This window comes from Neofelis nebulosa, chromosome 1, assembly GCF_028018385.1.
Source record: "Neofelis nebulosa isolate mNeoNeb1 chromosome 1, mNeoNeb1.pri, whole genome shotgun sequence".
NCBI classification, from domain to species: Eukaryota; Metazoa; Chordata; class Mammalia; order Carnivora; family Felidae; genus Neofelis; species Neofelis nebulosa.
In genome coordinates, this window is record NC_080782.1 from 142,122,160 (window position 1) to 142,266,338 (window position 144,179).

The window sequence follows — 144,179 nt, forward strand, 5'->3', positions numbered from 1 at the left end:
TGAGTTTATGCTAATGTGGTGACTCAAGGTGGTCCCTAGATAGCTTCAGAAAGGATGCTGGACACAAGGTAATCACACGATTAGAGAGTTGGGACTTTGAGCCAGCCTAAACTTTAGGGAGAAGTGGAGGACTGGAGATTGATTGCACTCACAGTCAGGGATATAAGGTAACCCCATGATACTGTAATACTAAGTATAAAGCATTGCTGAGTTCTGTGAGTTATTCTAGAAAATTACTGAATGTGAGGAGAGTCATGGGAACCACCAAATTTGTAGCCAGTTGTCAATAATGCTGATGGCCTCAGGATTGTTTGAATTTGTCACTGGCATCTAAAGTAGGGGCAGCCTTCAGAGGACCTAGCCCTCAACTTATAGGGGTTACTCTAATTCCAGATAGTGCTAGAACTGAGTTTCAATATGCTAGTTGATGTCAGACTGGCTGGGATTGAAACAGAGGCCCCTATAAACAATCATGTACTATTAAAATACACATTGACATATCTTTTGTGAATTAAGAAAAACAACACTCTTAGCAGGTACAGCTATTTCCTAATCTTAGAACTTTGTATTTCTCTGATCTCAGTTATTTACTGGGATGAATTTTGTCTACAGAACTAACTCTGCCTGGATATAGCTGGGATATTTGCGTATGAACTAACTGATTCCTTGATCAGCATTATGAGTATGACCAGCATCAGGGGAAGTGTCCATAGATCTTCGTGCAGTATTTACGAACTGGGTAAAGAGGTGCCAGGGCAGAAGTCTGACCTTTGGCATCTGATGGTGACGGGACTGTATGATGGATGCTCTTTACTATCCAGATGAACAAGGATGCCTGAGAAGATGGATATAGGTCATGCAGTCTGCACATACCCATAGACTGTCCTATGGTGGTCTCCTGGTTATGTGTGCAAACTCACTTAATCACAACAAAACTGAAATAGACATCCGCACAGAAGAAACTGTTTCATGTTTAATATTTTTGTGTCTAAGATGGCTTTTTAATCTTCACTCAACTGCCAGAGGTCCAGGAAATGCCCCATTATCTGTGCTCTCCTTTTGTGTTCTCTTTAAGGCAATTCATTTTCCCTTTATAAGATTAAAAAACTCCATTTACCTTACAGCAGCTGCTGGAAATTTATGAATTGGCCACTCAAATATAATAATAATTTCTTTAGTTAGTATTTTACATTTATACTTAATGTTTAGTATACAGCATGAAGATAGTTTGGGGCTGTTTGCATCAGGTTCAGAGTTATTTAGTTTCTATGTTTATTTAAGTCAGAGAGGGATTCATGAGAGTAAAACATCCTGCAAGAGTTGGGAAGGGAAAATTAGAGAAGTCACTGAGGAAGACAGGAGAAGCTAGGAAAATCAAAATTGATGTTCTCATTGTTTGTACCACTTACCCTCCATGGACTAAATTGGGAATGTGATTTAAAACCTTCTACCAGCCCAGGCACCATAAAAAAAAAAAACAAAAAAACAAAAAAACAAAAAACACTGTAGCAATGTGAGGGAATGCAGAGCGTTGTATCATCTTAAATGGTTTAAAGACTATATATTAGCTTGTCAGCTCAGCTGTTCACAAAGATAACCATAACATAAAAGTTGTCCCTCCAGGGTGTCACACTGTTACCACAATGAATCTTTCTTTCAGACACTCTTTGATGGAGATCGGAACTTCGGAAACTCTGAGTCATATAGCATTTGCTTGTCTTAGATTTCTTTAAAGGCAAACACATTTTTTATTACATTCATAACGTAAGTCCTGAAATTACTTGTTTTGTACATGTGTCTTTGATAATTCATAACATGCAGGTGCAGATTGGAGACAAAATCTACTTGAACATTCAGGCTCACCGTCTGCTCTCTGGTACTACTTAATAGTAAAGAGTAATGTGAATTCTTGTGTGCTGTTTCACTGTATTTGGAGGGTTATGGAATGATGTGGGGCAGGGGTGGGGTTGGGCAAAGGGGATTAAAATGGGTTGAAAACAAACTTCATTGCCAGATGGTTTATAGTCACTATTTCATTTATCTTAATGCCTTAATGCTAGGTGATCTTATGCCCATGTTATATATAAAGGACCTGTGAGTCAGATTAAGTAACTTTCCAGTGTCACAGAATTGCAAAATAGAATTCAAGACTCATGCATATGCAATTTTTTACTTTATCACATGTTGAAGCCTGCTGTTCCTCCTCTTTCTTTTCCTCCTTCTCTGATTCTTTTTTTTTCTTTTCTTTTCCTTTCTATGTATGAAACCAATCAAAATCAGTTAACCATCTCTGCTAATCCTAGGAATCAGTGGAGATAAGAAAACTACACCTGGGACTTCTTCAGGTTCCAACTGATATGATTTACTGGCATGTCTGGTGGCTAGATTTGCATTATGCTACTTTGTTTATGCTTCACCAAGCTATTATTTTTGCTCTTATTACCATACAGCAACCATGTTGAAATGCAATTAGCAATTCTAGTCACTAATTACCTAATCAGTAGTAATTATTAGTTGGTTGGGTTTTCTTGCTGCATATGATCCAGTGTTCTGTTAAATGCTCTAGCACATAAACTCTGTGTGGTTTTGCTTACATTAATAAAATTATATTGTATGGGGAAAGTATGTAGTTTGACTTTGTTTAAAAACAAAATTCAACTGAATGCATTTTACATTTTTTTTAATATTTATTTATTTTTGGGAGACAGAGAGAGACCGAATGAGCAGGGGAGGGGCAGAGAGAGAGAGACATAGAACAGGAAGCAGGCTCCAGGCTCTGAGCTGTCAGCACAGAGCCCAAGGCAGGGCTCGGAACTCTTAAGTTCAGATGCTTAACCAACAGAGCCACACAGGTGCCCCAAGTGAATGCATTTTAAAGATCTTATTAGCTTTATACAATGATCCATGCATTGGACAACATCCTGTCTAGCATACAGAAAGGGGCTTCAGGGAACTGGACAAAGGACTTTCATAGGCTGCACTCCTACAGGCAGGACAAAGTTTTCCAGGCAAAAAGCTGACCGTTTCAGTCAAGGTCACCTTGTATTGGGGCAAGATAAGGTATCTCTCAGGCAGATTACCTCATTAGTGCTGACCAGGTAATTCTAGGTTGACTAGTTAAGATTATATTCTTGGGAGAGGTTGAAAATGCCATTCCGTGAGCTACTAAGGCTCAGATTGGTGAGATGGGCTTAGTACAAGTGACTCCATTTGGGGGCTGTTGTTTCTTTTTTAACAACTTCAACAGTCATGAGTTCAGATCATTAGCAGTGTCACTGTGGGCTAGCTACCTAACTTTTCTGAGCCTCAGTTTCTCCATCTGTAAAACTGGGGAATACTAATAATACCTCTTAAAGAAATTTTTTTCTAAAAAGATAAAATACGAGTCACACAAATGACTCATTAATTATTGAGGAAACCTGGAAAGATATTATAACAGGCTTAAAGGAGAATTCAAAATATCATATAGATATAGGTAATCAGGAATGTTCTAATGAACTTACAAAGGTGCAAATGTTGGCTTTTCCTGCAAGAGAGTCTAATGGGGAGGTCGAGTGTCTCTCTACACTAAGAATTCATTTGCAAGCCTGTGGTCAAGAATCATTCTTTCTTTTTTTAATGCTTTATTTATTTATTTTGAGAAATAGAGAGAGACATCACACGTGAGCAGAGGAGGGGCAGAGAGAGAGAGAATCCCAAGCAGTCTCTGTGCTACCATCACAGATCCCCACATGAGGCTCAGTCTCATGAAACTATGAGATCATGACCTGGGCCGCAACCAAGAAACAGACGCTTAACTGACTGAGCCACCCAGGCACCCCTTGAGAATTATTTCTATTTCAGTCAGTTATCTACAATTTACAGAGTTGTAAAATGCTCAAAGTCAATGAAAGGCACATATATCTACTAGAATTAGATAATTAGGAAGGGTGTGCTCTAGGAAATGAATAGTTTTCCACTGAAGACTCTCACTAGTCTTTTCTGGTCCATTTCAAAATCTTCTACAGTTTTTCCCTAAGTGTCTCATTTGAGAGGTTCCTGAGAAGTTTATATACCACCACCATCATTTAATACCACATATATATGTAATTATAACACTTATTAACACATAAAACAAAAACTTATATATCAGTTCGTTGAGACGGCTAATGTGTCATAGAAAAAAATTACTCATGACACTTGTCAAAGAATGCTAAGGAGGACCTGATTCAGGGAGACTACTATAATGGAGTTTCGTAGAAGCAAGAGAGATTGGGCTCAACTCTGAATACAAGAATGACAAGTGGAGATTTATCATTAAGAAGCAGGGTAGGGGTCAGTGAATGGAAATTTACTAAGAGGAAACAGCAAGGGATAAAGGAGGGATTCTGGCTAAAGTGACTTGACAAGATTATAGCCAAAGGCAGGTTAGGGTGATAAGATATCCAGGGTGGAGAATAAAGAATTTGATCAGATATCAATTGTGGCCAGATACCAAGCTTGGTGGTGAGGGACTTTATTAGATATAAAGGGTATGGGATTTTTGCTAAACTAACCTAGCAGGATTCTTACTAAAACTGGACTAAATAGTCCAAGGATAGAGCCCAAAAACAAGCCGTGCCAAACAGAGAAATCAGAAGAGCCTGACTAAAGTTTTGTTAAGGAGAGAGTCTTTACCAAACAACAAGATTTAAAACGATCCACTTAGGTTGTTGGCTGATTGGACACAAAACTCTTTGGCTTGAAGTGAGTCTTGGAATCATGAATCACCCTAAAGAGGAGAGAATAGAAAATGACCCAAAATAAAGCAAGCCACTGCTCTGTTTGCTAAGCAGTCACCAAAAATGTTCAAAGGCTCATTGGATTTTGACACCTCTGTGTTTTGCATGAACAAATTGACAACATAGATTTATTAGGCTTATGGTATTTTATTTAATAATCAAGAATTTTCTTCTTCTTGACTATGATTTGGAGTAACAAAAAAGAAATATATGTCTCAAAATAAAGGCTTACACTCCACTGATCAAAAGCCCAGAAGATATCAGATGTGACACAGCTGTCACACTAGGTCTCTGCCTAAAAATAAAAACAGACTTGGCATGGATGAGGAGCTGAGGAAGGAATGCAGTGAGCAAAATACAGGCTTTTGGCTAAGACTCTTCCTGAGGAATAAGGGGTTTGATTGAATTATTCAACTATTATTTGAGCTTGGTAGTTTCTGGTTAGTCCTTCATCCCCTCAGATCTATTCTCTGACTTCCTCTGCTCTAGTTGGAGCCCTGAGAGGCTGGTTCCTATGGACTCCAGTACCCTGACTTCCTTGCCCTCTGGTTTCCTGTTGGGTGTGGTGGGTTGAAAAATAGAGATTTCTCTCTCTTCCTCTTTCTATGCTGTGGTTCTGTATCTCTTTATGACAATCATGTATGGTGACACCATCCGCCCCTGGCGTGCCTCTGTGTGCCTCCTTGTAACAGTGGCTTCTGACTTTTGCCAGTGCACAGATGCTTCACTATTTCTTACCATTCCTTTCCCTGCCCACACCCCTGAACGTTATTCCAACATCAAATTCTCTTTGTAATCCCAGCTGTTTTCTGTTTACCTTTGGCACCCTAATGAATTCAAGGAAGAATAACAATAAACAATTATTCAGAAATTATGACATTCTTGGCAGTTGCATACCTTATATATATTAACTTATTTGAACCTTAAAACCCTATATGGCCAGTACTGCTATGGGCATTTAACAGACAAGGAAACTGAGGCACAGAGACTGTCCATGACTTGCCTGGAGGCACATCGGACTTAAAAAAAAAAAGGCATGTAGTTCATGAGCATGCTGTATTTCATAATTAAATTTCATACAACCTTTTAAAAGTATAGGCTCTTTTTCTTTGCATGCTGTGTTTTTCTCTCCTAAATAATCCTATACTCCTATCATAAATTGTTTTATATTTCTTGAATGAGGGTCAAGTATGTGATGTCCTACCTGTCTTCGATTGCATAAATCATCTCATTTTTCCCCTACTTATAATGCTTCAAACTACAGAACTCATAACATTATCACATTTAGTACTAGCTATGAGAGCATTAATCATAGATGGTCATAAAGGCTAGAGAAATTAACATAACAGTTTGCTGGAAATTATGTTAATCATGTGAAATCTTGAAAATGTCAGATTACAAAAATGGTGCTCTTTCTTGCTAACACAAGTCAATAAAATTGTGGTCGAGAAAGAAGATCAAACAAAATTAATGTTATTATTTAAAACCAATCTCACCCAATTACAAAGTGCAAATGTGTACCAGGCAGGCCCTCTTCTTGATAATTTACAGATGCCACTTAATTTAACCTTCCCAATGACTCTGTAAGTTATATTCAACCATCCATTTCTCATACATGGAAACCAAGATCTGACATTTTCAAGGTCACATAACTTTCAGCTAGCAGAAATAGAATTTGGATAGCAGTCTGTCTTGACTCCAAATACCATGACTTCCTATTTAAGAAAAATATCGTAATAGTCTTCTGTGTAGATTGGTTAGATTACATTATAGTTGTCTAGAGCTCATGTTTTGAGTTTAATTTATTTGAACTGTTTTCCCCTCAGGCACAGACCAGTCCGAGTCAACATCTTTTGGTGGCCTGTGGAGCTGAGGGCTCTGCCCCAGAGAGGGCTTATAAAAACCTGCGATATTGAGTATCAGTGGGAGGCATGAAGTTTTAAGGCTTGAATTCATCAACTCTTGGTGGGTCCTTTCAATGTTAATATAGGAAAGAGACCTGTGCTTGACTAAAATGGAAACCACACTGCCTTTAAATACAGACCTATATTTATTATGTGGAACTTTAGAGAGAGACACAGAATCCGAAGCAGGCTCCAGGCTCTGAGCTGTCAGCACAGAGCCCACATGATGCAGGGCTCAAACTGGTGAACCATGAGATCATGACCTGAGCCAAAGAAGGATGCTTAAATGACTGAGACACCCAAGTGCCCCTTTATACGTTTTATTTTGATCATTTTGAGGTATAAGTTTTGCTGGTGGCAGTTTACAGCACTGTGGCTACTGGAGGCAGTCAAATCAGCTAGAGAGAAGCCATGTGTCTCCATTTTTCTCAGTAAAATGTAAGTGAATTATAGTGAATTTCATCAGATTTTCTCTCATATCGTTAGTTCATAATTGAAAACATACCCTTGTGAGTACTCTCAAGATTCCCGGCCTCATATTTTGAAACAAATTATCAAGAGCTAAACCCCAATTTCCATGACCACTAAAAAATGAATAGCCAAAAAGTGCTCTTAGGGATAGAGTTGGCTGGAGCAGAGAATAATTCATAATCTTTATTTTAAAGTGACCTGATACAACTGGTGGGTCCTAGATTATGTTGTGTTTCTTTTCTAATTTTCTTGCTGCTTCTACTTATTTTTTTTTTCCTTGGTTTCACCAGATTCTGCTAACTTCAAAGGTGGATTAATCCTAAAATTCCATTCTTGGCTCCCTGCTGTTCTTTTTGCACCTCTTCCTTACTGTTTTTTTATCATGTCCCCAAATATACACCAACGCTATGTTCTAGGTCTCATCTATAAATGCCTGCTGCCAGTAGAGACATCTCTTCAATCAGAATACCAAAACAGCTACACTTTCTTTCTCCTTCTCCAGCCCCGGTTCTGTTCTGAGTGTTTTGCCATCAGGATCTCATGTAGACTTGGGCTTCAGACATAAGAACTTGGAGACCAACTTAATCCCTTTCTCTCACTCTCTCCCATATTGTTATCACAGTCTCTCTCTCTTTTTTTTAATGTTTACTTATTTATTTTGAGAGACAGTGAGTGTGTGCAAGACAGTGTGTGCAAGTGGGGGCAGGGGGCAGAGAGAGAGAATCCAAGCAGGTTCCATGCTGTCAGCACAGCCCCAACGTGGGGCTTGATCTCAAGAACTGTGAGACCATGACCGGAGCCAAAACCAAGAGTCAGATGCTTAACTGACTGAGTCACCCAGGCACCCCTGTTATTAGCAGTCTTATAAGTTCTTCATTACACCAGTTCATCTCACTTTCCCTCTTTGCTGCTTCCACTCTAATTTACATATCCATCACCTTCAAACTGAAACCACAATCTTGTAAATATTGTAAGAAAGGAACTTAAAAAAATCCTTATGTTGAATATTATTTAGGAATAGAAACCCTAATGATAAATGAATGGCTTAGTTTGTTGTATCTCTTTCATGATCTTCTTAGGTTCATTCTCTTTAAAATTACTCCCACTATTTGCGTTGTTTGTGTTCTCAAATCACTTTATGCATAATCCTCTCTAGGAACTGGCACATGTATTATGGTGGCAGTGAACTTTAAACTCTCCTCCCAACCACAAAGAGCTCTTCAAAGGCAAGGCCATGTCTTACTCATCGTTGCCTCTCCAGTGTCAAGCATGGTGCCTGGCATACAATAAAGAACTCAAAAATGTTCGTTTAGTTGAATCCAAAAGTATGTAATTGGATTAAATTTCTCTACAAAAATAATAATAATAATTATTATTATTATTATTATCTCCCAGAGAACCTGGCTAGGCTTTTTGGACTATTTCCTGATGTTCAGTGGATAGGAAACCACTAAGCATGAAAGATGGGAGGAGCCCAGGTTGAGGGGAGACTTTGACGCATAACTTAGCTTTGCTCATATTTAGACATGAGATTATTCTGGCAGTGTTCTATCACATATCTGAGAAGAGAAAAGGGCTCTAGGAAGGCAAAGAGGTATTGAAGCAATTCGGGTGTGAAGTTATTAGAATCTGGAGTTCGGTAATGGAAGAGGAAACAGAGATATATTGATAAAGGGAAGTTGAATCAAGGGAAGAAAACATGTCACAAATAGGAAAAGTAAAAGTTGACTCCAAGGCAGGAGAAATTAGGCAGAAGAAATTAGAGTTCTCTTTGGGATGATCCAAGCCTCCTCACTTTGGTTGCGGATGGAACCAACTTTTAGTAAAGTGTCAAAGAAAGATTTGAGTAACTTTTCAAGCCACCTAAGATCTGCTGCTCATAGGGTGCAACTCTTAAGAGAGGTTTGGAGATGGAAATGTTGTTGGCATACTTTTCATCAGAATGTCTTTCCTTCAGCTGTTTTCTCTCCCTTGGGAGAATAACATAGCTCAGAGCTTAGCATTTATGTTTTTCTCCAAATGCCAAGGCAGTTTGAGAACACAACTTCTATACAAATTCTATCCTCAGAACAGCTGGAAGATAGCATCTGAAGATCTCTCAGGCATTTAGACATTGTTGGTTTTATGAAGTTAGGTTGATAATCTTACTTAAAATTCTTAAATGAATGTTTTCTAACAATCTCTGTCTTCATTGAGTCTCTAGGGGCAAAGCCATCTTAGAAAAGTGATTGAAAGCAGTTCCACAGAGTGCATTAAGGGGATTAATTGTTCAAGGTGTTGTCTAACTGTGAAGAATTTATTAAAAGATAGTTTAAGAGCTGTGATATGAGTGGAATGGCACTGGGATGTAGTATTTGCTCTCTAACCTGGATTTCGGAAAAAAAATGCAGTTTTGCAATTCTGTTTATAATAAATCTGGCAATCTTTGGGATTCATTTGTGGGATTATGGAAGGGAAAGCAGTGAAGTAATTAAATATAAAATTCAGTGCAAACCACAAACGATGTGGCCAATATACAGATCAGTAGGATAATGCCTGGTACCTAGACTGCTCTCCTAAATGTTCACTACCCTCTGTCAGACAGTGTTGCTTTTAAGAAGGAGGGAGGGGAAGAGCATGTAGTACAAAATGTCTTATCCTGTCCTTGGATGTGATCTTTCCTGGTCCCGGGTCCTTGTCCATTAGGATAGGGCCAGCTTCATGAGTGTGCCATTGCAAAGAGTCTCATGATCAAAAGCGGCCATTGTTGGCTTAAGTCTCTGCTGCTCTTCATTTGGCCTTCTTAATAATTTTGTCTTGAAATTTTATTGTGTAAGCAAATTCATCTGGGACAATGGAGCATATGTATGAGGAAAGAGACACGCACACAATATGCACATCTGCCACTGCTCCTTGTTGCTCTAGTCACACAGCATCTGTGGACTCATGTATTCGTTATGTAGACTGCATAATAAATTACCACAAAGTTGGTGGGATAAAACAACACACATTTTTATCCAACATTTCCTGTGGGTCGGAAGTCTGGCCATTGCCAAACTGGGTCTTCTGGTAGGGACTCACAAGGCTGTGCTCAAGGGTGGTGGGCTGCATTTCCATTTGAGGGATTTTTTGAAGGAAAGATCTGCTTCCCAGTTCCACCAGATTCTTGGCCGAATTCACTTCCTTGGAGGAGGAGAGTTCACCTCCACTTGCTTCTTTAAAGCGTCAAAGCAATGAAGGGAGGGGAAGGAGGAGGAAGGGAGAGAAGAGAAATATTTTGTTGTTACTTGGAGTTTCTGACTTCTCAACCCTCTTTTAAAGGGCTCATCAATCAGGTCAGACCCTCCTGGGATAATCACTTTTTTGATTAGCTTAAAGCCAACTGATTTGGGATATTAATTATACCTGCAAAGTCCCTTTACCTTTGCCATATAACGTAACATAATCGTGAGAATACTATTCCATCACACTTACAGGTCCTACAGTATTCAAGTGAGGGAATGACATGGGATATGTATGCCAAAGGGCAAGGCATCTTAAGATGCTGCCTACCGCAATCTGTAATAGGTAGAAGTTGAGCAACACTCAAAGTTATTACACAGTAAACTTGTTACACCTATAAATGAGGAAGCATGAGCAGCCCCAAGAGGCATGCTTTCTTTTCTGAACAGGAATTGCTTTGTTTGTGGAAATAAATCAATTAATGGACTCTAAGAAACACAACCAACCAAGGAACCCTATCATGTCCTTTCTTGTTGTGTGACCTCCCTGCATTCACCAACCACTTATGTTGAAAATGATAAGCAAGAAAGGGAAAGTACAGCCCCAAATTCCTTTTCTTTTCAGTCCTTTCTTATTCTTCAATAAGCCAAGGTAAAGAATATTGGTAGAATGTGCCTTTATGAGGAAATGAAATACAAACATTTGTGTTAGTTTCATGCTGATTTTCTACCATTCTGGTGAGAATATAATGTGTACTCATATATAAGCTATGAAAAATATAATTCTGTAATTTTGATAATTCCACATATAAGTTAAGTGCTTTTATATTTGCATTTAAGACTGGCATTGCACTATATAAAGATAATTGGTAAAATTTATACTAATAATCTAAATTTTTAGTTTTTCTCTTGCAGAATATTTTTTTGCTTTACGTAGCAAATAAAAACATCATGACAGATTGAGAAAGAAGTTGGAGGGGCGCCTGGGTGGCGCAGTCGGTTGAGCGTCCGACTTCAGCCAGGTCACGATCTCGCGGTCTGTGAGTTCGAGCCCCGCGTCAGGCTCTGGGCTGATGGCTCGGAGCCTGGAGCCTGTTTCCGATTCTGTGTCTCCCTCTCTCTCTGCCCCTCCCCCATTCATGCTCTGTCTCTCTCTGTCCCAAAAATAAAAAAAAAAAAAAAAAACGTTGAGAAAGAAGTTGGAAAAGGAAGGATTAAGCTTTCTATTTTATAGTTCAAAATATTTCATATTTTAGTACTTTTAATGACACTTTTTCCATCATTTTCAGACACACATTATTATATTGCACTGGGCCTTTCAAATTTTATTGCACTCCTGTACTTGGATACTGGCTGCTTGGGATCTCTGCTAGCTTCCAGAAATATCTGTAACTTATGTACTCTTGATTTTTTTTTTTTTTTGGTGGGGGGTGCTTAAGTCACCCCTTGAGTGGGATTTCCTGACTGATCTGGCTTCAACTCAACTTATTCTGGTGCTATAGACTCTTTTGAGATTGGGCTGTGATGATTTTAGAGTTCAGAATCCCTCTCTGCCTATATTGGTGTCATCATTTATCCAACTATTACCTCTCCTCAGTTTTCTTTTGTATCTCATTTATTTGTGTGTTCTTGGGCCAATACTATGTAACTTCCCCCACCATGGCTTTGCCATATTTCTTAATATATGGTAAGTTAACAGGCCCCTACATTCATTTTTATGCTTGACTTTGCTGTTACTGGACTTTATTCCTCAGCATGTATTCTGGAGGCTATTTAAAGTTCCTCAAAAATTTCAAGTGAATTTTCACTGGGATTTCATTGAATTTGCACACTAAGTTGGAGTTAATTGAAATTTCAGAAGTACATGGGATATCTTCCTATTTACTCTAATCATCTTCTATGTATTAGAGAGTACTTTTCAAAGTATCCCCATTTGTTAGGGAGCTAAGATGGCGAACACCATGGAAGTTTTTTGTGTGTCTCACATCCATGAAATACAGCCAGACCAACATTAAACCATCCTACACACCTAGAAAACTGATTGGAGGATTAATACAACAATCTGCACAACCTGAACCAAAGAATTCAGTAGGTGCATGCCACGGAGAGGTGTACTTGGGGAGAGAGAAGCTGGCGGTGGGCACAGAGCCACTTTTGCAGGCAGAGAGAGAACGGAGACTGGGCGGGGGGGAGAATATGGGAAAAGCACCCCTCCCCAAAAGCAGCTGGAGAGAAAGTGGAAAATTAGAAACAGCCACAGGGACTAAACTAAAAAGGGAGAAAGGAGAAAGGAGAGGGTTTAAACTACGTTAAGACTGTAAACAAGGGGAGCGCAAAGTCTGCAACTCTGTAGCTCGATACCTGGCGGTGCTCTGGTGGGAAGAGTGAATCCCCAGGAGCAAAGTGGGGTCTGGGAGGTTCTTGGGCCACACGGGGAAAAGCGGTTCCACTGCTGGAAGGACATTTGGTAGAGACTGGTGAAGCCACCGGGTCCCAGCAGACCCCAGAAAATGGCCACATTCGCTAGTGCTGGAACAATGTCGATAAGGGTGAAGCCTGGTGCCAGATATGTGTTGTGATTTTCCATAATCCCTGAAACGCTGCTGCTACATTATCTCGTGAAATTTTTATGGGGCAGGCTGGCACCTGACCGCAGTCTTGGGACACCGGCAGCAGCAGGGTCCAGCAAGTGTTCCTGGGTGCGGCCAACATTCGGCCATTGTTTGGACATTGCTTGGAGAGACCCTCCTGCAGAGGGGCGGAGCGGGTCAAAGCCACAGTCCTTCAGAAGTAAGGGGCCGGGGAAAACAGCCACATCTGAGACAAACCTCAGGAGAGAGGTACTGCTTGGGGCTTGGTGAAGGACAGTGAAGAAGCAGGGAATGGAAGAAAGCTGAAGACAGAGGACAGGTGTGTGATTACGGATCGGGGAGAACAGAGTTCCGATACTAGAGACTTGGTAGCTGGATGACACAGTTTCACTGCTTCCACACAGGCGCATACGCACCTACGAGCGCCACAACACTCCATCCAAACAGGCTAGCAGCGCCATCTATGCAAAACAGAGCCATTTCACTCAGCCCAGCCCACCTGGGCCATCCTCACCCTTCAAGAACACCAGTCTCACTGCCTACTTAGTTTATGGACTATACAGCCCTACATACTCTGACTTCTAGGGGAAAACGAAGTAATTTCAGTCCTATTTCAATCTGTTAGCAGGTCCATATATTCAATTTTCTTTTTTTTTCTTTTTCACTACTTTTCTTTTTCTTGAAATACAGAAAGAGAAAAAATTCATTTTTATTTTCAATTTTTATTAAAAATATTTTTCTTTAATTTTTTTTACTGTATTTTCCACTTTTGTGTAAGTTTTTTCAAATTATATATTACTTCCATCATTTTATTTTAGTCTACTTCAGTGTATTCACCTTTTCAAATTTTCAAACGATTTCCGTTTTTTCTTTTTTTTCTTTTTTCTCTTTTTCGTTTCTTTTCTTTTTATTGAATGCAGAAAGAGAAACACCCCATTTTTATTTTAAATTTCTATTGAAAATATTTTCTTCAATATTTTTAGTATATTTTTAACTTTTATGTAAACTTTTTCAAACTCTACTTCCATCATTTTATTTAAGTCTACTACAATGTATTCACTTTGCCAAATTTTCAAACGATTTCTTTTTTTTCTCTTTTTTCTCTTTTTCGTTTCTTTTCTTTTTCATGAATACAGAAAGAGAAAAAATTCATTTTTATTTTTAATTTTTATTAAAAATATTTTTCTTTAAAATTTTCTACTATATTATTTACTTTTGTGTAAATATTTTAAATTCTATTTTACTCCCATCATCTCACTTTAGTCTACAGTGTATTCATTTTTCCAAATTCTCAAATGATTTTCCTTTTTTTCTTCCCCCCTCCCTCTTTTTTTCTCTAATCTGTCAAACTACTTTCAACACCCAGACCAAAACACACCTAGGATCTAGCATCATTTATTCAATTTGTGTGTGTGTGTGTTTTTTTAATTTTGTAATTTTAATATTATTTTATTTTATTTTATTTTAAAATATTTTATTTTAATTTTTATACTTCATTAACTCCTTTTCTCCCTTCAAAATGATAAAACAAAGGAATTCACCCCAAAAGAAAGAGCATGAAGAAACAAGAGCCAGGGATTTAACAAACACAGATACGAGCAAGCTGTCTGAACCAGAATTTAGAATTACGATATTAAGAATACTAGCTGCAGTCGAAAATAGATTAAAATCCCTTTCTGCAAAGATAAAAGAAGTAAAAAATAGTCAGAATGAAATTAAAAATGCTATAACTGAGATGCAATCATGGATGGATGCTGCAGCAGCAGGATGGATGAGGCAGAACAGAGAATCAGCGATATAGAGGACAAACTTATAGAGAATAACAAAGCAGAAAAAAAGAGGGAGATTAAGGCAAAAGAGCACGATTTAAGAATTAGAGAAATCAGTGACTCATTAAAAAGGAACAACATCAGAATCATAGGGGTCCCAGAAGAGGAAGAGAAATAGAAATGGAAGAAATAGAAGGGCTATGTGAGCAAATCATAGAGGAAAACTTTCCTAACTTCGGGAAAAACACAGACATCAAAATCCAGGAAGCACAGAGAACTCCCATTAGGTTCAGCAAAAACCGACCATCAACAAGGCATATCATAGTCAAATTCACAAAATACTCAGGCAAGGAAAGAATCATGAAAGCAACAAGGGGAAAAAGTCCCCAACCTACAAGGGAAGACAGAACAGGTTTGCAGCAGACCTATCCACAGAAACATGGCAGGCCAGAAAGGAGTGGCAGGATATATTCAGTGTGCTAAATCAGGAAAATAGGCAGCCAGGAATTCTTTATCCAGCACGGTTGTCATTCAAAATAGGAGAGATAAAAAGTTTCCCAGACAAACAAAATTAAATGAGTTTGTGACCACTAAACCAACCCTCCAAGAAATTTTAAGGAGGTCTCTCTGAGGGAAGAAAAGATGGGAAAAAAATACACACACACACACATACACACACACACACACATATATATACCAACAGCAACAAAGCTTAGAAAGTACCAGAGAACACCACCAGAACTCCAACTCTACAAGCATCATAATGGCAATAAATTCCTATCTTTCAGTACTCACTCTAAACGTCAATGGACTCTATGCTCCAATCAAAGGACAGAGGGTAACAGAATGGATAAGAAAACAAGATCCATCTATATGCTGTTTACAAGAGACCGACTTTACACCCAAAGACACCTTCAGATTGAAAATAAGTGGATGGAGAACCATCTATCATGCTAACGGTCAACAAAAGAAAGCAGGAGTAGCCATACTTATATCAGACAATCTAGACTTTAAAGACTGTATCAAGAGATGCAGAAGGGCATTATATCATAATCAAGGGGTCTACAGACCAAGAAGACTTAACAACTGTAAACATTTATGCGCCAAATGTGAAAGCACCCAAATATATAAATCAATTGATCACAAACATAAAGAAGCTCATCAATAGTAATACCATAATAGTAGGAGACTTCAACACTCCACTCACAACAATAGATAGATCATCTAATCAAAAAATAAACAAGGAAACAATGGCTTTGAATGACACACTGGACCAGATGGACTTAACAGATATATTCAGAACATTTCATTCTAAAGGAGCAGAATATACATTCTGCTCCAGTGCACATGGAATGTTCTTCAGAATAGACCACATACTGGGAAACAAATCAGCCCTAAGTAAATACAAAAAGATCGACATCATACCGTGCATATTTTCAGACCACAAAGCTATGAAACTCAAAATCAACCACAAGAAAAAATTTGAAAGGTAACAAATACTTGGAGACTGAAGAACATCCTACTAAAGAATGAATGGGCTAACCAAGAAGTTAAAGAGGAAATTAAAAAGTATATGGAAGTCAATGAAAATGATAGCACCACAACCCAAAATCTCTGGGATGCAGCAAAGGCGGTCATAGGAGGGAAGTATATAGCAATCCAGGCCTTCCCAAAGAAGGAAGAAAGATCTCAGATACACAACCTAACCTTACGCCTTAAGGAACTGGAAAAAGAAGAGCAAATATAACCCAAAACCAGCAGAAGACAGGAAATAATAAAGATTAGAGCAAACATTAATGCTATCAAAACCAAAAAAACAGTAGAACACATCAATGAAACAAGAAGCTGGTTCTTTGAAAGAATTAACAAAATTGATAAACCACTAGCCAGTTTGATCAAAAAGAAAAAGGAAAGGACCCAAATAAATAAAATCAAGAATGAAAGAGGAGACATCACAACCAACACAGCAGAAAGAAAAACAATAATAAGAGAATATTATGAGCAACTATATGCCGATAAAATTGGCAATCTGGAAGAAATGGACAAATTCCTAGAAAGATATACACTACCTAAACTGAAACATAAAGAAACAGAAAATTTGAACAGACACATCACCAGTAAGGAAATCAAATTAGTAATCAAAAATCTGCCAAAAAACAAGAGTCCAGGGCCAGATGGCTTTCCAGGGGAATTCTACCAAACATTTAAGCAAGAGTTGACACCTATTCTCTTGAAGGTGTTCCAAAAAATAGAAATAGAAGGAAAACTTCCAAACTCTTTCTATGAAGCCAGCATTACCTTGATTCCAAAACCAGAGACCCCACTAAAAAGGAGAACTATAGACTAGTTTCCCTGATGAACGTGGATGCAAAAATCTTCAACAAGATATTAGCCAACCGGATCCAGCAATACATTAAAAAAAGTATTCACCACGATCAAGTGGGATTCATACCGGGGTGCAGGGCTGGTTCAATATCCGCAAAACAATTAACATGATTCATCACATGAATAAAAGAAAGGACAAGGGGCACATGGGTGGTTCAGATGGTTAAGTGTCTGACTTCGTCTCAGGTCATGAACTCATGGTTTGTGAGTTCGAACCCCACGCCGGGCTCTGTACTGACAGCTCGGAGCCTGGAACCTGCTTCGGTGTCTGTGTCTCCTCCCTCTGCCCCTCCCCCACTTGTGCTCTCTCTCTCTCTCTCTCTCTCTCTCTCCCTCTCTCTATCAAAAATAGATAATTGTAAATTTAAAAAAAAGTAAGGACAAGAACCATCTGATCCTCTCAATAGATGCAGAGAAAGCATTTGACAAAATACAGCATACTTTCTTGATAAAAACTCTTAAGAAGGTAGGGATAGAAGGAGCATACCTCGAGATCATAACAGCCATATATGAACGACCCATCGCTAATATCATCCTCAATGGGGAAAAACTGAGAGCTTTCCCCCTAAGGTCAGGAACAAAACAGGGATGTCCACTCTCACCACTGTTACTCAACATAGTATTGGAAGTCTTAGCCTCTGCTATCAGACAACACAAAGAAATAAAAGGCATCCAAATTGGCCAGGAGGAGGTCAAACTTTCACTCTTTGCAGATGACATGATAGTCTATATGGAAAACCCAAAAGATTCCGCCAAAAAACTTCTAGAACTGATTCATGAATTCAGCAAAGTTGCAGGATATAAAATCAATGCACAGAAATCGGTTGCATTCCTATAGACCAACAATGAAGCGACAGAAAGAGAAATCAAGGAATCGATCCCATTTGCAGTTGCACAAAAAACCATAAAATACCTAGAAATAAATCTAAACAAAGAGGTGAAAAATCTATACACTGAAAACTATAGAAAGCTTATGAAAGAAATTGAATAAGACACAAAAAAAAATGGAAAAAGATTCCATGCTCCTGGATAGGAAGAACAAATATTGTTAAAATGTTGATACTACCCAAAGCAATCTATATTTTCAATGCAATCCCTATCAAAGTAACACCAGCATTCTTCACAGAGCTAGAACAATAATCCTAAAATTTGTGTGGAACCGAAAGACCCTGAATAGCCAAACAATCTTGAAAAAGAAAACCAAAGCAGGAGGCATCACAATCCCAGACTTCAAGCTATACTACAAAGCTGTAATCATAAACACTTTATGGTACTGGCACAAGAACAGACACTCAGATCAATGGAACAGAATAGAGAACCCAGAAATGGACCCACAAACATATGGCCAACTAATCTCTGACAAAGCAGGAAAGAATATCCAATGGAATAAAGACAGTCTCTTCAGCAAGTGGTGCTGGGAAAACTGGACAGTGACATGCAGAAGAATGAATCTGGACCACTTTCTTACACCAGACACAAAAATAAACTCAAAATGGATGAAAGACCTCAGTGTAAGACAGGAAGCCACCAAAATTCTCGATGAGAAAGCAGGCAAAAACCTCTTTGATCTTGCCCGCAGCAACTTCTTACTCAACACGTCTCTGGAGGCAAGGGAAACAAAAGCAAAAATGAACTACTGGGATCTCATCAAAATAAAAAGCTTCTGCACAGTGAAGGAAACCATCAGCAAAACTAAAAGGCAACCGACAGAATGGGAGAAGATTTTTGCAAATGACATATCAGATAAAGGGTTAGTATCCAAAATCTATAAAGAACTTATCAAACTCACCACCCAAAAAATAAACAATCCAGTGAAGAAATGGGCAAAAGACATGACTAGACAATTCTCCAAAGAAGACATCCAGATGGCCAACTGACACATGAAAAAATGCTCAACATCACTCATCATCAGGGAAATACCAATCAAAACCACAATGAGATACAATCTTACACCTGTCAGAATGGCTCACATTAACAACTTAGGCAACAACATATGTTGGCGAGGATGTGGAAAAAGACGATCTCTTTTGCATCGTTGGTGCAATGCAAGCTGGTGCAATCACTCTGGAAAACAGTATGGAGGTTCATCAAAAAACTAAAAATAGAACTACCCTATGACCCAGCAATTGCACTATTACGCCTTTATCCATGGGATACAGGTGTGCTGTTTCGAAGGGACACACGCACCCCCGTGTTTACAGCAGCACTATAAACAATAGCCAAAGTATGGAAAGAGCCCGAACGTCCATCAATGGATGAATGGATAAAGAAGATGTGGTATATATACATATATATACACACACACAATGGAGTATTACTCGGCAATCAAAAAGAAGGAAATCTTGCAATTTGCAACTATGTGGATGGAACTGGAGAGTATGATGCTAAGTGAAATTAGTCAGAGAAAGACAAAAATCATATGACCTCACTCATATGAGGACTTTGAGAGACAAAAGAGATGAACACAAGGGAAGGGAAACAAAAATAATATAAAAACAGGGAGAGGGACAAAACACAAGAGACTCTTAAATATGAAGAACAAACTGAGGGTTATGGGAGGGATTGTGGGAGGGGGGATGGGCTAAATGGGTAAGGGGCACTAAGGAATCTATTCCTGAAATCATTGTTCCACTATACACTAACTTGGAGGTAAATTTAAAAAAATAAAAAAGAAAACAAGTTAAATTTTTTTGAAAACCCCCATTTCTATGCATTAGGGTTTGGTTATTTGGTAAGAATAGTGAATTCTATCCTAAAAAGTAACATGAAATGTTTATTCTTTTAAAGTCAGTAGATTACATGTAAAGATTAGTTTCAATGTCTGCATTTGCCTTGATTGTAAAAATCTTTGCTTTGTTCAATCCACAGAAGTTTGAGAGATTAATTAGGATTGACTGTAAAATCCTTGATTATACCAAAATTATCATGTCATTATTTAAATGACATAAATGGAACTATATTCTTGATATCTTATAATAGAATGAAGAATGTATGTGAAGATTTTATTTTTCAATCAAGAGTTCATTGATATGAAGAAAAATGAATCTGAATATTTTTGTAAAGGTAAGTATTATACACCTATTACAGGATGTATCAGGACCTCTAAATAGATTTTTGTTAACATTTTTGAAATAAACATATTTATCCTCCAGCTAAAATTTTATCTTTGACACACAGTTTCTTGAAGTACTTCTTTCTCTTCTCTGAAGGCATTTAAAAGTTGGTGGCTATTTCGCCTGGGTGGCTCAGTCGGTTGAGTGACCAACTTCTGCTCAGATCATGATCTCACGGTTTGTGGGTTCGAGCCCTGTGTCAGATTCTGTGTCTCCCTCTCTCTGCCCCTCCCCCACTCATGCTCTGTCTCTCTGTCTCAGAAATAAACATTAAAAAAAATTTTTTTTAAGTTGGTGGCTATTTAAGAGTAGAAATTTAAACATACATGTTATTCCTTATACGGTGTTTTTCTCCTTAAGAAACTGGTAGTCAAAGGAAAGACAAAAATTTGTGGTATCATCTTATGAAGCTGATTAATGTTGCTATTACACATTCTATATCAGAAATATTTTCAGACTTCATCAAGTGTCAAAACAGGGAGACTCTGGTCTTTAATCACCCACCACACATACAGGCTGCGAGAGCAGCAAGAAATGAACTGTCATCAGTTAGTGTGATAGACCAGTGTTATCTCAAAATACATTTTAAAATATGAGTTATAAGTAGTATGTGACGTAGTTTCTAACTTTGTATTTCCAACCTTCACAATGTATTTTGGTGCAGTTTCTTGGTATGAGGTCAGTGTTGTAATTACTATTGCCTTAGAGAAACTCCCATCAGTGTCTGCATTTTATTTCTATCATTTGTCCAAAAACCTTGGGATGTGGTTATCACTGGACGTTTATCAAGTGATCAAGCATAAATGTCACAGTGTTATGCTAACTTAAGCCTCTTGCCTTCTTTACACCTATTCCTCCCATCATACTTTCTTCAAAAAAATTTTTTGCTCTTATTGACTATATTCTCTATGCTATATTATTCATCTTGGTGACTTATTTATTTTGTAACTTAAAGTGTATACCTCTTAATCCCCTTAATTTGTTTTACTCATCTCCACACCCACCTCTTCTCTGGCAACCACCAATTTGTTTTCTGTATTTAAAAGTTTGTTTTGGGGGGCACCTGGGTGGCTCAGTCAGTTGAGCGTCCGACTTCAGCTCAGGTCATGATCTCACTGTCCATGAGTTCAAGCCCCAGGTCAGGCTCTGTGCTGACAGCTCAGAGCCTGGAGCCTGTTTCAGATTCTGTGTCTCCCTCTCTCTCTGCCCCTCCCCCACTCATGCTCTGTCTCTCTCTGTCAATAATAAACACTAAAATTTTTTTTTTAAGTTTGTTTTGTTTTCTAAATTCCACATATAAGTGAAATCATGTCTTTTTCTTCCTGAGTTGTTTCACTCAACGTAATACTCTCTAGCACCATCCATGTTGTTGCAAATGGCAGGATATCATTTTTTGTCTGAGTAGTATTCCATTGTGTGTGTGTATGTATGTATGTATGTATGTATACACACACACACACCACATCTTCTTCATTCATTCATCTATCAATGGATACATGAGTTGCTTCCATATCTCGGCTATTGTAAATGATGCTGCAATAAACATACGGGTGCATATCTTTCAAATCGGTGTTTTCATTTTCTTTGGGTAAATACCCAGTAGTGCAATTACTGGATCATATGGTATTTCCATTTTTAAGTTTTTGAGGAAACTTCATACTGTTTTTCATAGTAGCTATACCAGTTTACATCCCTATAATGAAAATTGGTGCATGACGGTTCCCTTTTTTCTACATCCTCACAACTTTGTTATTTCTTCACTTTTTGATACTAGCTACTCTGACTGGTATGAAGTGATATGTCATTGTGGTTTTGATTTGCATTTCCCTGATGATGAGTGATGCTGAGCATCTTTTCATGTGTCCGTTGGCCACCTGGATGTCTTCTTTGGAAAAATGTGTATTCAGGTCCTCTGTCCATTTTTTAATTAGACTGCTTGTTTTGTGTGTGTGAGTTATGTAAGTTCTTTATATATTTTTTATATTAAACCCTTACTGGAGATATTATTTGCAAATATATTCTCACATTCACTAAGTTGGCTTTTCATTTTGTTGATGGTTTCCTTTGCCCGAGAAGACATATCCAGAAATATGTTGCTAAGGCTGATGTCCAAGAGATTACTGACTATTTTTCTTTTAGTATTTTATGAATTCAGGTCTCACATTTAGGATTTTAATTCTTTTTTAGCTTATTTTTGCATATGGTATAAGAAAATGGTACATTTTAATTCTGTTGTATGTAGCTGTCCACTTTTCCCCACATCATTTTTTGAAAAGACCGTCCTCTCCCCATTGTATATTCTTGTCTCCTTTGTCATAGATTAACTGGCCATAAAGGCGTGGGTTTAGTTCTAGGCTCTCAATCCTGTTCCATTGATCTATGTGTCTATTTTTGTGCCAGTACCAGAATGTTTTGATTATTATACCTCCATAGTATATCTTGAAACTGGGACTGCAATACCTCCAGCTTTGTTCTCAAATACTTGAATTAATTTTTAGCCACAAAATTATACATTTGAGGTTTGAGATACACAAAGCATGACATTGGGATTGAATAAAGAAATGTTCAGATTTTTTGGTTTAGAGAACTTGTTCTGTATAATACATATACTTTTCTCTAATATATATACAGTCTCAAGGAATCATCCCTTGTGCATAGTTTGCTGGAGAATTATCAAGCTTAAGGGGAAATGAGTGCTATATTCTGTTCCTATGGTCCATCCTGAATTGTGTTTCTTCACCTAATTCTATAAATGAAAGAATTTTCTTGAAGTCCCTTTAGTATTGAGGCATATTCAAGGGATTTTTGTATCGATTTCACCCCGTTCTAAACCAATTTGTTACAGTTCTCAGACAATCCAATTGAACAAATGAATGATATGATGATTTGTTCATTCTGGGTACCTTTGTGGGTTTCAGGATGTTCAAGGATGCTTTTTGTCATATGAAACTGGCAATCTTCTGAGAAGGTAAAGCAACTGTTTGTGGTATAAGTTTTGAGTAATTTGACCTATAATTTATTAACAATGTCCCACTTTCCTGTTACCCTTCATGATTTATAATGGCTTTAATGAAGTAGCCTTCTATTTCTATTTTATTATCATTCACTCAGAAAAATTAAAACCTTCTTATGTTAAAATAGTAAAAGAATAAACAAACAGAAAAAAGTAACTATTCATTCTGCATTGGATAACATATAGATTGAGGAACAACGTACTAGGTATAAAGATGGTAAAAGACATGGTCTCTGACCTTTCAGATTATACTGTAAGAGATACATTAGGGAAATTGTTGTGTTTGATTTTCATTATTTTCAATTTATAAATGATATCATTTCTTGACATAATGACATAGTCCATTATGAGGAATGCAGTGTATTTCAGAAGTAGCTGGTTAGATTGGAAAACATCACAACATGTGAAGATATTTATTGGACACGCTCATGAGTTTAAATCAAAGACAAAATCTGAGAATACACATATTTGAATTTCAGTATTTTTGGTTTGGGAAAATACTTTCCTGTTTTATACTTCACTACTCCCAGCTGTCTTCTATACTTCTAGCCTTTTTATTCCTGTCTTGCACCTGTAGTCTTTGGGGTTGCTTCTCCCAGTTTATACGGAAAATATCAACAAAGATTACGGAATTATAGAATTTCCTGCTTCATCATCAAAGCCCTCGAGGAGAAAGCAGGCAAAAACCTCTTTGATCTTGGTCGTAGCAACTTCTTACCCAACACGTCTCCGGAGGCAAGGGAAACAAAAGCAAAAATGAACTACTGGGACCTCATCAAAATAAAAATCTTCTGCACAGCAAAGGAAACCATCAGCAAAACTAAAAGGCAGCTGACAGAATGGGAGAAGATATTTGCAAATGACATATCAGATAAAGGGTTAGTATCCAAAATCTATAAAGAACTTATCAAACTCAACACCCAAAAAACAAATAATCCAGTGAAGAAATGGGCAAAGACATGAATAGACACTTCTCCAGAGAAGACATCCAGATGGCCAACTGACACATGAAAAAATGCTCACCATCACTCATCAACAGGGAAATACAAATCAAAACCATAATGAGATACCACTTCACACCTGTCAGAATGGCTCACATTAACAACTCAGGCAACAACAGATATTGGCGAAGATACAGAGAAAAAGGATCTCTTTTGCACTGCTGGTGGGAATGCAAACTGGTGCAGCCACACTGGAAAATAGTATGGAGGTTCCTCAAAAAATTAAAAATAGAACTACCCTAAGGCCCAGCAATTGCACTACTAGGTATTTACCAAAGGGATACAATGTTTATAGCAGGGCTACTGACAAAAGCCAAAGTATGGAAAGAGCCCAAATGTCCATCAATGGATGAATGGATAAAGAAGATGTGGTATATATATATTATATATATATATATATATATATATATATATATATACACACAATGGAGTGTTACTCAGCAATCAAAAAGAATGAAACCTTGCCATTTGCAACTACGTGGATGGAACTGGAGGGTAATATCCTAAGTGAAATTAGTCAGAGAAAGACAAAGATCATATGACTTCACTCACATGAGGAATTTAAGATACAAAACAGAGGAACATAAGGGAAGGGAGGCAAAAATAATATAAAAACAGGGAGGGGGACAAAACAGAAAAGACTCTTAAAAACAGAAAACAAATAGAGTTGCTGGAAGGGTTCTGGGAGGGGGGATACTCTAAATGGGTACGGGACATTAAGGAATCTGCTCCTGAAATCACTGTTGCACCATATGCTAACTAACTTGGATGTAAATTAAACAATAAAAAATTTTTGTAAAAAATTAAAAAATAAAGTAAAATTTAAAAAAAGAATTTCCTGCTTCTCAGTTATAATATTTTAATTTCAAAGTAAATTAAAGATAAGGAGAACAAATCATATTCTTCAAAGCTAATATTCAATACAAATTTATCAATAGGACTATATCAGCAGGCTAGGTCATTCAGATTAGGCATTTCATTCATTCTGGTAGTTAGTCCCATGCTCTACGAGTTGTTACATATTTTGAATATCAACTCTGATTAACATAATTCCAACATGGTGTGGTGTGTGTGTATGTGTTCCATTTCTGTCCACTGCAATTTCCATTTCATGTCCCTGCAGTGCCATGGGTCCTATGAGACAGAATCCTTCAACATCTATCGACTCCTTGTTTAATTTTGCTTCCTGCGCTAACAAATGACTTTTTGTTCAAGGATGACAAGAGATCAATTAAGGAGAAAGAAGAATGTTAATCCAAGATGGAACAGGCCCACCCTAACTGAAGAATGGTGAACAGGAATCTAGTCAATGAATTATAACCTCATTTTAAAATTCATTCATCCATTTAATAATTAATTCTGATGGCATCTTACATATCATCAGAGAGGCTTTCCCTACAAAGTACATGAAGGTAAATGAACCTCTACTTCAAGCTTGACATGTATCTTTGGCTCACTGTGGAAGAATATATTATAATGAAGCAACAAACAGGATGCCTTATCATTCAAGTTTGGTGAAGAAGCAGGCAAGATTAATATCACTGCTGTGTAATGAAATAATTTTCAGGTATGAAACATTGTGCTCTACTCTTGAAAGAGCTCTTTAGTCCTGGGGATTTACAGATACTTCATTTTCATTTTTGTGATTAGAAAAATCCTAAATTTTCCTTTGAGTAGGATTTCTAACTTTTGTAAAAGCAGAGGAAAGAGTTTAATAAAAATTCTTGTTGCTGAGAAAAGCTTGTTGTTAGAGTTACCCCTTCACGTGGCTGGGTTTTACAAGTAAATTGTGAAAAATGGAAGGACTGTACTCTCAGAATATGAAGCCAGCTCATAAATAGGAATCAGGGCTGACCCAAGAGTCTCCAGACCAGCTTCACTAAACATAGGTATAGTTTTTGCAATCACTCAAGTTGGTCCCTGTCGTTTACAGAGCCACATGCAATTATAGAAGCCCTTAGGAAGCACAGAGCTCTTTTGTGTACTAACTACACCACTGACCTCATTGCCATGTGGTATCAAAAATTAAGTCACAATCCTGATGACTTTGGAGGGCACTCTAATGGATGTTCCAATCACAGAAACCTCCTTTCTTTCAATCTGTGTAAGCCAAGGCATTCAGGCAAATGCAACCACTCACTTTTCTCAGTATTTGGATAAGACCCTTGCCTACTGGAATATCGATGATAATATACAGAATTCAAAATGGGATCCTCTAGTTTGTTCTTTCCCCTGCAGGGATAAATCTATTTTCAGGCAGGGGCCAGTAGTCTGCCTCCAGGTGCCATGGCCATGACTGTGATGGTCAGTAATTTCATTGGACTGAACCTGTTTTAGTGGGTCATGTCCTAACATTCATCCAAATGTGGGAGAGTTCATTTTGATCTGCAACAAGTTCCAGAACAAAAGATTGGGCCCTTTGGTTCAGCTCTGCTCTATTTACAAGTTTTGATCTTCTCTGAGTGTCTTTTCTACTTCAATCACCAGAAGTGGAAGGTATATTTTTTATCAGCTCATTAACTTCTGACTTCTTAGTGAGGTGAAATAGAGCCATACCAAAAATGAAGCACACATTTATTTTTAGGAATTGCTGACAAATGCAAGCACATGCCTGTTTACTTAAAGCCATGTATTGAGGAATAAAATGAACCTGACAACTCAAAACTCCCACGTCTTCTCTTAAGGCAAGATAGTCACAACAGAACACGTGCTACACAAACATGCTTGATAACTGGCTACACCCACTTCCTGTGTTCGAAGGCAAAATAATCACAAACAAAAAGTTTTAAAGACAATCCCTATACGTTCATCCAAGGTTTAAGGATTGCCTTGGGTGCTAGAGACTGATAGCACATTGCATCGGTAGAGTGAGGGAAGAGAAAAAGTGCAGAAGGATTGTTCTGCTGTTTAAAATTTTAAAAATTTTTTGACAACTCAGAATTATCCTCAGATCATTGATTATCCTCTCCAGTTCTCGCCTTATAATATTAATTAGCTATGATGCTGCCTGTGTCTCTTACATTTTAACATGATGTCTTAATATTTAAGTTAAGATATTCTTTTGGAGAGATAGATGCCAGTGCCAGTTATAAAATCATCATTCATTATATACAAAATCATGTGGTTTAATGCTAAGACATCAAATTTATGATATATAAATATATATATAATATTATTTATATATATGTATATAATACATATATACACACATATAAAAGTTTGGCCAATGACTTTTATAGAGAACAAAGATGAAACGTTTCTTTTAAAATCCTTTACTTAAGTTTCTCAAGATCCACATACAAGTGAAAACTTAATAGAAGACCATGGGGGGAAGGGAAGGGGAAAAAATAGTTACAAACAGAGAGGGAGGGAGGCAAACCACAAGCGACTCTTAAATACAGAGAACAAACTGAGGGTGGATGGGGGATGGGGAGGGAGGGGGAAATGGATGATGGGCATTGAAGAGGGGGCTTGTTGGGATGAGCACTGGGTGTTGTATATAAGCCAATTTGACAATAAATTATGTTTAAAAAATAAAATAAAATAAAAGCATAAAATTCTTTGCTTAAAAATAACCTAATAATTTACAATAGATATAGTAATGTAAAATAGATAGAGAAGAGAAGTATAAGTGAAATGCTCATATAATGCAAATCTGGGACTTCTAAAATATGTGAAAATATTGGTGCATCTTTTGTAGACATTCTCTGCTTCTATCTCTAAAGCTATAATTGAACCTAGGTTCTGAATGTAATGGAAAGCACTAATCACTATCAAATTCCTCCTTTTCTTTTCTTCTTTATTGAAGTTTAATTGACATACAATATCCTACTAGATTCAGGTGTACATCATCATGATTCAATATTTTTATATATTACAAAATGTTCCCTGTGATAAATCTAGTTACCATCTGTCACCATACAAAGTTGCCACAACATTGTTGAGTATATTAAATCCTCATGACTTATTTATAGCTGGAAGTCTGTACCTCTTAACCCCATTACCTCTTTTGCCAGTTCCTCCCCCATCCTTTCTCCCTCTGGTAACCAACAGTTTATTTCTTCTGTTTTGTTTTTTGGGTTTTTTGGGGTTTTTTTAGATTCCACATATAAGTGAAATGATACATTATTTTCCCTTCTCTGTCTGACTTATTTAACTTATCATAATATCTTCTATGTCCATCTATCATCATTTTTTATAGTATTTATTCCTATCCCACTAAGAAAGTCTCATTATTTCATATAAATGAAACACAACATAAGAAATTAAATCATATGACACAAAACTTCGACTTTTGAATATATGATCACTCAAGACCAGTGGATGATAATTTTTCCTTACGATTCTACAGGTAGATAATTTATTATTTTCTCATATACTTGACTTATTGTAGGACCCTGCAACCCATTCAGAGCACCATCATTGAATATATTTGTCAGACCATTAATCTAAAAAGCTGGGTGCCTGGCTGGCTCATTCAGTACAGCATGCGTCTGTTGATCTTGGGGTTGTGAGTTTGAGTCCTGCGTTGCGTGTATGGCTGGCTTAAAAATAAAATCTTACAAAAAATAAAAATATAAAAGCTGTTTGATACTTCTGTATCATCTGCTTAAGTAATTACAGAGATATAAACCACATTTTTCTATCACTTTGTGTGGTACGTTCTGCATTCATAGCCCTAATACATCATGGTTACACAGGTCTTACTCTTCACCCAAACTCTCACCATTGCTCTTTCTGAGGTCAGCATTCATTTTAATGACTCCTGATCCCTCTAATCCTACCAGTCTTTTGGGTCTTCCACTCTGATGATCTCTATCTATTCTTCATTCAGCATAATGAGTTTGTTCAATCAGATCTCACCCATCAGAGATCTGGAACAGTGACATTTCCTCCCTGACTACACTTTCTTTTCTCCTACTTCCATTTCTTCTCCCTCTCCTTCAAGTGCATTATGACACCATTCTCCCTACATCTTTAAGTATATCCAACATACTTCCTTCTACATTATTTGCTTCCCTTTGTAAATTCTGAACCCATGTAAATTCAACAGCTTTGTCGCTGTGTTCATTAAGCATAAAATCACAAATATACAGTTCCAGCTTAAAGTCCTTTCCTGAACCACAAACATATATCTAATTTTTTCTTAGATTTCTCAAATATACTTCCAAATCAAAGTTATCTCTTATACATCTTATCCATCTTATTTTCTCTATTATGCTTAAAGTCACTCAATAGAAACCCTGTCATCTCCATTTCTCTCATATTTTCTAGTTATGTAACATCCAAGATTTTTAAATTCCTCTTCCTCTGAGTATACCAAGCCTATAGCCTCTTTAAAAAAAAAAATCTCCTACAGTTAAGTACCTCATAATCTCTCAAACAGAAAATTGCAACAACTATCCAGAATAGTCTGTTTCCCTTTTCTCCATACTCCAGTACACAACCCCAGTTTAGTTTTATCTTTTCTGTTTTTAAAATCCTTTATCAGCTCCATACCGCATATAGAATCTTGTCTAAACTTTGCTTGTCATGTTAAAATCCACTGACTATGAAATCCTATTCTGTTTTTCCAGTAGTATGTCTCAAATTTTCCTACTCCCAAATTCTACATTTTAGCTAACCCAAAATACTTTCCATATATATATATATATATATATATATATTCTGTGGGTTTTTTGTTGTCCAATTTTTGTTGAATCCTTTATCTTATTCTGGAATGTTTTTTCTCATCATCATCACTAACAACAAAAAAAAATCTTACCCACCTGTAAGACTCTGCCTCATTTTCTACCTCTTTATAAAGCTTCACACAATGCTTCTAGGAAAAATAAAATCTCCTTTGTCCTTACCTCTGGAATATCCTATTTAGCCTTCTGAAATATATACATATACCACATTTTACTGTAATTTTTTTAGGTTCCCAGATTTAACTCAGTTAAACAGATATTTGTTGAGCATATACAATATTCCATACACTGTGTGGAGGACTTGGGACTATCTCAGTGAACAAAAAAACTAAAACAAAACAAAACAAAAACTCTGTCCTGAGACCAGAGCAAAGGGAATCATAAGTGTGGCCTGGTATTGAGGTACAGGTTAAATTTGAAATACAATGGTAAAATAGGCCTCATTGAGGAGATAATTTGAGCAAAAAGTATAAAGGAAGTGAGGGGATTAGCCATGTGGCAATCAAGAGCATGAACTTCTAAGGAAAGGAAAGAGTGCAAGACTCTACTTTGGAGTGTGTCTGTCTTATGGCAGGGGAGAGAAAATTAGATGAAGTCAGAGAGATATGGGGGCTATGCCAGGTAAGTCTGTACAGACCATCAGGGACATTGGATTTTGCTCTGAGAAAAATGGGAACCCACTGGAGGATTTTGAACAAAGGAACTACAGGTATTATATGACTTACATTTTACAAGGATCATTCTGGCTCCAGAATTGAGAAGAGACAGATGAGCAAAGGGAAAAAAAGAAATCGACGCTAGGAATGATACAGGATGGAACAAGGATGGTAGCAATAAATGAAGTTACAAGTGGTCAGGGTCCAGTTATATTTTGAGGGCAGAGCCAACAGAACATGCTGGAATTTTGGATATGGGCTGTGAAGGAAAGTAAGGAAGCAACCATGACTCCAGGAATTTTGATCTGAATAACTGCTGCTTGCAATTGCCTTCGACTGAGAAAAGAAAAAGTTGTAGGTAGAGCAAGTTTGTAAGGTAAGATCCACAGTTCAATTCTGGATATAGTAACTTTGAAATAAGATATCTTTTAGACAACCAAGTAAAGCTATTAAGAGGATTATTGAATATACAAGATTGGAATTCAGAAATGACATCTGTGTGGAGACAGATCTTTCTATCTATATCTTACATAATTTACAGCCATGAAACTCCGTGAAATCATCAAGAACATGAGTGTTTATCAAGAAGAGACCATGGGGCTTTTCTTCCATAAGAGACTGATGAAATGGGAAAAAAAAAATATTGGAAATGTGTGGCTGAAAGGTGACATAAAATGAAGACTAAGAATGAGCACTGGATTTACTAACACGAAGTCACAGGGAGAATGGTGTAGAATTGGCAGTGAGGTCCTCTTGGACCTCCAAGTCCAATGCTATAAAGACTGTAGAAAGAAGAAAAAAAAATTCCAAGCACTTTATGCTTGCACAAGAAAGAGTATCCTGAGGGGACAATCAGCTTTTCACTAGAGCCAGAAAATGAAGAGAACAGTCAGAAAAATTAAGGCAGGGGATATGATGATGATGAAGGGTGAAGTTCAGAGGGCAGAATGGAAGAGTTTTAGATGTTGAGGTGGAGGTGGGGGAAAGGGTTGGGGGATGCTATTTCCAACTGCTAGTGGAGATCAGGGTGCAAGTGACGGATGATATTCCGGGAATCCACCTTCCATGTTAACATTACAAAGGATAAAGGGACAATGAGATCAGTCCTGCCAGAATCAACATAGACTGTGGTAAGGGGGTGAGTTTTGGGGTTAGGGACTGTCTGGATTTTCTGGTTTCCTTGTAGGGCTACTGGGTAGAGGGGTCAATACGATATTTAAAGCCATCTTGAGATGTGATCTTACTCTTATTATATAGTCTTCCTCTTGACCTTTGATAAAGGGCATGGAAGATGTAAAGGAGGCCCGATTTTTTTTAAGTTTATTAATTTTTGAGAGAGAGTGCACGTGCACGTGAGCAGAGGAGGGGCAGAGGGAGACAGACAGAGAGAGAGAGAGAGAGAATCTCAAGCAGGCTGCAAGCTCAGCTTGCCACACAGGTGCCCGAGGAGGCCTGAACTTAACCCCAGTCATAAGTTGAGGAATGAGCTAAGACCAAATGTAGAGGCTCTACCTTAACCCTGTTCATGAGACCGATAACTCTGGGGACGCTGAGCATCACTGTGTATGGCACCTCCCTTAACTCTTGATGACAGCTCTAAAAGGCCTAAGGGTACTGTGGTCAGAACACACAGAGACCAACCATGCTGGGTTCAGTCAAGTGTAGCCAACTGATTAGGTGACCTGATAGCCCACATCTGCCTGCCTGAGGCCTGAGGTACCTCTATGGCGAGAGCTCATGCTGAGGAAAGAAGGAATCAGGCACAGTAAGCGAGGTCAGCAACAATGTTGGGTACTAGGAAGAGAGGTTATATATAAAACTAGAAGGATTCATGTTCCCTGTGAGACTCCAGGGCCTGCCAGAAACTGCACAAAACTAGGGTCACCTGGGAGCAACACAATAGTGTACCTGGCAGATGCCAGTGCAGAACTGTTAATGGGGGCCCAGCATGCAGCGCAAGGCCATGTTTCAGCAATCGTGATATTAGATATAGTTAGATATAGAGATAGAGACAGATACAGATATAGTTAGATATAGATAGGTATAGATATAGATATAGATATAAATATAGATATAGACATAAGAATTCGTGAAATTAGAGGTAGTGCTGTTACTATGAATGCCGTTTATTACCAGGAGACTAATGAAGCCTGGATAAATTTGTGTTACATAGTAAGGAAAGCAAATTGCTCTGCTGGTCTCTGAGCTTGTAGGGACAAGGCTATGCTTGTGTTTCCCACTGGGTACAGTTTAATGAATGTGTTGAATTGGTTACATAAAATGATTAGAAATACCTTCTTAGGCCTTGACCTGATGTTGCAAGGTGCTTTGTTAGTGTTCAGATGTCTCCCGTCATGATTTTAAACCAGAGAAGAAGAAGAACAAGTAGAGCAAGTAACCTCACTAACTGATTCAATTTTTCTTTCAAAAACACTTCTGGTCATACAAGAGGTTAATGATGAATAAAGATGTGACTTGGGGAGGGCACCTGGGTGGCTCAGTCGGTTAAGCGTCCGACTTCGGCTCAGGTCATGATCTCACGTCTCATGGGTTCGAGCCCTGTGTTGGGCTCTGTGTTCACAGCTCAGAGCCTGGAGCCTGCTTCAGATTCTTTGTCTCCCTTTCTCTCTCCCTCCTCCAATTGCACGGTCTCTCTCGAAAATAAACATTAGAAAAAATAAAAATAAATAAAAAGATATGACTTGAATTTCCATATACCAGAGAAAACTGATGTATTTCTTGAAGATTTTTTTTTTCTGAGAGGCCACATACACAGTGACCAAGATAAGAGAGAGTGAAAGTACAGAATAAATTAATAAGGTGACCAAATAAATATGGACGAGAAAGAAAACAAAAGCAAAAGAGCACAACACTGGAGATTAGAAATTTAATAAATGAGGAGACAGGGAGAGAGACTCTAAGGATGGTTAACAAAAAATAGAACAAGTGGAAACTTTCCTTCCCTTTGGGTCTTGACTGAAATTTCACCTTCCCCTAGGGCCTCCTTTGAAGACTCCATCTAAATACGTGCCGGTTTTATTTGGAAATGACCCAGACCATAGCCTTGCACCCGTAGGTTTACTTGTTTGTGGTCTGTCTCCTTCACTAAGTGGAAAGTATTACAAGGGCAGAAGCCATGCTGGGCTTTATGTATCATTTGTTTTTATAGCAGATCCCGATGCCTAATACACCATAGGCACAAATATTGGTTGAATAAATGAATAAATGAACAAAAGGGGGGAAGAATATGTGTTATAAATATGTGATTTTCCATATTGGTAGTGGATCAGTAGCACAAATAATCCTCACAAATAATTTGTTCAAATACAGTCATGTCTCTCTGTTCCAGGAATAAACACCCATCCTTTTGACATAAAACCAAGAATTTCTGATAGGTCATTAGTGGGGAAAGTGCACTTATTGATAGGGTCCTGGGTATGAGAGATGAGCTCTTGCTGGGTATATCACAGAGAGGACCTTGGGTTACATTGATAATCCTGGTGACAGAAAGGTTCAGTAGTGTGGATACCTAGGTAGAAGATAAACTGTATTTAAGGACAAATAATTGGCAAATGATACGAGTCTGAATTTCCCCTGAGCAGTCCTTTAAAGTCACAATTTCTAGAGTGAGCTGGCACACCTTGCCCTTGTAGAATCTGGTCTTCCTCCCACATGGTCTGGTTGTTCCTTTTATGGGATCACATGATTCATGAGTTGATGTCATACTCAGTCTGAACTCCTGAGTTATTAACTAGGAGAGCCTACGAGTGATCTGTCTGTATTTGGGCTATGGAACAGTGTGTGTCAGAGATGTGTCACCTCGAGCCTCTCCCCTCCCCAGTGGCTGCCACCCTCTCTAGTAGTTCGAGCTGTTGAACATACACTGTGGCTGAGTCATGAGCCTGCACACGTTGTATGTATCTGCACACATTGTGACAGCGTCTTCCCCTCCTCCTTTCGTGTTCATTTTTGTTCTGTGCCTCACAAGAAGCAAATATCCTGCACTCTGTATTTCAGATAGTTTGAAAACTCAGCTAGGGTGACCATAAGTCAATGCTTGCTCACTTCTAACTCTTGCTTTGGCATATTTATTAATAGCTCCTCCTTTTGGTCTCAAGAGTGTCCTGGGCTGGATTACAAATAAGCCCTAATAAGGAGTCATTCCTCAAGAGACTGCTCTGGTTTCCAAAATCTAGAAAAAAATCACTAATTCGTACTGAATCATAGTAGGGCCTGGCAAGGTACATGCAAAAATCCTAAAAACATCAAAGCAGGTTACTAGCACTCATTTTTGGTAAAGCTTTTTAAAGCACATTTCTAAATATTCATGATGTACACATTTGCCTGACTGCTGCAAGGTATCAGCATTGGTGGAAGACAGGACACCGGCAATATATATGTACAAGTATTAGGTCTCTTGACAATCTTAGTGATAATTCTTCAGAATCTCCATACCCTATATATATCTCTAATAAGACAAAATGCAAATGAAATGTCTAAGTAACCACATAAATAAAGGAATAAGGCAGTTTATGAAGTTTAAAATCAGATTGCTGCTAGCAACATAAATCTAGTGTCTTGTTTCACCATTGTTATAATATTAACCTTCAACCTCCTTGAATGTACAGTGAACCTGCTGATGAATGAGTAGGGCTGTGGCTGTGTAGTAACCATGACATACGTATGTGTGTCTGAGAAGGCATTTTCCTCCAATAGACACTGAGCACTCGTTCTGGGGCACAACCCCAATTGCACACTAGTTTCTTCAGATCAGGAGATGGCAATTCTGCAGAAATGTGGTTACCTTATTTTTTTTTATGTTTTTTCCTGTTAACTTCATTTTATCCACAGCAAAAATATTTCTTTACCTTTCCTTATCATTCCTCTGCTAAACGCTAGCTCTTTTAGGTTTGCCTCATAAAAAGAACTTGTACAGGCACCTGGTTTTCTAAAGAGCCACGCTTTTGACTAAAGGCACATGTTTCCTGTGCATATTTTCACACCATAAATTAAGCAGATTTTACCTTTCATCACAATTTTCTTTCTCCCTTGATGAGTAAGTAGGGCGTTGGCGGAAATAATTTGATGAATCTTCTTTTCTTATTTTGAGCTGGAGCAAATATAGATAGCAAGCTTCAAAGGAGCAGGGATCATGCCCATTTTATTCAGCATCTATACTTAGCACTTATCCTGATGGCTTCCACATGCGAGGTGTTCAATTAGTATGTATTTAATGAATGAAGTATCTGGTGGTTCTAAAAATCATAGATGTAAGCCACAGTCATATTTTATACTCCAGCTTTTAATACTTTTACATTTTTTTGAAGTTCTATTTTCTAAGTGAAAATAATCTTTCTTAAACTATTTCACAGGAGTTATTTTCTATTCCACTCCAGGCAAAGAAAATCAAGATCACATATGGATAAGGATGTCGAATGGTTCACTAGCTCATTTGTTAGCTAATGTGATTCAAATTCTTGACTCAGCAAATTGCTATATTCCATGAACCTTCACAGATTTACCTTCAGACTCAGAAAGTCTATGATGTAGGTATTTACTACGAAACTGAAGGGGTGTTTCATTACTTGTTCTTTGGCACAAGTGGGAGGGATAGTAACAGGAACATATTAACATTAATGTTACATGATAAAATTTAACTTGTGACCATGGCACCAAGGGGCAGTGGATGCTATATGCAAAGGAAAGGTGCTATATTAAAACGAAAAACATGGGGGGTGCCTGGGTGGCTCAGTCAAAGTTGTCTGAGTGTCCAACTTTGTCTCAGGTCATGATCTCATGGTTGCTGAGTTTGAGCCCTGCGTTGGGCTCTCTGCTGTCAGCACAGAGCCTCCTTAGGATCCTCTGTCCTTCCTCTCTCTGCTCCTCCCCCGCTTGAGTTTTCTCTCCCCGCCCCCCCCCCATCTTTCAAAAATACACAAACAAACAAACAAAAAGCAATGGAGAAATTTGTTTCTGACATGAGGACTCCTCCCAGGGACCAAGACCCAGGTCAGGTGTATCAAGAACCAGAGAAGAGAAAAGGGGTTTGTGAATTCTTGCCTTGATTCCCACTTCTCCTTGGGAAAGAGGAGGTGAGGGTGGTACCACTTCAATAGGACAACTTGGGAAAACATAACCTGTACCCGCTGGTCCAGATGAGAGGTTGTTGCTCTCAGCCAGTGGCTGCAGGGCAAAGAAAGAGAACAGAGGGGCATATGAAATACAGTAAAACGTTGGATTGTGAGTAACTTGTTCTTCAAGTGTTCCGCAAGACGAGCAAACATTTCTAATAAGTTTTAACTTGATAAACGAGCGATGGCTTGCTATGAGTGGTAGGTGCTGCCAAACGTCACATGATCGCAGCTGAGTCAATGGTTCTTGAAATTCACTTTGATGTACGAGTTCCTTGGATTACAAGCAGTTTCCAGAATGAATTATGCTTCAAAACCAAGGTTTTACTGTATATCCCCCTCCCAGCAATACCTGTGCAAAGGATGTGTGCTTCCTGTACATCAAGGGTGGACCCCACCGGGAAAACAGAACCAGGGGAAGTGTTGAGAGTTCTACCCAAGAGAACCTCCCAGAGAGGTTTACCAAAAGGGAGTTTTGTGTGGCGGGTTTTACCTGGATTCCTGGGGCCGACCAGGAAAGGGCCCTCAGAAAAATATGTGTATTTTTCACACTGCAGGAACTACAGCCAGAGAGATTTAGCATGGCTTGAGGGGAACATCTCTGGAAAGTTCACAAAGGTTCTGATGAGATGGAATTGGCATTTGCACATCTGTCACTCAGAGGGACCCAGTGACAGAGGATACCTCCACCCAGCATACATGACTTCTCTTGACTCCAAACTCCCTTTCCCTCCTAGATTCTTCCATAGGAGTGTCAGAAACTCAGTTAGCAGAGCAAGAGACTTGGTTAAGTAGTGAAGGAAAGAGACAGATCGTCTTTGTTTCTCCCCTTTGCCATTTGCAAATGACTCACCTTCAGCCACAACCTGAGACCAGAGTTGAGTTTGGGTGACCATCTAGGCCTGGGTAATTTTTTTAAGGTTTTTTTTTCTTTCTTTCCTTGTTTTTAAATGTATTTTGAGAGACAGAACAAGCGAGGGAAGGGCAGAAAGAGAAGGAGAGAGACAATCCCAAGCAGGTTCCGTACTAACAGCATGAAGCCTGAAGTGGGGCTCAAACTCATGGACCGTGAGATCATGACCTGAGCCGAAAACAAGAATTGGGACACCAGGCACCCCTATGCCTGGTTAATTTTAATTGGAGAGCGAGATAGTTTTTTGCATATGAAAGTGACTAGAGGACATTTTTAACTTTAAATGAGAACAAAAACTTATAGGGATTAGTGGAGAGTTTCTTCTAAGGGCAAGAGAACATTTTCCTTCATGGTGTAAATTTTAAAGGGACAATGGGAGAAAGTTGCATTTTGATTGTGTTCCATGAGTCATGCTAGCTTAGTTTTTCTGTCATACTAGTTTTTTCGTTTGTTTGTTTTTGAGAAAGAGAGAGAGAGAGAGAGAGAGGGAGAGTGTGTGTGTGAGAGAGAGAGAGAGAGAGGCAGGGAGGTGCAGAGAGAGAGGGAAAGAGAGAAGCTTAAGCAGGCTCCACACTCAGCATAGAGTCCAACCTGGGGCCTGATCCCATGACCCCGGAATCAGGACCTGAACTGAAACCAAGAGTCAGATGCTCAACAGACTGAGCCCCCCAGGCACCCGTCATACTAGATGGAACGTAGGGCCCAGTCCTCAAAAAGGTACTTATTGCCTCATGAGTGAGGCCAAATTAACTCTAAAGTGTTTGCTTTTGTCCTAACAAAGTTTAAAAGAAATGCTTACAAAGTTCACACCATTTCAAACTGATGTCATTGTGCCCCTGAACAGAGGCTAGGAAGACTGTTTGAAAACGTAAGAGCATGTGACACCTGATAAGGAAACATTCACCACTCCATCTTGTGTCTCATTTTGATAACTGCATACTCCTTGCTTCTGAAGTATTGAATTCCAGTCTTTTACTATTTCAGGATTATAAATTATAAAAATTATAAAATTATATAAAATGACAAAATTCCTACTGGTATCCAGTAGACCAGTACTATGCAGCGTCTTCTTCACTTACCCTCATTGTAGAAGGAATAGCCAGCAATAAGTTTCTCACCATCTCCGGTGTTTCTCCCCCACTGCTTCAGGACACAGAATATTGATCTCTAAGCCTGTCACTAGAGCACAGCTGGCCAGTGAGCAGTAAAGGGTCTTTCACTTTTTTTTTTTTTTTGCCTTATATTATAATGTTTTCCCTGGCATAGTACCTTTCTTGTTCATTTTGAGCCATTCTCCATCATTACAACTGTTCTGACATTTCTTGTTTTCTTGGTGCAAGCCATTCATTGCTCTTTCTAGGCTTCTAAGAGCCATCCCAGCAGAGTGTCAGCATCAGCTTTCAGGATTCTTGCCAGATTATGGACTCCTGTGTCAGAGGAGAGTATCCCCCATATTGATCAGCTCTCCCTTTTCCAACTTCGTGCTCCACACTCTTTGCTCCAGTGCCTTCAGCGTCCAGCCCCCGTACACACTGTCCAGGTTCCTGATGAATCTCATTCGCCAGGGCCTGTGGCTCCGTCTACCTCCCTCTCCTTCCCTAGCAGGCCCAGGACTTGCTTGGCTGGGTTGTGCTGTGATTTGACCCTCACTTATAGTCTTGTAATTGGGGCCATCTGGGTGGCTCAGCAGGTTAGGCTTCTGATTTTAGCTCGGGTCATGATTCACTATTTGCGAGCTCAGGTCCTGCATCCGGCTCTCTGCTCTCACCATGGAGCCTGGTTCTGATGAAGTGTCTCCCTCTCTCTCTCTCATAAATAAATGAACATTAAAAAAATTAAAAATAAATTGTCTTGTAGCCAGGAGTAGAGGTGGCGGAGAACCTTAGGAGGGTGTGTGTTCTATTTCAAGGCTCTGCATCATCGGCAAGCAAGGGCAGCATTCTAGGGTTTGAGAGAGTAGCACTTCTGCAGGGTTAGAGAGTTCAGGGGGATCTGAGGGGTTAAGATTCTCAAGGGTCTCAACCCCGATGTCCCCACCATGAGTGGCATGTGTGCTGGGGGTGAGAATTCAGCTTTCCTCCTCTAGACTTTACCTTATAATACAGTGTTGGGCCTGAACTTAAGTTTTCCCTGCACTCTGGTTCCAGTAGATGTGAATCTCTTCATATTCCCAAGGAGGTCCTCTGACTTATACTTAGCTTTAAATTTGAGACCGATCCCCCTCCGAGCTTCACTGAATTTCTACAGGGCATCAGTAGCTGCCGGCAGAAGTTGTTTGTTTCTTTGATTTTTATAATTTCATTTTCCCTCAGCCTCTCAAATATCCCAGACTCTATACCTGTTAGTGCTTTCTGACGCAGGGACAACTCGTTCCAGTTTACCACAGGTGTTAAGATTTTTCTTTCATTTTTTTGACTTTATTTATTTATTTTGAGAGAGAAAGAGAGCGAGCATGTTCACATGTTGGGGAGGGGCAGAGAGAAGGAGAGACAGAATCCCAAGCGGGCTCTACACCACTAGGACAGAGCCTGCTGCAGGGCTCTAATTCATTAACTGGAATCATGACCTGAGCCAAGATCAAGAGTCAGATGCTTAACCTACCTACAGAGTCACCCAGGCACCCCACAGGTATACGTTTTTATAACTGCACCAGCAGTGCATGCCAGGAATGAGAAGTATTCCAGCTATTACCAGTGAAGGGATCCTTCTTATAAGCCTTCTAAAATTCCACTTTATAATTTGCTTCCTAGGACCATTTTTAGTACCAACCATCTGAGGTTGGAGTCCCCGGAACACAGACTTGAGTTGGAGATGTGCTGGCAGGGGGGATACTGTGGAATCCTTTTGGATCCAATCCCTATAAGGGAGTGAGGGAAGCAGGTTTGGGCTGGGGGGAGGAAGCCAGCACTCTATGGGAACATCTGCTGAAACAGTGCAGTTACCACAGGCTCCAAATCCTTAGGTTGCTCTGGAGCTAGGATGGTCTTTCAGTGTTGTCCCAAAATTGAAGCAAGAGGGATGAGCTCTTGGACCCCTGCATTGATCAGGAGCTGGAGGCGAGCTGTTTCCTGGGAAGAAGTGTTTGTTACCAGTCAATTCCCTGCACCTGAGGGTAACGCTTAGAACAGGACTCAGCAGTGAGCCATCTGTGGCCAGCACACCCACCGTCTTCGAGAAAAAAGCTCCAAGATCTGAGGCTTGCCTTTGATTGGGTGTTGTCGATGGTACAGGAGGGTAGTTTCTCCAAGCCTGTGTATACTTATACAGTTTATGAACAGTTTTATCCCATTTTATGTTTACTCCCCCAAAAGAAGATATTATTTAAGGATATGCCTTGAAAGAACCTTAAGATCCCATCAAGTTCAACATTTGTGGTGTTCAGGCAAGGAATTGGAGGTGCAAGGTCAAGTGATTTGTCAGGGGATCTGAAGACACTGATGCTGAGTCTAGAGTTCAGGTTTGCTGCCTTCACCCCAGGCAGGGTTCATTCCCTCTTGGAATCTGGAGATTCTAGAACTCACATCTAGAGAACAGTAATACGAGTCATTTCCCATAGCTCAAAGTTTTAGAATCTGGTCCCTACTGCAACAGGCCATAGATGTCAACCCATCATTGCTGTCTGACTCCAAAATCAATTTATTCTTTTTTCCTTTATTTTCTGGAGGCACTGCTTCTTTTTTTAGGACCAGGATATTACATACATTATGGTTTTAAGCTCCAGAAGGCAATTGATGGTGACTTATATAATACATTGTACTTTCATTGTTGAAAACTTTTTTGGGTACAGTTTCCTTTTTGCTGAGTTTAACAAACAATAAGAATCACCTAGGTAAAAATGGCAACTCAACAGCAAATGGCCCAAATTCATTTTGTTTCTGAAATCAATTCTTTCCTGGACTTTATCAAGGTTGAACACAGGTTCTCCCACAGGGTTACCTGTGTTTCAACTACAAGGGTGTTTTGAATCTACTTACTGCCAACATGAGGGAGTTTTTCCATGAACTGGGGAAAACTTTACCTTTACCTTTGCCTCTCTATTATTGCTCTTAATAGTTTAGTCTTTCCCAAAAGAATTCCCTCTTAAATGCAATTTCTGCTTCTGGACTGTGCAAGTAAATGATCTTCAATTTGACAATTAACTTCAGTAGCTTTTTTTGTGAGCCATTTATAACGCACTAAGTATTGGGCTACATGTCAGGATACAACAACCTTCAAGATACGCTATCTGCCTGAAAGGAATGTGGTGTAACTGGGATAAGATAAAGACCTAGAGAGTAATAACTCCTCTATTAAGTATTGCGTGTTCAAAGATATACACAGGGCTGTAGGTTCACAGAGGAAGTTAAATAACTACATAACCAAGGCATTCGAGAAAAAGCCATGGTATAGTCTTCAGATGGCTTCTGTTCACACGGGTATGGGGCAGTCACCTAGTTCTAATTAGCAGGCTAAACAGGAATGGTGTTTTTTAATTTTTTTTTTTAACATTTATTTATTTTTGGGACAGAGAGAGACAGAGCATGAACGGGGGAGGGGCAGAGAGAGAGGGAGACACAGAATCTGAAACGGGCTCCAGGCTCTGAGCAGTCAGCACAGAGCCCGACGCGGGGCTCAAACTCACATACCGTGAGATCGTGACCTGAGCCGAAGTCGGACGCTTAACCGACTGAGCCACCCAGGCGCCCCTGGTGTTTTTTAATGTTAACTTATTTTTGAGAGGGAGAGACAGAGCACAAGTGCAGGAGGGGCAGAGAGGGACACACACAGAATCCGAAGCAGGCTCCACACCCTGAGCTGTCAGCACAGAGCCCAACGTGGGGCTCAAACTCACGAACCACGAGATCATGACCTGAGCCAAAGTTGGACACTTAACTGACTGAGCCACCCAGGGGCCCCACAAATAGGAATGACTTTTAATGCTACCTAGCATTAAATACTGTAAACCATGAAGGAAAGGGGTACAGAGGGTGAAATTCTGTGCAATACCATGGGAATCGGGGAGTAGAGAGTTGAAGAGACCAGGCATGAGGCAGAGATAAGCTTTCTGTGATGAGGAGAAATAAAGTCAGCAAATAACTCCCGGCAATGCACTGGCTATAGAAATCTTCTAGAACTGGGGGGAGAAGCCTGGGCATGAAGGATAAACTTGTTTTGCCTGAGGTCAGTTTTGCCTGAGGTCAGTCCTGCTTGGTTTAACTTGACACGTACCTGGATTGTAGGTTATATAACATTACCTATGTCACCTTTAGATTTTGGAGTAAACACTAATGTCTTATTAAAGTTATTACTATTTTGTGTGCAGGATGCATTTCTATAGGGAATGCTTTTAATTAGGAAAGCGTTTTAGTTTGCCCATCATATAAATAAGTAAAATACTCTGTTTATAGCATTTACATGCATATCTGAATGAGTATCAAGTGTCAGCTGTGGTACTCAAGAAATGCCAAAGTGCAACATTTTGTATTTTAAAATAAAATACTTCTTTAGAATGCGTTAGTTATAACAAACTGTATAGACAATTAGATTTGTTTTTTTCAAAGCAGGTAATTTACTGTTACCTATTTTCTTGGAATATAGTGGTTTTGTAAGGTGAGAGGGAGCAGGAAATGTCACTCCATCTCTCACATTGTACCTGCTCCTTGCTTTTCAGACTCCCCTTCATTGTCTGAATTTAAAAAAAAAAAAATGTTTCTTTATTTCTGAGAGAGAGAGAGAAAGAGACAGCATGTGAGCTGGCAAAGGTAGACAGAAGAGAGAGAGAGAGAGAGAGAGAGAGAGAATCCCAAGCAGCCTCCACACTCAGCACGGAGCCTGACTTGGGGCTTGAACTCACAAACTGGGAGATCATGACCTGAGCCAAAATCAGGAGTCTGACACTTAGCCGACTAAGCCATCCAGAGGGGACCCCCCCTCCCCGAATTATTTTTAATCTCAAAAATTCTAAACATTTGAACACCTTCTCCTAAGCTTCCAAACTGACATGGAAAACGTTTACTTTACACATGCATGTGCATGCAAGCCTACACACCCACAGCTGGTCTCACCCCTGCCTCTGCCTCCCTACCTACCTCCTTCTTTTCTTGCAGTATCGCAGTTCCGTTATGGACTTAAAGAATTTTAGCAAACTCCCTATGTTACTGTTAGGGAGGAAAAACTTTGCCATTCAACGTTCTGGCTGTTCTAAGAATTTAATTGACAGGAGACAGATTAACAGAAAATTAAATTTAATTATGCACATAGGGGAATCCACATAAACATGATAGATTCCAAAGACAGGCAAGATGAGGTATAAATGCCATTCTGGACTAAGGAGAAGGGGTAGGGGTCTGAGGCTTAAAGGAAAGGAAACCAGTTCACAGGAAGAATGGAAAGAGAAATGTTTGGTGAACACAAGTTTGCTGGGCCACTAAGAAACAATGGAACAGAGCGAGGGCTTTGATCAGACAGGCCTTGCCGGGTTCCTCCCTGTCTGTCACTCCCCGTTGCTATTACACTGTGGTCATCTGTAGTGACAGCTCACTTCATGAAACAGGTTATCTACCTAAATTCATTTAGGTGGTTGCAGGAGAGGCAAGAAAAATTTCATGAATCCTGTTTCTTACAAATAATCAGCTTAAAATAATGAGACACATGCTAAAAGGACACATTTTGGGGTGGCAGATTTTGGTCCTCTATGTTATCCACTACTGTCATTATTTTTTTTTAATATTTATTTATTTTTGAGAAAGAGGCAGAGTGTGAGCAAGGGAAGCGGAGAGAGAGAGGGAGGAAGACACAGAATCCCAAGCAGGCTCTAGGCTCTCAGCTGTCAGCAAAGAGCCTGATGTGGGGCTCAAACCCATGAATCACAAGATCTTGACCTAAGCCAAAGTAAGACACTTAACTGACTGGGCCACCCAGGCACCCCAGCAGAGAGAACTTTACCAGCAAGAAGGAACTGCAGGTACAGTTGACCCTGGAATAACACAGGGGATGCGAGGTGCAGACCTGCTACGCAGCTGAAAATCCACATGTAACTTCTGACTCTCCAATACTTAACCACTAACAGTCTGTTGTTGACCACAAGTCTTACCAATAACAACAACAGTCAATGAACACATACTTCCTCTATTACATGTATTATACACTGCAGCCTTACAATCAAGTAAGTTAAATAAAACATTATTAAGACAATCATAAGGAAAATACATTCACAGGGCCATGCTGTATTTATATAAAAAAAAAAAAATCCACGTATAAGTGGACCTGTGCAGCTCAAACCCATGTTGTTCAAGGATCAACTGTATGAGGCTGTACAAGATAGGAAAGAGCTTGAGATGGTTTAAGAAAAAGAAAAAAAGGTTCAGTGTGGCCAGGGGATGAGGAGAGAAAGCAGAATGACAGATAACAGTTTAAAAGTGTCGAAAATGACAGAACTGGAGCCATTTTCAAAACAGAGCTGGAGCAGCCATTTCAAAGGAACTACCTTGCATGTTCTGTTTTCTAAATCTTTAAACTGCGCCAAACTGCCAACATTCCAAGGTGCCAGCGAGAAGAGGCAGATCCCGTTTACTGATAAAAGTGAACTTGTGCAGAGTGAACAGGTCTCCTGACCAGTCAATGAAGTACAAAGCTAGCCTTACTTGTCAGCACGGATGAACTCCTCTTAAAAACAACTTACCTAATCCTCCCGTTTTTCTGTAAAAACTCTGAGTCTACCTCCTGTAAGTGGGACACTCTTTTGGGTTTCTACCTAAATCTGTGTACCTAAACTGTAATTCTTTGATTCCAAATAAACGCTTGGGATAAACTCTTGCATGGCTTTTTTGTTTTCAGGTCAACAGAAGTGACAGTGAGGAACTAGGTGGATGAGGAAACTACGTTCACGCCCTAAGACATGGGGATGTGGGAGGGGAAACTGCCTGTGTGGCAGAGTTCTGGGGGAAAACCATGCCCTCTGATGACAGTCAGGTTTATGGTTTGGGTCAGGAAGTCAAGGGAACGTTCTGTAACAACATGAGGATGGAGAGAATTTGCTGACCTGAGCGGGAAGTTTGTGGAAGGGCTTTGGTGCAGGGAGGAGTCAGATGAGGGCTGTGCAGAGCAGTACAGGGAAAAGAATCCAGATGATAAGGACAGAGGGAGAGGCGTGTACTTGTGGTGGTAACTGAAATAAGCACGGGTAAGAGGCATGAGGGATTTGCCCACGTGACAACAGAGGACAACCAATTGCTTCGCTCCATAAGGAGACTCCATGGATAGCTGCCCTTGAGATTGTGCACTGTGTCAGGGTAACAAGGTCTGGGTGTGGGAGATGCAGGAGAGAAGTATCAAAGGAAAAGACTTCAAAAGGGAAGGGCTGGAGAAGGTGCAAGGCCTTAGGACATGTTTACACAGCTGAACGCAGCTGCAGCTCGTAAGGAATGCCTAGAGCCATGAATATGGTCCAGGGCCGGATCCTCCTTCACACCTGACCCTTCCTAGTGATACAGAAACCAATTAACTCGAAATTCAACCTTAAAAAGCTAAACCATTAGACTGATTAACACACTTGCTTAGCTGACTTTATGCATATAGTCTTTAGCAATTATCTTAATAAAAAGAAGCTGCATTCTGGAGTCAGGGCCTCATTCGGACTCGAGTATGAGAACCTTCACTTAACTGCACTTTGCGGACTCATCTTTTGCGACTCTGGCCATACTCCCCACAACATTTGGGGGCTGCAGGTCACAGCTAGAGGCTATGCCATGTAGTGTGACGGCCCATCCCACAGGCAGCTCCTGAAAAATTCCATCCATTCTAGATGGCTGGGAGGGAGGACAGTCAGTCAATGTCACTGTGCCCATGACCCAAGGCTCACTTTTTACGTAACTTCCTTTCATGGCAGGCCCGCTTTTCACATTATACCTGTAATTTGATGGTACCAAGAATACATGAAATTAAAAAAAAAAAAAAAAACAAAGATTTTTGAACACAGAATTCTTCCTCCTGTGTGCTTTCCAAATGCAGGCCAAAACAACAACAAAAATTAATAAATTTAGCAGGTTGGAAGGATTTACCTCCTAAGAACAATATCAGCGGCAAATTAACAGGTTGAAAAACAGGGAGGCACCTGGGTGGCTCAGTCGGTTAAGCATCCGACTTCAGCTCAGGTCATGATCTCACAGTTTGTGAGTTCAAAGCCCGGTGTTGCGCTCTGTGCTGACAGCTTGGAGCCTGGAGCCTGCTTCGGATTCTGTGTCTTCCTCTCTCTCTCTCTGCCCACCCCCCCACTCATGCTCTGTCTCTCTGTCAAAAATAAACATTAAAAAAATTTTTTTTCTAAGGTTGAGAAACGGTAAAGAAATATGTTCACAACTGCAAACCTCCCGGAGAAACAAGGAAATCCCTCTGAAGTTAATGGGAAGAGATACAATTGGAAACCATCATGGCTGAAGGGAATGAAGAGGCTGCAGGTCTGAAAATTCCCAGCTCTGCTAGAATAAAAAGTGTTATTTTTCTTTTTAATTTTTTAGGTATATTTATTTATTTTGAGTGGGAGAGGGGCAGAGAGAATCCCAAGCAGACTCCACACTGTCAGCACAGAGCCCCACTCGGGGCTGAAACTCACGAACTGTGAGATCACGACCTGAGTCGAAATCAAGAGTCAGGACACTTAACAGACGGAGCCACCCAAGCACCCCAGTGAAAAGTGTTAAACGGCAAATAGATCGTTCAACACTCACACTGCATCTATCTCCTGGAAAACAGATTCTGTTCCCATCCTCCCAGCACTTATTCAAACATATGGTTAACACAGGCAAGTCCCTACACTTACCAGTTTTCCAAAACTGAAAAAAAAAAAAAATGCGAAAGTAAGTTTTTACTTTTTAATACTGCATATGTGCCAACTTAGGGAAAGCTCCCATGACTTTATGTGTGCATAGGAGGAGAGCCTACCTAGACAGCTAACTCACAAAACAAATGAAAACATCATTCTATGGGCATGGTGTTTGGTCTTAAAAAAAGATCTTCCATATTAAATAAATACACCAATAAATATATACATACTGAATATATATGCAGAGAGAGAGAGAGAGAGAGAGAGAGATGACCACAAATGACCCAAGTTATGAAGTCTCTGTTGTCTCTCCAGGAGTCCTGCTGGGTTGGCTGCCCTCGCTCAAGCTCCTGTTTCACATGCTGTGAGGTCACGTGGGGCTAGGGATGCCTGAGTAACTGAGGGAGTTTCTCTAAATGCCTTCCTCGGCGGTACACCAAGCCTCTGCCCCATTTTCCTTATAACCGCATTATGAAGCAAGACATGCCCAGCGACCACTTGACTGACCACTGATGGGGACTGTTCCTCCCCTGCCCCACGCCCCACCCTTAAGCCCAACTCCATTACCAGGGACCGAGACAGTCACCTGTGCTAGCGCACTCTGCAGAGCATCTCCAGGCAGCCGAAGCACTGAATCCACAACACACGAGGAAAGATGCTGAGGAAGGTGGCTACGGAGTCAGCACCCCGGCCAGATGGTATGTGTATAATCAAGGAAGGAAAGATTTAAAACCAGGGGGCTGGCATCTCTGTGGGGAGACCGATGGGCATAATGTGGCTGTAATGTGACAAGGGGCATCAAGATGCACTCCAAAGTGAAGGACCCCAATATCATCACTTCCTAATACCTCCACATTCATGAGACATCAACCAGGGGCTCTCACAGAGAAGTCTTCAACCAGAGAAGAAGACCTTCCCCCACACCAGGTGGGCTTTGCTGAACTGACTGGTGATTAAGAGGCCTTGCTCCTCTGAGCTGCCTGTGGGCAAAGGGGCAAGAGAAAGAAGCCACCTTGGCAGGCAAGATAAAATGAAATCAATAGGTATAATGACAGAAAGGAAGGCAGCAGAAGGGATACCCTGAAGCATGACCATAAGTTTTGCCAAATAACCGTAACCAACAGACTTGAGAGCAGCCTCTAGAATGCTGTGGCCTCTTTTGAGCCAAGCTTCAGATCAGCTCAGGGCCTACATAATAGAGTCACAAATAACAACCGACCCTTTAGGAGGGGGAACACTTGAACCTCACAATGAGCTTCAAAAGCACAGACGGTGGAAAAAAAACAAACCTAACCAAGGAAAGACAGTGCTGTCTTTGCAAATGAGAGAAAACAGAAAGATCTAAAACAATGCTGCTTTCGGAGTATCTGAAATTCTGCCACCATCTAATAGAGATAAAAAATAACTCCCATTTTCAAGAGGGAAACAATTAGATGATATCGTTGAATTGAGAAGGCTGTATTTTAAAAATATAGTTTCTGTTACTCTAAAAGAAATTAGTGTTGTTAGTAGAAAAATTATAAAGTTCAGAAAAGTATGAAGAAAAAAAAAAACCATAATTCTACCTCCCAGAGGCAACCACTATTATATTGTCATTTCTCCCTTCTCTTTTCTATGCATATTTTTACGTAGTTGATATACTAAATATGAAACATTATGTCCTGCTTTTTGAGTTATGATAATAGATGTTTTCCAGCTGACTCTGTATTGCAATATACTTGGTTTACTTGTTACAAATTATTTCTTCTTAGGTCATATGAAGTGCAAAGTAGTCTGTCTACCTTGTGGATGTTAACACCCAGTGATAAATTACAGTAGACTATAAGCTCTTACTAGGTTCAAATCACGAGGTTCAACAGACAACTCTAATGAGAGTGGAATTTCTGCCTCCAGCAGAGTCACAAATGTGGAACCCCAGTCACTCTACATATAAGGAAGAGAGACATAGACTCTCAGGGAGCTTCCACCCTGGCTGGTATTGTGCCCCTTTTAATTTTGGCTTGTTCATTTGCAAATGAAAGAAAGCAAAAGATCTAAGGATTGCCCCTTCACTCCTCCACCATCTCCTGGTATCTATTAAGATCCACTTCAAATATCACATTTCTAGAGCTCTCCCTGATTCCTTCTCATCTGAGAAGACTCGATTATTCCTCATGGTGCTGCTGGGGAGCTTTAAATAAGTACTGCAATTTATCACATTTATTGTATTATTAATCTCCTGTAACTGCTGGACCCCTCATGAGTCTAGGAACTCTTTTTTTTTTTAATTTTTTTAATGTCTATTTTTTTGAGAGAGAGAGATACAGAGCAGGAGCAGGGGAGGAGCAGAGAAAGAGGGAGACACGGGATCCAAAGTAGGCTCCAGGCTCTAAGCTGTCAAGCACAGAGCCCAAACCCACAAACTGTGAGATCATGACCTGAGCCGTGGTGGGATGCTCAAGCAACTGAGCCACCCAGGCACCTCTAACAACTCTTTAAAGATACAAATAAATACATTTTTCAGTGACTGCGAATGAACAAATTCAAAGTAAAATCCTTTTTTTTCTGGAAATCTGACAATGAATTACTGCATACTTTTTATTAGTAGTAAAGATAATAAAGCTATCTAAGTACAAAATTGTTTTTAAACGATGTTCACGTGTGGGCTTTTGTAGAATCCTCAAATCCATGTCTAAAATCTCATCTAGGAGCGCCTGGGTGGCTCAGTCGGTTAAGCAGCCGACTTCGGCTCAGGTCATGATCTTGCGGTCCCGTGAGTTCGAGCCCCCGTCGGGCTCTGTGCTGACAGCTCAGAGGGTGGAGCCTGTTTCAGATTCTGTGTCTCCCTCTCTCTGTGACCCTCCCCCATTCATGCTCTGTCTCTCTCTGTCTCAAAAATAAATAAACGTTAAAAAAAATTTTTTTTAATAAATAAATAAATAAAATAAAATAAAATCTCATCTGTTTTACTTTCTGCAACATGCAAAACATGCGTAGTATTTGCATCTCTGAAGGATGAAACGCCCATTTATTTCTTATTTACTAGCAACTTGGTATTGTGATGGTTAAACCTGCCAAGAGAGTCAGATAATGACAGAAGCCACAAGAGAGACGACAAATACTCTTATAGCTTCACAGAGGTTTAAGATTTTCCTTTAAATCAGGAGTGCCACAGAGTACTACAAAATTATTCATCGTCTTTTTCAACTGTCAAGCATCCATGTCAATAAATTCTAGACCCTGTTCAAAGGGACAGAAGGGGAGAGCAGAGGACACCTTAAATGGCTTATCCACAATCACAAAACAAATCAGAAAGAAGGTGATAATCTGTGATTATACAACATTTCCTCATGAGGATTTGGGATGTTTGGAGATTATGTGAAAAGCTTTTTAACCCTGGGCAGTATGGAGTGGGAGGGAGAAATATGCCCTCAAAGCTAATAGGAAAGATTCCTGTATTGTTTCTTAACTCCTTTTTTTTCTCTTTGGCTTTTGTCTGACTTTATTTAGTTTTCTATTTATTTTTAACTTCTAGAAAACAGATTTTTATATGAGATGCCACATATTATAAATGCATATTTTATAAATAACAACAGAATGTAGGAAAATTAAAATAAAAAATATACATTCAGTACGTATGGCATACTGTGCAGAAATACATGAGTTTCCTCGCAGACAACAATTCAATTTAAACCTCATCAAATAAATTCAATTTTAATTTTGCTCAGTATTGATCCCAAGTGAGGTTAGTTCAGGCTCTTTGGAGGGGAGTTATCTATTACAACAATCACCACTCCAGAGAGCCAAAGAAGCAATTGAATCAGGGAAACTGTTTGCAAATGGCCAAATAAGTAGATAATTTTCACAGAAACGGACTCTAACACAGAGCGAGTATAAGCCTTATTTTTTTTTTCTGCTAATGACAGTGGTTTCTCTTTAGCCAGACAATATGAGGCTGATTGTTGAGTTGTTATGGTAAAGCTATTCAAAGGCTTAGAAAATGTCTTTCTGGAAATGTCCTTTCATTCACCAGCCCTGGGACAGCACAGACAGCCTTGTAGAGCTTCATGCTGAAACAATTCTTGCAAGTTACCTACTTTCCTTAGGCAGCTTCCTGGTGGGGAGATTATGAAAACTCTGAGTCTGGCCAGACTCACACTTTCAGGGCTCAGTAAAGAAACAGCTCTCTCAGTGAGGACTGATTGCCCTAGAGCAATTACTAAAGTAGGGAGGCATCTGGGCAGGGAGATTGGAAAACAGGGTGCTGATGGCTGATTAGAGAACCCTGAGCCACCATCCTGGCACAGCTGAAGCACAGAAGGTTATAGTTCTAGTGTGGCGTTTCAAATAGCGGACAGCATAAACCAACAAACAATTCATCCTGTGTTTTGATATGACTGCAGACATTCTCGTGGTCCCTTTGGAACCAGAGCAAAAAAATACAGCAGTCTGATATAAAGGATTCCAAGTTACCACTTCTGAAAAATTAAAAATATTTTCTTGACCCTTACATAGCCTCTAATGCATCTTGAAATATCTTTTTATCTCTAATAATAAGAATTTCCCACAATGTCTCATTTAACTCTGGAAACCTATATTAAATGATTGTCCAACTCCATCAGCCTTGGAAAGAAAAACACATCTTTACTCCTGTTTTTGTTTATCAAAAAATATTTTGTTAAATATATACTAGAAAAACTTCTAAGTATATACATTTTTTAAATAACAATAAAATGAACAACGCATGCCCTCCACCCAGCTTAGCAATAAAGCACTACAATATCTCTGAAATCCCTTGTTCCCATTCCGAGAGTGAAGCCCTTTGTTCCTTGACACTTAAGGTAACCATCAACTTCAATTATGTACTTATCATTTCCTTACTAATTCTTCACAGTTTTAATACATAACTATGGGGGTGCCAGGGTGGCTCGGTTGGTTAAGCGTCCGACTCCTGATTTCGGCTCAGGTCATGATCTCATGAGTTTGTAAGTTTGAGCCCCATGTGGGGGTCTGAGGTGACAGTGCAGAGCCTGCCTGGGATTCTCTCTCTCTCCCTCTCTCTGCCCCTCCCCCGCTCTCTCTCAAAATAAATATTAAAAAAATATGTAACTATGAATCTCTAAATAACACAGAAGTTTTATATTTTACATAATGCAATAATTCTGTATGTATTCTTGTCATCTTTTTTTGCTCAACATGATTAACATCAACATCATCCATGTTGATACATAAGGGTAATTAACTCATTTTAATTACATGTAATCCTATCATATAATTATAATTATATAATATAATCATTTAATTACATATAATCCTATCATATAATTATATAATATAATCATTTAGTTACATGTAATCCTATCATATAATTACACCAATATATTTATCCATCTGGTATTGACAACATTTATATTATTTTCAGTTTTTTGCTGCCCTAATTAATGCCATTGTGGACTTGCTTTTGGCTGACATTCGCAATAAATTTTCAAGGATACAGATGAAGAAATAAATTTCTGCTATGTAATATGTGTCTCTTCAACTTTACTGAATAATACCAAATACCATTCCAAAGTGGTTGAAATAGGTTCTATTTCCACCAGCAGGGTATATAAAAGTCTCTGCTTTTCTACATCTTCATCAACACTGATATTAATAGGCATTTTAACTTCTGCCCAATCTGGTAGACTTCAACTATTATTTCAAAAGTTTATTTATTTATTTTTGAGGGGTGGAGGAGACAGAGAGAGAAGAGGGGAAGAGCATAGAGAGAAGGAGAGAAAGAATTCCAAGCAGGCTCCACACCATCAGCACAGAGAACCCACAAACAGTGACATATGACCTGCGCCGAAATCAAGAGTTGGATGCTTAACCAAATGAGCCACCCAGGCTCCCCAAACTATTATTTCAGTGTAGTTATCATTTTCTCTTGAGATTGATCAAATTTTTATTGATTTATTTGTTTGTTTGGTCATAAGTAGTTCATATTCTTTGAAATATTTTTTAATTTTTTTTGCCATTTTCTCTTGTGTCACTTGCCTCATTATATTTATATTTATTTTATAATGACTGTTAATGTATCCTATCCATTTTATATTCTAGAAAAATATTCTTTTGTTAGTTTCATGTATCATCTCTCAGTTTATGGCTTTTTTTCCCATTTGGATTCTCTCCTTTTATAAAGTTCTTAATTTTAAAGAATTTATCAATGAGTTTCTTTATGGTTGGTGCTCTTTTTATCTTCTTTAAAACAATGCCTTCTAAGTCCTGAGATAGTAAATGTACTCTCCTATATGAGTTAGAGATGCAACTTTCTTCATACTAATAATCAATCCCAGCACCATTTATTTAAAAATCCATTCTTTACCCACTGATCAGCAAGCCAACTCCAGCATGAATCAAGTTTTCATACACACAGGAGCTGGCTCTGGACTCTATTCTGATTTACTGCTCAATCCATCTTTGTGTGAGTGAATGTAACACTACCTAATTGACTACAGGTTTTAATAAGTCTTGGTTGGGTAAACAAAGGTCCCTGAATTATTGTTCATCTTCACTACTTTAGCCAATCTTTATCTTTTACTATTCCATAATTATTTTAGAATTTAGGACTTTCATCTGTGAAACCCTTTGCAATTTTGATTCAGGTTGTATTGACTCAACAGATCAACTTGGAAATGAACATAAATCTTCCCTCCATAAACATGGTACATCTCTCCATCTATTTGGTACTTATTACTACATTTTAAAGGACTTTTGGGTGCCTGGATGGCTCAGTCAGCTAGGCATCCAAGTCTTCATTTTGGCTCAGGTTATATCTCACAATTCGTAGGTCCAAGTCCCACATGGGGCTCTGGGCTGACAGCATGGAGCCTGCTTGGGATTCTCTCTACAACCCCCCCCCCGCCCCTCCCCCTGCTCTCGTGTACTCACTCTCTCAAAATAAATAAACATTAAAAAATATTTTTTAATAAAATGAAATAAAGGACTTTTTATTTCTTTCTATAGACAAGCTTTGTACGTCTTTTGTTAGATTTATTCTTAGGTATCTTCTTTTTTTTTTTTTTAATCCTACTTTAAACAATAATTTTAAATTAAATTTTTAATTCTGCCTGCTGTATACAACTAACTTTTTACATAGATTATGTACCTGAGAAGTTTGCTAAAATGTAACTTATTCTAATTTTGTAATTTAGAAAATTATTTTGTTTTTTCACATAAACAATCATAATAATACTATTATTGCTTCTTCTCTTCTCATATGTAGAGCTTGTATTTTTCTCTTGATTTCCTTTGTTATTTAGGATTTTCAGAACAATGCTGAGTAAAGATGATAGAGTACTTGACTTGATTTTAATTTTAAAGCAAATGTTTTTTTTTAATATTTCATTATTATGTACAATCTTTTCTTTACCTTTTATCAAATTCTCTTGGAAGTTTCCTCTATCCCAAATTCCATAAGAGATTTTAGTAGAGTGTATTATAAATCTTTTTGCATGTTTTTTTCTTCATTAATAGAGAAGGCATTTCCTCCTTAAATCTATTTATGTAATAGAAATAGATTTTCTAATGTTAAACCAACCTTGTACTTCTGGGCTAAACCCAACTTGATCATCATGAATTATCTTGTTTACACACTGCTGGACACAATTTGTTAATAAGTTATCTAGAATTTTTACATCTTAGTTCATGCATGAAATTAGCCTGCAATTTTCCTTCCTGCTGTGTCCCTTTAGTGTATCAAGTCTATATTAGCCATAAAAAAAGAGTTGGGGACTATTGCCTCTTTAATTGTTCTTTGGATAAAATTGTATAAAACTGGAATTCTGTGTATAAAATTGGAATAAACTGTTACACACTAATGTTTGATGAAATTTCCCTCCAAAATCATTTGTATCTGAGGTGGTCTTTTTTCTTTTTCCTTTTTTTGTTTCTTTCATTTTTTAAGTAGGCTCCATGCCCAACATGGAACTTGAATTCATAACCCTGAGATCAAGATGTGCATGCTCTGCAGACTGAGCCAACCAGGTGCCCCTGGATTTGAGGTATTCTTTGTGGGAAGAAGTTTAACATTACTGATTATAACTTGTTGATAGTTATTGGAGTCAGAGTTTTATCTACTTGAGTCAATTTTGGTGACTTTTTGAAAAAAGTTGTATTTTTTAAAAAAATTCCCATTTCATATCAATATACATTTCTTTATAAAACATTGTCTTTTCATCTTTCTAATCTTTACCGCACCCACACTTAGGTCCTCTTTTTCATTCCAGGCACTGATATTTGTGTCTTCTTCATTTTGCTTAATGAATTTTGCCAAAAGTGTTTCATATCTCTTAGACTTTTCAGACTCCCAACTGTGGACTTCTTCAATCTTTTCTATTGCATTCTTGTTTTCTTTTAATTCATTTCTGCTTCTATATTTATGATTTACTCTGCTTGAGCTTGTTCTATTATTTTTACTGCTTAATTTATAGATTTTCTAATTCTCAAGTTTAGTGTTTAATTTCTGGTGTTACCTCTTCTCTAATACAAGCATCTAAGGTAATAAACTAACCTGGAAATATAGCTTTAACATTTACATTTAATTGATGTATAATTCCATAGAATAAAATGCATAAATCTTCGGTCTTCGTTCTGATGTGTTTGACAACTGTATATGTCCACTTAATGTGGCTCATTGAGATCCAGAACATGTGCACCACACTAGAATATTCAGGCCCCCTTTCATCAGTTTCCCTCCCAGAAGCAACCTATGTGTGGTATCTTTCACTATAGATTAGTTCTGCCTCTTTTTGGACTTAATGTAAATGGGATATTATAGTATATATTTTCTTGTGTCCATATTGTCATATTTATCAGCAGTAGGTTGTTACTTTTTATTGTTGAGTAATATTTCATCATCTGAATATATCACAACCTGTCTCTCCATTATTCTACAGATATTGAGGTTGTTTCCATTTTAGGACTTTTATAAATATATATATTTTTTGTTTAATGTCTCTTTGTTTGGCCCATTTTAAATATTGGGTTGGGGCGCCTAGGTGGCTCAGTCAGTTGAGCATCCAAGTGTGGCTCAAATCATGATCTCATGGTTCATGGGTTCAAGCCTCAGGTCAGGCTCTGTGCTGACAGCTCAGACCTAGAGCCTACTTCAGATTCTGTGTCTCCCTCTCTCTGCCCCTCCCCACTCACGCTCTCTATCAAAAATAAATAAAACTTTTTTAAAAAGTTTTTAACTGGGTTTATTGTCTTGATTTTGATTGTAAGGAATTTTTATATTTTCTGGACACAAGTTGTTTGTCAGATATATGTTTCGAAAATATTTTCTCACAATCTCTGGATTGGATTTTATTTTCTAAGTGATATTTTTTCATTAGCAAAGTATTTAATTTTGAGAAAGCCCAATAATTTTTTTTTCTCTTTGAGTTACGACTTTCGTCAAAATATCTTTATCCCCAAGTTGATGAATATATAATGCTTCATCTTAAACTAATTTGTGAATGGCATAGGACACAGGTGAACATTTTAACCTATCCATTAAAATTTTTATTTAATTATTATAATTTATTACTAAAAATGTTAGTTGGGGGCAAGTGGGTGGCTAGTCAGCTAAGTGCCCAACTCTTGATCTCTGCTCAGGTCATGATCTTGTGGTTCACGGGTTGAGCCCTGCATCGGGCTCTGCACTGACGGTGTAGAGCCTGCTTGGGATTCTTTCTCTTTCTCCCCGTGCCCCCACTCTCTCAAAATAAGTAAATAAAACTTTTTACAAAAGGAAAAAAAAGTTAGTTGGGTTATTTTTAATCTTTTTGATGAGTTTCATAGTATATTAATATTTTGATAAACTGTTGTTTTTAATGTATTAAACAAAGCTATTTTCTATTCTATAGCTGTTAATTTCAATAACTTAGTTGAGAGTCTCATTTTTGTCATTTGTTTTTTCTGGCCCTTACTCTTTGGCTTTAGAGGGTCTTGTGCTTTTGTAAATATTTACTTATTTTGAGAGAGAAAGAGTGAGCATGAGCACAAGCAAGGGGAGGAGCAGAGAGAGAGAGGAGAGAGAGAGAGAATCCCAAGCAGGCTGTGCGTGGTCAGCCTGATGCTGGGCTCCATCCCACAAACTGTGAAATCATGGCCTGAGCCAAAATCAAGAGTCGGACGCTCAACCGAGCCACCCAGATGCCCCTTTTTATTTTCTAACTTCTTTTCAAATTTGCACTGTATATTCATTATGAGGAATTCTTAGAGCATGGACTAAAAGTGTGTTCCTTAAGAAAGAATCTATTCTTTTTCTGTCAGGTGCTCAGAAGTCCTCCTAATGATCACCTCAAATAAAACTTTAGATGAGGGTTTTTGTTTCCACATGGGTGGTGGTGAATTCTGACCTTAAGCCACACGAGGGCAGGATTTGGATTCCAAGTTTTCTCCTTCCTATACTATCATGATTGAGATATACAAGTTTCATTCCTGTCTCTCTTGATGGATTAACTTTCCCTTTCACTGAGGATATAGTTTAGTGGGGTCCTGGGTTTGAGTGAGAGTTTCCTTTTAGATTTCCCAATGTGCGCAGGCTAGGCTTTCTATGCTTTTCTATAGTTTTTGTAAGATTTTTTAAATGGATCTTGAGGGTTCTTACTAATTGATAGTTGCCCCAGAATAACAAGCTATTTTGTGCTTAACTTTCTGGATTCTTGTATAAACTGCCCTCTAAATATCTTCCTTACCTTCTTCTTTATCCAATAATGCATTTAAATTAATGTCTTAATTTATTTTGAAGTGAAAGGTGTTTTAAGAATATCTAGTCTACTATATTGTCAGAAATTGAAAACTTATATTTTCATTCAAAATGTTTACAGCCTTATTAGCTAATAATGATGCAATTAACACAACTGGAAACAACAACAAAAGACAAAACTAGATGTATACTGAGTAGATTAATAGCTCACTAATTTTGATCTAATATCTTAGGTTCCAATTATCATGAAAAGTATTTAAAAAATAAAGGATCATTTTCTGCCCTCAGTATATCCAAAAATGACATTCAAAAATGGCACATGTGCCAGCTGATTAAGCAGGAGAGAAATCAAATTAACACACACACACACACACACACACAGAGAGACAATATTCTTAACAATATATACTTGTTCACATGGTAGCCTAAGTACATGAAGTATCAATGGGGACCAAGAGTGACCAGATATTTCTGTATATTAAAATATTAACACAACATTTGATGCTTAACTTATCATAGAAATGAAGAGATCACTCCTCAGTGTTTTAAGGTCATGGCCTCTTACCTATCTGAATCCAAAGATTTAGTAGAAAGTCACTACATTTGTGGACTTAAGGCCCATTACTAGAAAAGAAATGGAAACAAATATTCTCTAGAACTAAGCAAACACTTGGTCAGTTTAGGATTATAGATTGATTGGTGGCAGGGTGTCTCAAAGGAAGAAGTTCTGTAGACCTAATGCTTCTGGATATCTCAGTGAAACAAGCCACTGACAATCAAATGGGTTTAAGCATTTCAAATAAGCCTACTTCAAATTTTTTGTATAGTGTTACTAAGTTCTTACCAGCGTTCCTGTGGTACCAATAATATCAACATTGCTTGAAGACTTCTCTTTAACTTCTTTTTTTTTTTTCTTTTCAAATCTTGATCCTCGGTGACCACTCTATTTCAACTAAATGAACATTAAACAGAAATGCCTGGGCACAAAATTCTCCCTTTCCTTTAGCAAAACCTCTGAGCAAATACATTTTACTTATACTTTTTACTTAATACTTTATACTCTCCTCCCTCTACTTTGTATATTTCCTTTCTCATCGATGCACTTCATACCTGGTCAGCCTCGAAAGTCTGTCTTGTAGACTATCTTTTTGGAGTATATTTCTCTTTGGATGTTCTGCCTCTTGATGTTTTAATGAGGTTAGTATTAGGCAATGGGCAGGTCCCTCTCCCACCTGGCATAATCTCCCATCCAAGAAAGGCCTACAAATGAGCAGCTAGTAAGTTCTGCTTTAGATTTCAGAAGGAGCCCTCAATAGAAACCCTATTGCTTTGGTCTACCATCTTTGTTGTTGTCATTCTGCTGAACTTGTCAATACTCAGACCATTAAGACCAAGATTTGGATGTGAGCCTAAGGGAAGTGTGTCAAAGAGACTGGTTTTTTTTTTTTTGTTTTTTTTTTTTTAATTTTTTTTTTTAACGTTTATTTATTTTTGAGACAGAGACAGACAGAGCATGAACAGGGGAGGAGCAGAGAGAGAGGGAGACACAGAATCCGAAACAGGCTCCAGGCTCTGAGCTGTCAGCACAGAGCCCGACGCGGGGCTCGAACCCACGGACCGTGAGATCATGACCTGAGCCGAAGTCGGACGCTTAACCGACCAAGCCACCCAGGAGCCCCCAAAGAGATTGTTTTTAATGTCAGGCAAGAAGAAATACTCTTGGTTCACATCTACCCAAGTCACCAAGGCCAGGAAGCCTTCTAGGTCTTTGGAGCCAAAGCCCTGTGGCAATATTTCTCCATTAGGGAGCATGGAAAGGAAAGGGAGGAGGTCACTTCACAAGTACCCACTATCCTCCAACTCCAAAGGTTCTGACCATGTAGAGAATTTCGGTGGTACCCATGTGAGTGAAGGTTATAGGAGAAAAGTAAATAAAAAGTACTTTTGCCCAAAGCCTCCTTTGTCACAACCCATGTGAACCTAAAAAGGAGGATTTGTACATTCAAGGTCCAAGCTACCTCTTTCACTTATTCATATGCTACGTATGAAAAAAAATGAGTCCATAAAAAGAACAAAATAAAACTATCTTCACTGACTTATTTTGCACATGGTTACTGAAATACATATTTTAATTTCCACTTTTACACTTATTTTTGCTTAAAAATATTACTCTGGGTAAAACAAAACAAAACAAAACAAAACCCTGGGTGATTAGGCCAGTTAATAACCTAATTTGAAAAATCCCAACTCTCTTAATGTGTTAAACCAAAAAATTAACAAGACTCATCTTACTGTGTTGTAAGTCTCAGAAGAAATGATCCCCAATTCTTTCTAATCATTAACCAGCCCACTGTTTACAATCAATTAACTTTTAATTCCCACAAAACACTTATCACCAAGATCATTTTCAGAGAGGCACACACCACATTCAGGCAATCCTCATTGCTCCCTCTGTACTATTCCTCATGTCTACTAACAGGACAGAAGTTTGGGGAGCTGCCACATTCCAACAGGAACCTGGCATGGTTCAATGAGGATTTTCCACAGTTGCCCAAAGTCCAAGATATCACTGGACCCCATCATCATGCTGAGAAGCCAACTCTAATTATAACCATGCTGCTGTACTTGAGACTGTGGGAGAGAGATCAGTGGACTCCAGTGCCACCTACAGGCTATACCTTTATTTAATTCTTTTCTCTGGACAAAAAGGCAAGGTACCAGAGAGGTATGAATTACACTGCTCACCAGAAACTAAAGCAGATTCTTATACTTGGGCCCTTCTGCAGTTACCTTCATTTTAGAGACCAAGAATTACCCATGAATGGGCCGAATTTAAAATATATAACAGAAACAGAAGTTTTTATATTATTATCAGAGGAAATGGATTATCTATTCTCTAGGTTTGTGGTGAGACTGTCCAAGCTGGTTTGGTTAAAAGATGACAAAAATCGGGGCATCTGGTGGCACAGTCGGTTAAGCATCCAACTACTCTTGGTTTCAGGTCAGGTCATGATCTCAGGGTTCATGAGATGAAGTCCCACATCGGGCTCTGTGCTGACAGCATGGAGCCTGGTTAAGATTCTCTTTCTCTCCCTCTCTTTCTGTCCCTCCTCCACACTCTCTCTCTCAAAATAAATAAATAAACTTTTTAAAAAAAGATTACAAAAATATTGGAATACTGTCTATTGCCATTAATACTGTTAATGCTATTTCCTTCCTGTGCTTTTTAACCTGCTTAGATCATTAACCTTTAGTGGTTAATGTAAAGTATTTCAATACATGTACAGACTATAGCTACACAGTAGTCAACAAGGTCCTTAGACAGTATTACAGATAATTTGCCTGCACAATAATTACCCCAAATCATCAAATATTCAGTAAGTATCTACTCTGAAATGGGCACTGTGATACTAAAATATCTATTCTGGAGACATGCATTATGCATTATGTCTACCTTAGTTGAAATTACTTGCATTATAAAATTTGTCTACCTTAATTAAAATTAAATGATTAAAATTAAATTATTAAGCAAATATTTGTTGAGCTTCTACTATATCCCCACCATTGAGCTAGGGAACAATACAATATTAGGGGTAAATACAATGAAATGAAAATTCCTGTTGCTATCATCAAACTGTTGACAATATAATTGGGAAGAGGAGACGTAAACAGATTAAAACATAAAGGAGAATTCCAGAGAGTAGGTGTTATAACAATTAAGAAACATTAAGAAATTACAGAAGAACAAGGATTTTAATTAAGCCTTAAATGGACAGATAGAAGCTGAGAATATTAGCAGAAATGGGAAAAGAGGTTTGGCAGTAGGAATGCAAGAGGTATATGAGCTCAAAAAATTCCCATCGCCAAAACTATATTTCCTTAGCATCTGCTATGTAATAGAACTTCCCCATACTTCTTCGTTTCCCACATAAACTCTGCAAGGTGGCTATTATTATTTCTACTTAATACATGAGGATATTGAGGCTAAGGGAGGTTGAATAATTTGATCAAAGTCACCGAAGTGAGAAGTAGTAAAACCAGGATTCAAATCCAATACTTTATCATTCCAAAGTAGGTGCTCTAAACCACCATGCCAACAATAATAAACCATCTGTCTTTAAAGGATGCAGTGTATGTCAGGAGATAAATTTAGGAAGTATAACAGCCGGGCAACAGATGGCACATTCAGTTGGGTTATTCAAGTTGAGTCTGAAACAGAGAATATTTACAAAGGTGTGTGCAAGGTATAGAAAAACCACCAGAATAAGGCAGTATCCCAGTACTAGTAAAACCATTTCTACCCTTTATCCTGAAGAGTGGAGTGGAGAGTGGGAGTTACCAAACCCCAGAAGGACAGTCTTGTGGAGAGGGATGCCAGACAAGACACAAGAGTTTTAGTAGAAAGGAGGAATCTGAGGGAATAAATTCCCTGATTTCTCCTCCTTCCTCCTAACTCTCACCGGGGTTCTCACTGATGTAGTTCACATAGATCAGCCACCAGGGCCACAGAGTAGTTGAAGAAGGGTAGAGAATGAATTTGGAGAAGCAAAAGGAAGCACCAAGATATCCCGGAGGTTCTTGAGTGTTAGGCTAAGTTATGTAGACTTGATTCTGTTGGGAATGAAGGATGAACAAATGCTTGGGAATGAGGGAATTGCACATGAAAGAACTGCTTTAGGAAAACTAAATTTTCATTAATGCAGATAAAATTAAAAGGTTGGCAGCAAGAAGACTTTAGAAAAAACTTTGTAGAAAGTTCTGGTAGGAGGGGCATCTGGGCAGCTCAGTCAGTTGAGCGTCCGCCTATTGATTTAGGCTCAGGTCATGATCTCACAATTCATGGGACAGAGTTCAGCCTTCCTGCTTGGGACTCTTGCTCACTCTCTCTCTGCCTCTTTCTCTCCCTCTCTCTCCCTCAAAGCAAATAATTAAACGTTTTTTAATAAATATAAAATAAAATAAAATAAAATAAAATAAAAGTTCTGGTAGACTTTATGAGTTTAAGGTGAGAAATAGTAGCAGAAAAGGAAAGGCTTAGTGAGCTATGATATTTAAAAGGAATAGACTCAATCACACACACAATGCAATCCATTGATGAGAGAGTGTGCTGTCTGTTGTCTATTTTGTCCATTTTGGAATCTATTTTAATGGATTCATGTCTTTTATTACATCATCAAAGACTTTACACAACAAACTGATGTTATTCTTCCTAAGAGTAACATAGGCTGAGGAGTTAAGACAAGAGATCTCAGAAGTGAAGACCTGACCTGCAATGTTGAGGGGGAGCAGGGAGAGAAATAAAAGAATAAACCATACTAAAATCTGATCACATGCCAATGAATGTGCTCAGCAATTTTATATTTAAATTTCCCCCATACACTTGAAAGGTAGGTATTAACTGAGGGTTGATAGGGGGTGGGAGGGAGGGGAGGGTGGGTGATGGGTATTGAGGAGGGCACCTTTTGGGATGAGCACTGGGTGTTGTATGGAAACCAATTTGACAATAAATTTCATATATTGAAAAAAAAAAGAAGAAAGGTATTACAACCATTCTAAAGATTGTTGAAATTCACATGGAGGGTAATAATAATTACAAACAATAATAGCAATAATAATGATGATGAAATGTTATATAAAAGTCTTTAGAATATGTAAATGTTAATGAAATCTGAGTCTGAGGTCTAGGAGACAGAGTAACTTTCCAATAGATGGAGTATGTCACAGTCAGGATCAAACTTGGCATTTTACATAATTCTTCTTTTGGGACTCTTACATAGTCAGAGTCTCTAGATTTAACATATTATATCAACACATGAAATTTATGTACAATGAAATCAAAGAGATAAAATCCTCAAAGCCAACGCTGTAGGTGAACATCCAAAAAGTTGGCTTACTTTCATAGATATTTCCTAAATATATGCCAAAACATAACTAATACCGGAAGTAGAGGTCAGGAGATAAAGCGAAAGGTTCTCTGCAGGATTGTAGCTTTTACTAGTTTCTACATCTTTCAGCGATACTACCAAAGCAAACAGGTTGCTAGAATAGCAAGTAAAACAAGAGGAAAATGAGTGGGCTCCAACTAGGTAATCTAAAGCGCTATTCATTCCAAGTTTCACCTACTGGAAGAGTGACCTTGCTAAGAAATGAACTGCAAAGAATGACACTTGAATAGAACAACTGCTACTTTCAGCTTAAGTTTAGCCAAATTCAGCAAGTGTCAGAAAAATTTTTGTTTATACAGAAATGCCATAATCCAAAGAGATCAAAGTTTACAAGAATCTTAAAAGTTAGAAGTTTTGAACTTTTCTGTTTATGATGTGAGTTTGACCTTTAATTAATAATTTCATAATAATAAACTATAAATAAATAATAAATAGTTTAATTAATATTACCTTCAAACAATGGTAATTTTTCTCCACTTTTGTAAATTATGTGTGATTTATTTTTTAATGAGATGTATATTAGCAACTAGCCCCTCACATGAAAATAATGCCCTCATCCAGGTACCTACCTCTATTCTAGTTGCTTAAAGATGTACCACATCATCTTTACTTTTTCACTCAAAAGTGTGGGACACTCAGAAATGATTAAATAAAATAAATTATTCCTAGTAATCCAACAATAGCTTCAAGGTACAGCCCAAATAGGAAGAAAACTCAAAGCCTATATTGTCAAAGAATGACATGGTAAGGTAACAAATAATCTTAAAGAGCTTTTGCCAGACAAGCTAATTAATATTAATTCAGCAATTCTAATTTAAATATCTTTGCTTCTAAAAGGTAGAGGCACCAGGAGAGAAAGGTAGTAACACTAGAAAAGGAATGACATTCTGTAGGTTTTACAAAAAACTTGTAAACTCAGGCTTATAGTCTTGAAATTTTCTAGGCGATGTCTGTATGGTGAGGCTACAGGGACAGAATCTCAAGCACAGAACTACACTCCAGCCTTGTCAAAGAATCTGATGTCCAAGGGAAACATGGAAACTGCAGAGCTCCCTAAGTTAAAAGGTCCAGACAACAGACATGTCAGGGATAGCCAGTATGGGCTCAGTATTTATATATATACATGCAACAGGATTTTAAAATAAAGTTACTTGTGGTATTAGATTAAAATTCAAAGTACAAAGTAAATATACAGATTTATACAGATATAAATAAGTAGTTGAATACATATATAAATGAGAAATAATAAATGTGCTTTATAGAAGAATTCTAAATAATATATGTAGATAACCTCCCTATCCAGGAAAATTTAACTGTCCTCCCCAATAGTCGGTTCAATAGTGATTTCCTTCCCAAAAATAGGTTAGGAAAAGGGCAAGATAGTAACTTTATAGTAAGGAAACATAGCAAACAGTACTTTAACCAAATGATGAAAGTCAATATCACCATTGACCTCATTTGGCCTCACCACGTCCCCTCTGACAGGATGTAACAAGAAGAGTACTTTCCCTTTGTGGCACTCTTTCCAAAAACCACTAATCCCAGTCAAATGGTGACAAAAATATCATACAATCCTAGACTGGGGGACAACTCTACTGAACACCTAGCCAGTACCCCTCAAAATTGTCAAGGTTTTGAAATACAAGAAAAGACTGAGGAGATGTCACAGAACAAAAGATACTAGAGACACATGACAACTTAATACAATGTGGTCACCTCATTTCCATCCTGGAACAGAAAAAGCTCTTCGATGAAAAAAATTGATGAAATCCAAATAGTTCTGGGGTTTATTTAATATTAACATGTCAATGTCAGATTCTTAGTTTTGACAAATGTGCCATGGTAATATAAGATAATAACACTGGAGGAAACTGAATGAGGGCTACAGAGGAACTCTCCGTACTATCTTTGCAACATTTCTGTAAATCAAAATTTATTCAAAAATAAGTTTATCTTACTTTATTTTTTAAATGTTTATGTATTTATTTCCTCCATGAGTTGGGGAGGGGCAGAGAGAGTGGGAGGAAGAAAATCCCAAATAGGCTCTGCACTGTCAGCACAGAGCCCAACACAGGGCTGAATCTCACTACCCATGAGATTATGACCTGAGCAGAAATCAAGACGCAGATGCTTAACCAACTGAGCCACCTAGGTGCCCCTAAAAAGTTTATTTTAAAAAATCAAATTATGGTCAAGAATTAAAGCAATGTGAATACAAAAATAAGATTGCTGCCATGAAACTGGATTCCCTCATATTAGCAGGGATGGTGAAATTCTGGAACATCCAAAGGATATAGCAGTACTTGACCATCCAAGACAAAATGGATGTGGTTATCAAAATGGGCAGCCATTTACTAGGGTAAGTGTACACTAAGAAAGGGAAAACTGATACTTTTTGATATACAACTACTGGTTGAGCAAATGTTTATTTCTATATTCATGAACAGAGATGACCAAAATCAGCTTGCTTTTTTAAGCAAGGACAATAGTACGTAAACATCAACATTTTTCACTACAAAACTATATTATCTCTCATGTTTACCATAACACAAAATACAGCCTACAGGGACCTTAAATGACTTAATGTTCCCCCATAACTTCAGGCTGACCCATTACACTGATGATATCATGCTAATGGCACATGGCTGGTAGCAAATGTATAGTAACTTAAATGTTCTAGTGCTTACATGCTAGAGAATCTAAGATTAAATACTATGAAGATTCACAGGCTTGTCATATCAGCAACGTATTTATAGGTACAACTGACTGAGGAATGCCAGGACAACCCTGATTTAAAAAAAAAAAAAAAAAGGTAAATTGTTGAATGCATGCCTCCTACCACTATGAAAGTGGCAAAGCATTTGGCAAGCTTGAGTCAATTTTTGAGGAGAATATGCTGCATATGGGAATGTTGTTTTGATCCATTTATAGGATGATCCATAACTACATCCATTTTGAGTGGAGCTTCAGAAAAGGTTTTGCAACAAGTCCAGGCTATTATGCAAGCTTCCCAGTATCTTGGGCCAAATGATCCTGAAGATTCAATGGTGCTGGAAATATCTATAAGGGATAAAGATATTGCACTGGTTCTCTATCAAGGCCCAATAATAGAATCCAAGTATAAATTCAAGGAATTCTACGTCTGGCCGAAATGGAGTAACAAGGGCCAGAGTTACCCTGTTGTCAGCAATCAGTTCTGTCTAGTAACAGAATAAGTGAAACAATGGCTTTCAAACCTTAAATAGCAAGGGAAAATAAGTCACTGATCCCAAAAGATATGAAATGAACTATGAGAGCACTACTACTGTCCATTTTATTGCCTGCAGATGATTTACAGACCACAGTTCAAGGGATTATGAACCCAGACAGAGGCTCATAGAGGCCACTGAATCTCCCTGAGTTGTGGTGATAAATACAGAAGGCTGGGGAGGCAAAACTGGCCAAAAATCATAGTCGGAGTATATGAGAAGAGAGAAGTTCAAGGAAAGAAAGTTTTGGAGATCTTTAAAAGGTTATCCTCAAATCTCCAGCTGAGTACTTATCAGTACATACATGTGATGGATCTACTTGAGAAAAGAACCAACAGAAAAGATTTGAGGGATAAATCTATGGAACTCATATAAGGCAATATATCCCATTCTTAGCAGCCAAAGTAGAAATAATTCATGGGGCATCAGATAGAGAATACACAAGGAAACTGTCTGAATAGTAAAACAGTATCAGTCCCAAAATAAATGCTGCACTTGGTCCCATCTAACAGATTAAAAGCAAGACTCCTAAAAATCAACCAAATTACCAAATAATCAACTCACTTAACTGCAATAACATTTACCAAGTTCAGATAACAAAGGTCAAGAATATGTATAAGAATACAAAAATATCCATATCCCAACAAGGTAAAATTCAGTTTTTAGTATCCAATTTAAAACATGTCAGGCATGCAAAGAAGTAGGAAAATAAGACTACATGAATAGAAATATTTATCTATCAAAACTGACCCTAAAATTACATAGATGATTGAATTAGTAGATAAAGACATTATTACTAAATTACATATGTCCAAGAAGCTAAATAAAAAGATTAAATGTACTAAGCAGAGACATGGAAAATGTAAAAATATTTAAATTGAATTTCTAAAGATGAAAACCACAATGCATGAAGAGAAAAATATAGTGGATGAGATTAACATCAGATGAAACAATGCAGAAGAAAATTGGTAAACTTATAGATAGAAGCAGAAATTATCCAAATGAAACAGAGGGAAAAAATGCTTTAAAAATAATCAGGTATAAGAAAATATTAAGTAGTCCAAGATAAGTGTGATTGTAATTTCCAAAGAGGAGCAGAGAGATGAAGACAAATACTTAAAAAGATAATTGCCAAAAACATTACAAATTTGATGAAAACTATTAACCAGTGAAACCTAGAAACACAACAAACCTCCAAGTGCAAAAAAATAAAAGAAAAAAATTGTGTCACAGCACGTAATAATCAAATTTACTGAAACCAATAAAAAAAGAAAATCCAGAAAAAGAAAAAATATATTACATACATACAGATGAACGAAGAAGAATGATAGAAAGGGAAAATGTAAAACTGTAATTGAGTAAGACGATCATCTAAGTACCAAGTTCTCTGAAATCGACAAAAAGAATTAAAAAGGGAATTTGGCAGACACAAGATCAATATAGAAAAATCAATTGTATCTGTTTATTCTAACAATGACCAATGAGAAGCTAAAATTGTAAAAACAATACCATTTACAGTGGAGTTGAAAATATGTATACTTAAGGCTCACTCTGCAAAAGATGTACAAAATCTGTTCCTTGAAAATTACAAAATATTGCTGAGAGAAATTAAAGAAGATCCAAATAAATGGACATAAATGCTGTGTTCGTGTATCAACACACTACATACTATCACTTTTTTCCACATTCATCAGCAAATTCAACACGACTCCAATGATAAATTTCAGACTTTTTTTTTAAATTGACAAGCTGATTCTAAAATTCATATAAGAACGCAAGACCAAAAATAGTCCAAACTGCTTTGTAAAGGGAGAACAAAAGTGGATTTCTTACACTATCTGATTTCACAACATATTATACAGTAATAGTGACAGTAACCAATATGTATGGTATTGGTGTAAACTTAAATGGGTCAACAGAATAGAGCTCAGAAATAACCCCACACACATCACACATACATAATCAATTGATTTTTGACAGGGTTACAAAGGAAATTCAGCAAAGAAAGAAGAGTCTTACATGGTGTTGCACAATTCAATAACCTTATGTCAACTGCAAACTCAACTCTAAGTTTGAGGAGCATAGGAGTGCCCCCACCCCCGACCTTTACTAAAGAACAACTCTGGGTGTTCTAGTAAAGACTAAGTATCTGACCATGATACCACGACTATCATGACAGTCCACTGAATCATAAAGTCAAGGGGTAAAAAATGCAATCTATTGGAGAAGGGATACATTCCTACTCAGCCCTGAGTTTAAGGAACCCAAGTTTTTTATAATGTCCTTTACTCTTAGGGAGACACTATCTCTATCTTCCAAGGTTGTCTGCTATACAAATATGACATTCAGAAACAAAACTATGTCTGGAATAAAAGCAACCAGGCCTCTGCTTCTAAATGTGCAGAAGTATGAACCCATGGAGAATTCTCAATACCCAGCTATGAGGATGGAGAGATTCTGAAGAACTTACAAAGTGCCCCGTAATGAAAAAATATTTCTTTATAAATTAAGCTATATGGCTGTTCCCAGTCTCCTTAACTCCGCTACTTCCTCTACCATAAGCACCAAACCCAAAAGGGGATCGGTACCAGAAACCCCTGAGAAAGAATGGTGGAGGATACTCATGAGAAATAGAGAACAAGTTGGCAGTATCCTAACCATTTTCCAGACCTTTCTAGACTTCCCCCACTGCAGCCTTAGCTGGAAGAAGGCAACATGACATCTGCTTCTGAATGAAAACTGAAGTATTGACAATTATATGGAATTGGTATTTTGAATCCAGACTGACCTTTGTGTCTTAAAATAACACCAAAGTTCATGGACTTTCCTAAGCTCCCATGTAAGAAAAAAACTAATCATACTGAGCAAATTTAAGGGCCATGAGACAAAAAAAAAAAAAAAAATAGCTTGTTTGATACTTGGATTCCACTAGCAATCTTGATACCCACATGCCACTTAATACATACAACTTGTGCATACCAAAAATGTGCCAGAGAAAATTCTCCTGGAGAATTAAAATTTTACTCTTTTACCTTGCAAGTTTCAGCAATGCTTGGCTTCTATTACAAATAACTTATATTACCATGCAAAATGGAACTAAATCACAAATATAATTAAATAAAATTGAAAATAGAAAAAATTCAAGGGCGCCTGGGTGGCTCAGTTGGTTAAGCATCTGACTTTGGCTCAGCTCATGATCTCACGGTTCATGGGTTCAAGACCCACGTCAGGCTCTGTGCTGACAGCTTGGAGCATAGAGCCTGCTTGAGATTCTTTCTCTCTCTCTCTCTCTCTCTCTCTCTCTCTTTCTCTCTCTCTGCCCCTTCCCAGCTTGTGCTCACTCGCTCTCTCTCTCTCTCTCAACAATAAATAAGTAAGCATTTAAAAAAAGGAAAAAGAAAAATTTGGGAGTCTAGAATGAATTTAGGAGTTAAACAGCAACACCTTTTGAAAAATCACCTTCTTTCTTCAAGCATCATAATCTCATATTAAAGGGCTCTTACATAGAGCCAGGGACATTCTTGCTCAGTCATATTCAAGAAGCTAAACTATACCCACCACATCTGTCATTTAAATTCCAAAATAGTAGAGCCTGGTTCTATGAAAGCAAAAATTAGCTTCACTATTACAACACTTTGGAGAAACATACTGGCTTTTTGGGCAAGAGGCAGCTGTGAACCAGAACTTTATTACTAACTGGAACCAACAGTTAGTGATGCAGAACAATGCAGAATTCTAAATTCAATCTAGAATCACAGCATGGAAAACAGAAGACAAAGCAAATGTTGTTGGAACAAGACTCCATTTGGGCTGCAACAGTCAGCAACAACTACTGTCTGAGAAAAAGCAAAGGTTCTTAGATAAATATCTATGGGAATCCATGTATACTGTGGACTACTCTAAATACCACACTAATGAGAAACACTATATACTATTTTTCAATGTGATTTCCTGAATTAAACTAAAAATTAATGCTGCAGCACACACTTTTGAGGCCCAGATTCCCTCAGAGGCACTGTATTTAAAATATCAATTAAAACGACTAAGAATCATCTTCAGAATGATTTTCTCCCACCTTGAAAGAAATTGATAAGAATTATCTTGTCCAGTTGCATTAAATGTCATCACCTTAAATAATTCATACAGAATAAATTGATAAGGCAAAATATTTTTCTTAAAGTGAGGTGCATCTACTGAAAGCCTAAATATTAGTGTTTCACAAATTCTAGAATTTCTGATCAAAATCTTATCAAATAAATTCCAACTCTGCTTACAATGTCTCACCCATCAAGTTTTAACTAGTTATACAGGGAAGTGGAAGGAAGGAAGAAAGGAAGTAAAGAAGGAAGGAGGGAGGGGAGGGGAGGGGAGGGGAGGGAGGGGAGGGGAGGGGAGGGAAGGGAGAAGGAAGGAAGGAAGAGAGATGAAAAGTAGTTCCTGCTTTTGAGGACCTGAAAATTAAGTCAGTAAATTGGGCACTTAAGCACAGAAAAGAAAAATCGATGAACTGAAATTTGAAATCCCATGTTATATTAAAAGGGCAAACACTGTGCTGACTTTTGTCAAAGATTAGAAAAATGCATGTATATTATGGGACTAATAAACTGATGAATTACTTGTTTAGAAGAGCTGGAAAAAAAATTCCTGATAGCTGAGAAATCCCCAATATTCATTTGGAAGTAGTACTTATTCTTTCATGGGAAGACCGGAGGTTGGTCTCTCAGAGAGCAAGTTTATTTTTATTTTCTAGATCTAGAGGCAGAAGTACTCTCTAGGTGCAGCAAATATGATGTGTTAAAATTCAAGGAAGGTGCTGACCAAAAACCATACAAAACAGACATGAATCAAAGAGGCAGGAGAGGAGCCTAGAAGCTACCCCAGTTAGAGGCACCCAGAGGCAGCTATGAAAGCTCAGGCACCATTATAAGCTTCTGAGCACAAGCTACTGAGAGCAAATGCTAAGCACTCAGGCAGAACGATGTGGCATGCAGGTCATGAATGACTAGTAGAACTCTCAGGTACAGTTCTCTCTGGACATCTACTAGTGGGTGATGAACCGCTGGTGCTTTCTTGACAAAGGTATGAGCACGGGAGGTGGATTCAAGAGAAGTTATACACATTTGCCAAATGCCTAAAGAGGATTCTTGGTCTGTTTTTTCAGGAATCAAGGGAAAGAAGGAACTCTCCACTTGTTTGCACAACCTGACATAGGCTAGGTTTGAAATAGCATATAACATAAACATTAACAGAAAACTGCGCTCTCTGCAGAACAGAAAGCCAACATTTTATATAGAATATATAGTCTGATAAGGTCTTTCAATTAATGGACCTATTTAGGCAAAATTTTCTTTATTTTTACTCTGAGGATAAATGGACATTTATATCTAACATGCATTGGTTATATGCAAATACAAGTGAGTCATGGCCCACTGCTGAGAAGCACGTGCATTCTGGAAGTACTGCATGTTAATTATAGTACTTATTGAAAATCACCATTTTGACAACTGTAATTTTGCCACCACCTTTCCAAATCCTAAATTGCAAAGTATCCTGTAACAAATATATTTTAACTAAAATATACTCTGTTGTAGCTGCTAAAAATTTCTGAAACTGAGTCCTCTTTTATGAACACGGACCATACGACATTTTTAAAATAGTCGTTTAATGATGTAAATGCCCAATAACTATTTTATTATATCTCCCCATGGTACATACAATAATTATTATTATTAATAACAAACTTATATAAAGCAATAACTAATTAATATTTTTTGAGGACAAACTATACACCAGGCATTGTGCTAAGCAGTTTACGGGCATTTATCCATTTTTCTATCTAATTGATCTATCTAGCTATCAGACCCAATTGCATAATTCAATACTAAATTCCACTCTTTTCAACCAACATTACATTATAAGCTATATATATATACACATATATATATATGACAGAAAATATATATATATGACAGAAAAAAAAAATATATATATATATATGACAGAAAATAATCCAGTTCTACGTAAGTTAACAAACTAATCATAGAAATTCATTAATATAGGGGCGCCTGGGTGGCGCAGTCGGTTAAGCGTCCGACTTCAGCCAGGTCACGATCTCGCGGTCCGTGAGTTCGAGCCCCGCGTCAGGCTCTGGGCTGATGGCTCGGAGCCTGGAGCCAGTTTCCGATTCTGTGTCTCCCTCTCTCTCTGCCCCTCCCCCGTTCATGCTCTGTCTCTCTCTGTCCCAAAAATAAATAAAAAACGTTGAAAAAAAAAATTAAAAAAAAAAGAAATTCACTAATATAGCCAATGTGTTTAGGCTAATCTGAGAAGATATTATAGCAGTATATAGTGTTCCAGACAACAAATTTTAGTCTTATCAATTATGTGTCTTTAATTATCAAATAAATATTTGGTAATATTTATTAATTTAACTTTCAGAAATACACTTGATTTATAGAAATCATTTATTAAGTACCAAAACTTCACAAGACTCCTTCTAATTCATATAAAAGTAATACATAAAATAACTCTGCTTCAAGTTGATAGAACCCTTTATATCTTATTAGCTGAATATTTAATTCTGATTGTGTAATACTAAAAAGCAATTCATAATAGGTTGCATGTAGAAATTTGTAATTAAATTAGAGATCAAGGTAACATTTCAAGAAGCTAAATTATGTACTAACCTGTGGAATAGAGGAGAATATTATTATGGTAAATAATGGTGAAACCAAGGTCTTACAGATAATAAATTCATTTACCGCTCCCACCTTTCTTTTTAATAAATAAAAATTTAAAAATAATATAAAAGAAAAATCAAATAGAGATCTTCTATCATTTTTAATGGGCCCTACATGTGCATTTGGTTAAGCAATAAACTCAATTTTTTCCTAGTACTATCTGTAGAACCTATCATTGGGGCAAGGTCAAAAATAGAGAGTTTGGAAGTAAAATTTCCAAAATTGTTTTTAAGTTGAATTGTGTCACTGTGGAACAAATTTAATTCAATTTGCAAGATTAAAATTAATTCAATTTGTCTTGACTGATAAAGATTAACCGTTTTTTGTTCAATATCAAATAGACTATGCATTTAAAAAGGAGAAATTATGATCTTCTTAAATCTTATATTCACTTAGTTTTCTGTTAAATTATTAAAAACTGTTTTTCATCTTCAATTGTGTGAATTCAATGAATATTTCCACAAGTGTTAGGTATATTTAATAATAGCTTAAGTAAAGGACAAATTTTACATTAAGCCTTCATGCAATAGTTACTGAAAATTAGTACTGAAAATAGTTACTACAAAGAGAATACATTGTAAAACTCCTTTTTTATGTTTTATGGTACTAAAAAACACAGTTAATAACATGTATTCATGGGGGCACCTGTGTGGCTTAGTTGATTAAGTGTCCGACTTCAGCACAGGTATTGATCTCCTGGCTTGTGAATTTGAGCCCCACGTTGCGCTCTGTGCTGACGGCTCAGCCTGGAGCCTGCTTCAGATTCTATGTCTCCCTCTCTCTCTGCCCCGCCCCCGCTCACATTCTCTCTCTCTCTCTCTCTCTCTCTCTCTCTCTCTCAAAAATAAACATTTAAAAATTTTTTTAATAAAATTAAATTAAAGTTAAAAAATAACATATCGATGAAACATAATTTTGGAAGAATAGTGCTTATATAGACTGATTTTTACCTTTCCCACATCGTCCCCTAAAACAGGCACATACAAATTCACAGTGACCAATAATGTTGTTTAGTTTCAACACTGTGGTGTTAGATTAGTTTATTTTTCCATCAGGTCAATTTCCAAATATTTCCAACTAATGTCTATGTACTCTGATAAATATGCACTCTAGAGGAATATTTAGATAAATAAAATTTAGCAGAGCTCTGACCAAAACCAAAAGCCACTCCTACTGACAGAGTGACTTTTGCAATGACTTGGAAACTGGCTCCCTATTTCAGTTAGCATGCAGCCTTTGAACCTTTCACATATCTATGTGTGGTATTTCCCAAAACGTTTACATTCTGCCTAACCTCCTCAATCTCATACAAAGTTGTAACACTCTTGGGGAAAACATAATGGTCTCAATACACATGGTTAAACAATGTAAAGGGCTCATGGATATAGGATTACCCAAGTTAAGGACTTCCCCCTGAGATTTAACTGGGAAAACAGAAAACCTGAATTCAGGATGGAGAGAAAAGCGGTTATATTACTATTCCACTCCACTTTTTAATAAAATGTTTATCAGATAGCACAACTTCCTTTGTCATTTTGAAAAATAGGTCTATTATCAACAACATGTAAATTTTTCCTCCTCCCAATGAATATTTGAAAAGCTTAGTCATTACACTAATAGAAAATACCTTCCAATAATCAGAGAAAAGTAACTTTTGCAACGATAATTTTCTTAAAGAAAAACTATAGTGTTTGTACACTATTTCTTAAACGTGACAAATATTAGGAAATTTGATTATGAGAATACAAAGCACATTTTCTGATTTTAAATTACATTTCATGGCTAAAAAGAAGTAGTTTCAGATAAAATAATGACATTGTAAGAATGAGACTACCAATTTGATGAAAAGTACAATGTAGCCAGGGTCTAAGTTTCAGTACTAGCTTTTTATAAATGCCAATGTTGAAAGTATAAATATGTGTTATTTGCATTAAACTAACTCACAACTCTGTATATTTTGATGATGCTTCAAATTGCTCAAAGTATCCAAAATTCATTTTATTTTGTATCTATTCACAGATCTTACAAATTGAATTACTATGTAAGTATTGATCTTCAGTATCTTTTGAAACCATAAAAGTAGGATTTTTAATTAAGCACCAATAAATCGGAAAGTTAGATGTTTTTAAAAGCTATTTTATCAAAGTAAAATATTGGTGTTGGCTTGTTACCAAGATTTAATTTGTGCTATCTCCAACAACTCTCCTCTTGTAAGCAATTCTCCCTTTCCTACCTCTTAGAAATCATTCAGTGAACAACAGTGCTGCAAATAAATGTACGTAAGTTTTATAATATGTAAAAATTTTTGCTTTTAGCACTTCTATTAGGTATTGTCCTAGTCATTTTAGTGAAGACCTAACTACAAGAAAAATAAACTACAGTTATCTGACGACAATAATAACTTACAAATTTACTTCTAGCTTCCACAAGCCTACTTATTTCTTACTGGATTTAAAGCTGGTTTGGGGTAAAATGAGAATTGCCACCTTCTGGAATTTTTCTGCGGACAAAAATACTAGATGAGTTTAATTTGTACTGTTCAACTGAGAGAGCAATATTATTTGTCTACATGTAAGGGAAAATTATATAAAGTTTGTTTCTGGTGCGTTTTCATTTTCTCAAAGTTGGAATACCAAAGGCTGAGAATGGATTCTGACTTTAGGATCTTCAAAAGCTGCAAAGAAAATTAGATGAGTACACAGAAATCAAATACAAATCAGTAAGAAATATGGCCTATGAGAGACATGGGAACAATGCTATAGAAATGTAAAGAAAAAGAAGAAAGAAAAGAAGATGGTTTCTGGCTAAGAGGCAAGGAAGAGAAAATCGGGAGATACTTACAGTAGTTACCAGTTTACATGTGGCCTCAGCACATGGGAAGAAGCTGGATGTTAAGTTTAAAGATACCCACCTTTATGGAAAAAAGAAGAAGGAAACTTCACGGTGTATAACCAAGTATAGGGGCCTCCGGCAGGCTGCCCCCAAATGTGCCACTTTGACATGAAGATCATGTCGAGTTAAAATGAAAGCCCAGCAGATGCAGGAAAGGCACTCTGCCTCCCCCGTAACTGCCTCAATTTACACTGAAAAGGAGAGCCTATACCAGGAAGAGAAATATTAACATTGACTCCACTTGACCTAAGAAGGAACTCATTTGGATAACACAACAGTCTTCTTTTTCCAAACATCTCTTTTCACCTTTTTGGTTAGTGACTTCTCTCCTCTCTGTAACCCCAGGCTCTACCCCTCCCCTTAGCTCAGAAAAGCTTCCTGTCGCCGCACCGTGATTGGAACTCCGTGTCTGTATGGATTCCCCATATGTACACCTGTGAAATTTGATTCTCTTCTGTTAATCTGTCTCATGTCAATTTGATTCTAAGTGCAGCTAGAAGAACCTTAGGGCAGAGGAAGGTCTTTCTCCCTGACAGAAATTATTAAAAAGTATTTATGAAAACAAAAAGTATTTATGGCCTTTCATGTGTTTGGGAAACCTAGGCCTTTCATGTGTTTAGGTGTGTATAATTTAAAATGCACATTTTCACTTTGCTCCATAAGGAAAAGAAACATGTCTTTTCTTTAGGTATCTCTTACAAATACGCACCTTACCTATATAGTAACTGCTCAATAAATCACTATTAAACAAATGGACTACCTAATATAAACCTACTTCATGGAACAATTTTTAACGGCATAAATAAATGATACAAACTGTACCAAGAAACTGGACACTTCTATAATAGACATCAGTTTATTTCTACCACTAAGTTATATGTTAAGCAAATGAATTAGTTGTCAAACGCCTTATGATACTCTATTGCTAGTTTTTCAACCTGTAAAAACTCCATGTGTTTACTAAGAAAACTGGGTGTTCAAGAGCCCAGGCATTGTATGTTTTCTGTTGCACAGAGTTTTATAATGAAGCTCCCAAGTTTTTACCATTTGGGTAAACTAACCTCATTTTAAAACAAAGTCTTCCAGGGGCACCTGGGTGGCTCGGTTGGTTGAGTGTCCAACTATTCATTTTGGCTCAGGTCATGGTCCCAGGGTAGTGGGACGGAGCCCCACATCAGGCTCTGCTATGAGCATGCAGCCTGCTTAAGATTTTCTCTCTCCTCCTCTCTGCCACTTCCCCTCTGCCCCCTCCCCACTCACTTACATGCTCTCATTCTCTAAAAAAATGTTTTCAATTAAAAAAAAACAAGAACAGAGACTTCCATGCTTCTGTGTGTACCATGTACCACAAATAAAGAAGAGTTCCAGGTACGAGAACTGAAAGAATGTTAGCATTAACACATAAAGAGCAAGAGCAATCAGTCAGAGAAGTAAGAGAGATTATAAGAAACTTATCCTCCATCACATTCATTACCTTCCATGAAAGAGAAAGACTACCAAAGTCACCCTGAAGAAAGTCTAGGCGCTATTTCTTAAAGAGTATAAATTAACCTTTCCTGATGAATGCTATTTTTATTTTAAAATATTTGGAATTTCCAACTTGTTCAATATTTCAAGTACAGCAAATAGGATATCCATTACTAACCTTAACAATGAAGGAACTGTCATATCTTGCAGTACATTTTGGTATGAAATAGCCTATTTAAATGGCAAGTCCTTTCACATTTTTATTATTTAAATCATATTTCTCTTAAGACTTACAATTACTTGAGATGTTACAGTTAAATATATTTTTAGATGTTTATTTTAGGGGGGGGAGAGGCAAAAAGAGTGGGGGTAGATTCCTAAGCAGGCTTTGCACCTTCAATGCAGAGCCCATTGTGGGGCTCGGCCCCACGAAATGTGAGATCATGACCCAAGCCAAAACCAAGAGTTGGACACTTAACCAAATGAGTCACCCAGGCAGGTGCCCTACTGTTAAATATTTTTGAGGAATAAACATTTCTGTGTTTTCCTCCAGATGAAGTGACTCAAACTTCTTGTGCAGAAAGAATGGAAGACCACCTACTATCACGGACTCTCCCAGTGAAACAATGTTTTTTAATGCAGGATCAAGTATTAAAAATATTATTTAAGCGGCTCCTGGGTGGCTCAGTTGGTTAAGAATCCCACTTCAGCTCAGTTCATGATCTCACGGTTCATGCATGCGAGCCCCGTGTGGGACTCTGTGCTGACAGCTCAGAGCCTAGAGCCTGCTACAGATTCTGTGTTTCCCTTTCTCCATCCCCCCCCCCACTTGTGCGCGCTCGTGCGCTCTCTCTCTCTCTCTCAAAAATAAATAAACATTTAAGAAAATAAATTATTTAAAACATATTTATTACCTAACCATGGGGCACCTGGCTGGCTCAGTCAGCTAAGGGCCCGACTCTGGATTTCAGCTCCAGTTATGATCTCACAGTTCATGAGTTCTGAACTCATGACCCCGCACTGGTCCCTGCACTGACAGACAGCACGGAGCCTGCTTGGGATTCTATCTCTCTTCCTTTCTCTGCCCCTCCCCTGCTCTCTCTCTCTCTCTCAAAATAAATAAACTTAAAAAAATAAATAAATAAAATATATTTATAACCTAACAACAACAACAACAAAAAGGTTTTAAATAGTTCAACACCATTCTCTTCCTAAAAATAAGGAAAAGCCTGAATATGAATTAGAAAGAGAAACAATGAATGCAAATATTCTACAAACCCATTTACCATAATATGGTTGGCCTTGAAATTTGGTTATCAACATGTTGCTCAGGGACATGAGAAAAAAAGTAGCACCTGCCCACGATGTAGGATTAGACAGTCCAAGAACCCCCCATAAAGTAAAACTAGAGAGTTGTACTACCCATACAGCAGTCAAAGGCCAATGTGGCTATGGAGTACTTGCAATCTGTCTAGTGAAATTGAATTTTTATTGGTACTTTATTTTAATTAATTTTAACTTAAAAACCCATACTCGGGGCGCCTGGGTGGCTCAGTCGGTTAAGCATCCGACTTCGGCTCAGGTCATGATCTCGTGGTCCGTGAGTTCCAGCCCTGCGTCAGGCTCTGTGCTGACAGTTCAGAGGCTGTAGCCTGTTTCAGATTCTGTGTCTCCCTCTCTCTCTCTGACCCTCCCCCATTCATGCTGTCTCTCCCTGTCTCAAAAATAAATAAACGTTAAAAAAAATAAAATAATAAAATAAAATAAAATAAAAACCCATACTCAATTAGGTTATTTGAAAACATATGGCTTGGCTGGGAAACTTGTGTACTCAAATTTACTTTTCAACTATAAATTTTTAAAAACATATACACACAGGAAGTTTTTTCAAGAAAAACCTTGCCTGAATTGATGTGTTCTAAGTGTAAAATACCACATTTCAAAGACTTCTTATGAAGAAAGAATGTAAAATGCTCACTGATATTTTCTAAAAATTTTTTTTTAATTTATTTATTTTGAGAGAGAGAGAGCATGAGTGGAGGAGGGAGAGAGAGATAGAGAGATACAGTATCCAAAGCAGTCTCCAGGCTCCAAGCTGTCAGCACAGAGCCTGATGTGGGACTCAAACTCAAGAACAGTGAGATCATGACCTGAGCTGAAGTCAGACACTTAACCAAATGAGTCACCCAGGTGCCCCACTCACTAATGTTTTCAATATTACCTACTAAAATGACATTAAATAAAATATGACTAAGACTTTTCTTTCTACTTTTTAATGTTGCTACTGGAATATTTTACCTTATGTATAATGGCTCACATTACACTTCTACTGAACAGGACCAATCTAGGAAATTAACTGCCAATGTACAGATAGACTAAACAAAAACATGCCTTCTCAAAACCACTAGCAAGGACATTGTTTGCCTTGAAACTTGATGATGGTAAGAGGAGGGGAAAAAGAAAAGAATGAACAGAAACCTCTCACATGTAGATACTGCAACTTGAATTCATATGACACAGGTAGTCCAAAAAACAGAAAGCCAGTAATTTAGTTTACAGTTGCTCCAGATTGGGAGTGAGTCCAAGAAGCTACCAAAAATAAACACAATCCTCTCAGGAGGAAAACACGTTTCGTAAATACAGTTTCAAGAAAAATGCGCTTAAATCAAAAATAATCAGATTTACCTGGAAACAAAGTACTATGAGCAAGAACCAAGAGAAAAAGGAGGCAGGGAGTCAGACACACAAATACTTCAGGATTGAAAACATCAGAGTATAATTTATCATTAATTTATTCAACAAAGGATTACTAAGTGTCCTCAGTTTGGCACTCTTCTATGCTCTGGAAACAGAGTAGCAAGTAAAATAATCAAAACCCCTGCCATCAAGGACTTTGTATCAAAACAGGTAAGTCTGTTTCAAAATACATTTTAAAATATGCAGTATAAAATACTCAAGCATGAAAAATAAGAACATCAAATAAATATTAAGAGGAAAAGGCAGAACTGGCAACACAAATAAGAAATAAGAAATTATAAAAATAACCAGATGGAACTTACTGAAATAAAAAATATAATAAATTAAATTTTAAAACTGATGGCTGAACTAAATCACTGATCTACATTAGCACTCTGTATATTTCACTAGTGTGTGTGTGTGTGTGTGTGTGTGTGTGTAGACTGTAAAGAGAGACAAAGAAATGAAAATATAAAAAAGAATTTAAGAGACATGGCAAACAAAGATCCTAGAACATTAGAGTCCAAGAATGGGAGAAAAGAGAGAAAGGCAATTTTTGGAAAAAAAAAAAAAAAAAAAAAACTACTGAAGATTTTTCTAAAAATTGTGAAGGGCTCCATTCTTTTGATTCAGGTGAATCCAGTGAATCTAGAGCTGAATAAATAAATAAATAAAAATACCCACTATGACAATATAGTGAAAAACTTCAGAGCAACAAAAATAAGGAGAAGAATTTAAGAACAGGAAAAGAAAAAAGACAAATTTCCAAAGCAGGAATAACAATGAGACTAAAAGCTGGCTTCTCAATAGCAGGGATGAAACCAAAACAACAAATAAATGTGCTTAGTAAAGTGTCAGCCTAGAATTATATTCCCAGAGAAAATAACTTCCAAACACTAGGGTAAAATATAGGCATTTTCAATTACACAAAATCTTCAGTTTGCCACCAGAAGAACCAAGATATTTACATTTTTTCAAGCATAAGGAAAGTATTCAAACTGAACATCTGATTTGCATGAAGAAGTACTGACCTGAACACAAGGTAAAGGCAACCTACAGGTTATTCAGGGCAAACACTGTATAAAACATAAGTAATGCTGTTCTGTGGTATTAAAAACAAATGGGATAGACATAAAAGTCACACGTGAGTGGGAAAAGTGTGTAGTAATATGTTCTAAGATCTTCAAATTGTTCAGGAAGAATGTAAAATTGTTAACTGACTCAATTTTGAAAATTTTTCTTTTCTGTTTTTTAGTGTTAGTTTTTTTTTTTTTTTTTTTGAGAGAGAGACAGAGACAGAGTGAGAGCAGGAGAGGGGCAGAAAGACAGGAAGACAGAATCTGAAGCAGGCTCCAGGTTCTGAGCTATCAGCACAGAGCTGCACATGGGCCTTGAACCCATGAACTGCACCGAAGTTGGAAGTTTAACCAACTGAGCTACGCAGTCACCCCAATTGACTTGATTTTGAAATACTAAGTGTGGATGTTAAAAATGTCTATGATAACAATAACTAAAAAACCACACAGAATATATAGCTTGTACATAAACAGAAGTGTAAACATTTAAAGAAAAATCACACAAACCAAATTATAACACAAAAGAAAAAAAGCAAAGAAAACATAGAAAAAGGTAGAATGAACATAAAATTAAACAAGATATCAGAAAGTAATCCAAAATAAGAGTAATAATAACTGTAGATGGAGAAAATGCTTCATTTAAAGACAAACGTATTCAGACTGAAGTAAAAAACAAAAATCCAGCAACTGTCATCCATTTAAAACATGATATAAAAGAAAAATAGGGGCGCCTGGGTGGCTCAACCAGTTGAATGTCTGACTCTTGATTTCAGCTCAGGTTATGACCTCACAGTTTGTGGGATCGATCCCCACATCAGGCTCCAAACTGACAGCACAGAGCCTGCTTGGAGTCCTCTCTCTCTCCGTTTGTCTCTCTCTCTCTCTCTCTCTCTCTCTCTCTGCCCCTCCACTGCTCCTGCTATCAAAACAAATAAATACACAAACTTAAAAAAAAGAAAGAAAGAAATACACAAACATAAAAATATGGAAAATGTTAATCAAATAACCTTGTGTGATTTTATTAATACCATAAAATACAAACTCAGGCCAAAAAAATTTTGAAACATAATGTAGGTCAGAAAGATTTAGCATTTCAAAACTTGGATGCATCTGAGGCAGCTCCAAAATACATGAAGCAAACCGACAGAAATTTCAAAACAGAATTTAAAAAGCACCCATCATGGTTAGCTTTTCATATACATCTCTCTTTGGTTTATAAATCAAGAAAAACAATAAAAAATGGTAAGTTAGAGAACAAACAACATAATTTACAAATCTGAATTAATGACACAGAACAAATGGAAAATACTCATTCTTTTCAAGGATGCCTAGAAAATTAATGCTATGATAGAAATTAGTTCCATGAAAACTGGCCAATGGCTCATGAAGCAAGCCTCAAGAAATTAAAAAGTATGTATTTTAAAGGTAAGCCTTTTTAAAATCCATCCGTAAGAAAATTAATTTTAAGGGGTGCCTGCGTGGCTCAGTAGGTTAAGCATCAGACTCTTAATTTTGGCTCAGGTCATGATTTCACAGTTTGCAAGTTTGAGCCCAGCATCAGGCTCCATACTAACAGTGGTGAGCCTGCCTGGGATTCTCTGTCTCTCTCTTTCTCTTTCTCTCTCTCTCTCTCTCTCTCTCTCTCAAACAAACATAATAAAAAAGAATCTGTTTAAAAAATAAATTTTAAAATCAAATAATCAAACATCTAAAAATTTATGAATCATGGAAAAATCCTAATTAAAAATAGAAAGAACTCCAAAAGCCTTATAGGATGAAGCTATCATGGATATGCACAAAAATGAACTGTGTCAAATGTTTCTATTAAGAAGACATAGTGAAAATTACACCTTAGCCATCCATGTTAAAAGATTAATAGGCAATTAACAAAGAATAGTCCAAGGAATATATATATAAAAAAAATGAAATGATAAACCTAAGATAACAATTTAACAAAATACAATATATATAATAGAAAAGACAAAGGAAGTGAATAATTGGTTCTTTGACATCTAGCGTAAATTTGACTAATTCTGCCAAAACATACTTTAACAAAAGGAAAATAATGTTCAATAAACTACTTTAATAATGAAAAAGAAAAATCCAGACCGCCTGGGTGGCTCAGTCAGTTAAGCGTCTGAGTCTTGATTTCGGCTCAGTTTGTGATCTCACAGTTTCTGGGATGGAGTCCCAAGTTGCGCTCTGAGCTGACAGCAGGGAGTTGCTTGGGGCTCTCTCTTTTCCTCTCTCTCTGCCCCTCCCCAGCTGACACTTTCTCTGTCTCTCTCAAAATAAATAACTTAACAACAAACTAAAAGAAAAATCCACATAATGATGAATGAAGCAGACATTAAAGACATCATCAAAGGATATTATGACTACTTTATCTCCATAAACAAAAAATTTGGATAAGATTGACACCTTGCAGGAAAAATTTAATTTCGCAAAATTTACTCAAAAATAAATTAAAACTCCAAAGATCTTATTAACATTAAGAAAAATAAACTTTTAAATAAAATAAACAGACAACTTTGTTGGTGGGAAAAAATCAAATAACTGCATTTTCATACATACTATGACAAAATACAGAACTGACTCACTGTAATGAACTAGTACACTCCTGACAGCAAAGCTTAATGAGAAAAACATGAAAAAAAAAAATAACACTCTTGAACAGTCATGCTAAATCCTAAAGGTATAAATAATGAACCTAATTTAGAAACAGATGAAAAAGGCTTGAAATATACATATATATTTAACATTAAACAATAAATGAATGTAATTTACCATTTTAAAAGACTAAAGGAGAAAAATAATGATTGATCCTACAGACTCAAAAAAATACTTAACATTCCTTATTATAAAAAAAAAAGGATATCTATAAAAAGCTACAGCAAGCAACACAATGGTAAAATGTGAAAACTGTGTCTTTTGAAATCAAAAAACAATAATATGCACTAGTATTATTGTTTTTATTCCAGTGTTCTTAGTAACACATTAACATCAAACATTTAAAGCGGAGGAGCCAAGAAGGCAGAACAGCAGGGAAGTTTTTTGTGTGACTCGCATCCATGAAATACAGCCAGACCAACATTAAACCATCCTACACACCTAGAAAACTGATTAGAGGATTAACACAACAATCTGCACAACCTGAACCACAGAATTCAGTAGGTGCATACCACGGAGAGGTGTACTTGGGGAGAGAGAAGCTGGCGGTGGGCACGGAGCCACTTTTGCAGGCAGAGAGAGGACAGAGACTGGGTGGGGGGGAGAATATGGGAAAAGCACCCCTCCCCAAAAGCAGCTGGAAAGAAAGTGGAAAATTAGAAACAGCCACAGGGACTAAACTAAAAAGGGAGAAAGGAGAAAGGAGAAAGGAGAAAGGAGAAAGGAGAAAGGAGAAAGGAGAGGGTTTAAATTCTGTTAAGACTGTAAACAAGGGGAGTGCAAAATCTGCAACTCTGTAGCTCAATACCTAGCAGTACTCTGGTGGGAAAGGTGAATCCCCAGGAGCAGAGTGGGGTTCAGAGGTTTTCGGGCCACATGGGGAAAAGCGGTTCCACTGCTGGAAGGGCATTTGGTAGAGACTGTTGAAGCCACCTGGTCCCGGCAGACCCCAGAAAACGGCCACACTCGCTGGTGCTGGAACAAGGTTGTTAACGGTGAGGCCTGGTGCCAGATGGGTGTTGTGATTTTCCATAATCCCCAAAATGCTGCTGCTACACTATCTCACGAACTTTTTCTGGGGCGGGCAGGCACCTGACCGCAGTCTTAGGGCATGGGCAGCAGCAGGGTCCAGCAAGCCTTCCTGGGTGCAGCCTACATTAGGCCATTTTTCGGCCATTGCTTGGTGAGACCCTCCAGCAGAGGGGCGGAACGGGTCAAAGCCACAGTCCTTCAGAAGAAAGGGGCTGGGGAACAGCCGCATCTGAGACAAAACTTGGGAGAGAGGTACTGCCAGGGGCCTGGTCACAGAGAGTGAAAAAGCGGGAAGGGGATGAGAGCTGAAGACAGAGGACAGGTGCGTGATTGCGGATCGGGGAAAAAGACTGAGTAGCTGGGTGGTGCCATTTTCACCGCTCCTGCACATGCACATACACACCTACAAGCACCGCAGCAATCCACCCCAGTAGGCTAGCAGCACCATCTAGTGGAGAGCAGAGGCTCTACACTGAGACTCGCCCAACGGGGCCAACTTCGCTCTTCAAGAACACAAGTCTCAGCGCTGTCTTAGTTAATGGACTATAAAGTGCTACATAGACTGACTTCTAGGGAAAAACAAAGTAATTTCAGTCCTACTTCAATCCATTAGGAGATTCATCTATTCAATTTTCTTTCTTTTTTTCTCTCCTTTACACTTCTTTTTCTTGAATATAGAAAGAAAAAAAATTGATTTTTACTTTCAGTTTTTATTAAAAATATTTTTCTTTAACTCTTATTACTATATTTTTTTACTTTTGTGTATTTTTTCAAATTCTATTTTACTTCTATCATTTTATTTCAGTCTGCTTCAGTGTATTCACTTTTTCAAATTTTCAATTTCCTTTTTTTCTTTTTTCGTTCTTTTCACTTTTTTCTTTTCATTTTCTTTTTCTTGAATGCAGAAAGAGAAAACTTCATTTTTACTTTCAATTTCTATTAAAAGTATATTTATTTAATTTTAATATATTTTTTGCTTTTATGTAAATTTTTTCAAATTCTATTTTACTTCCATCATTTTATTTTAGTCTACTGCAGTGTATTCACTTTTTCAAATTTTCAAACGATTTCCTTTTTTTTGTTTTTTAATCTTTTTTGTCTTTTTTGTTTCTTTTCTTTTTTATTGAATACAGGAAAAGAAAAAAATATATTTACTTTTAACTTTTATTAAAAATATTTTTCTTTAATTTTTCTACTATATTCTTTACTCTTGTGTATATTTTTTCAAATTCTATTTTACCCCCATCATCTCATTTTAGTCTACCTCAGTGTATACATTTTTTCAAATTCTCAAACGATTTTCCTTTTTTTCTCCCCCCCCCCCGTCTTTTTTTCTCTATCTGTCACAACACTTTCTACACTCAGACCAAAACACACTTAGGATCTAGCATCATCTATTCAATTTGTGTACGTGTGTGTTTAATTTTTAATTTTAATATTTTTTTAATTTTATTTTTTTAATTTCAATTTTTCTACCTCACTAATTCCTTTTCTCCCTTCAAAATGACAAAATGAAGTAATTCACACCAAAAAAAGAGCACGAAGAAATGACAGCCAGGGATTTAACCAGCACAGATACAAGCAAGATGTCTGAACCAGAATTTAGAATCACAATAATAAGAATACTAGCTGGAGTCAGAAATAGATTAGAATCCTCTTCTGTAGAGACAAAATAACTAAAAAATAGGTCAGAATGAAATTAAAAATGCTATAACTGAGCTGCAATCATGGATGGATGCTGCGGCAGCAAGGATGGATGAGGCAGAACAGAGAATCAGCAACATAGAGGACACACTTACAGAGAATAATGAAGCAGAAAAAAAGAGGGAGATTAAGGCAAAAGAGCACGATTTAAGAATTAGAGAAATCAGTGACTCATTAAAAAGGAACAACATCAGAATCATAGGGGACCCAGAAGAGGAAGAGAGAGAAATGTGGGTAGAAGGGTTATGTGAGCAAATCATAGCAGAAAACTTTCCTAACCTAGGGAAAGACACAGACATCAAAATCCAGGAAGCACGGAGGACCCCCATTAGATTCAACAAAAAACAACCATGAGCAAGGCATATCATAGTCAAATTCACAAAATACTCAGGCAAGGAGAGAATCATGAAAACAGCAAGGGAAAAAAGTCCCTAACCTACAAGGGAAGACAGATCAGGTTTGCAGCAGACCTATCCACAGAAACTTGGCAGGCCAGAAAGGAGTGGTGGGATATATTCAGTGTGCTGAATCAGAAAAATAGGCAGCCAAGAATTCTTTATGTAGCACAGTTGTCATTCAAAATAGAAGGAAAGATAAAAAGTTTCCCAGACAAACAAAAATTAAAGGAGTTTGTGAGTACTACACCAGCCCTGCAAGAAATTTTAAGGAGGACTCTCTGAGGGGAAAAAAGATGAAAAAAAAATGTATGTATGTGTGTGTATACACACACACACACACACACACACACATATATGTAAATATATATGTAAAATATATATGTATATATATGTATATTATATATGTATATATGTAAATATATATATATATATATATATGTATACATACATACACACACACATATATATATGTAAAATACCAAAAACAACAAGGATTAGAAAGGACCAGAAAACACCACCAGAAACTCCAACTCTATAAGCATCGTAATACTCATGATGCTCTATAAGCATCAGTACTCATTCTAAATGTCAATGGACTCAATACTCCAATCAAAAGACATAGGGTAACAGAATGAATAAGAAAACAAGATCCATCTATATGCTGTTTATAAGAGACCCACTTTACACCTAAAGACACCTTCAGATTGAAAGTAAGGGGATGGAGAACCATCTATCATGCTAATGGTCAACAAAAGAAAGCAGGAGCAGCCATACTTATATCAGACAATCTAGACTTTAAAATAAAGACTATATCAAGAGATGGAGAGAGCCATCACATCATAATCAAGGGGTCTATAGACCAAGAAGACCTAACAATTATAAATATTTATGTGCCAAATGCGAAAGCACCCAAATATATACATCAATTAATCACAAACATAAAGAAACTCTTCGATAGTAATACCATAATTGTAGGAGACTTCAACACCCCACTCACAGCAATGGACAGATCATCTAATCAAAAAAACAACAAAGAAACAATGGCTTTGAATGACACACTGGACCAGATGGGCTTAACAGATATATTCAGAACATTTCATTCTAAAGGAGCAGAATATACATTCTTCTCCAGTGCACATGGAATGTTCTCCAGAATAGACCATACACTGGGACACAAATCAGCCCTAAGTAAGTACAAAAAGATAGAGATCATACCGTGCATATTTTCAGACCACAAAGCTATGAAACTCAAAATCAACCACAAGAAAAATTTGAAAGGTAACAAATACTTGGAGACTGAAGAACATCCTATTAATGAATAGGCTGGGACGACTGGGTGGCTCAGTCAGTTGGGCGTCCGACTTCGGCTCAGGTCATGATCTCGTGGTTCGTGAGTTCGAGCCCTGTGTCAGGCTCTGTGCTGACAGCTCAGAGCCTGGAGCCTGTTTCAGATTCTGTGTCTCCCTCTCTGACCTTCCCCCATTCATGTTCTGTCTCTCTCTGTCTCAAAAATGAATAAACATTTAAAAAAATTTAAAAAAAAAAAAGAATGAATGGGCTAACCAAGAAGTTAAAGAGGAAATTAAAAAGTATAGGGAAGTCAATGAAAATGATAGCACCACAAGCCAAAAGCTCTGGGACGTAGCAAAGGCAGCCATAAGAGGAAAGTATATAGCAATCCAGGCCTTCCTAAAGAAGGAAGAAAGATCTTAGATACACAACCTAACCTTATGCCTTAAGGAGCTGGAAAAAAAAACAGCAAATAAAACCCCAAGTCAGCTGAAGACAGGAAATAATAAAAATTATAGCAGAAATTAATGCTATCGAAACCAAAAAAACAGTAGAACAGATTAATGAAACCAGAAGCTGGTTCCTTGAAAGAATTAACAAAATTGATAAACCACTAACAAGATGGATCAAAAATAAAAGGAAAGGTTCCAAATAAATAAAATCAAGAATGAAAGAGGAGAGACCACAACCAACACAGCAAAAAGAAAAACAATAATAAGAGAATATTATGCACAATTAATTCCGAAAAAATTGGCAATCTGGAAGAAATGGACAAATTCTTAGAAAGATATACACTACCAAAACTGAAACAGGAAGAAACAGAAATTTGAACAGACCCATAACCAGTAAGGAAATCAAATTAGTAATCAAAAATCTGCCAAAAAACCAGAGTCCAGGGCCAAATGGCTTTCCAGGGGAATTCTACCAAACATTTAAGCAAGAGTTGACACCTATTCTCTTGAAGGTGTTCCCAAAAATAGAAATGGAAGGAAAACTTCCAAACTCTTTCTATGAAGCCAGCATTACCTTGATTCCAAAACCAGACAGAGACCCCACTAAAAAGAACTATAGACCAATTTTCCTGATGAACATGGATATGAAAAATCCTCAACAGGATATTAGCCAACCGGATCCAACAATACATTAAAAAAAGTATCCACCAAGACCAAGTTGGATTTATACCTGGGATGCATGGCTGGTTCAATATCCACAAAACAATTAACATGATTCATCACATCAATAAAAGAAAGGACAAGAACCATATGATCCTCTCAATAGGTGCAGAGAAAGCATTTGACAAAATACAGCATCCTTTCTTGATAAAAACCCTCAAGAAGGTAGGGATAGAAGGAGCATACCTCGAGATCATAACAGCCATATATGAACGACCCAATGCTAATATCCTCCTCAATGGGGAAAAACTGAGAAGCTTTCCCCCTAAGGTCAGGAACAAGACAGGGATGTCCACTCTCATCACTGTTATTCAACATAGTATTTGGAAGTCTTAGCCTCTGCATTCAGACAACACAAAGAAATAAAAGGCATCCAAATCGGCCAGGAGGAGGTCAAACATTCACTCTTTGCAGATGACATGATACTCTATATGGAAAACCCAAAAGATTCCACAAAAAACTGCTAGAATTGATTCATGAATTCAGCAAAGTTGCAGGATATAAAATAAATGCACAGAAATCGGTTGCATTCCTATACGCCAACAATGAAGCGACAGAAAGAGAAATCAAGGAATCGATCCTATTTGCAGTTGCACAAAAAACCATAAAATACCTAGGAATAAATCTAAACAAAGAGGTGAAAAATCTATACACTGAAAACTATAGAAAGCTTATGAAACAAATTGAAGAAGACACAAAAAAATGGAAAGAGATTCCCTGCTCCTGGATAGGAAGAACAAATATTGTTAAAATGTCGATACTACCCAGAGCAATCTATATATTCAATGTGATCCCTATCAAAGTAACACCAGCATTCTTCACAGAGCTAGAACAAATAATCCTAAAATTTGTCTGGAACCAGAAAAGACCCCAAATAGCCAAAGCAATCTTGAAAAAGAAAACCAAAGCAGGAGGCATCACAATCCCAGACTTCAAGCTATACTACAAAGCTATAATCATCAAGACAGTATGGTACTGGCACAAGAACAGACACTCCGATCCATGGAACAGAATAGAGAACCCAGAAATGGACCCACAAACATATGGCCAACTAATCTCTGACAAAGCAGGAAAGAATATTCAATGGAATAAAGACAGTCTCTTCAGCAAGTGGTGCTGGGAAAACTGGACAGCGACATGCAGAAGAATGAACCTGGACCACTTTCTTACACCAGACACAAAAATAAACTCAAAATGGATGAAAGACCTCAGTGTAAGACAGGAAGCCATCAAAATCCTCGAGGAGAAAGCAGGCAAAAACCTCTTTGATCTTGCCTGCAGCAACTTCTTACTCAACACATCTCTGGAGGCAAGGGAAACAAAAGCAAAAATGAACTACTGGGATCTCATCGAAATAAAAAGCTTCTGCACAGGGAAGGAAACAATCAGCAAAACTAAAAGGCAACCGACAGAATGGGAGAAGATATTGGCAAATGATTATCAGATGAAGGGTTAGTATCCAAAATCTATAAAGAACTTATCAAACTCACCACCCAAATAACAAACAATCCAGTGAAGAAATGGGCAAAAGACATGACTAGACAATTCTCCAAAGAAGACATCCAGATGGCCAACCGACACATGAAAAAATGCTCAACATCACTCATCATCAGGGAAATACCAATCAAAACCACAATGAGATACCACCTTACACCTGTCAGAATGGCTCCCATTAACAACTCAGGCAACAACAGATGTTGGCGAGAATGTGGAGAAAGAGGATCTCTTTTGCATCGTTGGTGCAATGCAAGCTGGTGCAGCCACTCTGGAAAACAGTATGGAGGTTCCTCAAAAAACTAAAAATAGGACTACTCTATGACTCAGCAATTTCACTGCTAGGCATTTATCCACAGGATACAGGTGTGCTGTTTTGAACAGACACATGCACCCACGTGTTTATAGCAGCACTATCAACAAGAGCCAAAGTATGGAAAGAGCCCAAATGTCCATTTATGGATGAATGGATAAAAAAGATATATATACAATGGAGTATTACTCACCAATCAAAAAGAAGGAAATCTTGCCATTTGCAACTATGTGGATGGAACTGGAGGGTATTATGCTAAGTGAAATTAGTCAGTCAGAGAAAGACGAAAATCATATGACTGCACTCGTATGAGGACTTTAAGAGACAAAACAGATGAACATAAGGGAAGGGAAACAAAAATAATATAAAAACAGGGAGGGGGAACAAAACAGAAGAGACTCATAAATATGGAGAACAAACTGAGGGTTGCTGGAGGGGTAGTGTGAGGGGGGATGGGCTAAATGAGCAAGGGGCACTAAGGAATCTACTCCTGAAATCATTGTTGCACTATATGCTAACTAATTTGGATGTAAATTTAAAAAAATAAAAAGTTAAATTTAAAAAAAAGATCAAACATTTAAAAATTATAAAATCAGGGGTGCCTGGGTGGATCAGTCCATTAAACATCCGACTTTGGCTCAGGTCATGATCTTATAGTGGGTGAGATCCACATTGGGCTCTCTGCTGTCAACATAGAGCCTGTTTCAGCAATTCTGTCTCCCTCTCTCTCTGCCCCTCCCCTGAATTGCTTGCTCCATCTCTCAAAAATAAATAAACATTAAAAAAACCCGAAATTTAAAAAATTATAAAATCATTAAAAGATAACAAAAAATAGAAAGGAGGAAATAAAATAGGATTTATCCCACGTGATAGTATTGTCTGTGCAGAAGCCCAAAGAATCTAACAACAAACTAGAATAAGCAATTATAACAACAATGTTGAAATTAAAATGAATATACAAGGTATTTTCAATAACTAACATTCAATTAGAAGAAAGTTGTTGAAAATAAACATCTGGGGAGGAGGAAATGAGGAAGTATTAGCCCAAAGGTACAAAGTTCCAGTTCCGGGAAATGAGTAAGTCCTAGATATGTACTGTATCGTATACTTAAAAACTTGCTAAGAGGATAGATCTTATGTCAAGTGTTTTTCTTATATACACACACAAATAATAATAATAGTAATAGTAATAAGAATAATAAAAAAATATTAAGGGTAGGAGGAAACCTCGAGTTGACGGATGTGTTTATGGCAAAAACTAGAGATAGTTTCACAGGTGTATACTTATTTCCAAATTCATCGAGTACAGGTTTGTACAGGTTTTACATGTCACTCATACCTCAATAGGTGGCTTTAAAAAACTGAGTCACTGTGAGAGTCCACATTCAGTATTTGACTAACCCTCTCAAAGATAACAACTGAAAATACTGTTGACATTTTGTTTGAAAAGACAATTTGAAAGTACTGGAGAGTTAATCAAAAGCAAAGAGACACTAGAGAGAATTGTCCTTTGAAGGAAGTGAAGCACCCTAAGTGAGATGAAGTTTTATGTAAACATGGGCTCTACTCCTAAAGACACCCACCAGTTCTCATGTTGCAGAGGTCAGAATGCAAGTTTGAGATGTCAGCACACAGACCTGGATTAGCAAGTGAGCAAGATGGCAGAAAGGCTGTAAGAGCAGCAGGGCACTCTAAAATCTGCATATGCACAGGGAAGATTCCTAGGGGCTGACTGGAAAACCTCAAGTGGCAAGCTGAAAGAAGTCACATGAATGCCAACTTCTCCTCACAGAGGACAGGGTTTGGAGTAGGAGTTTACCAAGTCAGAGGAGTTTGGTAAACACTTCAGGCTGCCCACAGATTCGCCCTAGGAGGTCAATGTGTGATCCATTGTCAATGTATGATCCAAGAAAAAGCTCAATAGGAAGGGAATCTGAGATAACCCAGATGACAAAATTAGCAGGAAAAGAAATTCTATGACACTAAAACAGTTCTGTATTCAAAGGCTCAATGGGAAAAAAAATTGGTCATAAAGATTAAACTTATAAAGGAATCTTAACAGACAACAGGAAATAAGGAAAATAAACCAAATGGAAATTCTAGAAATGAAAAGTACAATAATTGAGAATGAAAATTTCACTGGAGAAGTTTAATAGAAGGTTCTGCAGGGCAGTAGAAAAGATCAATAAACTTGAGGTTCAGTCATTTGAAATTATCCAACTTGAAGGGCAGAGAAAAAAACAGAATGAAACAAATTAACAGAGCCTCAATGGAACTCTGGAACAATATTAAAAGGTATTATCATACATGAAGCTTAGGGGGCCACAGGTGGTGAGAGAGTGGGTAGAGCAGAAAAGTGCTAGAAGAAAGAGAGAGCAGTAATTTTCACAATTCATGAAAAACACAATGATGTAAATGTAAAAAGGAAAATACAGAGAAACACTTACCTAGACATATCATAATCAAACTGATGAAAATCAAATATAAGTAGTGTTGAAATAATTTTCTAAATGGAGCCCCTGCCAGCCAGGGTGTCACTGCACCAAACCAAACCTCAGGTAACTTGAGTGTCCCTGTAAACTCGCTGTTTGACCAGAAATGCAGAACATCCAGTCAGCCAATGTCTCCAAACACCAAGCCAAGAAGCTCTGGGCCTTCTCACCCAAACAAGGTGACCAGGGCCCCAGCCAATCAGACACCTTCTATTTGTGTCCTCCTTGTTCTTTACTCTTTGCCCTATGAAATCTTCCCATCTTCTGACCTGTTCTGCAGTTCTTTGAGAGGCCATCTCCTTCCTGAAGTGTTAACTAAAGTATGTTTTGTATCGCATCAATCATCTTCTTTAATCATTTTTTTTTAACAGTTTGTGGCAATGAAGGATGGGATCTGAACTTGACTACTAACAGTCTATGGGACAAAAAGCCACACAGGTGAGGTGCCAGCTAAATGGTGTGAGTTCACGATTTCTCTACTTGATACCAAGGGCCATGGGTAAGTCACACGGGAATGTGAGCTTTGCTCTCTTGCATGCAGCTCTCCGATCCAAGTAAACTTTATATTTAAATATATCAATTTATTTACATATGTATTATTTATATATTGATATTAACATGGTTTAAATATAAGTATTTAAATATATAAAAATATGTATCTTTCCAATTTACATATTTACATAAATATATAGTACAAATGCATAGTAAATATGTAAATGTCTAAATAATATATAAATACATATAACATATAAAACACAGATATATATTAAATTATATTAAAATAAGCATATGAAAAGACATATTATATATAAATTTATATTAAATATATAAACATCTAGTTCCTGGAAAGGTTCTGAGACCCTGGAAAGGTTCCAGGGTAGCTACAGTGTCAGTTCACAAGAGGGAGCAGGCATTAGTAGACTCACAAAGTCTCCAGGTAAGTCCACAGCACAAAGTGCTGGGGGAACTTGGGAAATAAGACAAGAAATTCGGAAACTTTTGATCAATGACACTACAAACCTAGGTAGGCACAAGTGGGACTATTAAAAGCCATTAGGGCATCTACCACTGTAATGTCCTCGTGAAAGAAATAACTGAGCTGTGGCTAACAGGAACCTCAGAAACCAAAGCCACAAAATTGGTGGGCATGGGTTAAGCACTTAGAAGTCGTCAGAGAGCTCATCACCTAACTCTAAGACCTCAGGGTGAGGGTAAGTCAGTCATGGAAGGGGTTAGATTGACATTAGGTCACCCACCAACCTCAAGAAAACTTCTGTGCAACAAGGTACACTGTAACACACCACAAAACCCCCAATTCACACCCCTGTTTAGTATCTGTTTGGCTTCAAGAGATCCAAGGCCTAGCTAAACAACCGTGATCTTCCAATTTCAAGGAAATGGGCACGTCACCTTCCGGCTCAAAGGCTTACTTTCTGTCTAAGAACTGTGGTCCCAGAAGTTCTAGATGTCTACAAAAATGGCAAAATCTTAATAAGACAACCTAGTACTACAAAGGCCATTATGAGGAATTTTCCAATTCGACAAGATTGTTCATTTAAGAAGTGCACCTGAAGGGCGCCTGGGTGGCTCAGTCAATAAAGCATCCGACTTCGGCTCAGGTCATGATCTCACAGTTATCAAGTTCGAGCCCCACGTCAGGCTCTGTGCTGACAGCTCAGAGCCTAGAGCCTCCTTCAGATTCTGTGCCTCCCTCTCTCTCTGCCCCTCTCCTAGCTGTGTTCTGTCTCTCTAGCTCTCTCAAAAATAATTAACACTAAAAAAATGTTAAAAAAAAAAAGTGCACCTGAAAGCAAGTGCTCCCAAATCAAACAAAGAAAATGGGGTACCTATTTTAACTGGTGTGCAGAAGCTACAAAAAGGCTTCAAAATTCCAAAACAGTATAAATATTTCAGCTTAACTGAAAGATTTCAAAAAGTTAATGAAAAAGTAAAGACACAAGAGGTACCTCAAACAAGACTGTAGACTGATGTGACTCCTACTACTCCCCTCTATCCTCCTGTGCCTGAGAATTGAGAGTCTACTAATCCTCTTTCAGAATGGCCTTTCCACTCTGAAGAGACCACAGGATCATAAACAAAAGTCCACCACATTAGTGGTCTTATCACTGCAATAGCTCCAAGGCCAGTAAACTCAAACACCTGGGTATCTCCTGTTGTAACCTCCTACACGTCCATAATCAAAACACTGGCCCAGAAATCAGTGTCTCATTTGTAATCAACTGGGACACTAGAAAAAAGATTGTCCTCAAAGGTTTTGTGCATATCTTCTGACACCAACTTGGATGTTCCCATAGCTACCATCAAAGAAGGGTCCCCATACAGGCCCCTCCCAGGGTTGATGGGACTCCAGTGTATTCTCCAGTAAACTGATACTAGTTATTCCCTTAAAGAGCCGGGGGGAAACTAAAATCAAAAGTTAATAAAATGTCAAGGCACCTGGTTGGCTCAGTTCATAGAGCATGTGACTCTTGATCTTGGGATGGCTGAGTTCAAGACCCACGTTGGGTATAGAGCTTACTTTAAAAAAAAAAAAAAAAAAAGTCACAGGGGCACCTGGGTGGCTAGTCAGTTGAGCATCTGACTTCAGCTCAGGTCATGATCTCATAGCTTGTGAGTTCAAGCCCCACATTGGGGCTGACAGCTCAGAGCCTAGAGCCTGCTTCAGATTCTGTTTCTCCCTCTCTCTCTGCCTCTGCCCCAATCAATCAATCTCTCTCTCTCTCTCAAAATAAATAACCATTTTTTAAAAAGTCACAATACCTTAAAAACATTTAATGAAAAGTCTGGCCAAATTTTGGTAGATACAAGGGTTACACTGTCTACTTTAAACCCCACTCACTCCAGAGGCTGCAGACAGGATCCTAGAAAAAAACTTGAAAAAGCTGGTAAGGGTGAGAATTCTCACCAGAGTTCGCTCTCCCAGATGTCTGTATTTCCCAGTAGCGAGAAGGTAAAATTTTACATTTACATCCCTTACTTACCAAATTCAGATCCCTGTAAGTTGGTTTTGGAGTACTCACTGCTTGTTGATCCTTTCTACTGCCTTCTCATTTGTCCCATGTTGTGTCCTGACTACTTGGCATGGTCTTCCGCTTGCCTAAGACACACAGACTATCAGTTCTTACAAATGTGTGCGGTTCAACCATCAGGTTGGGAGCCGCAAAATAATGACTGAATCCATGAATCAGTTAATTCATTTATTAAAGCATGACAAGCTGCTTCTAACTATTGCATAATTGATACTTTCAAAAAGAGATGATTCTAAGTTACTGTCGAGCTTTTAAAAATTGAAATAAAGAAGGAACATGTAAAGAAATACATGAGGGATTTGCAATCTTTGAGTAAAAATCTGTTGTGCTTTCTTTATTTACTGCTGAAAGCCTTAAGGTGTTTGAAGAATAAATGAACTGCTTCTTTCAAAGTGTGAAATAAGTGTAACAAGAGCTAGGAGGTCACAGGCTTTGGGTCCTGTCGTTAGTCTTTCATTTCATAGATACTTTTGGATCTTGTTAAAAGGCTTTTTTTTATCCAGAAACTCCATATTGGCACAAAACAATCTTATTATCACACTCTTTTTCAACTGAACCAACAGAAAAGTAGCATCAATCTTAAAACACTGAAGCCAGTAGTCCTTGGGCCTGACTGCATACTCCTATATGTTACAAGTGGGAAGACAAGACTGGGAAAGAGGAAGAAGAGACTCAAAGGGAGAAATTAGGTGCAACAGTTTGAAGAAATGATAAGGTAATTCAAACTTAGCTAGCATAGGTTTTACGTGCTCAAAAATATAATATTATATATTGTATATATAGATATAAAGTACATATATACTAAACTCAGATTTATTTTATATATAATCATCTTCAAGTAAGATACTAGTGAACTGTATCCATATGCATTGAAGAAGAAGCAAGAAAGCATTGGTGAAAAAATACTGTATTATAAGAAAAACAGCATGGGCTTTAGCCATGGGTCTACCTAGGGTCTATATATTAGAAGTACATTTGGTGGGAAATAAGAAAATACCCATAAATTAATGGTGGGCTGCAAGTGATAATGGGATAATCAAAAAAAGATTTAATCATCTAGCCTACAAAAAAATATGGAGGTAGGCAATCTTTGATGGTAAGATGTAAAGATAGAGAGACCTTCTATGGATGGTAGGATATAAAGATAGAGAGAAGGTCTCTAGAGAGAGGTCTCTAGAGAGAGACCTTCTATCTTTATATCCTACCATCCTTTCAAGAATTTGCTTCTCCCATCTGAGTTGTAAAGTAGCTGCTAAGTCCCAGGAATTGAGCCCATGTTCACTACAAAATATAAGAGGGAACGGGAAGGCATCAGATGCGTATGCTCCTCTCAGTAATTTTCAGAACTCCCAAAGAGAGTTCTGCTGAAGTTTCATTGGCATCAAGTGTCATACGCCCACTCCTGGCTGCTGCAGGGACTGGGTATCAAGCTGTATTAGACTTTCATGTAGAGGCAGAAAGGACTGAGGTAATCAGGGATAAGTCATTTGGTTTTCTGACCAAGTGTCAGCTACAAGTAGAACACCTTCACCTTCACTATGGATCCATTAACATCCCAAACCTCTATCTCCACACATGGAAAGTATCTTCCTCTCCACTGTGTTGGGACACTTAAATAATAAAATACATGAAAGCATTTAGAATAATGTTTGGGACATTCAACACTCAAGATATAGAAATGTTCCCTCTTTTCAGGACTAAATTTCCTCCTGTTACTTATTAGCACGGTAATAGACTTGTTTATTTAAAAAATAAAGAACCACTTCACATATCATTACAGTTTGAAACCCAAACTAAATGAACCCCACTGGACAATTATAGCCCAGACTCTCATGTGTCTGGAGTGGGTACAGCTACTTTCATAATGTGGCCTTGAACAGGTTTACTACACTTTTTTTCTTTTAATTTTTCTTTTTCACATTTTTTATTTTTCATTCCTGCCCCTCAATATCCCCTCAAATCTCAATACCCCATTATTAGGATCAAATTTAAGCACACATCTATTGATTAGGACTCCCAACTATATGTGACAGACAGGAATCCAATTTAAACTGGCTTAAATAATTTAAGGTTAAAAAAAAAAAAAAAGGCTTAATGACTCATGCAACTGAAAATTCCAAGGGGATATCAGCTTCAAATAACGTGGTGGAATCTATCTCCTGTGTCTATGTCTCTGTTACTAGTCTCAACAGCCTCTCAAAGAAATGGCAAAGTGGCTCCTAGCATCTCTAGGTCTGCATCCCAGCGACACACGAAGCCCACAAAATGAGAAAGCATCTGATTCCCAGTATTCCAGCACAACTTTCATAATTATACTGACTCAGGACATTCATTTTTGGGTTAAGATCACAGACTCTACAACCTGTGGTTTATGTCATGACTCAGGGCTTAGTACTTGTGTCTCTCTGATCAATTTGTTTAACTTCTGTGAGTTTTAATCTTGTCCCCTGTAAAACAGTACTTACTTCCTGAATCAACTGGGGGACAAATGATTTGGATTATTTGTGGGATTAAATTAGTTAATATATCAGGGGCACCTGGGGGGCTCAGCCAGTTAAGCGTCCAACTTCAGCTCAGATCATGATCTTGAGATTCACGAGTTCGAGCCCTGCATCAGGCTCTGTGCTGACTGTCCGAGCCTGGAGCCTGCTTCAGATTCAGTGTCTCCCTCTCTCTGCCCTCCCCTGCTTGCACTCTGTCTCTCTTTTTCTCAAAATAAATAAAAACATTTAAAAAAACTAGTTAATAAATCTAAAGTACTTACAATAGTGTTATCTAAGTATTAGTTTCTGATGTTGTCTCTAAAACAGTTTGTACCTCTAGAAGAATGAGAGTAAAATACATTGAGTGCCATATCCACCCTGGGGTAGATGTGGTTTACTACAGTCAAAAAAGTTTCTATGTGGCCTTGAAAAAACTCATAGATCTCTGCAATAATTTCAGTAACTGTTCTTCAAAACAAAGCCAAATTTTGTACTTCAAAGAGGGCTTTGGCAAGTGCATATATATCTACTTCTATATTAATGTATTAAAGGGTACCATTAGGGGTCATTAGCCATTAAACAGAAACAAGAAGAAGGAGCCATTTTAGACTCTTGAGCAAAGACAATCCAGAAAAACATGATTTCAAGTTCATGAAGAACATTGGATTCCTTTGACTAATTCTACAGAATTTATGATCATGGCCATAAGTCACATTCTATATCAGAACCACGAAAGTTAGTGCTCCTTTCATTCAGACATATTTCAGAAATGGCTTCATTACTATTTCCGAATACAACAAGAATCCATATTTGCAGTGTTGATCCTTGGACATTAGTAGCAATGGACTCAAGTTACATGTTTTCTAAAGAGGCAGTCAGTAATTCCTCAAATCTGCATCTGTCTCCCAGTTGCTTCCCCAACCATACCACACAAACACACACACACACACACACACACACACACACACACAAGCACACACACCAGCAAGCACAGAGGACAAAAATGTTTTTCGGGTTTTTTCTAAATAATATATGTATGTTATGCATAGGTGATTTATAGTAAATACTCAATAACTACTTAAGCCGAATGATCTTGTTTACTGGATGGACTCTATAGTCTGTAATCTTTGTAAATGGTGAATATGTTAAAGGGAGTTTTATATTACGGTTTCACTGGGTGCTCATGTTTGGCTGGGGGGTATCATATAGAGATGCTCTGTGTGTAGTACATGGTGAGGGCTGGCAGTATTGTTCTTAAGGTAGAAGACTGTGTGTTATGGTAAGTTATCTGAAAAGTGGAGGTATGGTACGTGAGTAGTGTTTGTGCATGGGGGTGATAGTAAAAAAAAAAAAAAAGTTAATGGAGTACAACGTATTGGCTGCCCAATCAGAATGAACCAGTGAGAAAATGAAGGAACAAAAGCCATAAACAATCTATGCAGCCTTATCAAATCACACCAGTTTAGTATCAATCATGTATATGCTTGCACATATCTCATGTTAGGCCTACAATAAGAATTCAGTTTATTGGCATTCAATAAATTGGCATTTATTGAGGGTCTCCCATATGTTGGCCCCATTTTGATACTAGGTTATGGGAAAACAAGCATCTGCTTTGGGGTGTACAGTCCCATATGGCTTACAAAGATGTATGCCCCAATCTGTTCTCCCCTCTCCTTGGCAAAAAGTCAGGTCAGTGTGTGATCCCATAACTCACAGGCAAGTCCCGCAGTTAACAAGTTCAGACACATAGGATTATTTACTTTTTGTTCATTTGTCTTTGCTTGCATCTCCAAATTGCCTAACATATTGTTATTTTCAGTTTATTTCCGTCTCTTCCCTTTAGGATACAGTAAGGTGTATTTAGAGAAATATACATGTAAATGAAAAAAATAAGAAGCCTTACAATCAGATTTCAGCCTCCTTTCTCAACTGGAGCTATGCTTCTATATTCGGCCAAATTTTATAAAAAATGGTAAGTTTTGGTTGTTATTTAAGTTTTATGAGGATGGAAATCCTTCCCTGTTTTTTAGATTTTATATTGAAGAGTTTGGTTTCAGGAAGGGAGCTAATCACACCTAAGGCTTTCAAAGAACAGAGAAACTTTTAAGTACTTTGGAACTCCTACTCAACGTGCAGTCAACACAATTTGACCCTGAGGACACAGTCTTCTTCAAGAGTGTGTATGAGGGGCGCCTGGGTGGCTCAGTCGGTTAAGCGACCGACTTCGGCTCAGGTCATGATCTCGGGGTCCGTGAGTTCGAGCCCTGCATCGGGCTCTGTGCTGACAGCTCAGAGCCTGGAGCCTGTTTCGGATTCTGTATCTCCCTCTCTCTGACCCTCCCCCGTTCATGCTTTGTCTCTCTCTGTCTCAAAAATAAATAAACGTTAAAAAAAATTAAAAAAAAAAGAGTGTGTATGATAACAGAACCATTTTAAGGATCTAGTGTTTATAGCTGTTTGTAGTCAGAATACCATCACTTCCCTTCCCTCTGGCAAAAAAATCAGGGAACTTCAGTAGCATTCATTTGACTGCTTGAGTACATCACAAGCTGTGGTTTTGAGAGCAATGAGTAGCCCATCTATAGGTTTTCATCCCTGCATGGAGTTTTTTTGGTTTGTTTCCCCACAACAGCATTCTGAACAGGCTCTCTTATTTTTACAACCAAATGTCCAACTAAACTGTGTGAAATAAATTTTGAGTATGTGAGAAAGTCAAAAGTAGGTGTTGGCTTAATCACGAGATGGATCAGAAAATACTTCAGATTAAGGGAAAGACATGAAGTTGACCACAAAGCAGGGAAGAATTCACACAAGTGAAACATGTAAGGGAAGAGACTCCTATAGAGTAAACAGCACATGAAATGTGCTAAAGCTATGTGAAGAAAATGCTAAAGCTATGTGAAGAGAGTAGCAAAGTGTGGCCCGATTTCATCAGCAGTTGCTGAAGAACTAATGGATAAACTAAGCACGAAAGGACAAACCTATCAAACTGGCAAACCCATCAAAGGGCACAAAGACTGTGAGCCATTTTAGGCTCTTGGGCAGGGAGAGAATCTTAGCAAAGGTGCTTTAGTCCAGGAGACCCTGCAAGATAAATCAGAGGTAATGAAGCAGAAAACAGGAGCTTCCTTAAGAAACAAACTAGGTAACAATGACATCAAGCCCTTGATGAATTCAACAAAACCTGAAGTCAAATGCTGATCTCACTGTAGTTCATCAAGGCAACAGTGACGGTGCTGACTGTAGCTTTTATTCTGCAAATGTGGCAAAATACCTCAGTTGTGAAATCTTTTCTTCAACCACATTTTTTTTTTCAAATAATGATTGGCTTCAGTTTATCTTTCAATTGGGTGGTTGTCTCTCCCCTTTCATCTTACCACAAGCTCAAGACCAAATAGGTTATAATGATAGCTTCACAGCAATGGTGGAGAGGAAGTACATTCTGTACATGGGAGAATTTCACAGATCCTGGAGCCCTTGTTCTTTCATGGGGTGTCAGGCAACAATGGGGATAAAACTTTGTAAGCAATGGCAATCCTATTTCTCTGTAACAAAACAGAGCAAATCTTGTATATTTTTCTAGTAGACATTGGGTCCCAAGGCAGATATTCAACTCAAGTTATCAGAAAAAGAAATATCTTAGAAAGATATGTGAAATTTCATGGAAGTCTGAAAACAGTAATAAGGTACCACCAGTTCACAAAAGCTAAAAGTTCTTTTAATTTCCTCCAGGGCTATCTGATTCTGCATCTCTGTTTTCCTCCTAGCAGCTGTTATCTCCTCACTGTCTATACACTTTCTTCCTAGGTTTCTGTGGGGTGCTTCTGCCCCTTTCCAACACTATATGAGACATAAGTTTAGTTTTCCATTTTGCTGAATTTGGTCAGGTGGCATGGACCTTTTTGATTCCAGTGCCTACTACCTTCTATTCCTTCTTATCTCATTTTTTAAAATTATTTATTTCAAAAATCTCATTTTAAAAATAATAGCTCCAGGAGTGCCTGGGTGGCTCAAATGGTTAAGCGTCCGACTTTGGCTCAGGTCATGATCTCACAGTCGTGAATTCAAGCCCTGCTTTGAGCTCTGTGCTGACAGCTCAGAGCCTGGAACCTGCTTGGAATTCTGTGTCTCCCTCTCTCTGCCCCTCCCCAACTCACACTCTGTCTCTGTCAAAAATAAATAAACATTAAAAATTAAAAAAAAAATAGCTCTAGAAGTAATTTTTTCTCACTGTGGAAAAGAAAATCACGTAGCATAGACACATCAGAGGAAAAAAGGACAAAGTCACCTGAAATGGTGAGGTAATTCACATTAAACAATTTGATGGCAGTACTAGGAGTTTGCGAGGGCCTGCCATAACAACGCAGTACAGACCAGGTGACTTGAAGAGCAGAAATTCGTTTCTCAGGGTTCTGGAAGCTGAATTCCAAGATCAAGATATTGGTAGGTTAGGTTTCTTCAAAGGCCTCTGAGGCTTGCAGATGGCTACCCCCTTGTTGGGGCTTCACAACAAAGAGATGGCCCTTTTTCTGTGCACACAAACCCCTGATATCATCTTCTCTTCTTGGATCAGGGCCCGACACTTGTGAGGTCATTTAACCTTACTCACCTCCTTAAAGACTCTATTACCAAATACAGTCACATGGGAGTTAGGGCTTCCCCTGTGAATTTGGGGAAGTTAAATTTAAGTCATAATAATGACCATGTTTTATTTTTTATTTATTTTTATTTATTTGTTTTGGGAGAGAGCGAGTAGGAGAGAGGCAGAGAAAGAGGGAGAGAGAGACAGAACACAGGGCATTGAGCACTATGTGGGGCTCAGTCCCACAAATTGTGGGATCATGACCTGAGCTGAGATCAAGAGTCAGACACCCAAATGACTGAGCCACCCAGGCACTCCATAGTGACCATATTTTAAAACATCTCCCCTTTCTCTCATGTACACACATTTTTACACATATATAGGTATAACTTTTGTATGAATTGAATCCTATATCATGTCCTTTATTTAATCTGGGAACTTCCTGTTTCTTATAGTCTTATTTTGGCCTCTCCCTTCTTTCCTTTGCCTGAACAACACAAATCAAATAACCAACACAAATAACCCTATGTGTTTATTTCCATATTACTCTATGCATATAAAATAAAATCAAAGGGCTCTTTGACTCTGTTTATTTTTAATGTGATCATGTTTTATATACATTTCTGCAATTTCCGTTCCTTAGATAACAATACATCATGGAAATTTATGCTGGCCAATGGGTAAAGCTCTAACCCACTCCTTATAACAAATGCATAACATTCTGTACAATAAATGTACCACAGTTTATTCAATCATTCTCCTCCTTAGGTGACATTAATTTCATTTTCAATTTGTTGTCATTGCCAACTGTATAGCAGTTGCACACATATGCACAAGTCCCTAATATTCTAATTTATTTAGAATAGATTCACAAGAGCTTTAATGCTGGGTCAAAGTATATGTATATTTAAATTTTCTAGATCTCACTAAATTGCTCACTTAAAAGGATGTAATAACTCATATTTCTACTAAAATTACACGAGTATACACTTTTCTCCAGCATCCATGCCAGCAAAAGGAATTATCACTAATTTAACTACCTGCCAATCTCATGGAGGTGAAATGAATGCTCACTGTTACTTACATTCTCATTTTTCCAAACACAGTGAGACTGAGTGGAAGTTTACCAGCCATGGTCTTCACCATAAACTGGATTTTTAAAAAATATTCATTGTTCATTTTTTTCATGGGATTATTTATCTTTTAGTTTCCACCATTTTATATTTTGCACTTTATTGATATTGTCCATTCACCTCTCATATTATGATAGGGTATTTCCCAATATATTCCTTAAGTTTTCACATTATGATATCTTTGGCATGCAAAAAAATACATATGCAATGTGTACAGTCACATATATCTATCTTTTCCTTTACAGCTTCCAAATTGCCAGCCTTTATAAAAGTTCTCCTCATATATTCAATTACAACACATTGTCTTTTCTCCTGTCTTCCTCAATTAACAAAACTAAACCAGACTCGAAATATGCATCTCTTACCTCCATAATCTCAAGTATTTCACACAGAGAAATTTGGCCCCCCTATCAACGCTCAGCGCTCTCACAAGATCAGGAAGCCCTGTGTCTAAACACTCGCTCAAGACATCCAGGTATTTACCTGGGAGTTATTTTGCTACTTAGATAATATTTTCAAACATATTATTTTATTTCTGAGTTTTCCTGATAAAAAATATTACTGAGTGTTAACTTTATTAAAGACCATTGGACAAATAATTCAAAATACATTTTGGCTTAATAAACAACCCTGGGGATTATTAATAACCAAGTGAAATTGTTTTCTGTTATATGGAAATATTCTAAATGCCCTTTCAAATTGCAGTTCGAATATCTCCAACACAATGTCCCCTTAGAAGGGCCCCATAAATGTCTATGGTCACCACCTGCGAGAACAGGAAGCATGGTGGAAGAGAAGTTTTACTAGAAAGGGGCAGTGATCTCAGTCAAATGCACTTAAAATAGCCAACTATTTCAAACTCCACAAAAGCATATGAACATCTGAATCACTCCTACAGCTCCTCCAATGTAAGCTTACACTTCTCTGGCTTCATAGTAAACCATGCTTTGGTGATCCACCACATGGTTTCTTTCTATTCTAAGGGAATACAAACTCTCCACCAGAATAATTAATTACCCTAGAACAACACCTCTGGAACAGACTGCTGCTACCGTGACCTCCTCTGCCCGTGGAGTCCAGAAACCTATGATCCAGGTGTCCTCCTGCCCTAAACCTTCCCCCACAATCATTGTCTGGGAGGTTTCTTCTCTTCACAGATCTATCTCAGCACCAGCCATGGAAGTTGATGCATTTCTTTTGAGTTTTTTTTTTTTTTTTTTTTTTTTAATTTTTTTTCAACGTTTTTTATTTATTTTTGGGACAGAGAGAGACAGAGCATGAACGGGGGAGGGGCAGAAAGAGAGGGAGACACAGAATCGGAAGCAGGCTCCAGGCTCCGAGCCATCAGCCCAGAGCCTGATGCGGGGCTCGAACTCACGGACCGTGAGATCGTGACCTGGCTGAAGTCGGACGCTTAACCGACTGCGCCACCCAGGCGCCCCTCTTTTGAGTTTTTATGAGAGATTTTTTTTTTTTCTTCTGAGTGCGGCAAGCCATGTATCTTCAACCTCCATCTGGGTAGAATAACAGATGTTCTGCATAAAATTGATCAGGTCCTAAAGGTGCATGTGTGCCCAAAGATAGATGCATGTGTGTCCAAAAATAAGCACTGAAGTTGTGTCCAGCAGAGAATGAATGAATACTGCTCCTCAGCAAATTCAGCCTTCACTATCCTTTTTCCCTTAGGAAGCTGAATCTGCCTGCTTCCAGAGTCTCTATATGTCAGGGTCTTTCTTTGATGGTTGCTGGTTCATCAATGCCTTAAAATTCATACTCTCCTGGACTATCTTACTCTCCTGAAATGGCAGGTATAGATTTGGAGCCTGCCCTGACTCTGTGGCACAAATGCCCTGGTGGATTTCCAGGTGGGAAAAGACCAAACTGAAGCAAATGTCCATGGTCATCAATCAGCTGGGAGCACTGCTCCCAGCTCTCTCTGACCTGCCTGGTGAAATATCTGTGTTTTCCTCTAGTCGAAGATCAGAACCCCAAATGCCTACAGGAACCTGACAGAGTAATATAAATGAAAGACTCTGGCGAGGTGTAAGAAAAAAATCAAAAACAACCATCAGAAGTACTTTCAGTCAAGTATTTAGAAATGTATTGGCAAACTAGCTCTCTGGAAACAAAACAAAACAAAACAAAAACCTGATTTCTGGTGTTTTCCATTTTATGTGCTAAAATATTCCTACCATTGGCTCCTTCAAGCTACTAATGGTTAACAACTAGGTCAAGACATCATGCTAAGTGACATAAGTCGGTAGAGGACAATTACTGCATGAGGCAACTTACATGAGGTACCTAAAAAGTCAAACTCATAGAAAGAGAGAGTAAAATGCTGGTTTCCAGGGACTGAAAGAAGGTGGATATGGAGAGCTATCCTGGTCAACAGGTATAAAGTTTCAGTTATGCAAGATGAATAAGTTCCAGAGATCTGCTATACAGCATTATGCTCATAATCAATAATACTATATTGTACACTTGAAAAATATGTTAAGAGGGTAGATCTCATTTTAAGTATTCTTACTACAATTTTTAAAAATCCTGAATATTTAAAAATTGATCCTCAAGAGACAGCATAAACTGACTCTATCACACCGCTGAAAATACGGCTTTAGCACATGAAATAATATACGATATATATACAACCTTAGATTATATTGTCAAATCTAAATTTTAAAAACTAAATGTTAGGGGGTAGGTCCCTGGGTGGCTCAGTCAGTTGAGCATTCAACTTTGATTCCTGTCATGATCTCAAGGTTCGGGAGCTCAGGCTCTGAGCTGACAGTGCAGAGCCTGCTTGGGATTCTCTCCCTCCCTCTCTCTTTGCCCCTCATTCATTCTCTCTCTCTCTCTCTCTCTCTCTCTCTCTCTCTCTCCCTCTACCAAAAATAAACATATAACATTTAAAAACAAAAACTAAATGTTAGAAAGTTTAAAAATTGTTAATCAATTGTTTTTGGTTATTGGGTATTGTTGCCTGTGTATCTGAAAAACAAAATCTGTAATTTTTGTGGGCTAACATGGTGACAGCTAGTTTTGTATTTCACAATGTGATACACAGCACACAACTTATTCTTAAATCCTTTAAATGGCACAATATTTAACTTCACTCAGTTTCATAACAAAAAACTATGTCTGTTTACACATACACTTCAAAACTTGAATATATTATTTGCACAATGGTCTTAATATTTAGGTAACATCTCTTAAAAATTTATAAAATGCTTAAATTCAGTTTCAGCATCAAATTTCACTGTAGTTCAACAACTTCAATTCACATGTTCCTTTCTCCCCAATACTGTAAATTGAACCAGTCTAATTGAATAATGTGGTTCATTTTTATAAGCATGGACATCAGGGAACATTTGGGGGACTCTATACTTCAACTTCTAAATTTTGCATATGTATTGTAGGTTATTGCTTTCATTTCTGATTACTGGAAGCATGAGAAAGGGGGCAAAACTCTTTGTTGTAAAATGATTTTCCCAATGATAGTTTTATTAGGAATATATAAATTATGTCTTTTTTAATTAATAAACTTTATTCACTAGGTAATTTTTAAGTTCACAGCAACACTGAGAGGAAAGTACAAAGAGTACCCATATACCTCCTTTCCCCATGCCCACAATTTCTCCAACTACTGGCATCCTTCACTGTAATATACATGTGTTACAAATGATGAACTGCTTGGGGCACCTGGGTGGCTCAGTCAGTTAAGCGTCCGACTTTGGCTCAGGTCACGATCTCTCGGTTTGTGAATTCAAGCCCTGCATCGGGCTCTGTGGTGACAGCTCAGAGCCTGGAGCCTGCTCCAGATTCTGTGTCTCCCTCTCTCTCTGCCCCTCCCCTACTAACCGTCTATCTCTCTCTGTCTCTGAATAATAGATAAATGTTAAAAAAAAAAAAAAGATGAACTGCTTGGATACATTTCATATGTTTTTGAATAACAAATTTTGAATACTCTTTCAGAAAATCATTAAACCTACTGAGATGGGATTTAATATAAAACTAAAAGCCCAAGTCTTCAATCTTCAGTGTAAACTTAAGGCAAGGATGTACCTGCCCTAAGATGACAATGACCAAGTCCATTTCTCCAATAGTTGCTTTCCTGACCACAACATGGATAAATTATGACTGTGAAGTTTAACAGTAAATTCACAGGCAAAGGTGCTAAAATGTCTGCCCTTTTTTTTTTTAAGGTTTATTTATTTTTGAGAGAGAGAGAAGGGGAGAGAGTGCACATGGGGAAGGGGCAGAGAGAGGGAGAGAGAATCCCAAGTGCTATCAGCATAGAGCCCAACACACAGGGCTCAATCCTAGAAACAGTGAAATAGTGAAATCAAGACCTGTGCTGAAATCACAAGTGGGATGCTTAAGTGACTGACCCACCCAGGTGTCCCTAAAATGTCTATGTCTTGAACATAAGGACTTGCTACAATTTATAGTGTTAATTACCATGCCCATGATATGTTCTAATTTTCAACCCAAAAATATTTATTACATTTTGCAAAAATCAACTCAGTTCCTTGTGCTTTCACAATGTTACTATGTAAGAGTGAAGTTTTGAATTAAGCCAGGTGTTATCACTAATTATAGGAAAACCATATCTAACAGGCTTGCTAATTTTGCAGCTTTCTCTGTACAAAGAAATAACAAATCTGTGCTTCTGGAAGTTATATAGGTTTCAATGTACAAAAGTATTTTGTTCACATCAAAATTCTCATTTCAAAAATCATGGCTAAAGTAGAGATGTAATATAAAAATAGATGCAGATACTCACAAGATGAAATAATCAATAAGAACCACAACAAACTATCTAACTCTTTTATGCTATTTGTCATATAGATCTCTTCCTTAGTGAACAATTTCTGGTTAGACTTATAAATTATTTTACTAGCTACAACACATAACTTCTGCTCTACTAACAGACAATCTGTATAAAATCAAAATCTATAAAACAACTTGATGCCTGCTTTTTTTTCAGTGAATCTGTGACTTCCAATTCTGCCCAAAATGAACTTAAAAAAACCCTGAATTTACAGTATCAACTAAAAAGATAGGAACCTGAAGAAAATATTTGAAACAAAGGTTTTAAAGACATTGGACACTGGGCTATGAAGACGACATGAGAAACAAGATTCTGTCTGTGATTGTCCCAATTGATTTCCTTGAGAGACTTTTCAGGCTGAAGCACAGGCAAGGGAACCTGGGGGTGAGCCCAGTACATTCCCTGAGATGAGGAGACATGTCTGATAGACCGGAAAACAGACACAAAATTTCACAGGGCAGAGTATCAAAAGAGAAGAGATAAGCACGAGAAAACTCCAGAGAATTGCATGAAGATTCCATTCAGTATTAAGCAGAGTATGCATGGAATGAGACTACCAGATGATGGTGGGGGAGGAGAGGGAAGCCAAGAGAAAGATTAGAGAGAAAAGAATAGACAGTCAGAAAGGACTGAGAACATACTGGTTATCAAGAGCCAGACTACAAACCCTCATAATTCCTGGGGGCATTGGGTAGAAGATTTAGAATGGTCTTGCCTCAGAAGTAGAAAATAATTATCCCTAGGCTAAATGCTACTCTGGTACTGACTAATAAATACCAAAAACAAAAAGTGAAAGGATCAAACTGTATCCAAATAATTTATAACCACATTCCATAACAAAATTCGACTATAAGAAACATAAAATTTTCAAGCACCCAACAAGGTGAAACATCGCATGTCTGGCATCCAATCAAAAATTAGCGGGCATAGGGGCGCCTGGGTGGCTCAGTCAGTTAAGCGGCCGACTTCGGCTCAGGTCACGATCTCTCGGTCCGTGAGTTTGAGCCCCGCGTCGGGCTCTGTGCTGACAGCTCAGAGGCTGGAGCCTGTTTCAGATTCTGTGTCTCCCTCTCTCTGACCCTCCCCCATTCATGCTCTGTCTCTCTGTCTCAAAAATAAATAAACGTTAAAAAAAATAAAGTTTTTTTTTTTAATTAGTGGGCATTAAATAAGGGCAAAAATAACTATACACAATGAGAAGCAAAATCGATAAATCAAAAGACTCAGTGCTAACACAGAGGATGGAATGAGCAGACAAGAACATTAAAATGAATATTATAATTGCATTCCATGTGTTCAAAAAACTATAAGATTGAACATGCTAAGTAAAACCTTGAAGATATAAAAAAGATCATACTGAATTTATGATTAAAACTACAATGAGTTAGGGTGCCTGGGTGGCTCAGTCAGTTGAACATCCGACTTCAGCTCAGGTTCTGATCTCGCAGTTCATGAGTTCGAGCCCACGTTGGGCTCTGTACTGACAGCTCAGAGGTTGGAGCCTGCTTCAGATTCTAAGTCTCCCTCTCTGTGTCCCTCCCCCGCTCGTGTTCTCTCTCTCTCTCTCTCAAAAATAAACATTTAAAAAAAAATTTTTAAACTACAATGAGATTAATGAGATCAGATAAAACTACGACATCTGAGAGTAAATACACACTTGATAAGATTAATAGCAGATTACACATTGCAGAAGAAAATATCACTGAACTTGAAAATGCAGCAATATAAATGATCTCACTGCTCACTCTGGCAGCACATGCACTAAAATTGGAACAACAGAGAGAAGATTAGCATAACCCCTGCACAAGGATGACACAAATTTGTGACGTAGTCCATATTTTTAAAAACATTCATAAGTACAAGGGTGCCTTGGTGCCTCAGTCAGTTAAGCCTCTAATTCTTGATCTCAGCTCAGGTCACAATCTCAGTTTCAGGAATTTGAACCCCACATCGGGCTCTGTGCCGACAGCGTTGAGCCTGCCTGGGATTCTTTCTCTCCTCTCTCTCTGCCCCTCCCCTACTGGTGCTGTATGTGCCCCCCCTCAAAATAAATAAACATTGAACAAAAATTTTTTTAAAGATTCATAAATACAGAGTACAAACTGGTAGATGCCAGAGGGAAATGAGTGGGGAGGGGGGATGAATGAAATACGTGAGGGGGATCAAGAGGTACAATCTATCAGTTATAAAATAGTCATGGAGATGAAACATAAAACACAAGGAATATAATCAATAACACTGTAATAACATTGTACGGTGACAGTGGCAACTGCACTTACCATGGTGAACGTGTAATGTACAGAATTGTCAAATTACTGTGTTGTATACCTGAAACTAATATAACATTGTATGTCAACATTGTATTCTTCAGTTAGAAAAATAACATTAAAAAATAATCCCAAATGAAACTGAGAAAAAAAAATGTTTTAAAAGACTTAAAAACAAAAATGAACACAGCATCACTGACCTGTGGGACAATATTAACTGGCATAATACAGGTGCAATTAGAGTCTTCAAAAAAGGGGAAAAGAGGACAAAAAACATATCTGAAGAAATAATGGCTTAAAAATGTCCAAATTTGACAATAATAAAGATGTAAAGCTTAACAAAAACTAAGCACAAGAAACATGAAGAAAACTACAAAAGAATGCATCATGATCTAACTGCTCAGTAACAGTGATGTAGAGAAAGTCTTAAAAACACTAGGAGAGGGGCACCTGGGTGATTCAGCCGGTTAAACATCTGACCTCAGCTCAGGTCATGATCTCGCGGTTCACGGGTTTGAGCCCCCCCGTTGACAGCTCAGAGTCTGGATCCTGCTTCGGATTCCATCTCTCCCTTTCTCTGTATCCCTTCCCCGTTCACACTCTGTCTCTCTCTCTCTCTCAAAAAATAAATAAACATTAAAAAAAAAATTTTTTTAAAGCACCAGGAGAAAAAGACACGTTACACAGAGAAGAACAAAGTACGACAGATTTCATATCAGTGACAATGCAATATCTCTAAATTATTTCAATAAATACTTTCAAGCATTTTAGTACTGTCAACCTAGGATTCTATGCCCAAACTATCTCTCAAAAATGAGATGAAATAAATATCTTTTTCATTCAGACACATAAAAACTGAAATAATTCATTTGCAACAGACTTGCACTGTAACAAATGTTAAATGAAGCCCTCCAAGCACTGGAAAATTTTATCAGATGAATATGTATAATTACATAAAAGAATGTAAACGTACAAGAAATGGTAATTTTGTGAGCCTATATAACATTTTTCTCACCATTATCTAAATATTTTAAAAGAAAATTATTTAAAAAAAAAGAATGTAGCAAGGAATTTACAGCATTTATATATCAATGAAATGTATGACAACAATATCACAAATGCCAAAAGGGAAAAATACTATTGCAACATTCTTATACCAAATGTGAAATGACATAACTATTGCCTGAAGGCAGACTATGATACGTTCTAGAAGTGTGTAAAAACAATAATGCAACTTTTGTAATAGTACAGTATAGAATTACATTATCAAGACAACAAAGGAGATAAAATAGGGCCATTACAATTATTAGTCAAACAAAAAGGCAAAAAAGAAGAAAGAGCTGACCAGTGGGGGAGAAAAGACAGGAAAAATGAAAAACAAATAACAAGTAGCAAGGTGGCAGATTTAAATCTCATTATATCAAAAATCATATTAAATATAATTGGCATGTGACCCAAATTAAAAGATTTAGAATTAGATGAAAAGCAAGATTCAACCACAGCCACCTATGAGAACCTCACTTCAAATACAAAGAGTAGTTTATAAAATTAAAACAATGCAAAAAGGTACACCACAGTAATACTGTAACAAGAAAGTTGGCATGGCTATAGCAACAACAGACAAAGTAAATTTCAGAGCAAAATATTTCACCAGGGATAATGAAGGTCTTTTCATCATAATAAAGGTGTCAGCTCATCAAGCAGACCTAATAATGGAGTTTCAAAATTCTTAAAACAGAAACAGACCAAACAGCAAGGAGAAACAAGCAAAGCTACAAAATTATATTGAAATATTTCATATTTCAACTTTCTTTTTTCAAAAATTGACAGAAAACACATACAAATTCAGTAAGTATACAGAAGAGTTGGAAAGCACTACCAATCAGTTTAACTTACATCTCATCCAGTAAGGGAAGAATACACATTCCTTTTTTTTTTTTTTTCTTTTTGGGAGAGAGAGACAGAGAAAAAGAGAGAGAGAGAGCATTTGAGTAGGGGGGGAGCGAGAGAGAGAATCCCAAGCAGGCTCCATGCTCAGCACAGAGCCCCACACGGAGGTCAATCCTATGACCCTGGGATAATGACCTGAGCAGAGATCAAGAGTGACATTTAACCAAATGAACCACCCAGGTGTCCCCCTGAGAAGAATACACATTCTATTCAGCTTCACATGAAACAGTAAGCAAGAGAGATCATACTCTTGGAGATAAAACAAGTTTGAATAAATTGTAAATTATCAGAGTCATACAAAATATGTTATCGGACCCCAATGCAATTGAGTAAGACAAGAGTAGAAGAACTATACCTGGAAAACACCAAGTATGGGGAAATTAAACAACATGTACCTAAATAATCCCCACATCAAAGAAGAAATTAAAGAGGACAAGAGAAATGAAAAGAGATTGCATGTTTTCCCTAATTTTATTGAAATAAAATGGTCAAACAGCACTGTGTAAGTTTAAGTATACAGCATAATAATTTGATAAAAAAGTTTTTTTGAATTGTAGGAAAATAGAAATGTGGTACATAATTTGTGAGATGCCACTGATTAGAGAGAAATGCACAGGACTAAATGCCTACATTACGAAGAATAAAGATCATAAAATGGTGACATCAACTTCTACCTTAGAAATTAAAAAAACAAAAACAAAAGCAACAACAACAACAACAACAACAACAACCCAGAACAAATAAACCCAAATTAGGAAAAAGAAAGAAAATAATAAAGATCAGAATGGAAATCAATAAAAAAAAATTAGAGCAATAGAAAAAAATCAATAAAATGAAGAATTGGTTTTGAGAAGATGAAAAAAATTTACAAGCTTAGGACTGAACTGATCATAAATAAAAGAATAAATTACCAAAATTGAGACAGATTAAACTGCTACAGATATTGAAAGATTAATAAAGATTAATATCATGAACAACATTCTCTCAGTAAATCTGACAACTGAATGAAATGGATAAATTCCTTGTAAAGCACAAACTACCAAAACTCACTCACGGGAAGAAAAATAGAAAACCCAAATAGCCCAGTATCTATTAAAGATACTGATTCATAGTTAAGATCTACCCACAAGAAAAACTACAGACCCATATCACTCTGCTGGTGAATCCTATCAAACATTTAAAGAACAAACAATACCAATTATACACACACACAAATTATAGGAAAGGAAATATTTCCCAACTCATTTATGAGTATAGCATTACTCTGATCCCAAAATCAAAAACAAAACAAAACAAAACAAACTACAAGCCAACTTGCCTGATGAATGTAAAAACTCCTTACAAAATGTTAGTAACTAGAATACAAATTATTTTGTATAAAGGATAATATACTAAAACCAAGTACGGTTTGTGCTGTGAATGCAATCTTGATTTAATATTCAAATATCAAGGGCACCTGAGTGGCTCAGTCACTTGAGCATCCAACTCTGGATTTCAGCTCAGGTCATGGTCTCACAGCTTGTGGGATCAAGCGCCACATTGGGTTCTATGCTGACAGAGCAATGCCTGCTTGGGATTCTCTCTCTGCCCCTCCTCTCCTGTGTTCTCTCTCTCTCTCTCTCTCTCAATAAATAAGTAAACTTTTGAAAACTTCAAATATCAATCTATATAATTTAGCATATTGATATAGTAAGAAAAAATACTCTTATTTCAATACAAGCAGAAAAAGCATTTGACAAAATGCAAGACGCCTTATTGATAAAAACTCTTATCACACTATGAAGAGTAGGTAAATTACTTAAACTGAAGAAAAGCATCATTAAAAAACAAATCCTACACTAGTAAGTCTGACTGCTTTCAGCTTGACATTGGGAAGGAAGCAATGACATTCATTATTACCACTTATATACAGCACTGCACTGGGGGTCAGAACCAATGTAATAAAAGAAGCAAGAAATAAATTAAAAGCAAATAGATAATGAAAAGAAAAAAAAAGTTCTCTGCATAGAAATGATATGATTATTTATGTAGATATTAACAGAGAATCTACAAAATAACTACTAAAAGTAACAAGTGAAATTAGCAAGGTCATGGAATACAAGTTACCATATTAGAAGCCAATTAAATATATATTAGTAACAAAAATTTGAAAAATGAAATTTAAAACTCAATTCCATGCAGAGTTGCAACAAAAACCATGAGAATATTTATGATCAATTCAAAGAAAGGATATCCAGATGTATACACTAAAAAATAAAAAATATTGCTGAGCAAAAATAAAGATGACCTAAATAAATGGAGTGATATATCACGCTCATGTGTTCTAAGACCTGATGTTGCTTAAAAGGTCTCTTCGCCAAGCTGATCTACAGATTCAGTACAATCCAAGTCAAACTTTCAGCAGTAGCGGTAATGTGTTATGTGCAGAAAATGATAAATAATTTTTAAATTTTGACTAAAATGGAAGGGATCTAGAACAACTAAAGATATTTTAACATAACGAAAACAAAGCTTGAGGACCTACCCTCCCTGATTTCATGACTAACTACAAAACAACAGTAATCAATCCATTTGGGTACTGGCAAAGAGATAAATGTGTCCATAATGGCACAAAACGGAAGGTTCACAAACAGTTCCATAAATACACATTCAAATGATGTGAATTCAATGTGTTATTCAATGGAGAAATAAATGTTTTTTTCAACAAATGGTACTGGATCAACTGGTTATCTGATGAGTTACATTACATACACAAGAAAAAGTAAAATTAGGAAGACCAACTGTAACAAGTGTTAACAAAGATGTACAACAATTAGAACTTTCACACACTACTAGTGGGAACTATTACATGGACAACTACTCTCACAGAATGAACGTCTGTTTTCGCCCCAAATTCTTATGGTGGAATCCTAACTCCCAAAGTGATGCCATTAGGAGGTGGGGTCCTTGAGAAATGATTAGCTCATGAGAGCAGAGCCCTCATGAATGGGATTAGTGCTCTTATAAAAGGGACCCAGAAGAGCTCTCTTCTACTCTTTCCACCATGTGAGGATACAAGGAGAGAGAGGCATTCCAACCCAGACAAGAGGAGTCACCAGAACACAACCATACTGGCATCTTGATCTTGGACTTCTAGCTTCCAGAACTGAGACATAAATGTCTGTTTCTAAGTCACTCAGTCTATGCCACTTAGTTATAGCAGCCCCAACTGACCAAGTCAACTAAGTTACAAAGTCTTTTTGGTTTCTTAAAAGTTAAATAGCTGCTCAGCCACTCCACACTTTAGTGAAGACGCATGCAAGCATTAAGTCCACACAAACATGAATGTTTACACCAGCTTTACTGGAATTGCCCAAAACTGCCAACAAATTGAATGGTCGTCAGCAGCAGGATGGATAAAGGTATAGTAGTATATACATTACACAATGAAACACTATTCCACAACAACAACAAAAATGAGCTACTGATACAGAATGTATACATCTCAAAATAATTACACTTAGTGAAAGGAACCAAACAAAAGGAGTACATACTGTATGATTCCATGTATCTAAAATTCTAGAAAGTGAGGGGTGCCTGGGTGGCTCAGTTGGGTGAGCTTCCGACTTCGGCTCAGGTCATGATCTCACGGTTCGTGAGTTTGAGCCCCACAGGGGGCTCTGTGCTGACAGTTCGGAGCCTGGAGCCTGCTTCACATTCTGTGTCTCCCTCTCTCTGCCCCTCCCCCGCTCATGCTCGCTTGTGCTCTCTCTCTCTCTCTGTCAAAAATAAACATTAAAATTTTTTTTTAAATTCTAGAAAGTGAAAGCTAATTTATAGTGATATATAGGAAATATATGGTGCCTGAACACAGTCATGGAACAAAGAATAGGTTACAAATGGACACGAGGAAAACTTTGAGGTTATAGGTAGTTCACTATCTTGATTGTCATGATGGTGTCATAGGGATATACATATGTCAAAACACCAAAGTATATAATTTTAAAAATGTCCAGTTCATTGAACATCAATTATACTTCAACAAAGTTGTAAAAAAAATAAAACAGTAAAAGGGTAAAAATAAAAATAAAAACGTAAAGGAGAATAATTTTCAGCCAAATATCCAGGCAAGTTTAAAAATATAGACAGTTCGTATTACATGTTTCTCAATAGACTAATGATATTAACTCATTTTTTAGGCACACATACCATTTGCTACTAATGCTACTCATAGATATCTAACTCCTGATGAAGAATTTAGGAATATCAAAAATACCGTACAAAGAATATATGTAAAGATTATCTAAATAACTATTAGCAGGCATCATTTCTGTCACATAAAGGAGGAAGATTTGTTTATACATCTGTATCCCAAAACACGAATCCACCTACAGGTACTGGAGGTGGGAGACGTGAACTCCTAAAGCCCCACTCAGTGCACATGTCCATATCCCACTAATGACTTCATCATTGAGAATCTCTACACTTCACCCATAACTGAGCATTACTTCACAGGTGCCCATGTACCTTCTCTTTCTCCAAACACAACAGATTGACCAGTTTTCGCCTTTTTTTTTTCCTTGTTAATTTGATTGTTGGGGAAAGATGCCTCTAGTTTCCCTTTGCTTAAGTTTATTAAACGCTTTGCTTTTCAAAAGAAATATTTTCAACGAATGAATGAATAGAAAGACCTCAAGTTAACTTTATTACGTAGGCTATTTGTCACTTAAGGTCACCGTTATTATCCAGCAACTCTGAATATTCACACACACACAAAAAAAAAAAGTGACCAATTTCCTTCATTGTTTTCTGTCAAATTACTAAATACTTCCTTTTAAAATGACAGACACATCAAAAGCTTATCTTTATCTGCTTTGAGCTGTAAAAGACATGAAATTATTCTTCCCCAAGGAAAGGGAAATATGTGCTGAGTGGGCAGTTGTTACCCTTCAACTACACGGCTATAGAGGATCGTATTAAGACACTGATTAACAATAATTAAGTTATTTGAGAAACTAACCAACTGCAGTTATTTGTTCTAAAATCAGCATAGGCCTAAACTGCTAATTATTTCCACTATGCCTAACAGCAATTCCAAAGGCTCTAACTGCAATCAAAGAGCATATGCAATGAACTTGCCAAAGAGACACTTTTATGATGCATATTAAATGCAAGGAAAATGTGAACACTGGAAACTTAAAAAGAAATTAACACAGGGAACACTGCAAGTTAAGGGTCCCCACACTATTGCTGATTTTCACATTTGTCAGATTAAAGAAATGGAATAAGTATTGCTTAGCTATGCAGAAGCAATTGAGGAGCTTGAAAGGAACACATAAATCTGTGGACACAAAGCTCAATAAAATACATTATTATTAATTGAGAGATGAGTTATAATTAGAAACATTAAGGGGCACTTATTACAAGGACTGATGGATGAGTGCAAAGTTCCAGACTTTGCTGAAGAGCTACTGGTCAATCCACATTGCTTCCAGGCTTCTTTGGACAACCCAGGAAATCAAGACAGGCACAGGTTCAATGGAACAGCAGGATATGAAGTCACACAACACTGGAAACTCTAACCTGGCTCATTTACTTATTATGTGATATAAGGCAAGTTAACTTAGCCTTTCAGAGCTTCAGCTTTTTTCTCCCATATAAAACAGGAATAATAGGGGCACCTGGGTGGCTCAGTAAGTTAAGCATCCCACTTGGCTCAGGTCACGACCTCACGGTTCATGGGTTTGAGCCCCACATCAGACTCTGTGCTGATAGCTCAGAGCCTGGAGCCTGCTTCAGATGCTGTGTCTTCCTTTCTGTCTGCCCCTCCCTCGCTCTCTTTCTTTCTCTTTCTCTCTCTCAAAAATAAACACTAAAAAAAAATTTTTTTAATATCAAATTATACTTCATCTTGTAGAAATAAAACTCCTTCCCCATTAAACACCAACTCCTCATTCTTCCTCCCCGTGGCCCCCAGGGAAACTACCCTCCCCTTTTCTATCTCTGTGCTTCTAACTACTTTAAGTAGCTCCTATAAATGGAATCACAAGCTATTTGCCTTTCTGTGACTGGCTTATTTCATTTATCATGATGGCCTCAAAGTACATCCACGCTGTTGCACACCCCAGCAACTTTTATGTTATAAAATTCCACTGTATCCATGGAATTTGATCCTAATCCTAATAAGCTGGGCCCTGTATTCAGTGAAGAACCAATTTCATGTCATACTGATCTGGTTATTTGTTTATTTTTATAAAGTTCTCAAGGTACACTTTCAAAACCATGAGTGAAGAGGGGTGACTGAGAGGCTCAGTGGGTTAAGCGTCCGACTTCAGCTCAGGTCATGATCCCGTGGTTCACGAGTCCAAGCCCTGCGTCGGGCTCTGTGCTGACAGCTCAGAGCCTGGAGCCTGCTTCGGATTCTGTGTCTCCCTCTCTCTGCCCCTCCCCTGCTCATGCTCTACTTCTCTCTCTCTCTCCCTCCCTTTCTCAAAAATAAACATTAAAAAATTTTTTAAATAGGGACAATAATAGTACCTACCTTCATAGGACTGTAGTAAGACTGAATGAAACAACATGCATGTGAAACACTTTATATAATGCTTGACACACAGGGCTAAATTAATGGTACCTGCCATTATGAAAGTCACATGGAGTTTTTTTCAAAATACGAAACACACTGCTGAGCCAAATAAAGAAGATGACTAGACTTTCTAGATCCTCTTGATATTCTGCAATACTGAAATATTTAAGATAGAAATGATCAAATCAACAACTATTTTTATCATTTACACTCACTGAGAAAAATTATTTCTTATACTTTTTTGCAGTCCAATAGCAGAACACTTTGCACAAATTAAGTCTTCAGTCCATTGGGATGGGTTTTATTCCAAACAAATCATAATTCATCCATTCTCTATAAACAAATATTATTCCAGTTTTACAATTCTTTTACAAGGAAAATATGCATAGGATACTGCAAAACATATCTTTTACAGGTGTCTCAGGAATTTACTGGAAATTCAGATATGTAAAAAAAAAAAAAAAGTTGGGAATGTTATACTTTTATCTGCTTAAGCACAAATACACATTTAGATATTATAAAACATTCTTGATTTCTCCATTTTCTTTATCCTCACGTCCAATTATAAGCTCATTAATATCTCAGATGCTAGCCACTGCTCTTTAACCCCACTGCCACTTTCTAGGGCAGGAGCCATGATTTCTCCCCCACATTTCTATAGCGGCCCCGTATCTAGTCTTCGCTCCCCTATTTCTGTCTCCCATATCAATTTTATACATGGCAGCTGGTGTGATCTTTCTAAAATGCATGTCACTTCTCTCCTTAAAACCCTAAGGGGGGGCGCCTGGGTGGCGCAGTCGGTTAAGCGTCCGACTTCAGCCAGGTCACGATCTCGCGGTCCGTGAGTTCGAGCCCCGCGTCGGGCTCTGGGCTGATGGCTCAGAGCCTGGAGCCTGTTTCCGATTCTGTGTCTCCCTCTCTCTCTGCCCCTCCCCCGTTCATGCTCTGTCTCTGTCTGTCCCAAAAATAAATAAAAAACATTAAAAAAAAAAAAAAAAAACCCTAAGGGGTAGCCATTTCTCTTAGTAAAACTCCCAACACATTGGTTCAGCACACAAAGCCTTCCTGGTGAGGTCCTCTATACTTACGTCTTCAACCTTATCCACTGCCACTCACCACTCCCACTCGCTGCCCCAAATACAAATGACTCTCCAGTTAGAATAAACTGCCTTAATTCTTCAAGCACACCATTCTTTCGAGCACACTCCTTTCCTCCATCTGGAGCACTCTTTTTCTTCTTTGTCATCTGGTTAACTCCTACACATCTTTTAGGTCTAGGCTAGAGTCATTTCTTTAAAAAAAAAAAAAAAAAAAACCTCTCCAGATTCCCTAAGTTTGGATTAGGTCCTTTCTTACAAATGGTCCTTAGGTCCTTTCTTACAAATCAAAATAGTAATCTACATTTCATTTATTCTCTCAAGAAATGTTTGTTGAGTACCTACGATTTAAAGGCTCTGTTCAAGGCACTGGGATTCAGTAGTACAAATAACGCCCAAGCTTCCCCAAAACTTATATCATAATGGAGTAGGCAGAAAATTTTAAAAGAATGAACAGATATTAATGGTAATATAGTAATAAGTGCCTTGGAGAAAAAAGAAATTGGAATAAGGGGAATAGGGTGTGGCAAATTGAAATGCGAGGTTTTCTGATAGGATGTTCGGGGGCGGGGGGGGGGGGCGAGTTCAGAGACAAGCTGACATCTGAACAGCGACTTGGAAGAAATGAGGGCATGAGCCAAGTGACTTTTGAGGAAAGGATGCTGCACACAATGGGAAGAGCAAACGCCATGGCCCTCAGAGGGTGAAGTGCTTAGTGGCTTGCCCTACTTAAGGAACAGCAAGAGAGCTAGTGAGGCTGGAGCAGAGAAAGGAAAGAGAAGAGATGAGGTCACTGAGAAAAGAGGGGGAGGGCAGATCATTCCAGGCCGTGGAAGCAACGCAAGGCCTTTTTTTTTTTTTAATTTTTTAAATGTTTATTTTTGAGAGAGACAGAGACAAAATGTGAGTGGGTTAGGGGCAGAGAGAGAGGGAGACACAGAATCCGAAGCAGGCTCCAGGTCTGAGCTGTCAGCACAGAGCCCGATGCAGGGCTCGAACTCACAAGCTGTGAGATCATGACCTGAGCCGAAGTCGGGACGCTCAAATGACTGAGCCACCCAGGCACCCCAATGCAAGGCCTTTAGATACTTCACTACAAGAGATGGAAAGCCAAAGGAAGCTATGAGGACAAAACATGAGGGCCACCTACCCTAACTTGCACAGGGACAGCTGTAGAAGCAAGGAGACATGCTAGCTTGGTGTAATGCACAGGATGAGAGTGGATGGTTCTTTAGACTAGACTCCAAGTAGCAAGGAGCACCAGAATTTACATATATTTTGAAGGTAGGACGAACAGAATCTACTAAGATGGGACAGGAAAGATGAAAATCCAGGAGGCCTCCAATTTTTTTTTCCAAGTAACTAGATGAACAGAATTCCTGTTACTAAAATGAGGAATGGTACAAAAGGAGGTAGCATGGGAAAGGCAAAAGATTAACTAGCATACTCTACAGTCATTCGAGAGACAACATCAGTTAAGCGGGTGCATAAATAAGTCTATAGTTTAAGGGAAAGGGAGAAAGATTCAGGATGTAGGTATTCCTTGGTGAGTCGCTGACTCCTTAGGTAAGGTTTCTAGGGTAAGAGTAGAAATAGAAAAGAGATTGAGCCCAGAGACCAAGCCCTCATTTGGGAAGATGGACAGAAACTAGCAAAAGAAACTGAGAATGCAATAGTGTGAAATAAATATGAACAAGAGAGTGATATCCCGAAAGCTAAAGAAGAAAAGTGTTTTTCTAATTAAGAGAGCCCAATCACTGTGTCAAATGAAGTTGACAGGTCAAGTAAGGGAACACTAAAAAGTAACCACTTAATTTGGCAACATGGGGGACTTTGCTGATACTTATAAGAGATATTTTGATGGAAACCATAGGGTCAAAACATGATTATATAGGACTTGGGAAATAACAGAGGAAGTGGAGTCGCTAAGTGTTGAACAAATTTTCCAAATAATTTTCCTATAAAAAGCCATAGAGGTAAGGAGCAGGACTGGGAAAACAAAGTGGGCTCAAGAGAGAGTTTCTTCTTAAAAAATTTTTTTAATGTTTTTATTTATTTTTGAGACAGAGAGAGACAGAGCATGAGCAGGGGAGAGGCAGAGAGAGAGGGAGACACAGAATCCAAAGCAGGCTCCAGGCTCTGAGCTGTCAGCACACAGCGTGACGTGGGGCTCGAAGTCACAGATGGTGAGATCATGACCTGAGCTGAAGTCGGACGCTTAACCAACTGAGCCACCCAGGAGCCCCTGAGAGAGTTTCTTTTTAAACAAGAGACTTATTTGTGTGCTCACTGGAATAAATAAATGACTATTCAGTAGCAACATGATCATTTACAATATTTACCAAAGAGCTTACTAATATCGAACATTTTCTGGTATGCCAAAAAAGCAAGAATATTCTGCAATCAGCTTTCAAGTATAAAAGGATTCATTTGAGAAACAATAGTAAATCAAAGAACAAAAAAGAGACCACCAAGCTATGAGTTGTTTCAAACATGTATATCTGTATTAATAACAGAAGGATTAAACAGCTGATTTTCAAATATTAAAGGCACTATATTCACAGATTTCACTTCTGCTACAATTCTCTTCAAAGTTGAATGTAGATTCAGTGAATTTGTCCTCCATGGTGATTTTTTTATTATCTACATCAATAACTAGGGAAGAGAAAGAGATCAATGGACAAAGAGAACAGAGAGATGAATATCTGTTTATCTTTGGTTGTATAATGTTTTATTCTTTCAAGTGATTTCCTGGTGATTAAGTTAAAATTTTGATACATCAGTAGAATGTTTCCTGAGAGCCCATATGATGCTGCTTCTCGGATAAGGGTGAGAAGCAACATGGGGCATCTGGGACTGGAAATCACTCAGCTAATAGAACTACAGAATGCCAACCACAATCCAGCAACATTATTACCAGTTACCAAGTATCTGGTATCTGTTCCTTGCTGTGCTTGGTGTCTATTCTTTTCACAAAGCCTCGGACTGCATATTATCACCCTCTTATCAAAACTGAGGAAACTGATACTTGGGAGAGAATATATAACCTGAAAAATGCCTCCAATTTAGTAGGACACAAAGCTGGAGATTCAAAATCAGGACTGCTCACTTCCAGAACATACCTCCATCCAACATGTCACGGTGCTTCTCTACTACCATTTTTCTGCAATTACGTAGGTTAAATCTATGTACAATTCTGAAAGACTCTCTCCCTTCATGTTTTTTCTCTACTACCCATAGTTCCCTAAAAATTATTCTACCATAGTTGCAGATAAATACTAAATATACCAGCCCCTAATAATAAATATCTGCCCTTCTCTGTCTCCATTGCCTAAAAGAATGCAGACTAAAGGCAACTCTGCCTTACACTTGACCCACACCAAACTGTGATGCCTAAAAAAGATACACTGTATAAATTAGAGTTCTTATTAGTATACTATGTACTTTGTGTTTATTCTGAAATTATCTTTCTTACATAATTGCATTCTGAGAAAATGTAAATGTTAAACATTAACAAGCACCACACTGCTGTTACAATAAAAGACATTTTTTAATATTGGTGACAATGAGAGAAGTTTGGGAAGTGAGAAAAGGAAGGTCTGAGTGGAGTCTTTTATAGGCATATAAAATTTAAATGACAGAGCCCTTTATAATCCTGCCAGAATGTAAATTCTTGAGCGTATGAAAGACTAAAAGCTTCGTCTGTATAAAACTGACAAAATACATCAGATTTTAATTGGCAGTAGGATGATAATGGAAAGGAGATGTGGCTTAATTGGAGTTCTCTCCGTGAAAGGACAGAGCTTAGTAGTGTCATTTTAATTATTTCTAGCCACTAATCCTGCAATCATCTATTACTTTCTCCATATATTACATCAGGAAACACTCCCTGCTGCAAATGCTATGATACTTAAAAAGCAAATGCCCAGTGAAAACAAAAAGACGCAGACTAGATTCATGGGCTCAGCAACAGCTCTGGAGAACCATAAACTGACTTTTAAATCATGAATGGTCAGGATGGAGAATATGGCTACTTTAATTATTAACAGTACACAGTCTTGATTCAGACATCCATTGTATCATCACTCAAAGCTGTTGCACAAGTTAATTAAGTACCTAATGTGATGCTGAAGATGTTTCCCTTTAATATGAATCTTTGATTATTCCCACACTGTTTTGACACGGCTAGATGAAACATACCACTGAAAACATACTACAATAATGGCCACTTGTAGTGATGGCTGTAGCAACAGTTTGTCCCAAAATAGGAAGTACTATCGGAGAAAGACTTTGTCTGGAGCCTTCTGTTAACCATTCCATATATAAGACATAGTAATTAGTTTTCCTTTCCTTTTGATTTTTCAAGGACTCACAGACTCAACAGCTTTATTATTTCAAATGTTACCGCATGTAACTATATAGGCTGTGTAAGATTTCCACGCTCACTAACCTGAGTAAGAAAATAATCCACACTGCAGAGTTCACACACACATTTATCTAATTTCAGGATTCCCGTTTTACCTACCCATTTTTCAGAAACTTACTTTCAATTTACAAACACTTAAATTTATACATTTAGCCATTTTTAAAGGCAAATTCATCCAATCAGTATTTCATCTCCAAACATAATTTCTAAGTATTATGCTATAAACTTAAAATCAATAAAGGAACCATTACAATACAGCCGGTTAATGCCAAAAATATATATTTTAGTGGGAGTCGAATGTGGCCTCAAAATTGTAATTACCTTAATTTTTCAAGTTCCCTCTCAATCTTTTTGTAGACATTTCCAATTGCAGCAAGTCGCTCACATTAAATTAAAAACTAATGTTTACTGCATTGCATAGAGTTGACTGACTTTCACAAGGGCTTCATGAGCAAAAATGTATTCCACTGTCTTCACACTGTAGCAGATCACCAAATATAAATTGTTGGTAGTCATTTGAGATTCTTTTGGAATGGAGGGCATAACAACATTGAATTAAAAACACAATGGCTAGAACCTATCTAAAAAAAAACTATCCTCGGGCGCCTGGGTGGCTCAGTCGGTTGACCGTCCGACTTCAGCTCAGGTCATGATCTCTCAGTTCATGAGTTCGAGCCCTGCGTCGGGCTCTGTGCTGACGGCTCCGAGCCTAGAGCCTGCTTCAGATTCTGTGTCTCCTTCTCTCTCTGCCCCTTCCCCACTCATGCTCTGTCTCTCTCTGTCTCTCAAAAATGAATATATGTTAAAAAAAAAATTTAAATAAAACTATCCTCAGATATTAATGTTGTTCTATGAATTCTACTCTTAGGGGGAAAACATGGAGTTTAATTTTGTTAATATTAACTAATTAATTAATTTTTTATAACCAATTTCCAAGATATGTGTTGGTATATTTACAAATTCAACCTAAGCTCCTATGTGTGTGGTCTTCTTAGAATAAGAACAGATACCTGGACATGAACTTTACACACTGAAAATTCTTCAGTGGAAGCAAAAGTGAGTTATACTCAAGAAATCGAAACATAAAAATTAAATTGGCTTAACAGAAATTTTCAACCACCAGGACTGAAGACAAGGGAGAGATTTCTGGCCAACCAAGCACAACCAGAGATTAGAGGAATAATTAGGTGTCTGTGTTCTGGAGTCGAACACCCAGGTTCAAAGTCTGAACCAGTACTTGTCAGTTATTCACACATGGATTACAAACTTTCCTCTGCAGCAATCTCTTCATTTGTGAAAGAGGATATAATTATCTCTAGTTCATAGGATTGCTTTGAGGATTAAGTGGGATAAATGTACAGCACCTACAAGTTTATAGCATATAATAAATTTTCAATAAATGTTATACATTTATAATAATTATCATTTCTAAGGTTTTCTTTCTTTCAAACTATTCATTCTGCATGCATTCTGACTACTGTGATCTGATATGTGGATGTGGTACATGGCTGATCTATACAAAATTCTTAGAATTCACACTTCTGGAGGTATTAACCCATAATGTTATAATGCCTTTATACATCCCCAAATCAGCTTATGAACACTGGAAATAAAGATTTCCTACACACTGTCTCCACTTCTGTTCCCAGATACAACTAATATACACTTGACAGTTGAGTAACACAGGTTTGAACTGCAGGAGTCCACTTAACATGTGGGTTGTTTTTTTTTGTTTTGTTTTGTTTTGTTTTTATAAATACAGTACTTGCAAATGTATTTTCTCTTCATTACGATTTTTCTTAACATTTTCACTAGCTTACTTGGTTGTAAGAATACAGTATATAATACACGTGACATACAAAATATGTATTTATGTTATCAGGAAGGCTTCAGTCTACAGCAGGCTATTACAAGTTTGGTTTGGGGGAAGTCAAAAGTTGCGTTTTTGACTCCATAGGGGCTAGAACTCCTAACCCCAAGGTTATTCAAAGGTCATCTATGATGACAGTCTCCAAATATTTTTCTGTGCTCTTTGTTATCTTTAAATACTCCCTAGGTCATGGTTTGCAAATAAGACGCAAATAAGGGAATGTTAGATTATATGCATTGGGCATAGTTTATATTTTCAGGACTTGACTTTTTCTAATCTTTAGTCATTTGTATTCTCTTTACTGTAACACAGATAAAGTAATCTAACTGATCATGAGAAGAAGTTGACTGGAATAGGGGTATGGAGAAAGGCTAAGAAAAGGTCAGACTGCATTAACTATAACATATATACAAATGGATGTATATTATAAAGTGAAAGCCAAACTATAAGAACCAGAAATCTTATAAATAGATGATGTGCTTGGGAAAGCCACATAAGCTCACATTCACTCCAACGCACTTCATCAGACATTTAATAAACACTCAACTGTTCCATTAGTACCAGGACAATGAACAGGAAGAAAATAGAGCATCAAGGAGTACCCACTCCCACGAAATGAAATTACCAGCATAAACTTGACAATTAAAAGATAAAATACTGCAGCACACAGCAGCATGAAATAGATTATTGTGTGGCCTAGAACACTGTAAGAAAGCAGGCTGAACGCTGTCTACTTGAATTTGCAGTCGCTTGTCTGATTTTAAATTTCTTCAGCAAAGGAGACTGGATTGTGAGAATACTTTTTAAAAATCTCAAGCTATAAGTGTTTATAGAACAGAAAGCAACCTCAGAGTCTCCCTTTATTCTATCAAACGGGGAAAATTACTTTTGAAGTTCAAAGTAGTTCTCATTTTAAATGCACAGCCTAAATGTGTATAAACTATATACAAGTTTGCTTTTAGAGAAATGCAGTATCTGTTTCAATTAGTTTCAATTAGTTACATAACATAGTATTTGTTCTAGAGAAAGGGAATGAATCTCTTTGACCATCTACTTTTCATTCTCTCCCTTTAAGGTTAAGTTCAAATATGTAACATTATGAGCCCCAGAACCCCCATGGTTCTAATGTAACTAAGGAAGAGAAATACTGAAAAGGTATACCAGCATTTCTTAAAATTAAAAAATAGTTTTAAATACTGAATTCACATAGAGTTTCATGAATTATGAAAGATAAAGCAAATGATGGAAAAGCATTTCTCAATGTCAGCAAGTCCTTCTTTAGGGGGTTTTGATAAACTGGTTGAACTAAGCAGTTTTAAAGCATTATAAAATAGGGAATTATAACTAATCTTTTCTAAAACCTCTCTTTATGTTGTACGTACAAGACTGACATGCCCAAACTCTGACAGTTAGCAGAATAATCACAAATAGTTTTAAATCTTTTAGCTCTAAAAGAACAAGTGACCCTCACAAGGCCTTATACAGGCAGGTTGGGAAAAAAAAAAAAAAAAAGCAAACTGATTATCTTTCAACATGCATTGTCCTTCAGCCCATTGGTATTATATAATAAATTTAGGCTTTGCTGCATTTAATACGTGATTTCTTAGTAACTGACAAGATCAAAGCCCAAATATTCCAAAATGTTGTTTTTGTTTTTGTTTTTGTTTTTTTTACTAAAAACATTTACTGGCTCATTGGCATAATTTAAATAAAATAAGGAACAGTATTTTTCAAAGCACTGAAATTTGCTCAAGATCAAGTTTTTTTTCCTGTCTTTTTTGTTTGTTTGTTTTTAATTTATGTATTTACTTTGAGAGAGGGAGAGTGTGAGCAGGGGAGGGGCAGAGAGAAGGGGAGAGAGGGGATCCCAAACAGGCTTCACACTATTAGTGTGGAGCCCAATGTGGGGCTTGATCCCACATACTGTGAGATCATGACCTGAGCCAAAATCAAGAATCAGACGCTTAACTGACTGAGCCACCCAGGTGGCTCAAGTTTTCTCCTGTCTTAAGGTCACTATCTCCTACTACATCCTCCCTGTCTCTTACCTTGGAATGGCCCTGGGGCCAGCTGATTTCCCCAATGACTGATCAGGTGTTTGCCTCGGGGTGGGGGGTTGGGGGGGTTCCATGATATGAAAAGCAGTTACTTCTTTCTCCACTTGTTGTGGGGCTTATTCTTTAAGGCTCAGCTCAAAGTGCCATCTCTTCCACTGAGGCCTCTGCAAATTTCCTTCTTGCCTCTGGGCCCTGGCTTAATACCTTCTCTATAAATCCACAGCACCTGGCTCATGATGATCTTCAGGCATAAGAAGCATTTCCCTGTATAAAGACCTGTATAAACTATTTTTGATCTTTCCAAATGGCGGGGATAAAAACTGGTCATGACAATATCACCAAGTTATCTGCTTTGAGTTGCACAAAATTTGAACCAAGGTAAGTTATGGGTTGGACAGGTAAGCGAGAGAGGAAGACAAGAACAAATCTTTTTTTTTTTTTTTTTCCAAGTTACAACAAACATTTCTTGGACATGAACTTGGTGCCAGAATAGGAGCTAGCCATTTTATGTCTGTTAACAACTTTAGCTTGAAAATAATCTTACATGTTAGATATCATATTACACATTTTCTTGAGCAGAAAATTGAAACTCAGAAACTCACTTGCTTTGCTTATTAACCCAGTGGTGAATCTGGGTTGCTGATCCAATGAGTTACAGTATAAATCACCATAAGTGAAGGCTGATACGCAGTATGGCATAGCAGTTTAAAAGCAAATGCGATTTTGAAAGCAAACAAGCTTAGGTTTGAGTCTAAATTCTGATACTAATGAGCCAAGAAACTTTAGACAAGGTTTATATCCCACTCGGCCTCAGCTGCTCCAAGTGTACTGTGGGGACAATAATGATACCAACATCCTAACGAGTTCTGTGTAGGGTGTCAAATTCTGGAGACACTATTGGCACAAGTAATATAATGTCAAGTGCATCTTCTTGAAATTAAACTGTTCCCTTCTTGTAAAATTTTAAAGGAAAAGTTGTTATCCTAAAAAGTGATTTTAAAAATTTGTGTTGTATAAAGTTATTGAAGACAAGCCTTCTTTCTAACTAATTCTTACCCCATAACCTCCTGACAAGAAGTGACAACTTCTTAAGCCAAATGTAAAACTGTCTCTCAGGATTAAAAGGAAGATCGGTTAGAGCAGGATGGAATATAAGGCACGTACATCGCCTCAGAAATACAGCAAGGGATGAATTTATTTCAACTGACTTTATGGTGTTTTCTGAAGCTTTAATTTCATGTGGAGTTTAGGCCTTTGCTCAGAAGAAGAAGGATTCCTCAGGAATCCAGAAGTTCACGCTCTCAGAATTGCATTTACTATGCGCAAGTAGAAACAGAAAGCAGCCCAGAAAAGAGTTAGCTGGGCTCTCCATGAAGTTACATCACAAACTCCCACAAGAGTAAATATGAGGACACATCAGAGGCTGGCCACCATGCCACAGGATTACTGTACCACCAAGGAAACCACAAAGTTTCACCCAGGTGTGATTAAAATGTGCTGGTGTGACCACAGCAAAACCATGAACATACTCATCATGAAGCCTGGTGTTTACTGAGAGCTCATAAACGATGCCCTTCATCAGGTCACTGCTCTGATCTGACGTCATGAGATCCATGTGGCTCTTCTCCTCCGCAGTTTCCCAGTCTCTTATTTTACTAAGATCATCGTAGGTTGTATATCTAAAGTTTCTTTAAAAAGAAATCACAAAATTGCATTATTATCATTAAAAGGTATAACGAAGCGTATTAAAAGTTGAGAATTTAAATCGAGCAAGAATTGATTTCACTTGGGCAGTGCCCAACCGACAGTGGTCAGGAGCACTCCACCAATGGCTGCTAGGGAAAAACCTTTATAGAGAAAAGACTGAAGCAAAGTAAGAAAATTGGTTGGCTACAGCTTAAAGCCTAGCTGGCTGTTCATGACTCACTGGCTGTCCTTAGGTTTTTAAAATTTTTTTTTTTCAACGTTTTTTATTTTTATTTTTGGGACAGAGAGAGACAGAGCTGAACGGGGGAGGGGCAGAGAGAGAGGGAGACACAGAATCGGAAACAGGCTCCAGGCTCCGAGCCATCAGCCCAGAGCCTGACGCGGGGCTCGAACTCACGGACCGCGAGATCGTGACCTGGCTGAAGTCGGACGCTTAACCGACTGCGCCACCCAGGCGCCCCAGGTTTTGATACCATAACCTTGAGGTATTTATAGGCTGATGATTTCGCTTTCCTTTCCGAGATGCCATGATATTAGTGCCACATCAGTCGAACCAGTCCTCCTTGTTTAATTAATTTAACACTATTTAAAATATGTTTGTATTTTCCAGTTATATTAGATGAGACCTAAATTAATTCTAACAAAAATTTGTAAGTTCCATGATAAATTGAAAACAGTACTTCCAAGAAACAGGGAAAAGGAATACATAATAAAGAATGATGGACCTTAACAGGTCTTGGTCTTTCTTTGTACTAGTAAGAGAAATATTTTTATGAAGAAGATAGCTGAATTTATTCACTTTTATATCTATTTAATCATGGCCAGAGTCTCTCTTTCACTCTCAACTGCTAAGTAGTCATTTCTCCAAGCTCCCTTTGAAACATAAACCATGATTGGGCTAAACCCTTTCCCCTACAATTATCTGCAATATCCAAGTCAAAGTTATCCAACAGCTATCACATTAATTATGTCTATCTGCTAAATTATTCCCACAAGTTCTATAGACATTCTTTGAAGTGGAGCATTCATTCTGTATTTATGCATATTTCATTATGTTACAGAACATTTTATTAAGGAAAGCAATCATAAGGATCGACTTTTATGATAAATAACCTAATATTCATAGTCCTTCCTTTATGCTTGCTCAGTCACGCTCATTTTCATAATGTTATGTGTTAGAGAACAGAAAAACTACTGCTCATCCAGACTGCTGATCTACTAGTTTTGCCACATTTTACTGCTATGGTTTCCCACAGGAAAGCTATAATGATGTTGACTGATATAACTGCTTAAAAGTACTATTATTTAGTTATTTATAGCATAGGATTAGATTGTAAGGAAATCTAAAATCACAAATTGAGTCTATTTTAGATGCATGATGCTTCCTGTATATTTTTTCAACGGCAGAATAGCAAAAATATATATATATATATACATGTAATGGTGGATGATAATAATGGATATAATAATGATGTATAATATCATATGTGTGTGCATGTATGTATATATATTTATTAATGTATTTATTTATATACATATGTGTTCTTGGGTGCTTCAGCCAAGCTTACTAGAAGTGAAAATATGGGAGAACTTTCATTCATTTAACCAGTGTTCACTTAACTCTTAGTACTCGCCAAGCATTAATCCAAGGTCCAAGAAGAGGGATTATAAAACTGAAGACTATGACAATGAGACTACTGGCTATTACAAAAACTCCTACAGCAGTGATGAAGAAATCACCCAAAAAGACCCTTCCTATCTCCTGTGACCATAATCAAGATGAGAAACATTCACAAAAGCAACGATGCTTTTGGTACAAGGATGTACCAACTGGATATTCTAATCATTGATTAAATGTAGTAAAAATGTGTTCTAGGCTAAATGTATACAAATTAAGTGCGTTAATACAAGTTTGGGCCTGTATGCTATTTTTTGTTTGTTTACATACCTGGCTTGGTTATAATGCTACGAGCTCCTTGAGAGCAAGGACTAGGTTACTGTCTTAGTATTTCTGGTGTCTTCATAGTGCCTACACACAGAAATGTGTCTTAAAAACGTCAGTTAAGCTGAAAGATATACTCATGGGAATATAAAAGACAGTGTGCTTTACTTTAATATACAATCCCAGAAATAATCTTTGCAATAATATGTGCTGAAGTGCTTACTTTATGAGGTTTATTATCTAAGCCCCTCTTTGGCAGCAAGTATAGACAAGAGAGGTTGGAAACACACAGTTTGATATTATAGATTACACAGAGAAATAAAAGATGAGTCTGTTATCATGACCATAAAGGTTATATGTGCATTTCTTCATTCATTTTCATGGTGAAAAAATGAAGAAGAACAAAATGAAGAAGTGGTATTTTCATGGCTGGCATGGTCTTAGGCACCCTGGATAATACAGCAAAGTAACAAGAGGTCAGATGCTGTTAAAGACACACAGCATAAAATCACTATAGAACCGTTCATTAGCCTGAGTGCTTGGAGACCAGGTAACCTTCTGGAGAATCATATATAATATCTTTGATCTCAAAATTTATGGCGAAAAAGTCCTTGGTCACATTAATGCCATTGCTTTTTGTCTCTTTTTCACTCTAATCATGATGGATTTTCTTAAGATGTACACCTTTCATGTTCAGGTACAAATAGCCTAAGATATGATTAATGCTTTGCACTAAATTACATTTTTTCCCCATACAGGAAAACAATCATCAGGCAGACAAGCAGTCACATTATCATTCACAAGAGAGTTGCTTTTTCAAGGAATCAGCATAAAATGAAATATTGAAAATTCAGAGCAGTGTCATTTATATGGGGGAATTACAAAGTAGCTGTGTCAGCCTAAGCCACATGGCTTTAAAACTGTACTGCCAATATTTGGGATTAAGTCCAAAAGTAAGAGCAATATAGGACAGGCATGAGCTCTAGAGGATGGGCAGGACTCCTGGAGACCCTCAGGTCTTGCTTTGAAACACTCATTTAATGTCTAATCCCTATATTTATAGTAAAGTTGTCGCCAGTGAACTGTCTGCTTCCTAGTAATTTTATCAAACTACTGACCTATGAAAACAAGAAAACAATCAACTTTAGGATGCTTTTCCCTCCTAAACTTCATTCAAACTTAAATGTAAGAAGAATAAATACAGTTACTTTGGAAATGGAAATTGCAGGAATTTTCATATGATCATGGCATTTCAGCTTTAGAATACATGTTAAAAAACCTTTAGATTCCATGCTCATCCAAAAGTGAAACAAATCCTCTGAGATTGGTGGCTCTCAAATTTTAAGATGCCTCAGAATCAGCTAGAGGGTTTGCCAAACCACAGATGGCTGAGGCCCACCCCCAGGGTTTCTGGTTCAGTACGTCTGGAGTAGAGCTGGAAAACGTGCAATTCTAACAAGTTCTTCAGTGATGCTGATGGTTCTGGTCTGGGGAGCACTCTTGGTGAACCACTGCCCTAGATCACAATTTTAGTCTTTGATCACCTATAGTGTTACGCATCACCAACTCAATTCAACAAATAGTTATCCCTGACTGGCATTGTACACATAGAGTACACAAATAATAGGAAAAAAATACTGATATTGAAGAGCTTCCGTTTAGCGGGAGAAACAGATATATAGAGGATTTTAATATAGTAAGACAAAGACACAAGGTGTTATAAGAGAGCAGAAAGAAGGGTCATCTTCCCAAACCAGGCTTCACGAAGTATTCCTGGAGGAATGTGACATGAACATGGCTTTGAACAAGGAAAGCTGGGGAGAGAACTCCAGCAGGAGAAAAGATACCTAGAAATAGCTAGGTGCCTGAGGTGTAGGCAACAGAGTTTACAATTATGCAATTTTATATTACAAATTACAATTAAATAAAAGTTCTATGGAGTTGGCTATCAATTATATCAATTAATTATAAAGGATCTATGTGCATTTTCTTAATTCCTTTTAATAGTATTAAAAAATAGCAAATATTACACAGCATTCTACATCTCTCTGTTATCCCTATCTCTATGTCCATTAAGTATCTTATTAGAAAAATTATTTGATTATGAGGACAAACTTACCAGGCACCCACTGGATGAATGCCCCAGTGGCCTAGAAGATTCCCTTCTACTCAAAGGGACACAAAAGTTGTTTTTACGTTGCTTTCTCAAAGTGAAGCAAAAGCATTTCCTCTTGTTTTTAAATGAAAACAAAATGAAAGTAAAAAAGGCAAGTAGTGCCTGCCTTCCCAGGGAAATCTTTAACAAGATGTAATTGTGGTTAAGAAGGTCCCTAGGGGCACTTAGAAGTCAAGAAACGAGGGGTAGGGCATCCCATCTGTGAGAGCTCTTAAAGGTAGGAAATATGCATTGGGAAGTAAGCGATAGAATCCTACTGTCCTCAGCACCTTCCCTCAGGCTACATCCTGCCACCCTGGAACTCCAGGGAAAGGCAAAAAGAGCCTCTTGATCTATGAATTTCAGTGTCATGGTGGAATTTGGTGTGACAGAAAACAAAAGAATAGAGAACTATTAAATGAGTAATATCTTCTCAAGGCCTGAGGGTAAGCAATGGTCAACTCAATTTATTCCAACAGAGCATGATGGCATGACTAGGGAAGAACTTGCAAAGCACACACACAGTGTTGAAGATATGACTTTTACACAACTCCATTTATATTAAGTTCAAAAATAGACATAAATATACTACAGAGGTAAACATCAGAATAATGGGTTGTCTTTGGGAAGGAAGAAGGGACTGTGATTGACAAGGAGCAATGGAAGCTTCTGAGGTGTAGCGACACTCTATTCTTTCCCATGCATGGGGGCTGCATGACTGTTATCCTTGTGATAATTCACCAAGCTGCAAATATTTTTGTGTACTTTTTCTACAGGTGGATTATACCTCATAATAAAAGAGTTTTTAAGGGGCGCCTGGGTGGCGCAGTCGGTTAAGCGTCCGACTTCAGCCAGGTCACGATCTCGCGGTCCGTGAGTTCGAGCCCCGCGTCAGGCTCTAGGCTGATGGCTCGGAGCCTGGAGCCTGTTTCCGATTCTGTGTCTCCCTCTCTCTGCCGCTCCCCCGTTCATGCTCTGTCTCTCTCTGTCCCAAAAATAAATAAAAAACATTGAGAAAAAAAAAAAGAGTTTTTAAGATATAAAGACAACTTATGTAAACTTCTCTACCTTTTCCTTGGTCAGAAGCTTTATTCCTAAGTACCTGTATGAACTTCAGCTCTTATAACCCACCCGCACCTGGGCCACAGTGCATATTATATTTTGGGTAGATGGTCCATTTTCCAGGTGAAAGAGAAAACTGTTGTTTCAATTCAGGTGAGACACAATTAGGGCCAGAAATGAGGCAAAGATGTGGGAATAGTGAAGTAGGAAAAAATCAGGAGAATTTTCAAAATAGCCCTAAGAGAACTTAGTAACCAATTAATAAGAGGTTAGGGTAAAATTTTCAAGTGACTGCAAGATTTCAGACTTTAGTACCATATGGCTGGTGATGCTTTTCACCTGGCCAGGGAAAATCTGGGATGCCTGTTCTCTTTTTTAGGCCATATTACCTGCGAAGCTAGAAATGTGCATAAAGGTAAAAACTCCTTTTCAACAGAAGGTTCTGTTGAAAAAATCTTCAGAAGATTCTTCCTTAGCTGGGAATAAAAAAAAAAATGATCACTATCCATAGAGAACTTACAAATGCATTAGCAATGCCTAAGGAGTGTTCACAGGAAATTTTGCTTTGTTTTGTTTTTTACTCCAACGTATTCCAGATTGAGGTGCTATCCCTGAGACACAAGACTAATCCAAATATGAGACTAAGGAAAGACAGATCAGAGTTGGCCACAGATCAAAGAAGGAGTCAAATAAGAGTGAAAAAAAAGTGGCCCTGAGACTGGACATGAGGTCCCTCCCCCTAAAAATATTGCCCTGCCTGACGCCTAAAGCTCCACTATTAGATACCCATTCTATGCTTACAAATTTCCTTCCCCCTGATGTTTTCTTTCAAAGTTCCCATTTTCATGAAAGTAATGTGATGAGACTGTCATGACTTTCATATTTCACGGGAAAAAATGGGATGAACATATACAAAATTTTGTGGAAAATGAAATTAATTTTAATATTATATCCAGCACAATCCCAGAAGTATAGCAAGTGCTAACTTTTGTCTCCAAACCAAAGTTGGAAATTAGCAATTACAACAATTTTACAATGGTCGACTCTTTTAAAGTATGGGCAGCATCGTTTAAATGATTTCCTCTCTGAAGAATTTAAAGACTGACCAACTGCCATGCTTCCAAGATTATCTGAGCAATCTCAGATGGGAACACCAATCACTTGTGCTAAGTTCCTATTTATTAAAATCTGTGAGAAACTCTTAGCTAATTGGGAATAACTAGTGAGAAGTCACATTGGGCCAATGTAAAGATAACAAACACCAAACTAGCTTGTGCCCCGGCAAACTGAAATATATTGGCAAATTCTCTATAGGATCTTTGATTCCTACAGAACCAAAGTAACCTATATACAGCACCAAATTTTTTGAGACTAAAGCAGTGGTTCTAAAACTTTGCTGCACATTAGAAGCACCTGGGGAAACTTTGAAAATCCCAATGCCAGGTAAAAGCTAATACCAATTAAGTTGGAATGTCTGGGGGGTGGGAACCAGGCATCAATATTTTTTAAGACACCCAGCTGATTCTAATGTGAGCAAAATTTGGGAAACACTGGAGTAAGCATGCAGTTTTATACCCACCACATCTGCTTAGAAAACATTAGAAGTTGTTCATTAAAAGTTTAGTTTGGGAAGGTACTGGGAGTAACTCCTAGATCCCTTCCTGCCACTAATCCATGAACACACTACCCTCCTTATCCTACTTCCTTGACAATCCAACAGTATCTGGCTTTTGGGAAAGACGATAAGCACAGAGAGATATCAGAGAGTGTGCCATTATTCAGCATTAGGAGGACTTAAGTATTACAACTCTGATTCCCTTACTATCTCATCCACAAGTGAGCACTTTGTGGTCAACACCCTGGCTGGTATTGGTTCCATGTTGCCTTGTCTCTAAACCGAGGCAACCAGGGGCGCCTGGGTGGCGCAGTCGGTTAAGCGTCCGACTTCAGCCAGGTCACGATCTCGCGGTCCGTGAGTTCGAGCCCCGCGTCAGGCTCTGGGCCGATGGCTCGGAGCCTGGAGCCTGTTTCCGATTCTGTGTCTCCCTCTCTCTCTGCCCCTCCCCCGTTCATGCTCTGTCTCTCTCTGTCCCAAAAATAAATAAATAAAAATAAAAAAAAAAAAAAACGTTGAAGAAGAAAAGATGAAAAAAAAAATAATTAAAAATAAATAAATAAATAAACCGAGGCAACCAGACTAAGGTCAAAATAAGGAGCACTGGGCTCCTAACTTCTGCCTGAAAGTTCAGCCTAGACTCTAAGCAGGAAAAGAGGCATGATTAACAGTAAATAAAACGAGCCATTCCTTCCCTCTTGCTACATCTCAAGGGCATAATTTCCCCTCCCGTCAATCATTTTCCCAGGATCATGAGCTGCACTTTAGTCTTCTGTTATCTTCCACTGTGCCATGGAATGCTTTATTTTGTTCTCATTAACAGCTGGGAGGAGCTTCCCGGGAGATGCAGAATGAGATTCCTGTTTCTTCATTCCTGGGAATATCTTCTTCAGTTAACTAGTTAGCATCAAAATGCTTATGTCTCTCACGTGTGTTCATTCCCTTTGACTTTTAAAATAAAATTTTACCTATAGGATCTGGTGTTGCCCCATTTATCTATCCTAGGTTGTATCTGAGATTTAAGCAAACTCAGCCTACCCTCAAAAAGCAGGCCTCAGTTGAAAAGCTGACAAGTAAACATTAAGCATCCATGTCAAGCACAGACAAGTACACACTATGCCGTGCAGAAACAATTGAGTAAGATAAAACCACCCACATTTTTAATAAGGTAAAAATCTTACAGTATTTACAATGCCAAATAGCATGTTCCATCTCTACCGGGTACTGGAGGAAGGGCCACAGCACACACACAGTAAGATTAATGAGAATTTCTCTTTGGAGATGACTGATAAATACCTATCACTGCAGATGATACTGACCACTACTCATACACCTGACTTAAGAAAAGCTTCTATTGTAACCTCAGCTTTATCATTAATTCCAGGGAATTCTTCTGACTGTCTCCCTATATAAAATGGTGATGGCTCTTACTCCTTACCTTAAAGGCTGAAAACTGTAACTTGATTTCAATTACTTGGCTAACTTACATGGCCAGACTCAAAAACTGTTCAACAATCATGTGAATATCGAGTCCACGAAATGGATGTTGAGATGTTGCATTAACACATAAAAACTTAGGTGACCTCTTGATGTTTCTATTTTTTAAATGGTGAAAGATCCCTAACACCATGCTGTTTCCACAAGGAAAATAACAGGCTGGTTAAAGATGGGATGTCTAAAAATAATTTAAAAACCACAAATGAAAGTTATTGGAGGAGTCCACCGTGGATAGTTTTATAACTATACTTCACATTTTATCTCAGTTAAAGTCACAAAAGTTGCATTATTATTCTAAGAAAGCAACTTTTATATTTGTTGAAATAATAATAAATGTATGGATAGCTATCTTTAGATATATATACTGACAAGCATATTATTTTATGGCTATAAAAAGCAAATCAAATATAACTGCCAAGAACAAAAAATGTTTATTCCAACTAATATTTAAAATAAGCATATCTACTCTGCTTTTGGTAGCATGGTTGATTTAGTTTAAAATTGGGAGGAGGATGTCTACTTTTATCTCTGATACATAAAAAGCCTGGAAGTCGTCATTTCCATCCCCACACACACAAAAAGAACCTGAACATACCAAAAATCAAAGACTTTTTGTCTTAGATATCAGAGAAACTGAGGTCTTGGGGGAAACTGCCACCAGGAAATCTGGGGAGACAAGTATATTCAAAGAGACACAACCAAGATCTGCCCGTGTAAAGAAGCCTCTGGAGCCAGTAACTGATAGGAACGTTTAAATGTTAATTTCTTGAATTGCTGGAGGCTGAATGTGGACTACTTTCAAAGTAAGAAATTCTTGGGAGCTGGATTCTTGAGGGGAGGGTACCCACAATTTTGTGGGCCTTTCCTCTGGGAAAAACAACAGATTCTCACAATGAAGATCTGAGAAAGATCTTTTTGTGGCCCTGACAGAAGGAAGGGAAGAGTAATCACTGTGAAATAAGCCCAGAGCTTAACTCCACACCGAAGCCTACTCTCCAGGGAAAAGGACACCAGAGCCTTATCTTAGCTGGAAAAAGAGAATTCCTACCACACCATCTTCCTCTGGTCTTCCTGTCTTCCCTAAGAGAAAAGAGAAGTCAACAAGGGTCAGAACTTCAATAAAATACATTGGGAATGGTGTATTGAGAGAAAGTATGTAGAATGCAGGGAGGGAAGGGAAAGCCATACCGCTAGAGAAACAAATGTAAAGATTACAGCTGTGAGACACTGGGCCCCTAAACGACTAAGATTTAATCAGAAGATATAGAATGTTCTTCCCTCCCCAACAGCTTACTATAATACAGGGCTCCAGTATAATATAATACTTACAATATAATACAATATGTGATAATTATAATGCAATAGTAATAATTACAATAAAATAATATACAATAATTATATAACAACAATAATAGTAGATTACAACTCAGAGAGTAACAAGGCACAGACTCTCCATGAGGAGGAATACTTGGAAAAGCTTACAGTCAAGAGGAGAGACAAAAACAAGGACACTAAAAGAATCTGAATTGTCTGGCACATAAGGCTACGGAAAACATTAAACATAGACCACATCCTTGCCATATTAACATATGTCCCCTCTTACGAATGGCCTATTTACCTCAGTTCCTATTACCCTAGCCAACAAGTCTGTCTTTCATAAAAGACTGTAAGACATGACTAAAGACAAGAGAACAGTCTACGGAGCCAGAGCACTCACCAGACTCAGAATTGTGTCAGATGTGACACAACTGTTGAAATTACCACAAAGGGAATTTAAAGTAAGTATGATTAATATCTTAGGTGTCTAATGTTAAAAAGTAGACAGACAACATGCAACAATATAAATAATGTAAGAAGTGAGATGAACATTCTAAGAGAAGTCAAACAGAAATGGTAGAAATCAAAAAGACTGTTCCAGGAATAAAAAAAGACCTTTAGGGGGCTAATCAGTAGACTCAATATGGCTGAGGAAACAATCAGTGACCTTAAATATAGATTCACAGAAACTTCCCAAACTGAAATGAAAGAATGAAAAAAAAAAAAAAAAGGCAGAACATTCAAGAACTGTGGGACAATATCAAAAAATGTTACACATACACAGTTGACTCTTGAACAATGTGGGATTTATGGGCAGCTTCTCAAAAGCTTAACTATTAATAGCCTATTGACCAGAAGCCTTAGTGATAACATAAATAGTCAATAAACACATATTTTGTATGTTATATTTGTTATATACTATATTCTTACAATAAAGTAAACTAGAGTAAAGAAAATTTTACTAAGAAAATCTTGAGAAAAACATTTAGAGTTCTTTTTTTTTAATTCCGGTATAGTTACAATATAATGATTCAACAATTCCATACATCACCCAGTGCTCATCATAATAAGTATGCTTCAATCTCCTTCACTTATTTCACCCACTGACCCCCTCTAGTAACCAATCTCCTTCACTTATTTCACCCACTCACCCCCTCTAGTAACCATCAGTTTGTTCTCTATAGTTAAGAGTCTGTCTTTGGTTTGTCCCTTTTGTCTTTGTTCATTTGTTTTACTTCTCAAATTCCACCTATATACAGATACCATGGTAGCTGTATTTCTCTGATGTACTTATTTAACTTAGCAGTATATTATCTAGATCCATTCATGTTGTTGCAAAGGGCAAGATTTCATGTAATTATATATATAAATATATATATGTAAATATATATAAAACATCTCTTCTTTATCCATCTATCTATCAATGGACACTTGGACCGCTTCCATAATTTGGCTATTGTACAGAGTGTTGCGATAAACACAGGGGTGCATATATCTTTTTGAATTAGTGTTTTCTTATTCTTGGGATAAATATCCCGTGGTGGAATCACTGTATCATATGGTAAATTTTATTATTAACTTCTTGAGGAACCTCTATATTTTTTTCCAGAGTAGCTGCACCAGTTTGCATTCCCACTAAAAATACATGAGGCTTCCGTTTTCTCCACATCCTCACCAACACTTGGAAGTTCTTGTGATTTTGATTTTAACCATTCTGACAGGTGTGCAGTGTATCTTATTGTGGTTCTGACTTGCATTTCCCTGATGATGAGTGATGTTGAGCATTTTTTCATGTAT

At 37.7% G+C, this 144,179-nt stretch overlaps 1 non-coding gene across 1 annotated transcript; it reads left to right on the plus strand.

Annotated features, from left to right (window-relative positions):
- Positions 1–112,595: 112,595 nt before the first annotated feature.
- Positions 112,596–112,700, plus strand: LOC131489454 (U6 spliceosomal RNA). The gene has a single exon (XR_009250567.1). It is a non-coding gene; the product is annotated as a U6 spliceosomal RNA (small nuclear RNA).
- The last annotated feature ends 31,479 nt before the right edge of the window (positions 112,701–144,179 follow it).